Source organism: Oncorhynchus mykiss, chromosome 19 (assembly GCF_057628025.1).
Source record: "Oncorhynchus mykiss isolate SJ-2025 chromosome 19, ASM5762802v1, whole genome shotgun sequence".
NCBI lineage: Eukaryota > Metazoa > Chordata > Actinopteri > Salmoniformes > Salmonidae > Oncorhynchus > Oncorhynchus mykiss.
In genome coordinates, this window is record NC_143040.1 from 27,749,183 (window position 1) to 27,893,361 (window position 144,179).

The 144,179-nt window shown below is 43.8% G+C and overlaps 5 protein-coding genes and 1 pseudogene across 6 annotated transcripts in view; 3 read left to right on the forward strand and 3 right to left on the reverse strand.

Annotated features, from left to right (window-relative positions):
• The window catches only part of LOC110497535 (uncharacterized), an 18,867-nt gene extending 2,259 nt beyond the window's left edge, over positions 1-16,608 (reverse strand). The window contains exons 1-10 of the mRNA XM_021573678.3: positions 16,443-16,608; positions 13,437-13,483; positions 13,174-13,230; positions 4,422-10,813; positions 4,156-4,220; positions 3,802-3,956; positions 2,846-3,369; positions 2,599-2,663; positions 2,291-2,445; positions 1,494-2,197 (exon numbers count right to left, since the gene is read on the reverse strand). Coding sequence (XP_021429353.3) covers positions 1,494-2,197; positions 2,291-2,445; positions 2,599-2,663; positions 2,846-3,369; positions 3,802-3,956; positions 4,156-4,220; positions 4,422-10,813; positions 13,174-13,230; positions 13,437-13,470 — 8,151 coding nt within the window. The 5' untranslated portion in view covers positions 13,471-13,483; positions 16,443-16,608. The remainder of the gene's footprint in view (positions 1-1,493; positions 2,198-2,290; positions 2,446-2,598; positions 2,664-2,845; positions 3,370-3,801; positions 3,957-4,155; positions 4,221-4,421; positions 10,814-13,173; positions 13,231-13,436; positions 13,484-16,442) is intronic.
• A 42,103-nt stretch (positions 16,609-58,711) lies between these two features.
• LOC110497534 (uncharacterized) lies at positions 58,712-66,247 on the forward strand. Its single transcript, XM_021573677.3, has 12 exons — positions 58,712-60,798; positions 61,222-61,253; positions 61,381-61,494; positions 61,707-61,749; positions 61,850-61,954; positions 62,111-62,200; positions 62,373-62,495; positions 62,695-62,745; positions 62,911-62,989; positions 63,241-63,355; positions 63,541-63,640; positions 64,835-66,247. The coding sequence occupies exons 1-12, from the start codon at positions 60,401-60,403 to the stop codon at positions 65,907-65,909; spliced, it is 2,325 nt and encodes a 774-aa protein (XP_021429352.2). The 5' UTR covers positions 58,712-60,400; the 3' UTR covers positions 65,910-66,247.
• A 2,918-nt stretch (positions 66,248-69,165) lies between these two features.
• LOC110497533 (uncharacterized) lies at positions 69,166-73,838 on the reverse strand. Its single transcript, XM_021573675.3, has 2 exons — positions 73,507-73,838; positions 69,166-70,376 (listed from the first exon to the last, which is right to left on the reverse strand). The coding sequence occupies exons 1-2, from the start codon at positions 73,575-73,577 to the stop codon at positions 69,674-69,676; spliced, it is 774 nt and encodes a 257-aa protein (XP_021429350.1). The 5' UTR covers positions 73,578-73,838; the 3' UTR covers positions 69,166-69,673.
• Positions 73,839-77,371: 3,533 nt separating this feature from the next.
• Positions 77,372-95,516, forward strand: LOC110497532 (uncharacterized). The gene is made up of 3 exons (XM_036954415.2): positions 77,372-78,995; positions 83,920-84,234; positions 90,787-95,516. Exons 1-3 carry the CDS (start codon positions 78,882-78,884, stop codon positions 90,967-90,969), a joined length of 612 nt encoding a protein of 203 aa, XP_036810310.2. The 5' UTR covers positions 77,372-78,881; the 3' UTR covers positions 90,970-95,516.
• A 4,549-nt stretch (positions 95,517-100,065) lies between these two features.
• Positions 100,066-115,435, forward strand: LOC110497531 (uncharacterized). Of its 2 annotated transcripts, none has more exons than XM_036954416.2 (9): positions 100,066-100,435; positions 106,735-106,838; positions 107,171-107,249; positions 107,928-108,132; positions 108,702-108,773; positions 109,421-110,448; positions 110,843-111,669; positions 112,178-112,402; positions 112,590-115,435. In XM_036954416.2, the coding sequence occupies exons 1-9, from the start codon at positions 100,341-100,343 to the stop codon at positions 112,841-112,843; spliced, it is 2,889 nt and encodes a 962-aa protein (XP_036810311.2). In that variant the 5' UTR covers positions 100,066-100,340; the 3' UTR covers positions 112,844-115,435. The 2 variants fall into 2 exon arrangements, with proteins under 2 accessions (XP_036810311.2, XP_090066837.1); XM_090210711.1 differs by having other exon boundaries at positions 100,260-100,435; positions 107,931-108,132.
• Positions 115,436-133,542: 18,107 nt separating this feature from the next.
• Positions 133,543-137,820, reverse strand: LOC110498685 (ankyrin repeat domain-containing protein 49-like; annotated as a pseudogene).
• Positions 137,821-144,179: the final 6,359 nt, after the last annotated feature.

Genomic DNA, 144,179 nt, shown 5'->3' on the forward strand with positions numbered 1-144,179 from the left:
AACATGTCAGATTTTTAAAATGCTTTTCGGCGAAAGCATGAGAAGCTATTATCTGATAGCATGCAACACCCCGAAATACCTGAAGGGGACGTAAACAAAATAATTAGCGTAGCCGGCGCTACACAAAACGCAGAAAAAGCTTTGACGAGCTTCTTTGTTGGCATATGTCCCATAAACATCACAATTGGGTCTTTTTCCCGATTAAATCCGTCCATGTATACCCAAAATGTCCATTTATACAGCCCGTCTGATCCATGGAAAAGCACCGTTCCAAAACGCAACGTCATTTTTTTAAATTAAAAAAGTTGCCTATAAACTTTGACAAAACACTTCAAACTACTTTTGTAACCCAACTTTAGGTATTTGTAAACGTTAATAATCGATCAAATTGATCACGGGGCGATCTGTATTCAATAGCAGCTACTCTTGAAATCATCGTCCATTGTCTCTCTCCCATAAAACTCTTCCTGTGTACTGGATGACAGGAAGGGCCTATTTCTCATTCCACCCAGGATTAAAACCATTGAAATTGACAGTACTGGCGACATCGTGTGGAAGCTGTAGGAACTGTCAACTCGTCGCCATCTATTTTCTCTTGCCATAGACAATTCAGAGACTGGCGGATGAATCCTTTTCTTTTTTTGTGACCAGGTTTTTCTTGGGATTTCGCTTGCTGTTCACGTTCTGTTATAGTCACAGACATGATTTAACCAGTTTTAGAAACTTCAGAGTGTTTTCTATCCACACATACTAATCATATGCATATACTATATTCCTGGCATGAGTAGCAGGACGTTGAAATGTTGCGCAATTTTTAACAAAATGTTGAAAAAATGCAGGGGAGCCCACTGACTTGCCTAGTTAAATAAAGGTAAAAAATAAATAAAACATTTGGCAACGCACAATTGGCCCAGCGTCGTCCGGGATAGGGGAGGGATTGGCCGGCCAGGATGTCCTTGTCCCATCGCGCACGCTGACAGGGTTGCCAGGTGTATGGTGTTTCCTCCGACACATTGGTGCGGCCGGTTTCGGGTTAATAGGGCATTGTGTCAAGAAGCAGTGCGGTTTGGCTATGTCGTGTTTCGGAGGACGCACGGCTCTCGACCTTCGCCTCTCCCGAGTCCATACGGAAGTTGCAGTGATGGGACAAGACTGTAACTACCAATTTGATACCACAAAATTGGCGAGAAAATTCTGGATGTATTTCTGCATTTTAAAAGTTATGTACCTTGAAGACTTGATTACTGACATGCAAAACTGTAAATGTTTCCCATGTTGTGCGCATTGCACTCGCTGTTGCCCATAGCAGCTGTTAGGCAGGCACAAGGGTTCATGTCCACTAAGAAGACCGTAAAAAAGTCTGGATGGGGAGGTCCCAGAGTACGATATATTCATACTGAATAATCTTTGGTTCTATCTAACAATAGGATACCCACTCATATCTAGTCTCTCTGGTGTGGTGTATATTGATGAAAAGGGCTCTGGATACTTACCTCCGAGACCACTGTGCCAGCCAGAGCCTTGAATGCTGAAGAGGACGAGTTGGCAAGATCTGAGGTGAACATCTGGTTGAGGCTAAACCGAAGACTCAGGGTTCCTTCACTAGAAGATGGGGGATCAGTTGATGCGACAGCAGTGGTGGTGGCTGCCGCCGGAGCAGCGTTGGTGGTGGTGGCCACTGTTGGGGGTGGCGTGGTGACAGCTGCAGTTGGAGCAGCAGTGGCTGCAGTTGGAGCAGCAGTGGCTGCAGTTGGAGCAGCAGTGGCTGCAGTTGGAGCAGCAGTGGCTGCAGTTGGAGCAGCAGTGGCTGCAGTTGGAGCAGCAGTGGCTGCAGTTGGAGCAGCAGTGGCTGCTGTTGGAGCAGCAGTGGCTGCAGTTGGAGCAGCAGTGGCTGCTGTTGGAGCAGCAGTGGCTGCTGTTGGAGCAGCAGTGGCTGCAGTTGGAGCAGCAGTGGCTGCAGTTGGAGCAGCAGTGGCTGCAGTTGGAGCAGCACTTGCTGCAGTTGGAGCAGCAGTGGCTGCTGTTGGAGCAGCACTTGCTGCAGTTGGAGCAGCAGTGGCTGCTGTTGGAGCAGCACTTGCTGCAGTTGGAGCAGCAGTGGCTGCAGTTGGAGCAGCACTTGCTGCAGTTGGAGCAGCACTTGCTGCAACGGTGGTGGTTGCTGCGGTTGGAGCTGCAGTAGTCATTGTAGTAGTGCCTGCAAAATTGCAACATTCAATGAAATGTTTACATATTGCAATAAAGTAGTGTATGAGAAAAAGTAAAGTGATGTGTTGGTGAATTGTCTTACGCGTGACCACAATGGACGATGAATTAACAGGCAAGGTCAGGCCAGAGGTGTTGGAAGTAATGGCAGTTTGTAAAGTTTGTGCTGACAGGCTAGTGTTAGGCACTGAGCTGATGTTGTTGAATATCAACGTAGACTCCACCACAATTGATCCTGACCTGAAAATAATATGTTTTTTAAAAATATCTTTTGAAAGCGTTACTTCAGTAAGAACCCGTCCCAAGGCATACTAAATAACAATATTCATAGAAATGTTATTTTTCTTCATCCACACTGTTTCAAAGTCATTCAAATTATAATCATGTACCCACCGGAATCTATTGACAACAGTTTGAATAAATCTGGCTCCAAATTCAGCCTTGAACAAGTTATCCAGCTGAAAAAAGTGGATACAGAATTAAAAGTTATATTATATTAACAATTCAACCATGTGTGGCTGGTATCAAGATGCCATATGATGAATTATGACAACGATAATCATGGTTATGATTTTCTGAAGCGCCTTTCAAGAAAACTAAGGGCACTATCTTTGGTAAAATGAAATCAAATGTAAGTTACCTGTGTAGACACTTGTTTAGCCAATGCCAGGAACTCTGGTGAACTGCTGTTGCTCAGAGAGCTAGTAAAGTTAGATGTCAGGCTGAACTGCAGTGACAGTTGAGGGCTGGTCAATGGCTCCTCTGTTGCTGGGGCTGTCTTTGTAGTTGGCACTTGGGTAGTTGGTACTTGGATAGTTGGTACTGGGATATTTGGTGTTTCGGTCAAATTGGTTACCGGAGCGGTTGGAGCTACAGTAGCATTTACTACTGTGGTAGTTGGAGGAGCTGTTGCATTGACTACTGGAGTAGTTGGAGGTGCCGTTGCATTGACTACTGCGTTCGTTGCAGGGGCTGTTGTGTTGAGTACCGTGTCAACTACCGTGTTTGTAGTTGACACGTTTGAGGGGGCCGAAGTTGCATTCCCTGTAATGTGCTGCATTGACATGTTCAAAGGGGCGGACGTTGCGTGCACGACCATATACGCTGTTGACATTGGAGGAACCGGAGTAGAAGTAGTAGTTGGAGCTGGGGTTGAAACAACTCCTGGAAGACAGCAAATCATCAGACGTCATGATGTACGTATAATAGAAGATGTACTGGTCTCAAAGAAAATAGGTCTTCTATAAAACATTAAGCATTGCACACAGCTTCAACAACATCTGATCATTGTTAACTATCAGAATTATATTGGAACATGAAAAGATAGAATAGATGGCTTTAATATCCAATCAACAATTGTTTACAGGAATTTGTGTCAGTTGTCATAATGTGCTTATAATGTTGAACAGTTAAGTGATATAGAGACCAGATCAATATAATTAATATAATATAATGAAACATAGAAAAGTAAAATGCAGACATATAAAGAAGTGCAGCTGTATGATAACTTGGTATTTTACGAACATGAGGTAGAGAGAGTGCAGGGAAATATTGAGTTACTAAGAGTTCAGAATTTAGAAAATGAAGGTGTCATACTTGTTGCTGTGATAGAAGCTGTGTTCAATGGGAGAGAAAAATTAGAGCTGTTGCTTGAGACACTCTCTGTCAAAGTTGTGACCACCGCACTGGACTCAGGGACTGAGCTGGCATTGTTAAATATCAGCTTAGCGTCTACCACAACCGAACCTTCACTGGAAACCAACCAAATGAAAAACAATTAATGTGATACCGTCAGTAAATCAGATTCATATTTAAATGCTATGACAATTATGAACACTTACACAAATTAATAATTTACCGTAAAAATAATTGATGAATACAATGTCTATCTTAAAATTAATTCCAAGAATGGCCCTAAGTAAAAATACAAACTCAAGAATAACTACCTACCTGAAACCTAGGACCTCTGTGCGATTGAAACGGGATCCATATTTGTTTTGGTAAACTGTGTCCAACTGTAAATGTAATATAACCAATTTTAGCAATTTATCTCGAAAACTTAAATGTTGACATGCACAATTTGAGGGAAAGTGTCTGACATAATGGCAAATATGAAAACTTATTTGGGGGATAATATCCCTCTTTATGAACCTGACAGAAAGTACTACTAAATATGAACAGTATTTTTTTTTTAAAGAATATAAAACTGAAATTACCGCTGTAGCCACAATGGTTGCTAATGCATGGAACTCTGCTGAAGATGTATTATTCAAGTCTGCCGTGAAGTTTTGCTCTAATTTGAACTCCAACTTCACCTCCGGTGGTGGAGGTGCCGGTGTTGTGGTAGCTTTGATCAGAGCAGCTGTGGTTGTTGCTGGAGCAGCTGTAGTTGGCGTAGCAGCAGCTGTGGTTGTTGTGGGAGCGGCTGTGGTTGTGGTGAGGATGGCTGTGGTTGTTGTTGATGCAACTGTGGTTGTTATTGCAGCAGCTGCTGTTGCTATGGGGGCAAATGTGGTTGTTGTGGGAGAAGATATGGTTGTTGTGGGTGTAGTTGCAGTTGTTATACGAGCAGCAGTGGTTGTTAAGGGAGCAGCTGTGGTTGTTGTGGGATCTGCTATTGTTGTCGTGGCAGCAGTTGTGGTAACTTCAGCTGTGGTTGTTGTGTGAGCTACAGTGGTTGTTGAGGGTGCAGCTGTAGTTGTTGTAGCCGCAGCTGTAGTTGTCGTTGGTGCTGCTGCTGTTGTTATGGAATCAGCTCTGGTCGTTGTGGGAGCAGTTGTGGTTGATGTCGGAGCAGCTACGGTTGTTGTGGGAGCAGCTGTGGTTGTTGGGGAAGAAGCTATGGTTGTTGTGGGATCTGCTATTGTTGTAGTAGCAGCAGCTGTGGTTGTGATAACTGCAGCAGTGGTTGTTGTGTGAGCTGCAGTGGTTGTTGTGGGTGCAGCTGTTGTTGTTGTAGCCGCAGCTGTAGTTGTCGTTGGTGCTGCTGCTGTTGTTGTGGGAGCAGCTGGGGTTGTTGTGGAAGCAGTTGTGGTTGTTGTGGGATCAGCTATTGTTGTTGTAGCAGCAGCTGTGGTTGTGGTAACTGCAGCTGTGGTTGTTGTGTGAGCTGCAGTGGTTGTTGTGGGTGCAGCTGTAGTTGTTGTGAAAACAGATGTGGTTGTTGTGGGATCTGCTATTGTTGTCGTAGCAGCTGTGGTTGTGGTAACTGCAGCTGTGGTTGTTGTGTGAGCTACAGTGGTTGTTGTGGGTGCAGCTGTAGTTGTTGTACCTGCAGCTGTAGTTGTCATTGGTGATGCTGTGGTTATTATGGAATCAGCTCTGGTCGTTGTGGAAGCAGTTGTGGTTGTTGTGGGAGCAGCTGTGGATGTTGGGGAAGAAGCTGTAGTTGTTATGGGAGCTGCTGTGGTTGTTGTGGGAGAAGCTGGGGTTGTTGTGGGGATGGCTGTGGTTGTTGTGGGTGCAGCTGTTGTTGTTGTAGCCACATCTGTAGTTGTCGTTGGTGCTGCTGTTGTTGTGGGAGCAGCTGGGGTTGTTGTGGGAGCAGTTGTCGTTGTTGTGGGAGAAGATGGGGTTGTTGTGGGGATGGTTGTTGATGTTGCAGCAGCCGTGGATGTTGTGGGGATGGTTGTTGATGTTGCAGCAGCCGTGGTTGTTGTGGGGATGGCTGTGGTTGTTGTGAGAGCTGCTGTGGTTGTTGTGGGAGCAGCTGGGGTTGTTGTGGGGATGGCTGTAGTTGTTGTGGGGATGGCTGTGGTTGTTGTAAGAGCATCTGTGGTTGTTGTGGGGATGGTTGTTGATATTGCAGCAGTCGTGGATGTTGTAGGGATGGCTGTGGTTGTTGTGAGAGCTGCTGTGGTTGTTGTGGGAATGGCTGTAGTTGTTGTGGGGATGGCTGTGGTTGTTGTGAGAGCTGCTGTAGTTGTTGTGGGAATGGCTGTAGTTGTTGTGGGGATGGCTGTAGTTGTTGTGGGGATGGCTGTGGTTGTTGTAAGAGCATCTGTGGTTGTTGTGGGAATGGTTGTTGATGTTGCAGCAGCCGTGGATGTTGTGGGGATGGTTGTTGATGTTGCAGCAGCCGTGGTTGTTGTGGGATCAGCTGTAGATGATGTGGGAGCAGCTAAGGTTGTTGGGGAAGAAGCTATGGTTGTTGTGGGATCTGCTATTGTTGTCGTAGCAGCAGCTGTTGTTGTGATAACTGCAGCTGTGGTTGTTGTGTGAGCTGCAGTGGTTGTTGTGGGTGCAGCTGTTGTTGTTGTAGCCGCAGCTGTAGTTGTCGTTGGTGCTGCTGTTGTTGTGGGAGCAGCTGGGGTTGTTGTGGGAGAAGTTGTGGTTGTTGTGGGATCTGCTATTGTTGTCGTAGCAGCAGCTGTGGTCGTGATAACTGCAGCTGTGGTTGTTGTGTGAGCTGCAGTGGTTGTTGTGGGTGCAGCTGTAGTTGTCGTAGCCGCATCTGTAGTTGTCGTTGGTGCTGCTGTTGTTGTGGGAGCAGCTGGGGTTGTTATAGGAGCAGTTGTGGTTGTTGTGGGATCTGCTATTGTTGTCTTAGCAGCTGTGGTTGTGGTAACTGCAGTTGTGGTTGTTGTGTGAGCTACAGTGGTTGTTGTGGGTGCAGCTGTAGTTGTTGTACCTGCAGCTGTAGTTGTCATTGGTGATGCTGTGGTTATTATGGAATCAGCTTTGGTCGTTGTGGAAGCAGCTGTGGTTGTGGGAACTGCAGCTGTGGTTGTTGTGGGAGCAGTTGTGGATGTTGGGGAAGAACCTGTGGTTGTTATGTGAGCTGCTATGGTTGTTGTGGGAGAAGTTGGAGTTGTTGTGGGGATGGCTGTGGTTGTTGTGAGAGCTGCTGTGGTTGTTGTGGGAGCAGCTGGTGTTGTTGTGGGGATGGCTGTAGTTGTTGTGGGGTTGGCTGTGGTTGTTGCAAGACCATCTGTGGTTGTTGTGGGGACGGTTGTTGATGTTGCAGCAGCCGTGGATGTTGTGAGAGATGCTGTGGTTGTTGTGAGAGCTGCTCTGGTTGTTGTGGGAGTTGCTTGGGTTGTTGTGGGGATGGCTGTAGCTGTTGTGAGGATGGCTGTGGTTGTTGTAAGAGAATCTGTGGTTGTTATGGGGATGATTTTTGATGTTGCAGCAGTCGTGGATGTTGTGGCGATGGTTGTTGATGTTGCAGCAGCCGTGGTTGTTGTGGGGATGGCTGTGGTTGTTGTGAGACCTGATGTGGTTGTTGTGGGAGCAGCTGGGGTTGTTGTGGGGATGGCTGTAGTTGTTGTGGGGATGGCTGTGGTTGTTGCAGCAGCCGTGGATGTTGTGTGGATGGCTGTTGATGTTTCAGCAGCCGTGGTTGTTGTGGGAGCAGCTGTAGTTGATGTGGGAGCAGCTACGGTTGTTGGGGAAGAAGCTATGGTTGTTGTGGGATCTGCTATTGTTGTCGTAGCAGCAGCTGTGGTTGTGATAACTGCAGCAGTGGTTGTTGTGGGTGCAGCTGTTGCTGTTGTAGCCGCAGCTGTAGTTGTCGTTGGTGCTGCTGTTGTTGTGGGAGCAGCTGGGGTTGTTGTGGGAGCAGTTGTGGTTGTTGTGGGATCTGCTATTGTTGTTGTGGGAACAGCTGGGGTTGTTGTGGGAGCAGTTGTGGTTGTTGTGTGAGCTGCAGTGGTTGTTGTGGGTGCAGCTGTTGTTGTTGTAGATTCAGCTATAGTTGACGTTGGTGCTGCTGTTGTTGTGGGAGCAGCTGGGGTTGTTGTGGGAGCAGTTGTGGTTGTTGTGGGATCTGCTATTGTTGTTGTGGGAACAGCTGGGGTTGTTGTGGGAGCAGTTGTGGTTGTTGTGTGAGCTGCAGTGGTTGTTGTGGGTGCAGCTGTTGTTGTTGTAGATTCAGCTGTAGTTGACGTTGGTGCTGCTGTTGTTGTGGGAGCAGCTGGGGTTGTTGTGGGAGCAGTTGTGGTTGTTGTGGGATCTGCTATTGTTGTTGTGGGTGCAGCTGGGGTTGTTGTGGGAGCAGTTGTGGTTTTTGTGGGATCTGCTATTGTTGACGTAGCAGCAGCTGTGGTTGTGAGAACTGCAGCTGTGGTTGTTGTGTGAGCTGCAGTGGTTGTTGTGGGTGCAGCTGTAGTTGTTGTAGCCACATCTGTAGTTGTCGTTGGTGCTGCTGTTGTTGTGGGAGCAGTTGTGGTTGTTGTGGGATCTGCTATTGTTGTCGTAGCAGCTGTGGTTGTGGTAACTGCAGCTGTGGTTGTTGTGTGAGCTACAGTGGTTGCTGTGGGTGCAGCTGTAGTTGATGTGGGAGCAGCTACGGTTGTTGGGGAAGAAGCTATGGTTGTTGTGGGATCTGCTATTGTTGTCGTAGCAGCAGCTGTGGTTGTGATAACTGCAGCTGTGGTTGTTGTGTGAGCTGCAGTGGTTGTTGTGGGTGCAGCTGTAGTTGTTGTAGCCACATCTGTAGTTGTCGTTGGTGCTGCTGTTGTTGTGGGAGCAGTTGTGGTTGTTGTGGGATCTGCTATTGTTGTCGTAGCAGCTGTGGTTGTGGTAACTGCAGCTGTGGTTGTTGTGTGAGCTACAGTGGTTGCTGTGGGTGCAGCTGTAGTTGATGTGGGAGCAGCTACGGTTGTTGGGGAAGAAGCTATGGTTGTTGTGGGATCTGCTATTGTTGTCGTAGCAGCAGCTGTGGTTGTGATAACTGCAGCTGTGGTTGTTGTGTGAGCTGCAGTGGTTGTTGTGGGTGCAGCTGTTGTTGTTGTAGATTCAGCTGTAGTTGACATTGGTGCTGCTGTTGTTGTGGGAGCAGCTGGGGTTGTTGTGGGAGCAAATGTGGTTGTTGTGGGATCTGCTATTGTTGTTGTGGGAACAGCTGGGGTTGTTGTGGGAGCAGTTGTGGTTGTTGTGTGAGCTGCAGTGGTTGTTGTGGGTGCAGCTGTTGTTGTTGTAGATTCAGCTGTAGTTGACATTGGTGCTGCTGTTGTTGTGGGAGCAGCTGGGGTTGTTGTGGGAGCAGTTGTGGTTGTTGTGGGATCTGCTATTGTTGTTGTGGGAACAGCTGGGGTTGTTGTGGGAGCAGTTGTGGTTGTTGTGTGAGCTACAGTGGTTGTTGTGGGTGCAGCTGTTGTTGTTGTAGATTCAGCTGTAGTTGACGTTGGTGCTGCTGTTGTTGTGGGAGCAGCTGGGGTTGTTGTGGGAGCAGTTGTGGTTGTTGTGGGATCTGCTATTGTTGACGTAGCTGCAGCTGTGGTTGTTGTGTGAGCTACAGTGGTTGTTGTGGGTGCAGCTGTAGTTGTTGTAGCCACATCTGTAGTTGTCGTTGGTGCTGCTGTTGTTGTGGGAGCAGTTGTGATTGTTGTGGGATCTGCTATTGTTGTCGTAGCAGCTGTGGTTGTGGTAACTGCAGCTGTGGATGTTGTGTGAGCTACAGTGGTTGTTGTGTGTGCAGCTGTAGTTGATGTGGGAGCAGCTACGGTTGTTGGGGAAGAAGCTATGGTTGTTGTGGGATCTGCTATTGTTGTCGTAGCAGCAGCTGTGTTTGTGATAACTTCAGCTGTGGTTGTTGTGTGAGCTGCAGTGGTTGTTGTGGGTGCAGCTGTTGTTGTTGTAGTCGCAGCTGTAGTTGTCGTTGGTGCTGCTGTTGTTGTGGGAGCAGCTGGGGTTGTTGTCGGAGCAGTTATGGTTGTTGTGGGAGCAGTTATGGTTGTTGTGGGATCTGCTATTGTTGTTGTGGGAACAGCTGGGGTTGTTGTGTGAGCTGCAGTGGTTGTTGTGGGTGCAGCTGTTGTTGTTGTAGATCCAGCTGTAGTTGACGTTGGTGCTGCTGTTGTTGTGGGTGCAGCTGTAGTTGTTGTGGGAGCAGTTGTGGTTGTTGTGTGAGCTGCAGTGGTTGTTGTGGGTGCAGCTGTTGTTGTTGTAGATTCAGCTGTAGTTGACGTTGGTGCTGCTGTTGTTGTGGGAGCAGCTGGGGTTGTTGTGGGAGCAGATGTGGTTGTTGTGGGATCTGCTATTGTTGTCGTAGCAGCTGAGGTTGTGGTAACTGCAGCTGTGGTTGTTGTGTGAGCTACAGTGGTTGTTGTGGGTGCAGCTGTAGTTGTTGTACCTGCAGCTGTAGTTGTCATTGGTGATGCTGTGGTTGTTATGGAATCAGCTCTGGTCGTTGTGGAAGCAGTTGTGGTTGTTGTGGGAGCAGCTGTGGATGTTGGGGAAGAAGCTGTGGTTGTTATGGGAGCTGCTGGTGTTGTTGTGGGAGAAGCTGGGGTTGTTGTGGGGATGGCTGTCGTTGTTGTAAGAGCATCTGTGGTTGTTGTGGGGATGGTTGTTGATGTTGCAACAGCCGTGGATGTTGTGGGGCTGGTTGTTGATGTTGCAGCAGCCGTGGTTGTTGTGAGAGCTGCTGTGGTTGTTGTGGGAGCTGCTATGGTTGTTGTGGGGATGGCTGTAGTTGTTGTAAGAGCATCTGTGGTTGTTGTGAGGATGTCTGTAGTTGATTTTGTCGCATCTGTCATAGATGGAGCAACAGTTATGGTCGTTGTGAGAGCTGATGTGGTTGTTTTGGAAGTAGCTGGGGCTGTTGTGGGAGCTGTGGAGACGGCTGTAGTTGTTTTAGCCGCATCTGAGGTTGATGTAGAAACAGCTATGGTAAAAAATAAAAGACCGATTATCAACTCAAGGCTGCATAGTTCAATGGAAATGACCTACTCCACCTCAGCTCCCTCTTTGGGACCGTATCACACCTCCCACATTGTGATCTATTTTAATAGAATTGCAGAGCATTGAATTAACCATCCCTTGCGTATGCAAGCTATAATTAAATGATGTATTATAACAAAGTAGTACCAGTGAATCTGTAATGAACAACAAGTGCAAATAATATTTGAGTCCTACTTGTAGCCACAATGGAGTCTGTGCTCATTGGGAGAGAGAAATTAGAGCTGTTGCTTGAAACTGCCTCTACCATCATGGCTGCCACAGCACTGGGCTCAGGGACTGAGCTGATATTGTTAAATACCCGCTTAGTGGGAAATGAAACAGTATTTACTGCTGAAGCCACAGTGGTTGCTAATACAGTGCCACCGACATGGCCCACTACAAAGGACTGTGGGCTATCCTTCTCTGTGGTCGACGTGAGTAAGACATTTGAACGTGTTAACAGTCGCAAGGCTGCCGGCCCTGACGGCATCCTTAGTTGTGTCCTCAGAGCATGCGCAGACGAGCTTGCTGGTGTGTTTACGGACATATTCAATCTCTCCCTATCCCAGTCTGCTGTCCCCACATGCTTCAAGATGGCCACCATTGTTCCTGTATCCAAGAAGGCAAAGGTAACTGAGCTGAATGACTATCGCCCCGTAGCACTCACTTCTGTCATCATGAAGTGCTTTGAGAGACTAGTCAAGGATCATATCACCTCCACCCTACCTGGACCCTAGACCCACTCCAATTTGCATTCCACCCCAATAGGTCCACAGACGATGCAATCGCCATCACACTGCACACTGCCCTATCCCATCTGGAAAAGAGGAATACCTACAGTTGAAGTCGGAAGTTTACATACGCTGAGTCATTAAAACTTGTTTTTCAACCACTCCACAAATGTTTTTGTTAACCAGCTATAGTTTTGACAAGTCGGTTAGGACATCTACTTCGTGCATGACACAAATAATTTTTCCAACAATTGTATACAGACAGATTATTTCACTTATAATTCACTGTATCACTTACAATTCACTGTAATTCCAGTAGGTCAGAAGTTTACATACACTAAGTTGACTGTGCCTTTAAACAGCTTGGAAAATTCCAGAAAATGATGTCATGGCTTTAGAAGCTTCTGATAGGCTAATTGACATCATTTGAGTCAATTGGAGGTGTACCTGTGGATGTATTTCAAGGCTTTCAAACTCAGTGCCTCTTTGCTTGACATCATGGGAAAATCAAATTAAATCAGCAAAGACCTCAGAAATAAAATGTTAGACCTCCACAAGTCTGAGTCATCCTTGGGAGCAATTTACAAACGCCTGAAGGTACCAAGTTCATCTGTACAAACAATAGTACGCAAGTATAAACACCATGGGACCACGCAGCCGTCATACCGCTCGGGAAGAGACGTGTTCTGTCTCCTAGGGATGAACGCACTTTGGTGCGAAAAGTGCAAATCAATCCCAGAACAACAGTAAAGGACCTTGTAAAGATGCTGGAGGAAACAGGTACAAAAGTATCTATATCCACATTAAAACGAGTCCTATATCGACATAATCTGAAAGGCCGCTCAACAAGGAAGAATGGGAGAAACTCCCCAAATACATATGTGCCAAGCTTGTAGTGTCATACCCTAGAAGAGTCAAGGCTGTAATTGCTGCCAAAGGTGCTTCAACAAAGTACTGAGTAAATGGTCTGAATACATCAGTTTTGCATTTATTTTACTAAATTTGCAAAAATTTCTAAAAACCTGTTTTTGCTTTGTCATTATGGGGTATTGTGTGTAGATTGATGATTAAAAAAACAATTTTAGAATAAGGCTGTAACGTAACAAAATGTGGAAAAGGTCAAGGGGTCTTAATACTTTACAAATTTACTGTATGTAACTACCATGTAAAGGTATTCGGGACACTTATTGTGAAGTGGGATCCAAAGTAAATTTTGCATGCAAAGATAAGACAAGTACTCCAGCTACCAACTATTTTGTCCAAGTGTTTACGTACTGTTGGTATCTGGTGGCACTCAGCCTGAAATCACACCACCCGCAAGTGGCAATGAATTGAATGCAGGCTTGTTTTTTTGTGTGGCTTCGTTTTCTACGTTTATCCTAACCACTTGGTAGCATCTCTTTGAGGCATTGTTCGGTAGCTTTGTTAATAATAACTGCATTTTGCAATTCTAAATGTTAGGAAGCAGGGATTTTTGACTGCATATGGTGTGGTCACATTTATCAATTGGGGTTTCCTTGCAATGGATTGTGTTGAAGTAGTTGGAATGTTGATACATATACAGGTACATTACCAATTGTTGTTTTGTCCCAAACACTTGTGGTCGTTGCTGATGTCTTCCCTACTAGTCCTGTTAGAAAAAGAAAGTCAGAACTATTTCCAACGATAGTGGTAAAAGGTGGCTGTGCAACCCCTCATGAGCAAATAGCTATTTTAACCTGTGAGGTTTAACCCCTGAGGAACATACCCACACACAACCACCCACCCACCCACCCACACACACAAAACACACACACTGATGTATGCACACACAACTACCCACACACAGTGTATTACCTGCTAGCAGAAGGAGAATCGTCAGAGGTTCCATATCCGTCACGTCCCTGTTGAGGTGTACAACATCAATCCACGCACATCAAATCTTAAATGACATTAACCCTTATTGAAGGACTTTCTGCTCCATTACATTTTATTGTTGAAGATAACACTGTAAAAATACCAGCAAATCAGCTCCAAGTGATTTTAATTTTGGAAATCTATTCCAAAGTATTCCCATGCATAATACAGATATATATGTGTTTGTATACAAATGTAAGCAAGGCTTGAAATTCAAATATTAGATATGTTTGGCCTTTGCAGCCAAACAAATTAGTAATTATGTAGATTTGTTGATAACTGCATTTTGCAATTCTAAATGTTATGAAGCAGGGATCTGTGACTTCAAGGATTACCACCGGGACCCAACACCTAAGGGTGACAGCTCAAAACTCCAACAGAGAATTCCTGCTGACTACAATTGACAAACCATAGGTTGGTATTTTACTGACAGTAATATACACACACAGCGATGAGTTTATCCAGCCAGATCAGAACTTCAAAACATAACATCCAAACCTGAGCATTCCAATTCTTTGTTACTGTGTAATCTTTGAAGATCCTATCTCAGTGGGTGTCCTGAACGCTGTTACAACTCCTACATTTAAAATACTCTTTAAAACGCATAAGAGACTAGAACTGCAAAGGAGGACGAAACAGAAATGCTTTAGGTCCATCTCTCTTGCCATCTATAACTGCACTTTCAAACACCCAGTGCTGCTGAAAGATGAGACCCATTTTATAGCCACATTAAAATCTGTTCTGGGGAATAGTGTGGCATTCGAACAAAGCTCACAGAACCAGTCTTGAGAAGATACGTGATAATGCCAAATCTCTCTCTCTCTCTCTCTCTCTCTCTCTCTCTCTCTCTCTCTCTCTCTCTCTCTCTCTCTCTCTCTCTCTCTCTCTCTCTCTCTCTCTACGTGATAAGACTTTTGATGAATGGAGAAAATGATCAATCAAATTAAACATTCTATCTTTTTAAATTCTGAGTTCAGGGACATATAAAATAAGTATGTGAAAACTACTTCAAGATGCACAGGAGGCTGTTGAGGAAAGGATGGCTCAAAATAGTGGAAGCGCACTACAGTTTCCATAAAATCATTCGATTTTGACCTTACACAGTGTCACACCCTGATCTGTTTCACCTGTCTTTGTGATTGTCTCCACCCCCCTCCAGGTGTTGCCCATCTTCCCCATTATCCCCTGTGTGTTTTTACCTGTGTTCTCTGTTTATCTGTTGCCTTTTTGTCTTGTTTGTAAAACCAACCAGCGTTTTTGTGTCAGCTCCTGCTTTTCCCCAGTCTCTCTTTTCTCGTCCTCCTGGTTTTTGACACTTGCCTGTCCTGACCCTGTACCCACCCGCCTGACCACTCTGCCTGCCCCTGCCCCTGACTGCCGTCCTGTACCTTTGCCCCACCTCTGGATTACTGACCTCTGCCTGACCTGACCCTGAGCCTGCCTACTGTCCTGTACCTTTGCCCCTGTTGCTGTAATGAACATTGTTACTTCGACACTGGGTCTTGCCTTGAAATCTGATATTCCGATTAAGCAAAGTAAAGTGTTTAAATCACTATTTCCATACTGCAGTGAACAAAAATATAAATGCAACATGTAAAGTGTTGGTCCCATGCTTCATGAGCTGAAATAAAAGATCCCAGAAATGTTCCAGACGCACAAAGATATTATTTCTCTCAAATTTTGAGCACAAATTGTTTACATCCCTGTTAGTTAGCATTTCTCCTTTGCCAAAATAACCCATCCACCTGACAGTTGTGGCTTATCAAGACGCTGATTAAACAGCAGGAGCGCCTTGTGCTGGAGACAATAGAATGGCACTCTAAAATGTGCAGTTTTGTCACACAACACAATGAAACTGATGTCTCAAGTTTTGAGTTAGCATGTAATTGGCACGCTGACTGCAGGAATGTACACCAGAGCTGTTGGCAGATCATTTTATGTTAATTTATCTACCATAAGCCACCTCCAACGTCGTTTTAGAGAATTTGGCAGATCATGTGTAAGGTGTTGTGTGGCCGAGCGGTTTGCTGATGCCAACATTGTGAACATAGTGCTCCATGGTGGCGGTGGGGTTATGGTATGGGCAGGCATAAACTACGGACAACGAACACAATTACATTTTATCGATTAGCAATTTGTATGCACAAAAATACCGCAACGAGATCCTGAGGCCCATTGTGATATCTATTTTTTTAAGGTATCTGTAACCAACATATGCATATCTGTATTCCCAGTCATGTGAAATCCATAGATTAGGGCCAATTGAATTCATTTCAATTGACTGATTTCCTCATATGAACTGTAACTCAGTAAAATCATTGAAAATTGTTGCATGTTGCATTTCTTTTTGTTCAGTATATTTCCATAATCAGTTTATTATCAAATGATTAGTGTGCATGTAAACATACTTTTATGACCCAATTAAGGACGTTTTCTGAAATATGTGTTTGACCAACAGGAAATACGTCAAAGATGACTGCAGATGTTATTCCAAATATAAATATAAACCACAAATATTCCATAGCCTATAAGTGGTTCTCAAACCTCTCCTAGCCTCTCTATATGTTTGCTTTATTCCAGAGCTTGCACACTTGATTTAATTTGTCAACTAATCATCAAACCAGTTCAGGCGTCCCCGAAGGAGAGGTTTGAGAAATAATGGCTATATCAACATCTTTGTGCCCCGCTATTCAAATATCCTGTCAAACATGGGTTTACCCTGTAGATGCAACCATGCCTTTAATTGCCACCAAAACATATTGAAAGTACATCAGGATGAATTGGCTATGTTGTCTTTGGAAGATGACCCGTTAATAACAGATGGTGCAGATGTGCCAGCTTTCAATTGCAAAGGTAAGTCTACAGGGTCTTGAAACATGAAGATAAAATGCTTTGAAATTTGAACAAGCAATCATGGCCCTCAAATTCACTGCAGCAGTATTTTACCTGAGAATAAATCGTCCTATATCCGAGACGTTGTCAGCTAGGACCTGCAGATTGTAGCTTAATGAAATGAGAAATGATGTACAAAGAACGTATCCTCCTCGCTTTCTGTGAACTGAAGATGAACAACTTCTGGGAAGATGGCAAAGAATGGCACTTGAAATTTGTCCAACCCATTGAGGTTCTAACCCATTTATAGGCTAGGTTGTTCAGACTTGCAGGACTTGTTTGGCAGCTGCTATTGCTGAGCATCATTCATGCCTGTCAAAAAGCATATCCACTGGGTAGCCTACCTATAATCCAGGTAGAGATGCAGTGGCGATGATGAAACATAATAAATATGAGGAACTTCCTCATTCCTCCTGCTCAGACCTCAACCCTTCTCATCAAGTATAATTTTTAGCTTACACATTTCAACAACATGCTGGTTATTGTGGTTTAAACGTTCAATAGCTAAAAAAAATCTCTGGGGTGGACCATTATTTTAAAAGATTAGAAATCCCTTTAAAAAAAAAGTTGATGTATGAAGAAAAAAATAACAAGGGTACAACACTGTGTACATACCAGAGTTAGGGGGCAAACAAACTACTCATTCCATACAACATTGTGGTCTGTATCATTAAGCTTTGTCAGATTTCAAAAAGGTTTTATGGCAAAAGCACACCATGCAATTATCTGAGGACAGCGTCCCGCATAAAAAAGCATTACAAACATTATCCAAACAAGCAGAAGCTTCACGAAAGTCAGAAATAGCGATAAATTAAATGACTTACCTTTGAAGATCTTCCTCTGTTTGCAATCCCAAGGGTCCCAGCTACATAACAAATGGTTGTTTTGTTCGATAAAGTCCTTCTTTATATCCCAACAAAGTCAGTCTATTTGGCGCGCTTGATTCAGTAAACCACCGGTTTCCCTAGTTCAAAATGCATACAAATGAATCCCAAAAGTTACCAATAAACTTCATCCAAACAAGTCAAACAACGTTCCTAATCAATCCTCAGGTACCCTAATATGTAAATAAACGATCAAATTTAAGACTGAGAATTGTATGTTCATTACCGGAGATAATCGACGAAGTGCGCGCCCTCATCCATGCCCGCCACAATACCACAGCCAAAATGGGAGCCACCTAGAAAAACTACAAATTCTAGCTCGTTTTTCAAAAATCAAGGCTGAAACTCTTTTTTACTCCTGAACTTTAGGCTTGCCATAACAAAGGGGTTGAATACATTTCAACTTTTCATTTTTTCTTAATTTGGACAATTTTGGTAAAAAATGTATTCCAGTTTGACGTTATGGCGTATTGTGTGTCAGCCAGAGACAGAAAATATCAATTTAATACATTTTAAAGGGGTGATGTGTCTCTAATTTGTCTGTGTTTCTGTGTTGTATTCTAAAATGAACATTGCCTTTGGTCCAGTTATAATCTCTCCAATCTGTTTGTTTGATTGTCACTCTCTCTCAGGACTAATTTTGCGGCTTATCGTATGGCATGCTATATGCCGAAAGTATGATGGCATCACTGGATGGGGGGGGGGGGGACAGTGCACCCCTTGTCATTGTACATCTGAAGCAGAGAATAGCTCAAATCAGACATTGTTTACATAATGTTGAGCTAGCTATATATTGTTGAGCTAGCAATGTATATGAGGCTAAACATATTATATTCAACCTTTATTTTTATTTATTTTTAAACAAATACCAGATTTATGTGCTGACATCCCTTACAAAAATGTATTGAGGTAATCCTGTGGTAATTTTACCACATACAGTCAGGTATTCCTGTGGTACTTCTCCAGTGGTAGTCTTAATGTTGTCTGGGCTATTCAGGTGGTACCTGTCCTGTGGTATTCTTCTGATATCAAGCCATTGTGTGTATTTTGGGACATTTTAGCACAGGAATTTGTGATTATTTTATGTTTTTGTGTGTGGTAATTTGGTGGTACCACATTATGTGGTACTTTTTGTGGTATGAGAAAAATTGTGTGGCAGCTGTATACCACAAGAAACCAGGTGTAAAGCACCTTTGGAAAGTATTCAGACCCCCAAAAAAGTTTTTTAGAAGAAAAGAAACTGAAATAGTATTCAGACTATTTACTCAATACTTGTTGAAGCACCTTTGTCAGCGATTACAGCATTGGCCTCTCAAGGACATTGAGACTTGTCCCGAAGTCACTCCTACGTTATCTTGGCCGTGTGCTTACGGTCCTGTTGGACAGTGAACCTTCGCCCCAGTCTGAGGTCCTGAGCACTCTGGAGCAGGTTTTCATCAAGCATCTCTCTGTACTTTGCTCCGTTCATCTTTGCCTCGATCCTGACTAGTCTCCCAGTCCCTGCAGCTGGAAAACATCCCCACTGCATGATGCTGCCACCACCATGCTTCACCGTAAGGATGGTGCCAGGTTTCCTCCAGACATGACGCGGGGCATTCAGGCCAAAGAATTCAATCTTTGTTTCATCTGACCAGAGAATCGTGTTTCTCATGGTCTGAGTCCTTTACCTGCCTTTTGGAAAACTCTAAGTGGGTTGTCATGTGCCTTTTTACTGAGGAGTGGCTTCTGTCTGGCCACTCTACCATAAAGGCCTGATTGGTGGAGTGCTGCAGCAATGGTTGTCATTCTGGAAGGCTTTCCCATCTTCACAGAGGAACACTAGAGCTCTGTCACAGTGACCATCAGGTTCTTGGTTACCTCTCTGAGCAAGGCCCTTCTCCCCCGATTGCTCAGTTTGGCCGGGCGGCCAGCTCTAGGAAGAGTCTTGGTGGTTCCAAACTTCTTTCATTTAAGAACGATGGAGGCCACTGTGTTCTTGGGGACCTTCAGTGCTGCATGCATTTTTTGGTACCCTTCCCTAGATCTGTGCCTCGACACAATCCTGTCTCAGAGCTCTACGGACAACTTTACTGTGTAAAATACATGGTCAACCATCCATCTGAAGCGCTACTGGGTATGCAGGCTTCTGATCCAGCCCTCTGATCCAGCCCTGAAAAACACCCTAGTCTGCTTATCAAGGTCCTGCTGAGCAGCTTGATTTGTAGAATGTGCTGTGTCAGAGGAGGGCTGGAACAAAAGCCTGCACACCCAGTAGCTCACTAGGAGGATGGTTGGCCACCCTTGAAATAAAACATTGCAACATTACAACCAATACAACAATAGATCATTGAGTAGTAACGTGTGTAGCAGTAAAGGGAGGATGGCCAGAACAGGTTGAACTTCTTATCCGGTCGTAGCATCTGTCCTCTGTCTCCATCAGCTGCACTCACATGTTTGACCTTTCAGACATTTTTATTGCTGTTTAGGTGTTGAGGCATCAATCAAGAATGTGCAGGTACATGAATATGAATCTAATTTTGGACTCAAGTCCCTAGTGACTGCCGCCTGTGATGAGTGATTGCTTTTGTTCTTGTGTCCTCTCTGACCCTTTCAGACAGCCCAACCTAAACTGGTCTTTCTGTCACTCAGTGGGAGGTTTGTTGGGGAATGTGCACTCTGTGAAAAACAGCTCCGGCTAATGAACTGAGATAATCGGTCAGATAGTGCAAGGCATTCCAAATATGCAAAAGGTGTAAAGGTAACGGAACTAATGACGCTCACAGCACAAAAATGCGAAAGAATATTCTAGGTCTAGGACAACACATACAGTACGTACTGTATGTATCGACAGAATTGCTTTCTGAGGATACATGTTAGCTAAATCAGGATTGACAGGGTACATGACATTTTATGGTAGGAATTTCTGTAACCTGAAACCATATGCCAAGTCTTCTTTGCCTCGAGCAAATGGCCCATATTTCTCCCTTGCTGAGGAGTGAATAGACAGAATTGTCTGGATCAGGACAATGTCTTTCCCTGAACATGTGGAGAAGGTTGTGCAGCTCAGTGAAAAATTCCAATGAAGGCACTGTAAGATGTTGATCTTTCTGTCTGACCGTCCGTCCGTCTCTGTATGTGACTGTCCACCCGTCCGTCCATCTATTTTTATTCTGTGAAATACAAGAGGACTACTGTAATATGAAGCATTGTAGGAAGTATACAGTATACTGCTTATATACAGTAACATTGGTGGACAGACCTGTTCTCTCTTCGAAACGTTTGAACTATTGAGGACACGGTTGATCTCCCAATATTGGGCTGCACCCTTCGACCCGCCTCAGCCATTGTAAGGCCATGATTGACAACATGGTCTACAATAGTGGCCCTTATGTCATCAGATATGCGCCTATGTCCTCTTCTGCCTCTTCCTCTGTTTTGCCTTCCACCACGCATCCTTGCTCCTCTTCTTCCTCCTCTTGGCTGTTGACCATGTTCGTTTCCTGGTCCATCCATTATTGGAAAATTGCAACTCTGTGTTGTGGTCTGTCTATATATGCTTGCCAATTGATTCTTCATGGGATGCACCTTTGAGCAATTTAGACAACTGGTTGATTGTTGGTTGAACTAACACTTTACATTCCTTCATGAGTGAGGGTCAATTTCACCTGCACAATTCATCAATTCACGTTTTTGTACAAAAGGTCTAATAGAAATGTGTAAAACCATGCAGTTTATGACAAATAGTTCAACAATTTTGCATGTAATGGCTTATGCAAGGAACTAATGCCTAGATGTTTTGAGGGGTAAGACTATTCAACAGAGAACCATCTACTATATTTTGATCAACATGACATGAGCAATTGATAATGTGGAAAAAAGCTGACACTTGTACATTATCAATTGCAATTTGTTCAAAGGAATAAGAAATTGCTTTAATGATGTGCACAAGTGACTAGATTATTTGGAATTTGTACAAGTAGTATCAAGAATTGGACTTTTAATCTAAGAAATGCACCAAAGCGACTGAGAAAAACTGTAACATATGGAATCATGTAGCAACCAAAAAAGTGTTAAACAAATCAAAACAGATTTTAGATTTTAGATTCTTCACTATTATTTTAGTGAAGCTTTGCACACTCTTGGCATTCTTCTCAACCAGCTTTGCCTGGAATGCTTTTCCAAAAGTCTTGAAGGAGTTCCCACATATGATGAACACTTGTTGGCTGATTTTCATTCACTCTGTGGTCCGACTCATCCCAAAGCATCTCAATTGGGTTGAGGTCTGGATGGCGGATGTGGATGGCTGCAAACTTTCGACTTTTAAACTCAGACAAATCAGAGATGCTTGTTCTCGGTCCCAAGAAACAAAGAAATCTTCTGTTGAATCTGACAATTAATCATGATGGTTGTACAGTCGTCTCAAATAGAGCTGTGAAGGACCTTAGCGTTTCTCTGGACCCTGATCTCTCTTTTGATGAACATATCAAGACTGTTTCAAGGACAGCTTTTTTCCATCTACGTAACATTGCAAAAATCTGAAACTTTCTGTCCAAAAATAATGCAGAACAATTACTCCATGCTTTTGTCACTTCTAGGTTAAACTACTGCAATGCTCTACTTTCCCGGCTACCCGGATTAAGCACTAAATAAACTTCAGTTAGTGTTAAACACGGCTGCTAGATTCTTGACTAGAACCAAAATATTTGATCATATTACCCCAGTGCTAGCCTCTCTACACTGGCCTCCTGTTAAGGCAAGGGCTGATGTCAAGGTTTTACTGCTAACCTACAAAGCATTACATGGGCTTGCTCCTACCTATCTTTCCGATTTGGTCCTGTCGTACATACCTACACGTACAAGACGCAGGCCTCCTAACTGTCCCTAGAATTTCTAAGCAAACAGCTGGAGGCAGGGCTTTCTCCTATAAAGCTACATTTTTATGGAATGGTCTGCCTACCCATGTGAGAGATGCAGACTCTGCCTCAACCTTTAAGTCTTTATTGAAGATTAATCTCTTCAGTAGGTCCTATGATTGAGTGTAGTCTGGCCCAGGAGTGTGAAGGTGAACGGAAAGGCACTGCAGCAATGAACCGCCCTTGCGGTCTCTGCCTGGCCGGTTCCCCTCTTTCCACTGGGATTCTCTGCCTCTAACCCTATTACAGGGGCTGAGTCACTGGCTTACTGGTGCTCTTCCATGCCGTCCCAAGGAGGGGTTCGTCACTTGAGTGGGTTGAGTCACTGACGTGATCTTCCTGTCTGGGTTGCCCCCTTCTTCCAAGGTTCTGGCCTTTCTAGGGAGTTTTTCCTAGCCACCATGCTTCTACACCTGCATTTGCTTGCTGTTTGGGGTTTTAGGCTGTGTTTCTGTACAGCACTTTGAGATATCAGCTGAAAGGCTTTATAAATGCTTTATAAATACATTTTATTTGATGATTTGAGGTTGGGTGATTTGAGGAGGCCAGGTCATCTGATGCAGCACTCCATCACTCTCCTTAACACAGCCTGGAGGTGTGTTGGGTCATTGTCCTGTTGAAAAACAAATGATAGTCCCACTAAGCCCAAACCAGATGGGATGGCGTATCGCTGCAGAATGATGTGGTAGTCATGCTGGTTAAGTGTGCCTTGAATTCTAAATAAATCACAGACAGTGTCACTAGGAAAGCACCCCCACATGATAACACCTCCTCCTCCATGCTTTACGGTGTGAAATACACATGCAGAGATCATCTGTTCAACCACACCGGGAGGTTGGAACCAAAAATCTCAAATTTGGACTCCAGACCAAAGGACAAATTTCCACCTGTCTAATGTCAGTTACAGACCACACACCAGTCAGAGTTATACTTAAATTTCATATTTTAATAATATGAGCTTTTGCAATAGCATTTGACTTTCAGCATTTCAGTATCTCTAATGACAAGTTGAGAGTCTCAATATAATGGCAACTGAGATCTTTTATAGCAAAGTTCCACCCCTCTCAACTTACATGACGAACCACAGATCTTAAGAAAACTTCACAAAGGGCCTTTTACTTGAGAGAAGAGTATCCCATAGCCAAATAGCATTAGCTATAAATTATCGTTCAATTTGGTCTCTGAGACGAGATTCTAATCTCGTTCCTGGTATTTCATAGTACAAAAACATTACCTCACTATCTGGAATGCTCTTTAGGCTTTATTGGCCAAAGACATCGTAAACCTCCTCTATCAGTGCTATCTCATAGAGGCCCATCCTCAGTGGAACACACACACACAATATTCGACAGATTTTATTCTGTGAATAAGACAACCATTCTAATGCAATACAAAGATTATAAAATAACCTTACAAGCACTATAACATAATCTTGCAATTTTCCACGACATCTCCCCATCACATGGTTTAACAGATACATTCACATTGGAAGACACTGTTCAATTCTGACTTCTCCCTTTTTGATATTCTGCATATTACCAGACATGTAAAAGACAAGCCTGACCTCTCCCCTCTCTGGGCCCCAAGTGACTATTCCCTAGAGAAGAAAGGAAAAATGCAACTGCCGACAGTATGGTCCAAAAAGAGACATTCTAATGACAAGTATCTCAAAGTAAATAAAACATCTTATTTATCTATGTTACCTAACTAATTATGATTCAGCTACGACACACTTTAATAATAACTCTACCTACATGTACATATTGCCTCGACTAACCGGTGCCCACTCACATTGACTCTGTACCGGTACCCCACTGTATATAGTCTCGCTATTGTTATTTTACTGCTGCTCTTTAATTACTTGGTTCTTTTATTTCTTATATGTATTTTTTAAAACTGCATTGTTGGTTAGGGGCTCGTAAGTAAACATTTCACTGTAAGGTCTATTGTATTCGGCGCATTTGACTAATACAATTTAATTGTATTTTATTTTATTTGAAAGGGTCGGAAACTTTCCTGTAAATTTCCACAAATTTTCCGCAAATTTTCCATGTGAAGTTAAGCTTGGGAATTTGGGGAATTTTGCTTAAATTCAACCAAATAAGTTAGCTTATAACAGTGAAACGTTTTTGTGGGATACACACAAGGCAAATATAGGTTTTGTGTTATATTTTAATGAAACTATCCCCAATTCAATGGAATTGCAACCCTCTGCATGCATAGTGCATTCTTCCATCACATGTGCATCTGATTCTCAAGATCTTGCACATTAATGAGATGCTATTGAGCCCACACTAATACACTGTCTGAGCCAAGGACACATGTTTTCTGGTAAGTTTTGATTACAATACTGGGTGGGGTGAATATATTTTAAATGACATACATGATTTTTGTTAACTACTAAATAGTATCCTACAGCAAAGTATGTTTAAATCATTTCTAACTTGTTAACCATTTTTGGCTTGAGCCTGCTTACTGAGGAGTGTTAATTCACCTGTTTCCATACATGTTTAATTTTAAAACATTTATCTTACAAATTAGTTGTTTAATCTAACTGTTTAACTATTTATCTGTAAATGAAATTGTATTTGTTGTTTTTTACTCATTTTTGTTCTAATCTTTACAGGAAAATGCCATAGGCACTATCTGATGTGTGAAGACATTTCACTGCAGCTAATGTAGAAGGAAAAGCTGTGAACATTTGCAAACACTGTGCCAAATCATATGTGATGAATGTAACAAAGATGCAGAATCATCTGGCAAAGTGCATAAAGTTCCCTCAGTGCTCACAACAAGCAACCTCTGACAGAAGTCCCTCTACTTCTATTCAAGGTGAAAATGATGAATCAGACACCTTAACAATAGCAATAGCTCATGGTCCTCCTGGAATCAGACGTTCTTTTGACTCAATGGAGGAAAGTAGTCAGAGAAATGCTGATGAATGTCTTGCTCAAGCTCTGTATGCAACTGGTTCAGCTCTGATGCTAACAGGCAGTGTGTATTAGAAGAGATTTCTGAATGCTCTTTGCCCAGCATACACCCCTCCAACCAGACATGCTTTATCTTCTAATTTGCTGGATGCAGAGTTAAACAGAGTTCAAGTGAAGGTCATGCAAATCATAGAGAAAGCAGATTGTATTGCAATCATCTCTGATGGGTGGTCGAATGTTCATGGGCAAGGAATAATTAACAACATAAATGTCCTAACCGACTTGCCAAAACTATAGTTTGTTAACAAGAAATTTGTGGAGTGGTTGAAAAACTAGTTTTAATGACTGCAACCTACAGTGCATTGCGAAAGTATTCGGCCCCCTTGAACTTTGCGACCTTTTGCCACATTTCAGGCTTCAAACATAAAGATATAAAACTGTATTTTTTTGTGAAGAATCAACAACAAGTGGGACACAATCATGAAGTGGAACGACATTTATTGTATATTTCAAACTTTTTTAACAAATCAAAAACTGAAAAATTGGGCGTGCAAAATTATTCAGCCCCCTTAAGTTAATACTTTGTAGCGCCACCTTTTGCTGCGATTACAGCTGTAAGTCGCTTGGGGTATGTCTCTATCAGTTTTGCACATCGAGAGACTGAATTTTTTTCCCATTCCTCCTTGCAAAACAGCTCGAGCTCAGTGAGGTTGGATGGAGAGCATTTGTGACCAGCAGTTTTCAGTTCTTTCCACAGATTCTCGATTGGATTCAGGTCTGGACTTTGACTTGGCCATTCTAACACCTGGATATGTTTATTTTTGAACCATTCCATTGTAGATTTTGCTTTATGTTTTGGATCATTGTCTTGTTGGAAGACAAATCTCCGTCCCAGTCTTTTGCAGACTCCATCAGGTTTTCTTCCAGAATGGTCCTGTATTTGGCTCCATCCATCTTCCCATCAATTTTAACCATCTTCCCTGTCCCTGTTGAAGAAAAGCAGGCCCAAACCATGATGCTGCCACCACCATGTTTGACAGTGGGGATGGTGTGTTCAGGGTGATGACCTGTGTTGCTTTTACACCAAACATAACGTCTTGCATTGTTGCCAAAAAGTTCTGACCAGAGCACCTTCTTCCACATGTTTGGTGTGTCTCCCAGGTGGCTTGTGGCAAACTTTAACCGACACTTTTTATGGATATCTTTAAGAAATGGCTTTCTTCTTGCCACTCTTCCATAAAGGCCAGATTTGTGCAATATACGACTGATTGTTGTCCTATGGACAGAGTCTCCCACCTCAGCTGTAGATCTCTGCAGTTCATCCAGAGTGATCATGGGCCTCTTGGCTGCATCTCTGATCAGTCTTCTCCTTGTATGAGCTGAAAGTTTAGAGGGAAGGCCAGGTCTTGGTAGATTTGCAGTGGTCTGATACTCCTTCCATTTCAATATTATCGCTTGCACAGTGCTCCTTGGGATGTTTAAAGCTTGGGAAATCTTTTTGTATCCAAATCCGGCTTTAAACTTCTTCACAACAGTATCTCGGACCTGCCTGGTGTGTTCCTTGTTCTTCATGATGCTCTCTGCGCTTTTAACGGACCTCTGAGACTATCACAGTGCAGGTGCATTTATACGGAGACTTGATTACACACAGGTGGATTGTATTTATCATCATTAGTCATTTAGGTCAACATTGGATCATTCAGAGATCCTCGCTGAACTTCTGGAGAGAGTTTGCTGCACTGAAAGTAAAGGGGCTGAATAATTTTGCACGCCCAATTTTTCAGTTTTTGATTTGTTAAAAAAGTTTGAAATATCCAATAAATGTCGTTCCACTTCATGATTGTGTCCCACTTGTTGTTGATTCTTCACAAAAAAATACAGTTTTATATCTTTATGTTTGAAGCCTGAAATGTGGCAAAAGGTCGCAAAGTTCAAGGGGGCCGAATACTTTCGCAATGCACTGTAAGTGTATGTAAACTTCCGACTTCAACTGTACATACATACATACATACATACATACATACATACATACATACATACATACATACATACATACATACATACATACATACATACATACATACATACATACATACATACATACATACATACATACATACATACATACATACATACATACATACATACATACATACATACATACATACATACATATACATACTTTTTTTTATATAACTTTATTATTCCTCACAATTCCTACCACCGTTCCCCTAATTGGAGTAAACTAACACTTTGGCTTCTACCTTCAGTTTATACATATTATACATATTTTGCTGACACAATCTATTTTACAATAGATATATTTTGTTTGTTTTCAGTCCTTCCTCTATTTCTGATGTCCATCCAGTTTGATTTTATTTTGTAACTGTGCTATTTCATAAAATTTCTGAACCTATATACATGTTACATTAGTTACCTTGTTATTAGTCCCACCCTTCAGCTCCATTCATCCCCTCCCATCTATCTTTTAACACCATCCATTTTGGATTTCTATTTGCCATATATTTTTCAACTGTGCTGTGATGCTTCACAAAAGTACTGAACCTTTCTTTATCATAGCTTCTACAGATTGTAAATCAAAGATTAACATTTTGGCCAAAATAATAATTATTTTATTGATTGATTGACTATGACTTTTTAAATCACCCAGTATTGCTATCTGCAGATTTAGTTCTAGGCAAATGTTACAATTCTTCAGCAATTCCTGGACCTGTGACCAAAAAACGAGCTACATATGGACAGAACCAAAATTAATGATCTAAAGACTCTGCCTCCTCACAGCAAAATCTGCAGAGCTGGGAAGATTGTATCCCCCATACAGTGGGGCAAAAAAGTATTTAATCAGCCACCAATTGTGCAAGTTCTCCCACTTAAAAAGATGAGAAAGGCTTGTAATGTTCATCATAGGTACACTTCAACTATGACAGACAAAAATAGAAGAAAAAAAATCCAGAAAATCATATTGTAGGATTTTTTATGAATTTATTTGCAAATTATGGTGGAAAATAAGTATTTGGTCAATAACAAAAGTTTATCTCAATACTTTGTTATATACCATTTGTTGGCAATGACAGAGATCAAACATTTTCTGTAAGTCTTCACAAGTTTTTCACACACTGTTGCTGGTATTTTGGCCCATTCCTCCATGCAGATCTCCTCTAGAGCAGTGATGTTTTGGGGCTGTTGCTGGGCAACACGGACTTTCAACTCCCTCTAAAGATTTTCTATGGGGTTGAGATCTGGAGACTGGCTAGGCCACTCCAGGACCTTGAAATGCTCCTTACGATGCCACTCCTTCGTTGCCCGGGCGGTGTGTTTGCGATCATTGTCATGCTGAAAGACCCAGCCACGTTTCATCTTCAATGCACTCTCTGATGGAAGGAGGTTTTCACTCAAAATCTCACGATACATGGCCCCATTCATTCTGTCCTTTACACAGATCAGTCGTCCTGGTCCGTTTGCAGAAAAACAGCCCCAAAGCATGATGTTTCCACCCCCATGCTTCACAGTAGGTATGGTGTTCTTTGGATGCAACTCAGCATTCTTTGTCCTCCAAACACAACGAGTTGAGTTTTTCCCAAAAAGTTCTATTTTGGTTTCATCTGACCATATGACATTCTCCCAATCTTCTTCTGGATCATCCAAATGCTCTCTAGCAAACTTCAGACGGGCCTGGACATGTACTGGCTTAAGCAGGGGGACACTTCTGGCACTGCAGGATTTGAGTTCCTGGCGGCGTAGTGTGTTACTGATGGTAGGCTTTGTGACTTTGGTCCCAGCTCTCTGCAGGTCATTGACTAGGTCCCCCCGTGTGGTTCTGCGATTTTTGCTCACCGTTCTTGTGATCATTTTGACCCCACGGGGTGAGATCTTGCGTGGAACCCCAGATCGAGGGAGATTATCAGTGGTCTTGTTTGTCTTCCATTTCCTAATAATCGCTCCCACAGTTGATTTCTTCAAGCCAAGCTGCTTACCTACTGCAGATTCAGTCTTCCCAGCCTGCTGCAGGTCTACAATTTTTCTGGTGTCCTTTGACAGCTCTTTGGTCTTGGCCTTAGTGGAGTTTGGAGTGTGACTGTTTGACGTTGTGGACAGGTGTCTTTTATACTGATAACAAGTTCAAACAGGTGCCATTAATACAGGTAAGGAGTGGAGGACAGAGGAGCCTCTTAAAGAAGAAGTTACAGGTCTGTGAGAGCCAGAAATCTTGCTTGTTTGTAGGTGACAAAATACTTATTTTCCACCATAATTTGCAAGTAAATTCATAAAAAATTCTACAATGTGATTTTCTGGATTTTTTTTCTCATTTTTCTGTCATAGTTGAAGTGTACCTATGATGAAAATTACAGGCCTCTCTCATATTTTTAAGTGGGAGAACTTGCACAATTGGTGGCTGACTAAATACTGTTTTGCCCCACTATAGATATCATCCTGACCAACCTGCCCTGTAAAACACCTCTGCTGTCTTCAACCAGGATCTCAGTGATCACTGCGTCCGTAATAGGTCTGCGGTCAAACGACCACCCCTCATCACTTTCAAACGCTCCCTTAAACACTTCAGCGAGCAGGCCTTTCTAATCGACCTGGCCCCTTTCTAATCGACCTGGCCCGGGTATCCTGGAAGGATATTGACCTCATTCCATCAGAAGAGGATGCCTGGTTATTCTTTAAAAGTGCTTTCCTCACCATCTTAAATAAGCATGCCCCATTCAAAAAACGTTGAACAAGGAACAGATATAGCCCTTGGTTTACTCCAGACCTAACTGCCCCTGACAAGCACAAAAACATCCTGTGGCGTACTGCATTAACATCTAACTTTTCAGGGAGGTTAGGAAGCAATATACACAGGCAGTTAGGAAAGCAAAGGCTAGCTTTTTAAAGCAGAAATTTGCATTCTGTAGCGCAAACTCCAAAACGTTCTGGGACACTGTAAAGTCCATGGAGAGTAAGAGCACATCCTCCCATCTGCCCACTGCACTGAGGCTAGGAAACACTGTCACCACCAATAAATTCATGATAGTTGAGAATTTCAATAAGCATTTTTCTACAGCTGGCCATGCTTTCCACCTGGCTACCCTTACCCCGGTCAACAGCCCTGCACCCCCCACAGCAACTTGCCCAAACCTCCCCCATTTCTCTTTCACCCAGATCCAGATAGCTGATGTTCTGAAAGAGTTGAAAAATCTGGACCCCTACAAACCAGCTGCTCTAGACAACATGGACCCTCTCTTTTTATAATTATCTGCCGTAATTGTTGCAACCCCTATTACTAGCCTGTTCAACCTCTCTTTCGTATCGTCTGAGATCCCCAAAGATTGGAAAGCTGCCGCGGTCATCCCCCTCTTCAAAGGGTGAGACACTCTAGACCCAAACGTTTACAGACCTATATCTATTCTACCCTGCCTTCCTTAGGTCTTCGAAAGCCAAGTTAACAAACTTCGAATCATTTCGAATCCCACCGTACCTTGTCCGCTATGCAATCTGGTTTTCCGAGCTGGTCATGGGTGCACCTCAGAAACGCCTAAACGATATCATAACTGCCATCGATAAGAGACAATACTGTGCAGCCGTATTCATCGACCTGGCCAAGGCTTTCAACTCTGTCAATCACCACATTCTTATCGGCAGACTCAACAGCCTTGGTTTCTCAAACAACTGCCTCGCCTGGTTCACCAACTGCTTCTCAGACAGAGTTCAGTGTGTCAAATCGGAGGGCCTGTTGTCTAGACCTCTGGCAGTGTTTATGGGGGTGCCACAGGGTTCAATTCTCGGGCCAAATCTTTTCTCTGTATGATGTCGCTGTAATGATCTGGGCATAGTGGGTGCGGAGCCAGGCGCAGGAGGCAGAAAGTTCAGGATAGCGTTTATTACGCACAGGGAAAAAATAGTGCTCGCCAAGAATACCGGGCGCACAATAACAAATGCCCAACACATTACGTACTGCCACACAGAAACACAGTGGGAAAAATAGTTAAGCCCGCACAAAGAGCAGGCGGGCCTACCGGCTTAAATAGCCCAACTAATCAACCTCAACAGGGAACAGGTGAAACTAAACAGACAAAACAAACAGAAAAGGGAAAAGGAATCGGTGGCAGCTAGTAGGCCGGTGACTACGACCGCAGAGCGCCACCCGAACAGGGAGAGGAGCCACCTTCGGTAGGAGTCGTGACAGTTGCTCTTGCTGCTGGTGATTCTCTGATCCACCTCCACGCAGACAACACCATTCTGTATACTTCTGGCCCTTCTTTGGACACTGTGTTAACTAACCTCCAGACGATGGGGTGAGAGAAGCACCGAGCGGGAAGAGGAAAATGGTGTACGTATGTATGGGTGTGTGTGTGTGCGTACGCGTATATGTGTGTATACGCATGAATGTATGTATATGTATGGGTGTGTGTATGTATGTATGTATATGTGTCTATGTGTATATATGCATATATATATATACGCGTAGATATGTGTAAGTGGGTGCTGTTTTTCTTCTTTTTTTCTGTGTGCTTTGTCTCTGTTGTTGTATCTCTTAATATGGGTGAAAATTGTGAAATTCCAATAAAAATACTGTTTAAAAAAAAAAAACTAACCTCCAGGCGAGCTTCAATGCCATACAACTCTCCTTCCGTGGCCTCCAACTGCTCTTAAATACAAGTAAAACTAAATGCATGCTCATTAACCGATCGCTGCCCGCCCCTACCCGCCCGTCCAGCATCACCACTGCGACCTGTATGCTCTCGTTGGCTGGCCCTTGCTTCATATTTGTCACCAAACCCACTCGCGCCAGGTCATCTATAAGTCTTTGCTAGGTAAAGCTCTGCCTTATCTCAGCTCATTGGTCACCATAGCAGCACCCACCCTTAGCACGCGCTCCAGCAGGTATATTTCACTGGTCACCCCCAAAGCCAATTCCACCTTTGGTCGCCTTTCCTTCCAGTTCTCTGCTGCCAATGATTGGAACGAATTGCAAAAATCACTGAAGCTGTAGATTCATATCTCCCTCACTTAACTTTAAGCATCAGCTGTCAGAGCAGCTCACAGATCATTGCATCTGTACATAGCCCATCTGTAAATAGCCCATCCAACTACCTCATCCCCATATTATTATAATTTTTTGCTCCTTTGCACACCAGTATCTCTACTTGCACATTCATTATCTGCACATCTATCACTGCTGTGTTTATTTGCTAAATTGTAATTACCTCACCACTACGGCCTATTTATTGCCTTACCTCCCTAATCTTACCTCATTTGCACACACTGTATATATATTATTTTCCCTATTGTGTAATTGACTGTATGTTTGTTTATTCCATGTGTAACTCTGTGTTGTTGTTTGAGTCGAACTGCTTTGCTTTGTCTTGGCCAGATCGCAGTTGTTCTCAACTGGCCTACCTGGTTAAATAAAGGTGAAACAAATGTTTTTTTTATTTTCTTTAAATAGGTAATAAATAACATCAGTACCACCAGTATTTTTTTTTATTGAATTACATTCTGAAAGTTGACCATTATTGCATTTCTGTATTGGATATTGATTTGTTTTATTTGTTATGTATTTGTTATATATATAATATATGATATAATTTATTAGTTACTAAATGTACTATTCCTATTGTTGTTGCTGTTGTTTTCATAATGTTTCACTTCGCTTTGACAACAGTGACCTTGTCATTACTGCCATTAAATCACATAGAATTTCAGAGTGTGAGAGTGAGAGAGAAAAAGCGAGAGAGAGAGAGAGAGCGAGAGAGAGAGAGACGGAGGGTGTGGTCACCACAAGGCACACGTGTTTGTGGCGGTCACATCTTGGATGTTGAGAAACCAGCCCTTCCCTGGGAACTTCCGGACATCAGAATGTACACTGCAAACAATGTGTACACCAGTGGCGGTCGGTGACATTAAGATGATGGAGGACAATCATTTTTCTTCTATTACAACATATTGGATTACTGTAATTCCTTTTCCATTCACCCAATAAATGAAAGTTTACAAAGTAGGTGCACAGGTCGAGATATACATTTTAGTAATCAAGGTGACAGACAGTGACACATTCAATAGCACTGCCTTGTCTGCATCTATACCTGACATAGGGTGTAATCATTAGTCCAACAGTTGCAAATTAGAGTTTCTACTGGATAAATGCAGGTATGATAATCCCCGTTTCGTTCTGTTTGCTTCCGTTTAAGGAACGTTTTTCAACAGCATCGGTCGAATGAATATACACCCCTGATCACAAGCAAACACAGTTCACATATTAACAGCATGATCATTTTCCAATATCATTTATTTATAAAGACCTTTTTACATCAGCAGTTGTCACAAAGTGCTGATACAGAAACCCAGCCTTAAACCCCAAACAGCAAGCAATGCAGATGTAGAAGAAAGGTGGCTAGGAAAAACTCCCTAGAAAGGTAGGAACCTAGGAAGAAACCTAGCAAGGAACCAGGCTCTTAGGGATGGCCAATCCTCTTCTGGCTGTACCGGGTAGAAATGATAAAAGTACATGGCCTATAAGGCCAGATTGTTCTTCAATATGTTCAAACGTTCATAGATGACCAGCAGGGTCAAATAATTATCACAGTGGTTGTAGAGGGTGCAACAGGTCAGTACCTCAGGAGTAAACGTCAGTTGGGTTTTTTCATAGCCAAGCATTTAGAGGTTTAGACAACAGGTGTGGTAGAGAGAGAGCGTTGAAAACAGCAGGTCCGGTGAACAGGTCAGGGTTCCATAGCCGCAGGCAGAACAGAAACTGGACCAGCAGCACAACCAGGTGGACTGGGGACAGCCAGGAGTCATCTGGCCAGGCAGTCCTGAGGCATGGTCCTTGGGCTCAGGTCCTAAGGGAGGGAAAGAGGGAGAGAGAGAGAGTTAGAGTGAGTATACTTAAATTCACACAGGACACCAGATAAGTGCTCGTTGTATAATTTTTTCTTGCATCTACTCGCTCTCCTCCTCTCACTTTTTCCCTTCGCTTGTGGCCTTCAGTGCACAACACATCAGATGTCTGTGACCAGGCGAACAAAAACATAGTTGTCACCATATGTGACCCGTTTCAAGAAACTAGGCGTATGTCGCACTTCACTTCAAAAGATAGGCTTTTTTTTTTTACCAATCTGCTCAACTGCAACCAATCTTCATTAGCCACAAGTCACAACTGTGGGAAGCATTCGAGTCAACATGGGCCAGCATCATTGTGGAACATTTTCGACGCCTTGTAGAGTCCATGCGCCGGCAACTCAACTAATGTTTGGTTTACTCAGTGTTTTTCAGCTAGCACATCAATTATGAAAAATGGCAAAACAATACCTCCGAAAAAATGAATTGTGACCAAAACTCAGCCGGGACTTGCTTTAAATGGTGTAATCCAACTCCTGCCTGAAACAAATGTAGTTAATCACAGGGGTACCCCATTTGGGACTCAAACCCTGTTACCTGTGACTGCCATTCTAAAACCATTACCAAAAGGCAACATTTTCTTGGTGAAGTCGTTAGGTGTTGTTTAAAGGTTACTTAGTATTTTTACAACAGGTTCAACTTTTATTTCGTTTTTTTTTATTCGCTTGCTCGCAATGCTATCAATAATAATGTTAATGAGGATAATCCCACTTATGACGATAAAAACTTTTTCAAAACATCAACATAGCAAACTCTCGTCTCCAGTCCAGACCCCATCTTGAATAATAGGTCTGACACAGATTTCCTGAACACACGTGACAGTAAGCGACCAACTTCCCTGTTCTATAAACATCATAAGGCAAACAGTGGTGAACAATACCCAGAACTACACAAAGCCTGAATTATCCAGACCGAAAACCCCAGAGGCACTTCCTCCAAAAGCATCTCAGAACCACTTGCATCCTGTTTAGCCACCTTGCTGGGGAAAACAAAAGTTTCCCAGAGGTACCACCCAATTGGCTCTACCCTGTAGGTGCATAACTCAGTGCACGCAGGAAGAGTGTGATCAGAAGAGACTAACCAACACCAAGGCTCAGGGAAGTTGTCGAAGCCATGTGGCAAAAGTTCAAAATTCTTCTACAACGAAAGGAGCTCTGAAAGGTCTCTAAAGAAAATAAAAGAAAGGTTGTACAAACACATGACGTAGTGTGTGACCTGAGAATAAAATAACATTTGTTTGATTCACAGTCATTAAGCAGGTGGCATTGTCTGCAGTGCCATCTGCTACCAGTGTTGCCAAGGAGAGAGAGAGAGAGAGAGAGAGAGAGAGAGAGAGAGAGAGAGAGAGATAGAGAGAGAGAGATTATCTGTTGCTACATAAGACACAAATGACCCGTGAACTTTGGTTCTAACCCTCTCTTTAACTGATGTGGTTCTAACACTCTCTTTAACTGATGTGGTTCTAACCCTGTCTTCAACTGATGTTGTTCTAACCCTGTCTTTAACTGATGTGGTTCTAACCTTCTCTTTAACTGATGTGGTTTTAACCCTCTCTATAACTGATGTGGTTCTAAACCTGTCTTTAACTGATGTGGTTCTAAACCTGTCTTTAACTGATGTTGTTCTTACCCTGTCTTTAACTGATGTGGTTCTAACCCTCTCTTTAACTGATGTGGTTCCAACCCTTTCTTTAACTGATGTGGTTCTAACCCTCTCTTTAACTGATGTTGTTCTAACCCTGTCTTTAACTGATGTGGTTCTAACCCTCTCTTTAACTGATGTGGTTCTAACCCGCTCTTTAACTGATGTGGTTCTAACCCTCTCTTTAACTGATGTTGTTCTAACCCTGTCTTTAACTGATGTGGTTCTAACTCTCTCTTTAACTGATGTTGTTCTAACCCTGTCTTTAACTGATGTGGTTCTAACTGTCTCTTTAACTGATGTCGTTCTAAACATGTCTTTAACTGATGTGGTTCTAAACCTGTCTTTAACTGATGTGGTTCTAACCCTCTCTTTAACTGATGTGGTTCTAACCCTCTCTTTAACTGATGTTGTTCTAACCTTGTCTTTAACTGATGTGGTTCTAACTCTCTCTTTAACTGATGTTGTTCTAACCCTGTCTTTAACTGATGTGGTTCTAACCGTCTCTTTAACTGATGTCATTCTAAACCTGTCTTTAACTGATGTGGTTCTAACCCTGTATTTAACTGATGTGGTTCTAACCCTCTCTTTCACTGATGTGGTTCTAACCCTCTCTTTAACTGATGTTGTTCTAACCCTGTCTTTAACTGATGTGGTTCTAACTCTCTCTTTAACTGATGTTGTTCTAACCCTGTCTTTAACTGATGTGGTTCTAACCGTCTCTTTAACTGATGTCATTCTAAACCTGTCTTTAACTGATGTGGTTCTAACCCTGTATTTAACTGATGTTGTTCTAACCCTCTCTTTCACTGATTTGGTTCTAACTCTCTCTTTAACTGATGTGGTTCTAACGCTCTCTTTAACTGATGTGGTTCTAAACCTGTCTTTAACTGATGTTGTTCTAACCCTGTCTTTAACTGATGTGGTTCTAACCCTGTCTTTAACTGATGTGGTTATATCCCTCTCTTCAACTGATGTGGTTCTATCCCTCTCTTTAACTGATGTGGTTCTAAACCTGTCTTTAACTGATGTGGTTCTAAACCTGTCTTTAACTGATGTGGTTTTAACCCTGTCTTTAACTGATGTGGTTATATCCCTCTCTTCAACTGATGTGGTTCTATCCCTCTCTTTAACTGATGTGGTTCTAAACCTGTCTTTAACTGATGTGGTTCTAAACCTGTCTTTGATGTGGTTCTAAACCTGTCTTTGATGTGGTTCTAAACCTGTCTTTAACTGATGTGGTTCTAACCGTCTCTTTAACTGATGTGGTTCTAACCCTGTCTTTAACTGACATGGTTCTAACCCTCTCTTTAGATGATGTGGTTCTAACCCTCTCTTTAGCTGATGTGGCTCTAACCCTCTCTTTAACTGATGTGGTTCTAACCCGCTCTTTAACTGATGTGGTTCTAACCCTCTCTTTAACTGATGTGGTTCTAACCCTCTCTTGAACTCTCAGTCATGTATTTCTGTCACACAATATGGGATTAGGTTTACAGATGCAGCCATGATGAGTCCCACAACTTTGTATTTATCAATCTCCATTTTAAAAGTCATTGTACTAAATTGAATTGCAGCCAACTCACATTTTCTTCAGAAATTCTGCAACTTTTGCTTTGTGGCGCTGGGCAGTCACTGTTACAGTACCTTCAGAAAGTATTGACACCCCTTTACTTTTTCCACATTTTGTTGTGTTTCCGCTTGCATTTAAAATTGATAACATTTTTGATTTTATGTCACTAATCACACAATACCCAATAATGTCAAAGTCGAATGTTGTTTGTAGAACATTCTCTAAATTAATGTAAAGGATTTCTTCCTGGGAAGGAGAGTAGGACCAAAATGCAGCGTGGTTAAAGTTCATGGTTCTTTAATCAGAGAAACTAAACATGAACAGAATACAAAACAATAAACGTGGCAAAACCGAAACAGTCCTAACTGGTGCAGAAAAAACAAAGACAGGAAACAACCACCCACAAAAACCCAACACAAAACATGCTACCTAAATATGGTTCCCAATCAGAGACAATGACTAACACCTGCCTCTGATTGAGAACCATATCAGGCCAAACATAGAAATAGACAAACTAGACACACAACATAGAAACAAGAAAAACACACAAGAACTATGGTCAGAACGTGACAATTAATACAAATTAAAAGCTGAAATCTCTTAAGTCAATAAATATTCAACCCCTTTGTTATGGCAAGCCTACATGAGTTCAGGAGTAAAAATGTGCCTAACAAATCACGTAATAAGTGCATTGCATGGACTCATTCTGTTCAATAATAGAGTAGCGAATTTCAAACACAGATACAACCACAAAGACCAGGGAGATGTTTCATTGCCTCGCAAAGAAGGCCATGATTGGTGTGTGAATATAACAAAAAAATATATCCCTTTGAGCATGGTGAAGTTATTAAGTAAACCCAGACGCTACAAAGATACAGGAGTCTTTCTTACTCAGTTGCTGGAGATGAAGGGATTTCACCATGAGGCCAATGGTGATTTTAAAACAGTTATGGTGTTTATTAGTTATGATATGAGAAAACGGAGGATGGATCCACAACATTGTCGTTACTCCACAATAGTAACCTAAATGACAGAGTGAAAAGAAGGAAGCCTGTACTGAATACAAATATTAGTAAAGATGCATCCCGCTCGCAACAAGGTACTTAAGCAATACTGCAAAGAATGTGGCAAAGAAATCAACTTTTTGTCATGAATACAAAGTGTGGGGCCAATCCAACAGAACACATATATCACAGTATCACTCTTCCTATTTTCACGCATGGTTGTGGCTGCATCATGTTGTGGGTATGCTTGTCATCGGTAAGGACTAGGGAGTTTTCTTAGGATAAAAAGAAACGGAAAATCAGAGAGGAAAACCTGATTCAGTCTGCTTTCAGCCACCCAACCAAGATGGGCTGGCCCGGTTTTTCTGATAGTTTGTGTGACCTCAGCTCAGCCTCACATTCAAAGTCAAACGCGGCATCAGAAAAGAGACCTGCTACATTCTACGTTGTTCCCTCACTCAAAATGTCCTATTTTTTGGCCGTCTATAACCATGATTTGGTCAAACAGTAAAGTGAAATATACTCATGATTCCTGTAATGAGAGTGTCTGCCCTGCCCAATGTGCCTGTGCCCCTCGCTGGGGGCTGCTGCTATGATGACGGAGCCACTCTCCTCTCTCCCTATGCACTCGAGAGAAAAATGCGTTCTGATCATATAACATTTAAAAATGCAATTGCAGGAAATTCTGGAGTCCTATTTTGACAGTAAAATATAGCAACAATAGTCTAATTGTCAACCCAAAATTCCTCACAAATTCAATCACTGAATTAAGCTGCACATCAAAATATCTTGAATCATGCATTCCTGCTTGGACGTGTTAGATGAAAACGTTTTACTTGAATCAGTAGTCTATATATTATTGTCCTTAATAAAGCACTATGAATGACTTTATAAGATGATTCCAAATCATGATTTGGGTCCAACCAAATCATGAGCTGGTGCCACCAACTGTAAAAGTTTGTGTCACCAGTGACACCAGTGGAAAATGTTAGACTGGAGCCCTGAAATAATCATTAACACTTAAGGTCAATGTGGTCTCAGGCCAATTTGTAAAATGATGTGTGTAAATCTGTGGCAGAACGAATCTTACAGCGGGACAATAACCCCAAGCACACATCAAAATCCCCAAAAGGGTTAATTGACCACAAAATCAAGGCGTCACCAGGAGTCACTACAGACCCTGGTTCGATCCCGTGCTGTATCACAACCAGCTGTGATCGGGAGTCCCATAGAGCGGCGCACAATTGGCCCAGAGTCGTCCGGGTTAGGGGAGGGTTTGGCTGGGGTAGGCCTTCATTGGAAATAAGAATGTGTTCTTAACTGACTTGCTTAGATAAATAAAGGTTAAATAAATAAAATAAACATTTGGCAGAAGAGGCAGTTGCCTCAGGCATCAGCATTGCCAGCAGCATACGACCCTGCATACCACTGCTGGCTTGCTTCTGAAGCTAAGCAGGGTTGGTTCTGGTCAGTCATTGAATGGGAGACCAGATGCTGCTGGAAGTGGTTTTGGAGGCCCAGTAGGAGGCCCTCTTTCCTCTGGTCTAAAAAAAAATATCCCAATACCCCTGGGCAGTGATTGAGGACACTGCCCTAGGGTGCCGTCTTTCAGATGGGACATTAAAACAGGTGTCCTGACTCTCTGAGGTTATTAAAGATCCCATGGCACTTATTGTAAGAGTAGGGGTGTTAACCCCGGTGTCCTGGCTAAATTCCCAATCTGGCCCTCAAACCATCACGGTTGCCTAATAATCCCCAGTTTACAATTGGCTCATTCATCCCCCACCTCTCCCCTGTGAGTATTCCCCAGGTCGTTGCTGTAAATGAGAACGTGTTCTCAGTTAACTTACCTGGTAAAATATCTGATAAATAAAATAAAAATCACATCATCAAGGGGCCTCGTTTGTGAGCGCAGCATAATTGAAAAAATAATACAGGTCATCTTTTAATTTTTTTACATAATTTCTCTACTTGAGGATCCCCCATGATCCGCTTGAGGCCCCCCAACCCTACATATAGTGGGATAGAGGGGTGCTGTTTCGCTCGCTCGGATGCTTTCTCCGGTGAGATAGTATCAGCCACTTGCGAATTGAAGGAAAGTTTGCCCTGGCCTTTGCCCAGGCCTGGGCTGGAGGCAGAACTGAATCATCTTCATGTAGTACACTGCTCCAAAAATGTTATATTGTATTTTCTTGTATTGACATGCCACCAAGTGGCTGGGAAATGTAGAAAGGTGAGTCATCCATTCAGCATTCCAACAGGTGTCCTTTGTTGAAAAGCATCATACCGATCTCTCTCTCCCGACCGGTTACCATTATTTTAAGGGAAACCAATTTGAATGTTCATTTGGAAGATTCTGATATTATGTTTTATTTTGACCCAACTGATATGGACTCCAATTCAAATTTGATTGTTAATTAGCATATTCTTCTTGGAAGATGATTTATTCATAAGATTAAGTTTAAGGTTTTAATTTGTTTAAGGTAGAACTGAAACATTATTTTGAAATTATCAGAAAATGTCAAAACAAAAAAGCAGTACATACCATAAAACGTTTTGACAAGTGTAATAGCCCTGTCTAAGTTTATGTACTCTTTCCAGCATATTAACCTTTTTTTTTGTTTGTTGATATTATCCAGTATATAATTAAATACATTTAAAAGACTCATTGCAGTCAAAAAACGTGATTTCCTGTGTTTTACATTTCCACACTATGAGGTTGGATTAACACTATGAAATTGTGAAAATTATGCTAATGCCCTTTAATATAAAGCCTGTTTTGGTGAGATGGAGTTTTGGCCTGCCTGGTGATGTCACCAGGTGGTAAATTAGTTAATAGACCAATAAGAAAGAGAGTTCCAAACCCCTCTGCCGATAACAGCTAGTTTTCAGTTTTCCCCCTCCCCACTCAGACCACTCCCAGACAGTCCTAGCAAAACTCTTGCTTGAGAAATTGCTCTTCTCTTTTTTTACCATTTAAATTGAAAACATCACAGTACTTAATTTTTACACAGAAATTATTTGATATTGAGATAATTAAAAAAAACTCGGAGCAAAGATATGCTAGGCGGGACCAGTGCTTAATTTGAAAAATCGGGAGGTCCTGGAACACATTGAGAGAAAAAAAAGTGTCAAACACAACGTAGCATCGCAGCAGACAGAGTAAACAACCTACTATCTATGAGGGTGAAATGCACAGCACTTTCCAAGGTGCTGATTAATTCAAAGCATTTTAGACGTCACTGCAGAACACCGGCCATATGTATATGCACACATACTCTGCTGTGAGGCTCACAATATCCACAATTCATATCATTTTCAAGACATCAATGTAGCAGTAGAACAAATATCACAATATCGGAATGTAGAACTTCAAACAAAACAAACCAATGTAGGCTACAGCAGAACACACATATGAGAATATATAGGCCTATATATGCCTCCTGCCTATGTGATAATATGAAGTTAATTCGGGATTAACTTCACAGTACAGAAACGTTTTTCACAGTACAGTCAAAAAAAAAAAATAATAATAATAATTGCCAAAGTTTTAAAAACCTCAATGAAACCCACAATGACTCTCCCCATGTCAAGTCTATTTAACTACTGACAGTCAATTTCTTGCTCAAAGCCATGAGCGCCCTGTAGCAGTGACGTTTAGCCTCCTTCTAAGGCTGTTCGGAAGACTCTGGCTGTAGAGTCTATTTTTTTTCATTTTGAGCGTTAACTATAACCTGGGTGTCCTCTCTAGCCTCTTCTGCAAGGTTTTCTGCCACCAAATGCGCCTTGGTTCGGGCATGTTGCAAAACCTTTTTTCTGAGGGCTCTTTGTTCGGTGAACAGTGAACAGTGAAACGATGAATAAATCATGACGCGAGAGGTACCTCAAATCTGAGAGGGCTCAAATGAAGCACTGGGCAGGATGCTAGATACTGTAGTGTGTGCAGACAGTATCGTCAGTGGAGGAGGAGGAGAGAGTCGAGTGGCGCACACAGCATTTGAATTGATTTTAGCCGCCGGTGATAGGCAGGACTCGCAGGAGGTATGCTGACGGCCCAGCGCATCACTGGGGGTGAGCTCCCAGCCATCCAGGATGTGTTTGTTAATTTCCCCTGCCTACATCTACCTCAAATACTCCCGTATCCCTCAACATTGTACATTTGGTTCTGGCACTGACCGTATATATAGCTTCCTCTCTTATTTCTTAATTCTCGTGTATATATAATATATATATAGCCACCCTTTGCCCTTATGACAGCTTTGCACACTTTTGGCATTCTCTCAACCATCTTCACCTGGAATGATTTTCAAACAGTCTTGGAAGAGTTCCCACATATGCTGATTTCCCTTCACTCTGCTGTCCAACTCAATCAAATGTATTTATAGAGCCCTTCTTACATCAGCTGATATCACAATGTGCTGTACAGAAACCCAGCCTAAAACCCCAAACAGCAAGCAATGCAGGTGTAGAAGCACAGTGGCTAGGAAGAACTCCCTAGAAAGACCGGTACCTATGAAAAAACCTAGAGAGGAACCAGGCTATGAGGGGTGGCCAGTCCTCTTCTGGCTGTGCTGGGTGGAGATTATAACAGAACATAGCCAAGATGTTCAAATGTTCATAGATGACCAACAGGGTCAAATAATAATAATCACAGTGGTTGTAGAGGGTGCAACAGGTCAACACAACAGGAGAAAATGTCAGTTGGCTTTTCATAGCCGATCATCCAGAGTATCTCTACCGCTCTTGCTGTCTCTAGAGAGTTGAAAACATCAGGTCTGGGACAAGGTAGCACATCCGGTGAACAGGTTCCATAGGTTCCATAGCCGCAGGCAGAACAGTTGAAACTGGAGCAGCAGCACGGCCAGGTGGACTGGGGACAGCAAGGAGTAATCAGGCCAGGTAGTCCTGAGGCATGGACCTAGGGCTCAGGTCCTTCTCCTCCTCTTCCAAAAGAAAGAAAGAAAGAAAGAAAGAAAGAAAGAAAGAAAGAAAGAAAGAAAGAAAGAAAGAAAGAAAGAAAGAAAGAAAGAAAGAAAGAAAGAAAGAAAGAAAGAAAGAATATACTTAAATTAACACAGGACACCGGATAAGACAAGAGAAATACTCCAGATATAACAGACTGACCCTAGCCCCCGGACACAAACTATTGCAGCATAAATACTGGAGGCTGAGACAGGAGGGGACAGGAGACACTGTGGCCCCATCTGATGATATTCTGCCTTATTTGGCCCTGTCCGGGGGTATAACCCCACCCCGTCAATGTAGCACTCCTAGGTTATGCTTAGGGAGAGACAGAGAGGGGTGTGGTCTTCCCAGAAGGGGAGAAAGAAACAGATTGGACTCACTTCCTGGTTCCAGGCCTGCTCACTTCATTACACAAAAAAAATGAACTACCATTACTCAAAGCCACAAACGAGATATGTTTTTATTTGCAGCTATCCAGGATAACAAATGCCGAAAGCTCCGTTTGTCGCCCAGTTTTCCCAGAGGGTAAATTGCAAGTTAGAGTCACACGGTTTGCACGGCAAAATCAAAAGAGAGGGACCAAGGCATTATTTTTGCCTCCAGCTCGCGACGACATTTGAACTTCCACATTCGGTGTTATGTGCTATGTGCCTGCTAACAAATACTAGCTAGCTACATGTCAACCTAGTCAAGTGTTCTATGCTTTACGACACTACTTTTTAGCCACATAAACAGAAGCAAACATGTCTCTCTGTGAATTGCAATTGCTAGAGCTTGAACAGCCAGAACTGCTCTTAATACTCACAAGGAGAAGAAAAGAAAAAGACTGAGAAAATGGCAAGTTCATCCACTAAACACTACAAGAATGGACGGTGGAGAATACACATCTCTTGTCCAACCAATGCGAAGCATTGACAAGGAAACACATTGTCAAATTTATTTTGGATGTCAGTTGCCAAATTCAGCAGCTTGCCCCTCACATCTCGCACAAGAGAACGCACAGCTTGCCCTTAAGTGCTGCAGAAGGACTGTGACCCGCCAGCTTTTGGCGAGCGGCAGCACACAGCAAAGTATCACTGCGAGTTATAAGCTAGGAATCTCCACAGTTTGGGCCATCATCATGGAAGTGTGCCTGTCCTGAAGGAGGATTTTGTTTGCTTATCCCTCCGCGGCAAAATTGGCTTAGCCGTGGACAACTTGGGCGCATGTGGTCTGGAGGGAAATGCGGGAATCTTCTCATTGAAGCAAGCTCAGCTTCCAAATCATTGCAGGCCAGCCGCCGCTACCAAGGCCTGAGTGCTTGCCGGGGACCCAAACACCGCACCCATATGTCTTTGTGGGAGACGAGGCATTCCCTATGACGGTAAACCTGATTTGACCATATCCAGGTAAGATATGCTAAATACATGTGACTATACATATGTGAAAATTATACCAATGTAGACGTGGTAATTATATGCCTCACATAAGTAATCTGGCACCCCAGTAAGAGGATGGGGGCCTATGTGCAAAGCATAGGCCACACAGTTGTTATGGTGCACATTTGATAGCCTTCGTGTTCCTGTTCAATACTAAATAGCTCATGTACAAAGCGATACAAGTTTACTGAGTGACTGAACAGTAATATTTATTGCCAAAGTACAACGAACCAGACAAATACATTTGCAGATAGATATTAATTTAGGAAAATAGTGCAATGTGAAACACAATGTAATAAACATGTAAGAAGTGTGAATTAAAGGGGGAAAAAAACACAAAAAACCACAAAGTAACATGAATTAGGAAATAAGTGAATGCAAAAACATGCAAAGAAAAAAAAGAACACAACGCCAGTTTTTAGGGTGAGGCAGAGGGCTCTGTCTCACTCGAGAGTGGACGGAGCGGACACAGTACTGATCGATGGTCCTGTGAAAGTACATGGCCATGTCCCTGAGAAAAGAGAGACATTGATCAGGAGTAGACGCCATCCATGGTACCATGACATCATATCCAACCTTTGCTGGACACTGCTGCTGGGTTTTTTTTTTTAACTCATGCTGCCGTGTCTTTAAGTCGTCCACCCACTGCGTAATGTCAGTATTCAAAGGATCCTCAGCCGTCTTCCTCTTCCAGCCATTGGTGGAGGTCGATGGGGTTGCAGGGCAGAGAGCAAGGGTGCGCCTGGACAGTGCGTTGGGTGTCGATGCATTGGGTATTGGTGAGAAAGGACCTGGGCGTTGGGGAGATGAGCCGGGGAGGTGATGAACCAGGCCGGAGAGAGAGCTGATTAACCAAGGGGCGATAAACCATCTGTAGATGGGCCCTCTGGGCTTAGCACTGTCTCTGGGTTGTCCAAAAAACGTACAAGCACTTACCTACAACACTTACAAGCAGATACATGAGAATACATTGCAGGCAATCTTAAAACATCTCCATGGGTTCCATTGAGTTAAAATGCTTACGCAAAATAACTGATTACATAAACAGCTCAATCTAATTAGCACACACACACACACCACAGTGCCTGTTTCCAGATGTTTGAACTAGCCCTGCTAATCATTATGACAACACAGGCACATAATGCTTCCCACTCACAATTTCTCCCATCCAGAAAAGAGCTGGTTTCACATGTTCTAACTACGTCTGCTAAACATGAGATCACAAACACTGTACAAAAGGACTCTGCTGCATGACGAGTACCATACCATATCTGGCATATTGGTGTGTTTCTGACGATGTTTCACGTGATCACAAAGGCAATCCAGTTATTGCACAATCGGTGGGACACACACACACCAGCAGCAGCCTCACTCCTTGTCTCATTCACCCTTTTCAGATTGCGAACATACCGGTCCCAAATTGTTCTCCATGTTTCTTTGATACAGTATCAATTTTCAAATTTCGTGATATCTCCCTCCAGCTGTTTGTCACACCAGCCTTCGCTTTGGCTCCCCCCATCCTGTCCAGCTCAGGCGTTCGATGTCACCGGCCTTCTAGCTGCTGCTGAACCTGCTGCTGGCAAACGTCCTTGACTCATCAACTCCAGACTTGTCTCATCATCATTACACACACCTGGTTCCAATCCCCACTCTATCACTGTATATAGTCCCTCTGTCATTTGTCTTTTCTGGTCATTGTAAATGTTGCTTGTTTTTCCTGAATCTCTCCTACTATTTCCTGGGTACTTTATTATTTTGCACTTTGGGTTTCGTCCCGCTTTTATAATTATAGTGCTTTAGTAAACTCGGCAGTTCTAAACCGGCGACTGCCTCCTCCTCACTACACTTGTGACACTGTTGTATTTTGCGCGATTCTCCGAATACAACCAAATTGCACGTATCAAATGTCAAAATAAAATCACAAAAAAGGAGGCTTACAAGTAGCAGAAGTGAAGTAGCAGAACGTTGACCTCTTCTGAGTTTATAATGAACCAGATGTGATGTAGACACAGGTGCGGGTCTTCCTTTGCAAAACTCATTCAATACTACCCCTCATTTTTCACAAGGAATGATAATTATGTTTATAAATTAAATATAGTCTACTCGAGAAATATTTAATTGCAGGAGTCAGGTCTCAGATTCCAGGTAGAAAAAAAACATTGGATGATGTAGCTCCCTGTTTGTGTATTCTCTGTAGACCTCTTCAGGCTTCAGACAACCCATCTAATCCACAGCAGGAACGTGCATATATGGGCATTGACTTCCGTATTGGAATGCAGCCTTGGCGCAGGAACTCCATATATAGGCATAGACTTTCATTTTGGAACGTGGCACCGGAGCAGGAACTCCATATATGGCCCCAGACACCAATATTGGAATGCGGCCTATTAGTAAGGAATTCCATATATGGACATAGAGCCGTGACCATGCCAATCTGCTGAACTGTATCCAATCTTCATTATCCACAAGCCACAACTGTAGGAAGCATTGGAGTCAACAAATCAAATCAAATTTTATTTGTCACATACACATGGTTAGCAGATGTTAATGCGAGTGTAGCGAAATGCTTGTGCTTCTAGTTCCGACAATGCAGTAATTACCAACAAGTAATCTAGCTAACAATTCCAAAACTACTACCTTATAGACACAAGTGTAAGGGGTTAAAGAATATGTACATAAAGATATACGAATGAGTGATGGTACAGAGCGGCATAGGCAAGATACAATAGATGGTATTGAGTTCAGTATATACATGAGATGAGTATGTAAACAAAGTGGCATAGTTAAAGTGGCTAGTGATACATGTATTACATAAAGATGCAGTAGATGATATAGAGTACAGTATATACATATACATATGAGATGAATAATGTAGGGTATGTAAACATTATATTAGGTAGCATTGTTTAAAGTGGGTAGTGATATATTTTACATAATTTCCCATCAATTCCCATTATTAAAGTGGCTGGAGTTGAGTCAGTGTGTTGGCAGCAGCCACTCAATGTTAGTGGTGGCTGTTTAACAGTCTGATGGCCTTGAGATAGAAGCTGTTTTTCAGTCTCTCGGTCCCAGCTTTGATGCACCTGTACTGACCTCGCCTTCTGGATGATAGCGGGGTGAACAGGCAGTGGCTCGGGTGGTTGTTGTCCTTGATGATCTTTATGGCCTTCCTGTGACATCGGGTGGTGTAGGTGTCCTGGAGGGCAGGTAGTTTGCCCCCGGTGATGCGTGGTGCAGACCTACCCTCTGGAGAGCCTTACGGTTGTGGGCGGAGCAGTTGCCGTACCAGGCGGTGATACAGCCCGCCAGGATGCTCTCGATTGTGCATCTGTAGAAGTTTGTGAGTGCTTTTGGTGACAAGCCGAATTTCTTCAGCCTCCTGAGGTTGAAGAGGCGCTGCTGCGCCTTCTTCACAATGCTGTCTGTGTGGGTGGACCAATTCAGTTTGTCTGTGATGTGTACGCCGAGGAACTTAAAACTTACCACCCTCTCCACTACTGTTCCATCGATGTGGATAATGGGGTGTTCCCTCTGCTGTTTCCTGAAGTCCACAATCATCTCCTTAGTTTTGTTGACGTTGAGTGTGAGGTTATTTTCCTGACACCATACTCCGAGGGCCCTCACATCCTCCCTGTAGGCCGTCTCGTCGTTGTTGGTAATCAAGCCTACCACTGTTGTGTCGCCCGCAAACTTGATGATTGAGTTGGAGGCGTGCGTGGCCACGCAGTCGTGGGTGAACAGGGAGTACAGGAGAGGGCTCAGAACGCACCCTTGTGGGGCCCCAGTGTTGAGGATCAGCGGGGTGGAAATGTTGTTGCCTACCCTCACCACCTGGGGGCAGCCCGTCAGGAAGTCCAGTACCCAGTTGCACAGAGCGGGGTCGAGACCCAGGGTCTCGAGCTTGATGACGAGCTTGGAGGGCACTATGGTGTTAAATGCCGAGCTGTAGTCGATGAACAGCATTCTCACATAGGTATTCCTCTTGTCCAGATGGGTGGTAAGCAAATTGGAGTGGGTCTAGGGTGTCAGGTAGGGTGGAGGTGATATGGTCCTTGACTAGTCTCTCAAAGCACTTCATGATGACAGAAGTGAGTGCTACGGGGCGGTAGTCGTTTAGCTCAGTTACCTTAGCTTTCTTGGGAACAGGAACAATGGTGGCCCTCTTGAAGCATGTGGGAACAACAGACTGGGATAGGGATTGATTGAATATGTCCGTAAACACACCCGCCAGCTGGTCTGCGCATGCTCTGAGGGCGCGGCTGGGGATGCCGTCTGGGCCTCCAGCCTTGCGACGGTTGACACGTTTAAATGTTTTCCTCACGTCGGCTGCAGTGAAGGAGAGTCCGCATGTTTTAGTTGCGGGCCGTGTCAGTGGCACTGTATTGTCCTCAAAGCGGGCAAAAAAGTTATTTAGTCTGCCTGGGAGCAAGACATCCTGGTCCGTGACGGGGCTGGTTTTCTTTTTGTAATTCGTGATTGACTGTAGACCCTGCCACATACCTCTTGTGTCTGAGCCGTTGAATTGAGATTCTACTTTGTCTCTATACTGACGCTTAGCTTGTTTGATTGCCTTGCGGAGGGAATAGTTACACTGTTTGTATTCGGTCATGTTTCCGGTCACCTTGCCCTGATTAAAAGCAGTGGTTCGGGCTTTTAGTTTCACGCGAATGCTGCCATCAATCCAGTTTCTGGTTTGGGAATGTTTTAATCGTTGCTATGGGAACGACATCTTCAACGCACGTTCTAATGAACTCGCTCACCGAATCAGCGTATTCGTCAATGTTGTTGTCTGACGCAATACGAAACATATCCCAGTCCACGTGATGGAAGCAGTCTTGGAGTGTGGAATCAGATTGGTCGAACCAGCGTTGAACAGACCTCAGCGCGGGAGCTTCTTGTTTTAGTTTCTGTCTGTAGGCAGGGATCAACAAAATGGAGTCGTGGTCAGCTTTTCCGAAAGGAGAGCGGGGCAGGGCCTTATATGTGTCGCGGAAGTTAGAATAGCAATGATCCAAGGTTTTTCCAGCCCTGGTTGCGCAATCGATATGCTGATAACATTTAGGGAGTCTTGTTTTCAGATTAGCCTTGTTAAAATCCCCAGCTACAATGAATGCAGCCTCCGGATAAATGGATTCCAGTTTGCAAAGAGTCAAATAAAGTTTGTTCAGAGCCATCGATGTGTCTGCTTGGGGGGGAATATATACGGCTGTGATTATAATCGAAGATAATTCCCTTGGTAGATAATGCAGTCGACATTTGATTGTGAGGAATTCTAAAATCAGGTGAACAGAAGGACTTGAGTTCCTGTATGTTGTTATGATCACGCCACGTCACGTTAACCATGAAGCATACGCTCCCGCCCCTCTTCTTACCAGAAAGATGTTTGTTTCTGTCTGCGCGATGCGTGGAGAAACCAGCTGGCTGCACCGACTCCGATAGCGTCTCTCCAGTGAGCCATGTTTCCGTGAAGCAAAGAACGTTACAGTCTCTGATGTCCCTCTGGAATGCTACCCTTGCTCGGATTTCATCAACCTTGTTGTCAAGAGACTGGACATTGGCGAGAAGAATGCTAAGGAGTGGTGCACGATGTGCCCGTCTCCGGAGTCTGACCAGAAGACCGCTCCGTTTCCCCCTTTTACGAAGTTGTTTTTTTGGGTCGCCGGCTGGGATCCATTCCGTTGTCCTGGGTGAAAGGCAGAACACAGGATCCGCTTCGCGAAAGTCATATTCTTGGTCGTACTGATGGTGAGTTTACGCTGCTCTTATGTTCAGTAGTTCTTCTCGACTGTATGTAATGAAACCTAAGATGACCTGGGGTACCAATGTAAGAAATAACACGTAAAAAAACAAAAAACTGCATAGTTTCCTAGGAACGCGAAGCGAGGCGGCCATCTCTGTCGGCGCCGGAAGTACATGGGCCAGCATCCTTGTGGAACGCTTTCAACACCTTGTAGAGTGCATGCCCCTATTAATTGAGACTGTTCTGAGGGCAAATGAGGTGTTCCTAATGTTTGGTGTACTCAGCTCGCACATCAATCTTGAAAAATGAATTGTTACTAAAACTCAGCCAGGACTTGCTTTAAATAGTGCTATCCAACTGCTGACACGAACATAGTTAATCACAATACTCTGACTGGGACTCAAACCCTGGTACCTGTGACTGTCATTCTAAAACCATTCCCAAAAGGCTAAAAACTCTTGAAGTTGCTAGGTGTTGTAGAAATGTTGTTTAGCATTTTTACAACAGGTTCAACTTGTATTTTTATTTATTTTTTATTCGCTGGCTCGCAATGCTATCAATAACAATGAAGACAATGATAATCCCACTTATGACGATAAAAGCGTAATTGAATTCAAAACATCAACATAACAAACTCTCGTCTCCAGTCCAGACCCCATCTTGAATAATAGGTCTGACACAGATTTCCTGAACACACGTGACAGTAAGCGACCAACTTCCCTGTTCTATAAAATCATAAGGCAAACAGTGGTGAACAACACCCAGAACTACACAAAGCCTGAATTATCCAGCCCGAAAACCCCAGAGGCACGTCCTCCAAAAGCATCTTAGAACCACTTGCATCCTGTTTAGCCACCTTGCTGGGGAAAACAAATGTTTCCCAAAGAAGTACCATTCCCTTCCTCCTCCACCCACCACCCCATTGGCTTCACCCTGTAGGTGCATACCTCAGTGCACGCAGGAAGAGTTTGATCAGAAGAGACAAACCAACACGGAGGCTCCGTGCAGATGTCAAAGCCATGTCCCGAAAGGTCGAAATTCTTCTACAACAAAAGGAGCTCTGAAAGGTCTCTAAAAAAATGTAAGAAAGGCTGCGCAAACACGACATAGCGTGTGACCTGAAATGAAAACATCTATTTGATTCAGTCATTCCGTCCTGTTTCCTCATCTCAAGTGGTTATACTTGTATTGGAGCCAGGATGACATTTGTCTCGTGATGTAAACATGGTTGCCTTTTCATTTGTTTTCTTTCACAGTCTCTATTGTTTTTCAAATACAGATCCCTAAAATGAATGGACTCTGTTTAATGTGATTTTTTCTGCATAGTAAAATACAGATTGGAGCTGTGCAAACACATGATGTAGCAGGTGACCTGAGAATGAAACAACATTTGTTTAATTAACAGTCATTCATCCTGTTTTCTTATCTCAAGTGGTTATAATTGTATTGTCTGGTACGGTGGCAGTGCCACCTGCTACCAGTGTTGCCAAGAAACCAGGTAGCCTAAGCTACTGTATGTATCAAAGAGATAAAAAACTATGTTTTAAATCCTTTAAGTCAAATTACATAACATGAGGGAAAGAGAAAATAAAATGTAGAGGATGAGAGAGAGAGAGAGAGAGAGAGAACGCGTTTGCTACATAAGACACAAATGACCGGTGAACTGATGTGGTTCTAGCCCTCTCTTTAAAGAGCAGGTTAGAACCACATCAGTTAAAGAGAGGGATAGAACCACATCAGTTAAAGAGAGGGTTAGAACCACATCAGTTAAAAAGCAGGTTAGAACCACATCAGTTAAAAAGCGGGTTAGAACCACATCAGTTAAAGAGAGGGTTAGAATCACATCAGTTAAAGAGAGGGTTAGAACCACATCAGTTAAAGAGAGGGTTAGAACCACATCAGTTAAAGAGAGGGTTAGAATCACATCAGTTAAAGAGAGGGTTAGAACCACATCAGTTAAAGAGAAGGTTAGAACCACATCAGTTAAAGACAGGGTTAGAACCACATCAGTTAAAGAGAAGGTTAGAACCACATCAGTTAAAGAGAGGGTTAGAACCACATCAGTTAAAGAGAGGGTTAGAACCACATCAGTTAAAGAGAGGGTTAGAACCACATCAGTTAAAAAGCAGGTTAGAACCACATCAGTTAAAGAGAGGGTTAGAACCACATCAGTTAAAGAGAGGGTTAGAACCACATCAGTTAAAGAGGGGGTTAGAACCACATCAGTTAAAGAGAGGGTTAGAACCACATCAGTTAAAGAGAGGGTTAGAACCACATCAGTTAAAGAGAGGGTTAAAACCACATCAGTTAAAGAGAGGGTTAGAATCACATCAGTTAAAGAGAGGGTTAGAACCACATCAGTTAAAGAGAGGGTTAGAACCACATCAGTTAAAGACAGGGTTAGAACCACATCAGTTAAAGACAGGGTTAGAACCACATCAGTTAAAGAGAGGGTTAAAACCACATCAGTTAAAGAGAGGGTTAAAACCACATCAGTTAAAGAGAGGGTTAGAACCACATCAGTTAAAGACAGGTTTAGAACCACATCAGTTAAAGACAGGTTTAGAACCACATCAGTTAAAGAGAGGGTTAGAACCACATCTGACTGGGAACTGTCGCCGGAAGCTCTGGACTGGGAACTGTCGCCGGAAGCTCTGGACTGGGAACGGTCGCCGGAAGCTCTGGACTGGGAACGGTCGCCGGAAGCTCTGGACTGGGAACGGTCGCCGGAAGCTCTGGACTGGGAACGGTCGCCGGAAGCTCTGGACTGGGAACGGTCGCCGGAAGCCCTGGACTGGGAATGGTCGCCGGAAGCTCTGGACTGGGAACGGTTGCCGGAAGCTCTGGACTGTGGAGGCGCACTGGAAGCCTGGTGCGTGGGACTGGTACAGGTGGCATCGGGCTGAAGACATGCACCTCAGTGCGAGTGAGGGGAGGAGGCACATGACTGTAGAGGCGCACTGGAGGCCTGGTGTGTGGTACCGGTACAGGTGGCACCGGGCTGAAGACACGCACCTCAGGGCGAGTGCGGGAAGGAGGCACAGGACGTACTGGACTGTGGAGGCGCACTGGAGGCCTGGTGCGTGGGACCGGTACAGGTGGCACCGGGCTGAAGACACGCACCTCAGGGTGAGTGCAGTGAGCAGGCACAGGACGTACTGGACTGTGGAGGCGCACTGGAGATCTGGAGCGTAGAGCTGGCACAATGCGTCCTGGCTGGATGCTCACTTGAGCCCGGCAAGTGTGGGGCGCTGGCACAGGACGCACTGGGCTGTGCAGACGCACCTGATTCACAGTGTGCAGAGCTGGCGCAGGATATCCTGGTCCAAGGAGGTGTATTGGAGACCAGGAGCGCTGAGCTGGCACCATCCGTCCTGGCTGGATGCCCATTCTAGCCCGGCAAATGCGAGGAGCTGGAATAGAGTGCACCGGGCTATGAATGCGAACTGGAGACACCGTGCGCATCACTGCGTAACACAATGTCTGACCAGTCACACGCTCCCCACGGTAAGTATGGGGAGCTGGCTCAGGTTTAACCCCTGACTCTGACAATCTCCCCGTGTTCCCCCCCCCGAAACATTTTTGGGGGAGCTGCCTCTCGGGCTTCCGTGCTAGCCGTGTCCCCTCGTATCGTCGCCGTTTTCTCCACCTGCTTCCATGGCAGGGTCTTGTCCCCTGCCATTACCTCCTCCCAGGTCCAGGATGTCCTCCACTCATCTTTCTCCTGGGCCCAGGATGTCCACTCCACTTGAAAACGCTGCTGGGTCTTTTTGTGGTGGGATCTTCTGTCACGTTCGTTATAAGGATCGGACCAAGGCGCAGCGTGGTATACATACAGTGCCTTGCGAAAGTATTCTGCCCCCTTGAACTTTGCGACCTTTTGCCACATTTCAGGCTTCAAACATAAAGATATAAAACTGTATTTTTTTGTGAAGAATCAACAACAAGTGGGACACAATCATGAAGTGGAACGACATTTATTGGATATTTCAAACTTTTTTAACAAATCAAAAACTGAAGAATTGGGCGTGCAAAATTATTCAGCCCCCTTAAGTTAATACTTTGTAGCGCCACCTTTTGCTGCGATTACAGCTGTAAGTCGCTTGGGGTATGTCTCTATCAGTTTTGCACATCGAGAGACTGACATTTTTTCCCATTCCTCCTTGCAAAACAGCTCGAGCTCAGTGAGGTTGGATGGAGAGCATTTGTGAACAGCAGTTTTCAGTTCTTTCCACAGATTCTCGATTGGATTCAGGTCTGGACTTTGACTTGGCCATTCTAACACCTGGATATGTTTATTTTTGAACCATTCCATTGTAGATTTTGCTTTATGTTTTGGATCATTGTCTTGTTGGAAGACAAATCTCTGTCCCAGTCTCAGGTCTTTATCAGACTCCATCAGGTTTTCTTCCAGAATGGTCCTGTATTTGGCTCCATCCATCTTCCCATCAATTTTAACCATCTTCCCTGTCCCTGCTGAAGAAAAGCAGGCCCAAACCATGATGCTGCCACCACCATGTTTGACAGTGGGGATGGTGTGTTCAGCTGTGTTGCTTTTACGCCAAACATAACGTTTTGCATTGTTGCCAAAAAGTTCAATTTTGGTTTCATCTGACCAGAGCACCTTCTTCCACATGTTTGGTGTGTCTCCCAGGTGGCTTGTGGCAAACTTTAAACAACACTTTTTATGGATATCTTTAAGAAATGGCTTTCTTCTTGCCACTCTTCCATAAAGGCCAGATTTGTGCAATATACGACTGATTGTTGTCCTATGGACAGAGTCTCCCACCTCAGCTGTAGATCTCTGCAGTTCATCCAGAGTGATCATGGGCCTCTTGGCTGCATCTCTGATCAGTCTTCTCCTTGTATGAGCTGAAAGTTTAGAGGGACGGCCAGGTCTTGGTAGATTTGCAGTGGTCTGATACTCCTTCCATTTCAATATTATCGCTTGCACAGTGCTCCTTGGGATGTTTAAAGCTTGGGAAATCTTTTTGTATCCAAATCCGGCTTTAAACTTCTTCACAACACTATCTCGGACCTGCCTGGTGTGTTCCTTGTTCTTCATGATGCTCTCTGCGCTTTTAACGGACCTCTGAGACTATCACAGTGCAGGTGCATTTATACGGAGACTTGATTACACACAGGTGGATTGTATTTATCATCATTAGTCATTTAGGTCAACATTGGATCATTCAGAGATCCTCACTGAACTTCTGGAGAGAGTTTGCTGCACTGAAAGTAAAGGGGCTGAATAATTTTGCACGCCCAATTTTTCAGTTTTTGATTTGTTAAAAAAGTTTGAAATATCCAATAAATGTCGTCCCACTTCATGATTGTGTCCCACTTGTTGTTGATTCTTCACAAAAAAATACAGTTTTATATCTTTATGTTTGAAGCCTGAAATGTGGCAAAAGGTCGCAAAGTTCAAGGGGGCCGAATACTTTCGCAAGGCACTGTACATTCTTATTTATTTTAAGAATGAACACTGAACAAAAGAACAAAATAACAAAACGAACCGTGATGCTATACAAACGAGTGCTGACAGGCAACTACACATAGACAAGATCCCACAAACACCAAAGGGAAATGGCTACCTAAATATGATCCCCAATCAGAGACAACTATAAACAGCTGCCTCTGATTGGGAACAATATCAGGCCACCATAGACATACAAATCACCTAGACCTACAAAAACTCTATACATACAAAAAAACCTAGACAATACAAAAACTAGCGTACCCACAGTTAGGCTTTGGATGGCGTATCAATAAACCCAGACACTACAACGATACATGAGTCCTTTCTTACTCAGTTGCTGGAGATGAAGGAAACTGCTCAGGGATTTCACCATAAGGCCAAATGTGATTTTAAAACAGTTACTAAGTTTAATAGTTTTGATATGAGAAAACTGAGAATGGGTCAACAACATTGTAGATGTTCCACAACACTAACGTAAATGACAGAATGAAAAGAAGGAAGCCTGTACAGAATACACATATTCCAAAAGATGCATCCTGTTTGCAACAAGGAACTTAAGTAATACTGGAAAGAATGTGGGAAAGAAATGAACTTTTTGTGGCAAGCAGGTTGGGGCAAATCTAATACAACACATCACTGAGTACCATTCTTCATATTTTCACACGTGGTTGTGGCTGCTTCATGTTGTCGGTATGCTTGTCATCGGCAAGGACTAGGGAGTTTTTTTTTAGCATAAAAAAAATGGAATACAACTAAGCACAGGCAAAATCCAACAGACACAGGGATATTTCAAATGAACATCTGAAGACAGTTATGCTTAGTTAAAATAGGAATTAGAGTCTTGAAATGCAGAACATTTATGAAGTACAATTAATTGTTTATTTTTCCTTATTATTTGTGTAAGGAGTTTATTACTTTTTCAATTATTCATTATTCACCTTTCAGCAGGATAATAACCAAATCTACACTGGATTTGCTTACCAAGACGACATTGAACGTTCCTGAGTGGCCTAGTTTCAGTATTGACATAAATCGGCTTGAAAATCTATGGCAATCCAATAAAATGGCTTTCTAACAAATATCAACAACAAACATGAAAGAGCTTGAAGTATTTTTTAAAGAATTATGGGCAAATTTTGTACAATCCAGGTGTGCAAAGCTCTTTGAGACTTACCCCCAAAAGACTGTAATCGCTGCCAAAGGTGTTTTTCTAACATGTATTATCTCGAGGGGTGAATACTTATCTAATCAAAATATACTAGCGTTTTATTTTTCAAATATTATAATCTTTCTTCCACTTTGGCATTACAGAAAATGACAATTGAATCAAATTTACTCCCACTTTGTAACACAACAAAATGTGGAAAAAGACAATAACTGTCTGTGTACATAGTCCCAAATTTAGCAACAAGAAACAGGAATAATGGAATAAAGACATTGTTGAAAACTGAGTCATGTACATCACCCTGTAGTGCATTTAAATAAATCAGGATTAGATATTGTCTCTTTTAGTATATCAATTTGGAGATTTAATTTAACTTCCCCTGTGTACACACACAGGGGAAGATTAGCAATGGGGCAATGGGGCAAATGCAAGATCGGCTGGACAATTTCTTTGACACACACAAAATATATTTTTATATAAAAATAAAATGATATAAAATTTGACATTTGTTAAGATGCATTTTTTAAAGATTTTTTTGCCATTTCTATTTTATACTAATCTATAATGAAACTTTTCCTTACCTGTTGGCAACGTCCGGCCCCCTTATCAAGATGGGCTGGCCCGGGTTCTTCTGATAGTTTGTATGACCTCAGCCTCACGTTCAAAGTCAAACATCAGCAAAGAGACCTGCTCTGACTCTGTCATCAGTTAGACAGCCAGGGTCATTAAAAACGGAAAGGGTGCTTATTAACGTAGAAAGAGCATATTCTACATTGTCACCTCACTCAAAACGTGCTCTTTTTTGGGAGGCTAAAACCATGATTTGGTCAAACAGTAAAGTGAAATATACTCATGATTCCTGTAATGAGAGTGTCTGCCCTGCCCAATGTGCCTGTGCCCTCGCTGGGGGCTGCTGCTATGATGACGGAGCCACTCTCCTCTCTCCCTATGCGCTCGAGAGAAAAATGCGTTCTGATCATATAACATTTAAAAATGCAATTGCAGGAAATTCTGGAGTCCTATTTTGACAGTAAAATATAGCAACTATAGTGTAATTGTCAACCCGAAATGCATCACGAATTCAATCACTGAATTAAGTTGCACATCAAAAAACTTGAATCATGCATTCCTGCTTGGACGTATTTCTTGAATCAGTAGTCTATTTATTATAGTTCTTAATAAAGCACTATGAATTACTTTATAAGATGATTCCAAATCATGATTAATAGCCCAGTGGTGCTATTAAGTCCTTTATCTAACACTCCAACAGGTGCATGTCGGCTCTCGTGTCAGAAGATTTTGGATTGATTTAGAATAGTTTATTTTAAGGGAAACCACTTTTAATGTTTCTATGGAAAATACTGACATTACGTTTTATTTTGACCCCAACTGATATGGACCCCGATTCAATTGTTAATTTACTTATTTTTCTAGGAAGATTATTCAGAAGATGAAGTGGGTGGAGAACAAACCGCTTTTTAAGATGTTTAAGGTGGAACTGAAAAATTATTTTGAAATGATCAGAAAATGTAAAAACAAAAATGCAGTACATACCAAACTTTTTGACAAATGTACATTTTATTTTGACGTATAATACCCGTCTATGTTAAGTTTATGTACTCCTCTCAGTATATTTCAATGTTTTTATTTTTTGTTCATGTTCATGTTCAATATATAATTAAATAAATACATTTAATGTGAAAGTCCATTTTAAAGACCCAGTGCAGTCAAAAACGTGATTTGTACTTTATTTTTATTTTTTTGTATCGCAACAATAATAACAATATTACACATCAATACATTGACATTCCTGTGAATACAATGAAAAAAATCAATAAAATTGAACAACAGGCAAACCTGGTGGGATTGAGTTTGGGCCTGCCTGGTGATGTCACCAGGTGGTAAATTAGTTAATAGACCAATAAGAAAGAGTTCCAAACCCCTCTGCCAATAACAGCTAGTTTTCGGTTTTCACCTCCACACTCAGACCACTTCCAGATAGTCCTAGCAACCTTTTTGCTTGAGAAATCACTCTTTGCTAAGAAGCCATTTTTGTTAATTTTTTACGATTTTAAATGAAAACATCACAGTACTTAATTTTTACCCAGAAATGATTTGATATTGAGATAAAAACGTCTGCATATGACCTTTAAACAAGAAAATGTTACATCACTGGACTGAGAATGACATATGTCATTAGAGATGAAGCCAGCATAAAGGCTTTATAATTCACTGTATTAAAGTGTAATACATGCTGTATAAATGTAGCATTTTCAACTGATAAATTACAAATATGTATATGAACAATCTGTCAAAAGAAATATATGTACAACAAGCAAATGTACAGCCAGGTCACCAGTGATACAAGTCACTAGGGAGATTACCTGGAAACTACCACTAGGGTCAACAGTGAGCATCCGCCTCTGATTCCAAAGGTTGCAAGTCTGAATCCAGCAATAGAAAGTTGTTTGATATGTTTGTTTTAAGTCTTTAACCCTTCCTTATACATTCGGAGTTAATGCCTAAATTTAACCTTTGAAATGTTATATGTTTGAGAAACATGGATGAACGTCTAATTCTGACGTAAGACTGTGAGAGATTGTTAGTAGTGGCTTCCGGACAGCGCTGCTACCCACTCATTTTAGAACAGTCGTCCCACTTAAGGCTACACAGCCATCTAGTGGCGAAAAAACTTGAAAAACATTCAATAATAAAACATTGTATAATTTACAAAGAAAAGACTGGTTAACACAATGTACTATTCTTACATTCACTGTACTTTGTGTTAGACTTTACACTCAAAATAAAATCAGATAAAATAGCATGTATGATGTTTGCACTCAGCCTACATTTCCCATGACTAGGAAGGCTGTCTGTGCGTGCGGACTCTTTGCACAGCTCCTGCTCGTCCGATTTCACAGATCTGTAAACACTCGGGATGGGACCAACACGTGCTATGTGTTCTGTATATATAGGTTTTGGGGTGATGATGCTGCGAACGTGTGCAACTACTGAACAATATGTTGCTTATGCATTTAACCTTGGTTTTATTTTGGCTTAAAGGAGACGCAACAAAGTGGTAACGCGACATGGCCCGTGCAAATAGTTAGGTTTACTATAGCTTTAAGAATGCAAAATCGTGTCTGGTTCTTTAAAAATGGATATTGGTTTATTATTATAGTAAGAATTAAGAAAGTTTTTTATTTATTATTATTGATCAATAAATGAATGCTTATAATTTGTCGACAAGGCCCGAATTCTGTGAATTATGTCACAGTCGGATTACGGCCTTTAGCTAGCAATCCAAGCGTTTGATCGATGTATCAAATGTAATCATTTTTGTTCCTGTCAGTACAGTATCAGAAAAAGTCATAAATACGATCCGGGCAAAAGGGTAGGAACCAGGAACACGCGGTGATGGAGCCGCAAATCGGCGATAACAATAAAAGGGAAGAGCCTGAAGACGACAAGGCCACGGTCCAATCCCCGACCTCGAGTGCAGCGGTCACCCCGCGCAGGACTTCGAGAGGCCGCGGAGTGGGCCGGAAGAAGGGTGTTTCTCCTTCGCCGTGTACGAATGGAGCAACACCAGGCACTCCGAGTTCTGGACGAGTGTTACGAGACCGGTCTACACGAACGGTACCAGCTTGGTTGCAGAGCGAGAAGAGTGAGGATGCAGAAGAATCGTGCCCCGACAAAGCCGTAAACCGCCGGAGGAAGGCTGCTTGTCCACGACCCAGGAAAAATGCCTCCTCCGCAGCTCCAACAGAGAGTACAGAAGAGGTCGGGAATGACGACAGTAGTCAAGCTCATGAGTACGTCCGTATACGCCTTTAGTACACCATACATTGCAATATAGCATTGTCCTCTGCAATACACGTAACATCTTTAAATGCCTGTGAAATTGTTAGCCAGCAAAGTTTGCTTATCAACATTTTAATGCCATAAAACCGGTTGAATGCATTGCTGCTAATTGTATTCTCTGAAATGTACGTATTCCAGCACAGTTCCTTTTTATATAAGGGACGAGGAATAGGGAGGGGTAATACCTGGTTTTAATGTCTAATGTACTTTACCTGTTCTCTCCTCATTCCTGGTGCGAGCGGTTTTTGTCAAATTGTGACCTGTATGTAGCAGTCTTGAACGACATCAACTCATGATGATGTCACATTGCACATAGCTAGATTAACAGAGTTTGCCGAGAAGTTCACTATTTTGATAACTATCTTTCTCTGCAGCTCAGGGGACCCAAAGAAACCCACCGTTCAAGGTAGGTGACCACCCTCATACATTGCTTGATAAACTAGACAGACGTGTCTACAGTAACAAACGAATAAGACTTGTTGCAGTGTTCTAATTCAAGGTGTGTATGATGGCACTCACTTTGCCCCTTCCAGCCCCCTCTTACTCACAGAATGCTCAGGCGCGTGCCAAGGCCCCTTCTGCCCGGGGTGCCAGGGGGTCTGCCAAACCTGTGTGCAAGAGTGAGCCTGGCACCGACACCCCAACCGGTAGGCACACCAACCAGCTAAATTGCATTTGGGATTAATCTGGGTGGGGCTAACAAGGTCTTGGGTTGCATGGACACCTGGGGTTCGATTTCTGGTCGGTTACCTCTATTCTGTCGGGGTTGGGCCGTTCCCGAGACAGAGAGGAATGTGGGATCCTGAAAAGCCCAATTAAATTGTAATTGTTGTATTGGCATTGTGATTTCTTTTTCCAGTGGAGTTGGAGGCAAAGGTAGTCGAAAAGAAGACAGTTGGGATGTGAGTATACACACACATTCTTACTCAGTGTGTGTGTGTGAGAAGGGCTTGGGTCTGTCTCTCTGTGCTACCGTAGTAACACTGTCTCCTCTCGCCTCAGTGAGAAAAAAGAGGAGAATGAGGAAGACGTTCTCTTGAGAGGAGAAGATGAGCCTCCTTTCCAAGATGACCCGAAAGACCTCAGCTTCCAGCCACGGTCACAGAGGTAATGTTGGCGAGACAGCAGTGTGTGTTGATCAGAATAGGCAATAAGCAATGGTCCACAAATGTTTAGCTAGTGGAGGTGTGGTAGGATCATTGTGTGTGTGTGTGTGTGTGTGTGTGTATAAGGCTATGAGTTTGAGCACTGTGGTTGTTGCAGTGGGGAGGAGGTAATCAGCAGTGATGATGACATTCCCTTCAGAGATGACCTCAACGACCAGAGCTACAACCCAGAGGCTGAGACTACTAGGTGTGTTTGTATATTTGTCTGTTGTAATGCATTCCATTTGTGAGTGTGTGTATGTCAGCTTCAATTAATTATTCCCTTTTTGTGAATAGGGGTGTGTGTGCGTGCATATAAATGTTTGTTTTACCCATGTGACCTGTCTGTTGACCTTCCAAATGGATCCGCCGTCTCTCAGGGATGTCCCCAAACCGCGGCGCAAACCCCCTCCGAGACAGAAAGAGAAGGAGCCAGGAATCAAGATAGAGGGCACAGATGTGAAGCTGGAGAATGAGTTCGGAGAGGGGGATGTGCCCAGAAAGTAAGCTCCCCCCCCAACCTTCTCCCAAAGTGTGTACTTTCACTCTCCCCATCATGTATTTAAAAGCTTTGGAAGTGGCTGGCGTTTCCACCATTGTTAAATCCATAACGGGGAGAGTGCAATTTCAGACTTTTTAAAGGAAGGACTACTTGCTTGAATAGAGTTCTCCAACTTCTTTTATTCTCTCCATTTCCCTCAGAAGAGGCAGGCGAAGGAAAGATGATAAAAGTCCCCGGCTCCCGAAAAGAAGGTAAAGTTGACATTGCTGTTCAACTGCAACAATACGCTATATATATATATATAAAAAATGTTTAGTCAACTAACAAAACGTTAGTGAAATCATATTTCTAAAAGCCAAACCCTCACCTCTGACATACATGATGATTGACAGTTCTGTCATGTCCCGCCCCCACAGAAAGAAGCCCCCGGTGCAGTACGTGCGTTGTGAGATGGAGGGGTGTGGCACAGTCCTGGCTCACCCTCGCTACCTGCAGGTCTGCCATAGCAACTCTAGTGGTCGCCATGGCGACGATTAAGCACCCAAGCTATTCTAAGATTGCGTTGTGCACGTACAGGGTTGGGGTCGATTTTAAATTCAGAATTTTTTCAATGCATGCAATTGAATTTCAATTTCACTTCCTGAATTGGGTGTGGAAATGGAATTGACCCCAACACTGGTGAATAGTATTTAGCTTCCCCCCCCATCATCCTTCATCTCTCTCTCTCTTTTTCCTGTAATTCCTAGCACCATATTAAGTACCAGCACCTGTTGAAGAAGAAGTTTGTATGTCCTCACCCATCCTGTGGAAGACTCTTCAGGCTGCAGAAACAGCTACTTCGCCATGCCAAGCACCACACAGGTAAACAAACACAGAGAGATCCACATACACCCACACTGAATACTATGTCTCACTATCCTCACTTAACATTTACACACAGGTACATTATATATATACACACACACACAATCGCACATAACCAGCGCTTGACCTGTCATTGTTTTCTGTGTTGAACTACTGCTAACTCACTCTGTTCCCTCTCTCAGACCAGAGGGACTACATCTGCGAGTTCTGCGCCCGCGCCTTCAAGAGCTCCCACAATCTGGCCGTGCACCGCATGATCCACACCGGAGAAAAACCACTGCAGTGAGTTTCCATCTCCAACCTCATTTACTTGGTTGTTCATTAATTCCATTTATTTACAGTTGAAGTTTACATTCACCTTAACCAAATACATTTAAACAAAGTTTTTCACAATTCCTGACATTTAATCCTAGTAAAAATTCCCTGTCTTAGGTCAGTTAGGATCAGCATTTTATTTTAAGAATGTGAAATGGAGAATAATAGTAGAGTGATTTCAGCTTTTATTTCTTTCATCACATTCCTAGTGGGTCAGACGTTTACATGCTACCAAATACTAATTGAGTGTATTGCCTTTAAGTTGTTTAACTTGGGTCAAACGTTTCTGGTAGCTTCCCACAATAAGTTGGTTGAATTCCGGCCCATTCCTCCTGACAGAGTAACTGAGTCAGGTTTGTAAGGCCTCCTTGCTACACATGCTTTTTTTTATTTGCTCACAAATTTTCTATAGGATTAAGGACAGGGCTTTGTGATGGACACTACCATACCTTGACTTTGTTGTCCTTAAGCCATTTTGCCACAACTTTGGAAGTATGCTTGAGGTCATTGTCCATTTGGAAGACCCATTTTCAACCAAGCTTTAACTTCCTGGCTGATGTCTTGAGATGTTGCTTCAGTATATACACATCATTTTCCTTCTCATGATGCCATCTATTTTGTGAAGTGCACCAGTCCCTCCTGTAGCAAAGCACCCCCACAACATGAGGCTGCCACCCCCGTTCTTCACGGTTGGGATGGTGATCTTTGGCTTGCAAGCCTCCCCGTTTTCCTCCAAACATAACGATGGTCATTATGGTCAAACAGTTCTATTTTAGTTTCATCAGACCAGAGGACACTTTTCTGGCATTTTCCAAGCTGTTTAGAGGCACAGTCTACTTAGTGTATGTAAACTTCTGACCCATTGGAATTGTGATTAAGTTGAGTAATCGGTCAGTAAACAATTGTTGTAAAAATTACTTGTCATGCACAAAGTAGATGTGCTAACTGACTTGCCAAAACTATAGTTTGTGAAGACATTTGTAGAGTGGTTGAAACACTTAGGTTGGAGTCATTAAAACTAGTTTATGTAAACTTCCGACTTCACCTGTAAATGCCGCACCTGTCTGCACCTGCACCTCACCTGACCCCCTGAATGTACCCTCCTCCTTTTCTCTCTTACATTCTACTTCCCTCTCCCTCTCTCTCCCTCACTTCCTGTAGATGTGAGATCTGCGGCTTCACCTGTCGCCAGAAGGCCTCCCTCAACTGGCACATGAAGAAGCACGACGCTGATGCCACCTACCAGTTCTCCTGCTCCATCTGTAACAAGAAGTTTGAGAAGAAGGACAGTGTGGTGGCCCACAAGGCCAAGAGCCACCCAGAGGTGCTCATCGCCGAGGCCCTGGCGGCCAACGCCGGGGCCCTCATCACTACCCCCGCCTCCCTGCTGGAGGCCTCTGGAATGGGTTCTGTCGGGAACCAGGGGGAGCTGGTACGACTGGAGCCCGCCCAGCAGATGACTCAAGTGGGGCAACAGGTGGCTCCGCTGGGGCAGGTGACCCAAGTGGGCGAACAAGTGACCCACATGGGGCAACAGGTAGCTCAGATGGGTCAGGTCAGCCACCAGGTGGTAGTAGTGAGTCAGGACCAGGGCCTCCATGCCATGCAAATGCCCCTAACCATCGCCCTGTCTCCCATCGACCCCCCGTCGCCCTCCGACACCCAGCAGCAACCCCACCACACCCTCCAGCTCCAGATGCCCCTTCATTTTGTTCAGCAGCAGTCGCAGCAGCAGCAGGCCCAGATCCAGCAACTGGCCCTTCATTCCAGCTCGGTGGTAACCCAACAGCATCAGCCCCACCAGCTCCAGCAAATGACCCTGCAGTCTTATCAGCAGAATCAGCAGCCGCAGATTCTCCACATGACCTTCCAGAACGTCGACGGGTCACAGACCCATCTCCAGCAGATCCCCCTGTTGGCCACCCCCCAGCAACTCCAAACCCTCCAGAGTAGCTCCCATATTTCTACTGCCAACCTCCCTCTCATGGCCCAGGTCCAACCACAACCTCAGGACATTCAGCTTCAGGACCCAACCACTGTGGGTTGTAGCGAAAGCTACACTCTGGACGATTCTGTTCCTTCTGCCTCCTCTCCTTCCCCTAACACCCTTCAACAGTGTGAGACTGTAGGGGAGGGAGAGGTAGTTTGGGAAGGGGGCGGAGAGGGAGACGGAGTAGAAGAGGGGGATGTCTTGACTGATGCCACAGAAGTACACATGCAACATGTACTTATCTAGACTAGTCTGCGTGGGTGGGGGGGGAGACTAGTCTGGAAATTCCAACTGAATTCAGCTCTGTTTCACTGTACTATCACTAATTAGGAAAGTGAAATAACATGATTCAGTCTGGATTGAGGTTAGGGGAAACTGCGAACGATGTGGAAAGACAGTATTTAAGGGAGAGGTCTAGCTATGTCCCTCCTAATGTATTGTGGCATCATTTGAAATATATAGGATCACAGAAATATGTATTTATAGTCACTTTTGGTAGCTTTTTAGATCTACCCGCATCAGGGCAGTTGTGTGTGAGTTGTTGCCTTTGTACATAAAGTGATGTAGCCATCTATACCCATCAACTGGCCTTCTGTGTTTGTGTGTTAGATTAGTGTTTTCATCAGGGGCTGGTGGGAGGAGCTATAGGAGGATGGGCTTATTCAAATCAAATGTATTTATATAGCCCTTCTTACATCAGCTGATATCTCAAAGTGCTGTACAGAAACCCAGCCTAAAACAGCAAGCAATGCAGATGTAGAAGCACGGTGGCTAGGAAAAACTCCCTAGAAAAGGCCAAAACTTAGGAAGAAACCAGGCTATGAGGGGTGGCCAGTCCTCTTCTGCCTGGGCTGGGTGGAGATTATAACAGAACATGGCCAAGATGTTCAAATGTTCATAAATGACCAGCATGGTCTAATAATAATCACAGTAGTTGTCGAGGGTGCAACAGGTCAGCACCTCAGGAGTAAATGTCAGTTGCCTTTTCATAGCCGATCATTCAGAGTATCTCTACCTAAAAAAAATTAGTAAGGGCATAAATCAGAGAACATGTTTTTGCTGTCTCTAGAGAGTTGAAAACAACAGGTCTGGGACAGGTAGCACGTCCGGTGAACAGGTCAGGGTTCCATAGCCACAGGCAGAACAGTTGAAACTGGAGCAGCAGCACAGCCAGGTGGACTGGGGACAGCAAGGAGTCATGCCAGGTAGTCCTGAGGCATGGTCCTAGGACTCAGGTCCTCCTCCGAAAGAAAGAGAATTAGAGAGAGCATACTTAAATTCACACAGGACGTCATTGTAATGGCTGGAATGGAATTGAGTCAAACACGTTGTTCCCGTGTGTTTGACTCTTCCAATATGCCATTACAATGAGCCCCTCCTCCCACCATCCTCCTCTGGTTCTCATGATACCAGGATCACCATACTAGTCCTGAATTTTCCATGGCAAACAAAGAAAACAGGAACAAAACAGCCGTTCAGATCTGTGTTAGCCAACACCCTTATAGCGGTGTTGGAACTGCGTTATAGCTGTCCAATCCACAAGCGGCAAACGGCATTATACAAAGAGTTGACACTGGCTGCACAGAGTCACATTGAAAGAAATCTCCGTGCAGCCTTGTTTACAAGTTCGAACACTGGAACGTGAGATCTAGCCCGAACCATGATCAGGTTGATAGAAATTCTCAAATTTGTTGAATGATTTTCAATCGGAGTCTCATTGTTTCTATATACCCTCTACACTTTCTCAGTCTGAACATCTAATGCAAGTGGGACGGGTGTGTCTTCGTGACAATGACCCCGCGAGCAGCTGCTCACTGACTCGACAGCATTAACGCAGTTACACCACCGAAACACCAGCTGAGCGGGTGTCGGCTATCACTTGATCTGATCGAATCAAGCCTGTAGATCAGGCATGAGATGTTTATGGCGATGTTACAGAGGTCCCTGAAATCACAAATTCAAAGTAAATGCTGCATAAGTCGGCTCAATCGGAAATCACTTTCGGGAACTTCCACGGTCCACTCTAGATTGAATCCTGGCTTTATTTATCCACAGTAATCCAACTAAAAACATCAAATTTTTCAGACATAGATCCTTCTACATATTACATTATCTTACAAATGGTCAATATAAAAGGTAAATTATTAAGTTGATATGTTGTAGTATGACAGCTATACCCAGCTTCTGAGCAGCACAACATGTAGAGAGAGTAATGTTCATGTGTTTGCCCTCTTGTGGCCACATTGTGTATGGCATGTATAAGATTTCAGGAAGGCCTGCCTCCTTGCTTCAGCAAGGAATTGGGTCAAGTACATCGTAAGTCATTTGAATCTCAGTTTCGTGTCCGGCGTCTACCAGTGGTCCACAAATAAATCACCCTGTGGGACCCCGAGATAAGGTTTAAAGGACACTAAAAGCTACATCTTCTCATAGGACAGTTCGTGTCCACAGGTGTTACAGACCTTCTTGTAGAGATCCTCTTCATCCACTAGTTCCTCAGGGCCGTGCTGGTGAGCACTGGTGTCCTTTGTCCACACGCTGCTCCTCACTGCACGACACAGCTCTGTTCACAACAGAGTAAATAACAATCCAATCCATTTAATATGTACAGTAAGCTGAATAAACACAAGTGATACTTGGCAAGCTTAGTGAGCAGGTGCTTTTAAATCAGTAAAGAAACAAAAACTGCATCACCCGCTTCCCACAATCCACTGGAGCTGGTAGGTTTTTATCTCTATTAGGTGACTTATGAGTGTCCGTGTGTCCGAGTGAGGATCAGAAGAGTCGTTCTGTAAAGCCTATTGTCTGTCCCAATCCCAGTATTTAACTTGTGTTTATTAAAGAAAATTCACCAAAAAAAGTGTTACTGACCTTTGACCTTTTTGCTGAAGCGCTTCTGCACCTCCCTGTTCTCTCCGGACTCCTTAGCCTCCTCGGAGCATCACTCCTCGTAAGGAGCGTTTCTGCTCTCTAGCCAACTGCTTGTGGAATTGTCAGATCAAAAAGACATGGCGCCCAGGCTAACTCAACACTGTCTACACTACTAGTACATTTACATGTGATATTTTAGTCATTTAGCAGATGCTTGTATGAAGAGCAACTTTACAATCAATGCAGAGAATGCTGGGAGTCAGTCAGCCAAGGTGCCTTAGTAAAATAAAAACATTATTGATTATTGTTGTTACTGATTGTCCTGTTTCTTGTGACAACCTTGATCATTTTTGGATGTTATCGATATTGAGGGTTGAGGGTTCATCCCAAAAAAGCAGGAGCTAAGTGTGTGTGCTTACATTGTGACTGATGCCGGAGTGTGTTGCAACTGATCCAAAAAAGTAACCCTGTGCTGCCTCTTCTTTCAATCTTTCTCTAATCAAAGCAAAACCGTTTAAAATCCACTTTAAAATCAATAATTCTACATTTTCCTAAACCCGATCCATAACTTTATTCGTATCTCCAGTTCCTATTCCCATTCATCATTAAGTGGTCACAAACACAAGTTACAAACATTTAAAGCATTTATTTAACAATGATAAATTGTAGCTTATATTTCCAATGGACAGTTTCTTACAGAAAGGAATACGTTTTCAATGAAACTACAAAAAACGTTTCATGTAGAAACTACCAATCTGAAGTATATGTACTGGACTGAACAGAAGTTTAGAAGTGTGCTATAGGTATCCTATATGAATGCTCTCTGGCTGTGGTCTGATTATCTTCTCTTCTAACAGAAGGTTGCACTTGCGCACTCCATTACAGTGAAGTAATCATGGGTAGGGAGAAGTTTAAACCCTATTTTACACCAGTCCATTCCTTTTACATCCATGAGGGGGAGTAAATGAGTGCAGAATAAGGGTACAGAAATTGGAACACATTCCCATTTTATCTGACACACACTAAAACGATGTGAGGACACACACACACACACACACACACACACACACACACACACACACACACACACACACACACACACACACTATTGCTGCTGACAGTATCCCTTTGCAAGTCACTCAGTTCAATTTGACCTGTTCTCTCTTCCTCTGCATTGCATAATTCTTCATTGACCTTTTAGGAGGCACTAGGGTGTTACTCAGCCCTACTCTCCTCTTCCTAGACTGCTGACCCTCCTCTTCAGGGTCTCCTCCCTGGTTTTGGTGAAAGTTCTGGCGACCCGTGTATGAAAATCCCCCCCCGTTGGGGTCAGCTTGGTCCGATCCAGGATCGTCACCCGCAGGGGGGTCATAGTCATTGGGAATGATGGAGCTTTGGAGGTCGCTGTCATGGGCAAACTTGCATTTGATCCCGAACCTGCAGCGTCCGTCCTTCCTGTACGCCACGCACATCCTCTTGCCTCCTATCTGGGAGGGCCGGGCCAGCAGAGTGAGAGGGACGTGCTTCTGCAAGACATTGAGCTTCTGGTCGGCTTGCGCCTTGAAGGGGTTGGCGAATACGCCACTCTTGGACGAGGCCCCGAGGGGTGGAGGGGGGAGTTTGTGGGAGAGGGAACTAGGGGGTGCGGGGAGGAGAGGGGTCCGGGACTCAGAGGGGGGTGCCATACAGGCAGGAGGAGGGCGTTTAGGTTTTAGTTGAGATACGGTGTCCCCCTCTTCCTCTGGGTCGAAGTCACAGTCTGACTCACTGGAGGCTGACCCAGACTCTAGGAGGAAATTGCGGCCCTTCTTCTGGGTCTCTCCATCCACCTTGCTCTCAGTCCTTCAAATAAACAACATGTATAAATGAGCTGGTATACTAGCTGTTGTGTAAAGATCTTAGCCGAGAATTAACAAAGGATTCAAATATTTTAGCGGTTAACTGTATGGATAGAAGGCAACCCTGTGCTGCCCTCTTCATTGACCTGTCAAAGGCTTTCCATATTTGCGATCACTCACTGCTAATCCAGAGGCTTTCCTCAAAATGGTCTAGACCAGGCTGCATGTAACTGGTTTAAAAATAACTCGTCATGTGGATCTACTTAACGGTGTTAAATCAGGTTTCCCGGATATTAAAGAAGGTGTCCCGCAGTTGTCGATTTTGGGTCCTGTACTTTTTACTGTTTACATTCAATTACAACCTGCACTTAATATGCCGATGATGTTGTGGTGTTGGGTATGCTACTGCCCAAGGTTGAGCAGGCTCTGTCTGAACTACAGTCTGCCTTCATTGTACTACAGAAAAACGTGATTGACCTGAAATGAGTAATGAATGCAGGTAAAACTAAACTTCTCTAGAGCGCATAAAAATAACTCTGATGATCAAAGCATATGTACTTTGGTCGGTGCCCATATCGCTCGTGTCCCGGCTTACAAATATCTAGGCGCCTGGATAGATGAGAAGCTGTCTTTCAAAAAGCATATTGATAAATTAGTTCAGAAGCGGAGAACAAAAACGGGATTATTCTATAGAAATAGATGCTGTTCCTATCGGTCCTAGACTATTGGCGACGTCACCTATAGGAAGTGTATATGCAGTTTATCATAGCGCACTGCGCTTTATTACGGCCCGACAATTTTAGGACTCAACACTGCATTCTCTACCAGAAAGTTGGCTGGCCCTCGTTTGATGTCACGTAGGTTGATACATTGCTATGTTTTCATTTATAAAAGCTCTTTTACAAAAAAGTCCCACTGTACCTAACCTCTTTACTAAACTTCAGATATACGAGTGACCACACCTGGTCTCAGGGATGGTTAACCCAGGAAATTTCTTTGGTCTCTACGGAGTTAGGTTAATTAGCTTTTAGTTATCTTCTAAAATGTTCTTAAAATAAATGTTTTGGTGCCTCGAAGGCAATTCAGAAAGCTGATTGAGGACCTTATTACTGATGAATGCGTTTGTTTATGACCATGTCTTTATTTCTGCTTGCATTTTGTGTATATGTTTTGATGTGTGTATTTTCTGTAATTTATGTAATTCGGAGAGATCTTGGTCTCAATATGACTCCCTGATAAAATAAAAGGTTAAATTAAATAAAACTGACTGATACTAGCTCATAGAACAAATCGTATAAGATCTCCTAAACCTGAGTTAACCTTATTTTCTGCATTTATCCACAAACCCTATTCTTTCCCCATAGAAATGGCTGGACGAAATCGGGGTAAAGACGGTTTTATATTCACACATTCAGACATTCAACAGACATTCGCCAAAAGCCATTTAAAATGGTAAAAATCAATAACTAATTTACTGATCGTCACAGAAAAATAAAAATAGATATGGTTTATTCTATACATGTCTAGCATACTTTTACAACTTTAGTTTTGAATAAACATTCCAGTTTTGATTTGATAGAAATACATAAAATCTATAAAATGCCATTTAAAGCAGTATAAATCAATAACTAATTCACCATTTGTCACAGAAACATCACACTATGCATGATTTACTCTATAAAATGTCTAGCATACTTTTACAACTTTCGTTTTAAGTAAAATTTCAGTCTAGAGGGCATGTGGTCAAAGTTCTAACGACTCTGTTATACCCTATTAGAAGGAGCCTGGCATAAAATTCTGCATCTTCAGTCATGTTAAATTAGAGGATGAAGGGGTCAGGTCTGACTAACAAAGACAGGTGGTTAGATCAAGAGGACCAAGACAACCAAGAGGATCAACATGGACATTCCACAGTGGAGATAAGGATAACTAAGAGTGAACCATAACATACTCCACCGTTCAAAAGTTTGGGGTCACTTAGAAACGTCCTTGTTTTTTTTGTCCATTAAAATGACATCAAATTGATCAGAATCATAGTGTAGACATTGTTAATGTTGTAAATGACTATTGTAGCTGGAAACGGCTGATTTTTAATGGAATATCTACACAGGCATACAAAGGCCCATTATCAGCAACCATCACTCCTGTGTTCCAGTTGTGTTAGCTAATCCAAGTTTATCATTTCGAAATGCTACTTGATCATTAGAAAACCCTTTTGCAATTATGTTAGCATGGCTGAAAACTGTTGTTCTAATTAAAGAAGCAAAAAAATGGCCTTCTTTAGACTACTTGAGTATCTGGAGCATCAGCATTTGTGGGTTCGATTACAACTCAAACTGGCCAGAAACAAAGAACTTTCCTCTGAAACTCGTCAGTCTATTCTTGTTCTGAGAAATGAAGGCTATTCCGTGCGTGAAATTGCCAAGAAACTGAAGATCTCGTACAACGATGTGTACTACTCAAACCAGAATAGAAAGGAGTGGGAGGCCCCGGTGCACAACTGAGCAAGAGGACAAGTACATTAGTGTCTAGTTTGAGAAACAGACGCCTCACAAGTCCTCACCTGGCAGCTTCATGAAATAGTACCAGCAAAACACGGCGACTCCGGGATGCTGGCCTTCTAGGCAGAGTTACAAAGAAAAAGCCATATCTCAGACTGGCCAATAAAAATAAAAGATTAAGATGGGCAAAAGAACAGACACTGGACATGGCTTTTTCTTTGCATCTCTGCCTAGAAGGCCAGCATCCTGGATTTGCCTCTTCACTGTTGACGTTGAGACTGGTGTTTTGTGGGTAATATATGAAGCTGCCCTCTATCAAATCCAAACTGGAATTTGTATTCAAAACAAAGGTTGTAAAAGTATGCTGGACATTTATAGACTACATCATATCTAGTTTAATGATTATGTGACAAACGGTGAATTAGTTCATGATTAGTTCATTTGTAAATGGCTTTTGAAGAATGTCAATGTGTGAATATAAAACCAACTTTACCTCGGTCTGAACGAACCAGAGGTAACTAATTCCCGGGTTTTAGGACAACTTGGCGAGCTCTATGGAACACACGTCTATCTTTTCAATGATTCTTCCACAAATAAATATTTGCTCAATTGTATTCCTGAATTGTAACTTACTTCTTGTCGTTTCCAATATCCCCATCGCTGTCAGAATCAGAGGACACGCCATAGCCAACGAGAGAATTCATGTGTCAGCTTGCTGCTAGCCTTACGTTAGCTAGCTAACTAGTATCTATATTTTTCCGTCTCTTCGTCCTTCTTTCGCTTTAATCCAGTCACAAATTGCGGTCTGCGTCTTATGTTTGATTTAACTAATAGTTATACTCCGTATGAAGGTGTTTGTTGCTCAATACATGTATGAATTGTTGTAGTTCTGTTGTTGTAGCTACAATTTGCTAATCCAAATGCAAGCGTAAGCACCTCTGGGTCACCGAATTTCGAAAAACTTCAAAATAAAAGTTCCCCGCGTACTACTACTTCTTATTCGATTAGGTTTAACGGCGGTTGGCTTCCAGGTAATGATGCATTGCCGCCACCTACTAGACTGGAGTACAACTCCCTTGTACTTTATCTGAAAAAAAAACACACAAAAAATAACACCTCCCTACTCCACTATTCAAATCTATTTAGTCCTACCTCAGGCCAACAACATGAAAGGAAGGGTCACCACCACCACTTAAGACACCCTGTAACTCTTCTGATGTCAAGTCTAGGGCACCCAAATACCTCTCTGCAGCTGCCGCCACCACCTCAATTTTCTGCGACTTTACGTTCCATCCCTGCAGTACAGTTGATAACCATTGCTGTAACATTTTTTAAATCCAATCTTACTGAAAGATATATCACTTGTTGGCTTATCCCTCTTTACTAGTACAGATCTACTACTTACACCACTCCTCTTAGGATTCCTTGACCGGACTTCCCCTACTTTCTTCACTGCTTCAGGATATGACAACTTCTGCACTACTCTAACCCAGGAAATCTCAACCTGCCTCTCTCGCATGGGACATTTCAGATCCCCAGCCCCATGGGCACCCCTTCAATTAACACATACCACTACTTTCCCCAATGCTACACATTCCTTTGTCTCATGTCCTTCTGCACACTTCTCACACCTAGGAACCTCCCTCCTACACACTGCTGCCACATGCCCATAAGCTTGACACCTGTAACAATGTAATGTATTCGTCACAAAAGCTCATACAGGATAACTTATATATCCTGATATCACTTTGTTGGGCAAAGACTGGTTTGGGATGTTTTGGACCGCAGAGTGAAGGAAAAGCATGAAAACTAGTGCTCAGCATATGTGGGAACTCCTTCAAGATTGTTGGAAAAGCATTCCAGATGAAGATGGTTGAGAGAATGCCAAGATTGTGCAAAACTGTCAAAGGCAAAGGGTTGCTACTTTGAAGAATCTCAAATATAAACTATATTTTGATTTGTTTAACACTTTTTTGGTTACTACATGATTCCATATGTTATTTTATAGTTTTGATGTCTTCACAATTATTTTACAATGTAGAAAATAGTAAAAATAAAGAAAAACCCTTGAATGAGTAGGTGTGTCCAAACTTTTGACTGGTACTGTACACACGCACACTCATCACCACGCACACACCCACCCACCATTAAATTGATGTGCACCTTGATCTTGTAAAATCTCATTTGGAGGATCACATTGTATATATGTGCTTCTTGTTCTTTTGTTAGCCAACAGTTACAGAATTTCTGTTCTGAGAATATTGATGTTCTGCCTAAGGTACCTAGAATAGCAAGCAATTGGTGGCTTTTAAAATATTTAATAATACCTGTGAATTTAAAAGCACTTTGGATGGCCATAGCAATACAAATGAAAAAGAAAGTAATGTGCTCGCAATAGTATTACATTGAGTGTTAAAATAATGCACTCCATAAAGCAGTATGAGAAGGAAATGGAGGGCATTCTTCACGCACAACAGAGATATCTGTCTCTACAGTATTTGGCATTACATGGAAAGGTTTGTGGACATTGTTCTGACATATGAATTTTCAAATCATTGTGGGAATTTCAAAGCTCAGATAGAGGATGATGATAATAATGATAATGCTTAGTGCTTTTCAAGGACCCAAAGCCACTACAATTATAGAAATGAAAAGACAAATAAATAGGAGTCAAAACATCAGACTATACAACACATGAATGAAGACGGGTGGGCTCAAAGAAGGCAAAGAGTGATGTATGAGTGTATGGGGAGGGTAGGGTCGGGATTTTGATACGAACCCGGTTGTGGGTAAGGGGTAGGTTAAGGGTTTGGTTTTGGTGCGGCTCAGTATGGTGAAGAGAGGAGTAGATGGAAGTAGTTCTAGTCCCTATGTGTGTTTGTTCACGTAAGCAGTCCTATTTGGAGATAACATCAATGAATTCATTCACAACAATAAGAGATTTTGTATGAATTGTCAGGAAAAAAAAGATTATTGCATTAATGTTATGTAAGAATGTGTATATCAGGTTCATTGAGTATAATGGTGACTCCAGGCACTGAGACTTTTGAACAGCTAGGAAATAGACCGTGGGTGAGGATGGCCAGCTATCTGCACTGACTATCTGCACTATATGCCACTCAGGGGTCTCTACCCACACACTCACACATGCACGTACTGATACTCCTGCACACACACTGACACCAACACTCACACACTCATCACCATGCACGCACACACCAGCACACCCACCCACCACTAAAGCCTCTTTGATTGATTTGGAATATTTTGAGGAAGTGTTATGGCAATGTTATTGCTGCGGCGTCTCAAGAGGGACAAACTATATTATTGCAATTTTTGTTCTTGTTTTGCAAGCAAATGTATATTTAAGGGATTATGCGAAGCACACACGTTCGCTTCAGCTAGCCAAGTTCTGGTAGGTGCAAACCGAACCTCGTATTAGGGCTCCTTTATGCTGCTGCTATGTTGAATGTTATTATTATTTATCCTGCTACCAGTCACTTTCTCCTTACCCTTGCCTACATGTACCTATCTACCTTAACCATGCCAGTGTCCCTGGTACTGACCCTGTATATAGCTTACTTTCTCATCTTTTTCTTGTTTATTGTGTGTTTAAAAAAAAAAGACTGTATACTATGTTTTATTGAATACTGCATTGTTGGGAAAGAGCTAGCAAGTCAGCATTTCACTGTACCTGCGCACGTGACAATAAAACTTGAAACTAATTTGAAACCTGTGTAATTGTTGATGATCAATTAGATGAATTAACGTCATTGTAATATTTTATGAATAAAGTATACTTCTTTGGACCAAATGTACTTGCATCTCTCTTGATTTTCTAAATAAACATATTGCATGTTGTATTTTTTTCTAAAGTTTCCACCAAAAGGAAGATTGTAAGATATTTGTATTTTGCGTTATACAGTATTTGGGTATGACAATATACTATATGCATCCTATGTCACTGTGCTATATTTGAACCGTATAGTGTCCAGGCACCCCATTTTAGCTGTTTGACCTGCTAAAAGTCCAGCAACACTTCTTATGACATAGCTTTTTGTTCAAACTCAACACTATTGAGTGTTTTCCACCCCACTTTAGCTGAGACAGGTAGTAGACAGTCCAATACAGTGAATTGCATAGGAGGCTATGAACGGGGCAGAGTAAGGACACAGTACCCTTGCAAAATTAAGCATATTCAGTTAGTAGAGACCCTACTGAGTCTTTAGGTGAGACAGGTAGTAAACTTTTTCCTCTAAAGTCAAATATGTATTCCAGTCAATTGCTATTTTCTGTTGCATGGGTAAAATAGTCACAAGATTACATTTTCCCTGGTGTAGTTTTACATGTTAAACATTTTTTTTTTTTTCGTTATGATACACATTGCGTTTTACTGCAAACTTTGATTTTGAAGGCAAAAGCGGAAACGCTCTAAGTCTTAATGTTGCTGGCGGGACGCTAATGTTGCTGAAATGACGCTAATAAGGAACTTGTCCGTATAGTAACGTTAAGTAGCCTAGGTTAATTTAGCTGACCTTCAATTGTGGGAATTCAGCAGAGTTCTCTGAGACATTTTTACAACTCATCCAAACTCTGAAAATAAATACATGGGCAAATGTTACCACACATGATAATAATAGGCCTGCATTACGGTAGGCAGCTAATTGTTTCCTTGGAAGGTCACTGTCTCTGCGCTGAATAACGGGGCGTAGTTTTGGCTCAACTGCGTTGAGAAAAAGAAAGACGCGTCCATATAAGCCAAAATGGCTTCTCTGTGAATTGGACACTATGTCACCCGGAGTATCGAAGTGGTATTACACTTTGGAACATACCTGAATGATGCAAGTCGAGACACATCTGACATTTTGGAAGGAATAAAACGTCTGACATTTTAGTTAATACATTTAATCCCCAAAATCTCCCATTGAACTGGTTTAGCGTGATTTTAGCTTAAGAATTACACTGAAATAGCGCACCTCAAGGTGTTATCTTTCACACTCAAGGCCTCAAGACAATATATGTATTTTTATTATTGAACCTTTATTTAACTCGGCGAGTCAGGTAAGAACAAATTCTTATTTACAATGACGGTCTATATAAAGTCGATTTCACCCTTGGCCTACCAAAACTACATAATCAACTGTTCCATTATTAGAAACTATTTATCACCTATAATTGAAAACATGATTCGTTTAAGAAAAACGCGCACTCAACAGTTCAGAAATGTTATTTTTTAAGCCTAAGCATATTAGCCTATAATAAATCTTGCGAGACATGAGGCCCGATGCTATGGTTAAAAACCCACTTTCCCGTCTATTGACAAGCAATAACTATAGAGCCACACAATAACCTAATAATAAAGACTACTTGATCATCAAATCAGCTGAGTTACTAATTTAGGCAGTAACCTGTGACGGACTTTCCCCTGATGTAGCATATGCCTAGTTAAACAAAGGTTAAAAAAAATGTCGCGTTCGGAACTAGGAAACTCGGACATGCCAGACTTGCTAACTGGTTGAACGCGGGACGTGTACAACTACAACCAATTAGCAAGTCTGTCATTTCCGAGTTTCCCAGTCCGGACTAGTCTTGTTGAATAGATTCGTCATTCTGTCAGGCTAAATCGTTTAAACGCGTCATGAATAAATAATAGCTCCTCCCATTCCCACGCCTCCGCTTGAGTTATCCCGTTAAATTCCACATGCCTGCCTGACATAAGCCTACCGGGGGAAGGGGAGGTGTGGCACTAGACAAGGATATTTAATACTGTAACATAGTAACACAACGGGTAAAGTTGTGGAAGTAAGGGAAGGAATTCGTACACAGAAAGGTATTGAATTAACGGGCTTGGTTGAAGCCTGAGAAAGGGCGGAGACGCGCTTCTTGATGGCTGTCTAACTTTGAGCACTATGAAACAGGAAAACTAGCAGACATTAGGGAAAGTTTTTAAAAATATATTAAAAAACCTTATTGCTATTCGGTGCCTGTCTGTTGCTTCTCTACTGAATATGGCAGGGACACGTACAAGAAGAGTGGCTGGTTCGGAACAGTCCCGAACTGCGAGGGCAGCTGCTCTTGCTGAGGAGTTGCACCATGAATGCACTCTCTTATTGGAACTTTATGTAAGTATTTCGTCTAGTGTTGAGTCTGGACAGGCTATTGCATTCTGCTTCGCAGTAATTAATCTGTTATTAGGCCTACTGGTTGCTTGACAAAACATGTTATTTAGCCAGTAGCCTAGCCTATGAAAGGGATATGGAAGATTGGGATATGGAAATGTGTTGATGCACATGGATTGCGATAATGGACATGTATTGATGGATTGGTGTGTGTGTGTGTGTGTGTCTGTGTGTCTGTGTGTCTGTGTGTGTGTGGCATCCGATCCAGGAGTGAGGGTCCAGGAATGTAACTAGATAAGGAGGGGGTGAATATGTGAATACTAATGTACTAATGTATAACAAGAATGACAGAGGTGGGGGGGTAAGGGGGGGTTTCTGGCGCACAGGTCGATGTCCTGACATGCACGTTTTTTCCATGTGCATCTCGTTCTCATTCAATGAATGAACTATGTAAATGATGGGGTGCGAATGATGAAATTATTCTTGGTTTTCCGCCAAATAGCCAGATACAGTATATCCTCCCTCTCATACGCACAACTCTCAACCTGCAGCTCCCTTCCTCTTTTGCTGCGAGGAAGGGAGCGGTTAGGAATGTAACCATTATCTATTAGCCGACTAATCATACGGCAATGCTTTTGAATCTCCACCCCGGCAGGTAGCCTAGTTAGAGCGTTGGGCCATTAACCGAAAGATTGCTGGATCAAATCCCCTAGCTGGCAAGGTAAAAATCTGTGTTCCCCTGAGCAAGGCAGTTAACCAACTGTTCCCCGGGCGCCAAAGACGCGGATGTCAATTAAGGCAGCCCCCACACCTCTGATTTAGAGGGGTTGGGTTGAATGCCGAAGGCATTCAGTTGTACTACTGACTAGGTATCCCCCAGTGGCGTTTCTAGCTGATATGGCTCCCTTGGTGTTTTCACATTTTTTCTTATGGGAGTTTCAAGCTTCTGAATCTGACGGTTGAAATTGAGATTGAATTCGTATTTGAAAGGTATTCTCGGCAAGATGACATTGCCACAAACAACACCATATCAGGCGTTTTTGAGTTGTACGGCTAAAGCACCTGACAGTAGACGAAAGTCGAGGAGTAAGTCTGGGGGAGGTGCATCTGCGACAAATGAAAGTCGGACACTAAAGTGATTTTCCAACAGCAAGGCTCAAATCAACATGACAGTGTTGCCATTGAATATAAAATGTTTTCTTCGTAATGATGAAATAAACATGTATCTAACCCCCATATCACACAAACTGAAATCATAATATAATAGTGTGTTTACACATTGTACAGTCATTTAGTGAGAGAGAGATTCAAACATCCCATTGATTTTATATGTGCACATAAAGCAAATTGGTTCTTGTTTTTGGTCACAGGGGTCAAACAAAAACCACCTAATGATTGGTTGACAATAGAGCCTTCACTGTGCAGTCAATGGCTGCAGGATGAACTTGGTGAAGAGCAACTGCAGCAACTTGCAGTCAAAACTTCATGCCCTTTGATCACATGATCTTTGTCAAGTTCATGCTGTCGACAGGTAGGCTCAAGTCAAACAATTTTTTACCTCAGAAAGCAACACAATTTAAAAGGCGGTGAACAACGATTGTCACCAACTTGACAAAAATGATCCGCTCAAACGTGTCCATTGAGATGAGCATGATGCAAGACTAGTGTCACGCCCTGGCCATAGAGAGGTTTTTATTCTCTATTTTTTTTAGGTCAGGGTGTGACTAGGGTGGGCATTCTAGTTTCCTTATTTCTATGTTAGTGTGTTCGCCTCCAGTGATGATCCAAGGCACGAAGCCTCCAGTGATGATCCATGGCACGAAGCCTCCAGTGATGATCCATGGCACGAAGCCTCCAGTGATGATCCATGGCCCGGAGCCTCTAGTGATGATCCATGACCCGGAGCCTCCAGTGATAATCCATGGCCCGGAGCCTGCAGTGATGATCCATGGCACAAAGCCTCCAGTGATGATCCACGGCACAAAGCCTCCAGTGATGATCCATGGCACGAAGCCTCCAGTGATGATCCATGGCCCGGAGCCTCCAGTGATAATCCATGGCCCGGAGCCTGCAGTGATGATCCATGGCACAAAGCCTCCAGTGATGATCCAGCCTTTTGGACCTAGACTTGGCGCTCTGGTACCGCTTGCCATGCGGTAGCAGAGAGAACAGTCTATGACTTGGGTGACTGGCGTCTTTGGCAATTTTTAGGGCCTTCCTTTGACACCGCCTGGTATAGAGGTCCTGGACGACAGAAAGCTTGGCCCCAGTGATGTACTGGGCTGTACGCATTACCCTCTGTAGTGCCTTGCGGTCGGAGGCCGAGCAGTTGCCATACCAGGCGGTGATGCAACCATGCTCTCGATGGTGCATCTGTATAACTTTGAGGATCTGAGGACCCATGCCAAATCTTTTCAGTCTCCTGAGGGGGAATAGGCGTTGGCGTGCCCTCTTCACGACTGTCTTGGTGTGTTTGGACCATGATAGTTTGTTGGTGATGTGGACACCCAGGAACTTGAAGCTCTCAACCTGCTCCACTACAGCCCCATCAATGAGAATGGGGGCGTGCTCGGGCCCCCTTTCCCTGTAGTTCACTATCTCCTAATATTAAACAGAGTTTTTTGAAAATTTAGTTAAACAACAGGGAAATTTTATTGTAATTCTGCTACCAAACTTTGCATCTGCACAGTTATTCCAGTAAATGTGTTTTTGTGAAATTCTTTGCAAATTGTTCAAACTAGTCCTTGTGCGTAGAATCGTATGGTTAAACTTTGAGATCAATGTTTTGTTTGGCATGTATTTTAAAGAGAAAAATCTGAGTCAAAGCATAATTCCTTTACCATGGAATTGCCCCTATATATAAGGGCACAAGGCAAGACCAAATTTCAGACACAGGAGGCAGATGGTTGAGCTCCAATATTTATTATGCCAAAAGGGGTAGGAAAAAAGCAGGTCGGAGACAGGAGAGAGTTCATAAACCAGGTCAGAGTCCAAACAGTACCAGGCCATAGGCAGGCTCGAGGTCAGAACAGGCCGAGTGGTCAGGCAGGCGGATATGGCGTCTGGACAGGCAAGGGTCAAAACCAGGAGGGCTAGGAAAAGACAGACTGGGAAAAATAGGAGCTAGGAGAAATGCTGGTTAACTTGGCAAAACGAGACGAACTGGCACAGAGAGACAGGAAACACAGGGATAAATACACCGGGGACTAATGGGGAAAACAGGAGACACTTGGAGGTGGGTGGAGACCATCAAAAAAGACAGGTGAAACAGATCAGGGTGTGACACCTTATGCATTACTTCCCCACAGTTGCAAGAAGTTACATCCCAAAAAACACTGAAACTATACAACACATACATGTCTCCTAGCCTCCCACACATAGGCTTCTTTCTGTCACTAACACTAAAAAAAATATATAAATGTTTTAATAAAACAAGTAAGGTTTATGTAAAAACAAACTAAACTGAATTTAAAACACAAATCTTAAAGCTACTATAAATAAAAACGAATATAAAAACACAAAACTATAATAATCTTGGTTTAGGTAGATTACTCAACATAATACACACATGCGGTTTACGTAAATTCAGTCAAGATATAGCCCACAATTTTCAACTTATCTATTACCACGTAGTCCTTACTCATAATAAGGTGTTGAAAAAGATCATGACAGTCAGATCAAGAGCTTGCCGTCTCCGGTTTGCCTTACCTCTGCCTCTCCCTCTAGACAAGCCTATCTATACAACATCCCTCAAAGTTCATAACCCACTCCACTGCTCCCTGTCTAGTAGCCTATTACAAACCAATATACACATTTACTTGACCATTGCCCTTGTGTAAGCAGGGCTGCCTTGTCAATGTTACACGGTAATCATTCTACCACACAGGCACAGAATCATTTTCACGGTGGTCAGAATGTCAGCACCTTGGTATAATGTATAACTGGGGGTTAAGTACTCAAGGGAATCTCAGCTCACTCACTATTCTCTGATCTAGATGCAATAGAATATAATAACTTCCTACCACACACACACACACACACACACACACACACACACACGTTACCTGTGATGTCACACATCCTGCCTGTTTTTCCCCCTGGAGTGGTTGGGGAAGGTTGGTTCTGGTAGTTGAACCAGCCATCCCTTTGAACCACTAACCCCCTCTGTTCCAATGGGGCCAGGGCGGATGTTGTCCTAACCGCAATATAGGGTTCAAACATTTGCCAGTTGTTGCTCATCAAGGAAAATTGCTCGACTATCATCGGAAAATGGGCAAACATGCTCTTTACTGCACAGTCTCTTAGGTCAGCTCTTTACTGTACAGTCTCTTAGGTCAGATCTTTTGTACTTCCTTGAACATTCCACGTGCAGTTTGGTTTCAATACTAACTCGGAATGAGTGACTTATTCATATATTCATTCCTCATGGCCACAGCTTCCCATTACTACGGTGTCCATATTCGGACAGACTCAGGAGCAGTTAAACGTGGTGTCCATGGTGGTATTTCAAAATACAAAATAGTGGTGTCTTAAGAAAGGCTTTTCCAAATGTGTTAAGGCTGTGACTAGCGCTTTATATTTTATGAACAAAATAGAGTAGTGGCACTTATTAAGCCGTAAACCTTTGTCAATGCCTCGTCTCTTTTAGAGAACTGGATTAGCAGTGCTGCCTTTGAGTTGCATTAGCATATTGAGTTTGGTTGCGCACTAATTGTTGTGTTATGCCTGACTTTGGTCATCTGTGGTGATTCCTTTGCAGTGTAACCGTTTCGTTGTGCAAAAAAAACATGTTTATTTTTCTCCACTCACTGTCATGGAAATGTACTTTTAAACACTGCTAATGTGTTTTTCCTTTACACGGCATCACCCTCCTCTTCCTCTCCACCTCCATACTCTCTCCATCCCTCCTCCTCACTACCCACTTCAGAGAAAAAAGGAGACGTTCGCAGAGGAACTCACCGTTGGCGGGGAGCGCCTGGTGACCGTGCCGCCGCTCTCCTCCCAGCTCTCGCCGAATGACAGGTTGTGGCGCCTATACTCCGCCCTGCAACAGTGCCGGAACCTTCTGGAGCGTGCCATTGGCCTGGAAGAGGGGGTGGGGAACGGCGGGGACAGGGCCCAATACGAAAGCCAGAGGAAAACAGTGAGGGACCGGCTGGGGCACCTGTTGGCGAGCACACGGCTCCTCCTGGAGGACGGAGCTGGAACTGCAGCCTTCACTCCTGATCCGAAGAATACTGAGGTACAGAATCACTGGTGTACGGTAAAGTTGCCCCTAGACACTAATCTGGAGTCAGTTTTGAATTTCCCCCACAAATGTTTAAGGTTAAGATACAGTACCTACTGGAAACCCTCAGTTAACCCAGCAGGTCTCATTTCAGTACTTGAATACCTGTAAAATCCTACCTCCTTACTTGGAAGTCATCCTTGATCTGACATGGCTGGTATGGTGAACATAATGTAGTGTAAACCCTGATGAAAGCTACTGGCCGAAACATGTTGGTTTTTAACAATAACAAAGCAGTTTATCAACTGACACTGTCTTCCAAGAGAATTGCTGAATTTCCTCTTCCCTTCAGTTTGCTCCTCAATTCATGCACCTAGGTTGCAGAGCAAGGTTAATTTCCCTTTTTAGTGTAAACCAGGGCCACGTATTGAAGACAGATAAGACTGGTGGAAACATTTTGCTTTCAGATATCCCTAATATTTCAGATCACTGATGAGTTCAAGGAGGAGAGGAAGAAATTAGGCTTTTGTTATTCAGAACTTATGATATGCTTATAAACTGTTTTATGCAAGGACAATACTTTTTAGTTTAAACAAACTGATTATATTATATTGTTTATTAATCATAGTTTGTTAATAATTATTTATATACGATTCGGTCAAATCAGTTGTTTATATGTACTGTATACAGTTGAAGTCGGACGTTTACATACACCGTAGCCAAATACATTTAAACAAAGTTTTTCACAATTCCTGACATTTAATCCTAGTAAAAATGCCCTGTCTTAGGTCAGTTAGGATCACCACTTTATTTTAAGAATGTGAAATGTCAGAATAATAGTAGAGAGAATGATTTATTTCAGCTTTTATTTCTTTCATCACATTCCCAGTGGGTCAGAAGTTTACCTACACTCAATTAGTATTTGCTAGCATTGCCTTTAAATTGTTTAACTTGGGTCAAACATTTCGTGTAGCCTTCCACAAGCTTCCCACAATAAGTTGGGTGAATTTTGGCGCAATTCTCCTGACAGAGCTGGTGTAACTGAATCAGGTTTGTAGGCCTCCTTGCTCGCACACGCTTTTTCAGTTCTGCCCACACATTTTCTATGGGATTGAGGTCAGGGCTTTGTGATGGCCATTCCAATACCTTGACATTGTTATCCTTAAGCCATTTTTCCACAATTTTGGAAGTATGATTGGGGTCATTGTCCATTTGGAAGAACCATTTGAGACCAAGCTCTAACTGATGTCTTGAGATGTTGCTTCAGTATATACACATAATTTTCCTCCCCCATGATGCCATCTATTTTGTTTAGTGCACCAGTCCCTCCTGCAGCAAAGCACCCGCACAACATGATGCTGCCGCCTCGGTGCTTCACGGTTGGGATGGTGTTCTTCGGCTTTCGAGCATCCCCCTTTTTCCTCCAAACATAACAATGGTCATTACGGCCAAACAGTTCTATTTTTGCTTCATCAGACCAGAGAATATTTCTCCAAAAAAGTATGATTTTTGTCCCCATGTGCAGTTGCAAACCATAGTCTGGCTTTTTTATGGCGGTTTTGGAGCAGTGGCTTCTTCCTTGCTGAGCGGCCTTTCAGGTTATGTCGATATAGGACTTGTTTTACTGTGGATATAGATACTTTGTTACCTGTTTCCTCCAGCATCTTCACAAGGTCCTTTGCTGTTGTTCTGGGATTGATTTGCACTGTTCGCTCCAAAGTACGTTCATCTCTAGGAGACAGAACGCGTCTCCTTCCTGAGCGGTATGACTGCTGCGGGGTCCCATGGTGTTTATACTTGCGTACTATTGTTTGTACAGATGAATGGAACGGATGGACCAGACTTGTGGAGGTCTACAATTTTTTTTCTGAGGTCTTGGCTGATTTCTTTTGATTTTCCTATGATGTTGTCACACCCTGGCCATAGAGAGGCTTTTATTCTAAATTTTGGTTAGGCCAGGGTGTGACTAGGATGGGCATTCTAGTTTCTTTATTTCTATGTTTTCTATTTCTTTGTTTTTGGCCGAGTGTGGTTCCCAATCAGAGGCAGCTGTCTAGCCTTTCCCCTCCTGTGTTTTGTGGGTAGCTGTTTTCTGTATAGTTTATTTGCCTTACAGAACTGTTTGTTTTTCACTTTGTTATTTTCTTTGAGTGTTTTGATCAATAAATATCATGAACACTTACCACGCTGCCCTTTGGTCGATGCCTTCTGACGAGAGACGTAACAGATGTCAAGCAAAGAGGCACTGGGTTTGAAGGTAGGCCTTGAAATACATCCACAGGTACACCTCCAATTTACTCAAATTATGTCAATTAGCCTATCAGAAGCTTCTAAAGCCATATCATCATTTTCTGGAATTTTCCGAGCTGTTTAAAGGCACAGTCAACTCAGTGTATGTAAACTTCTGACTCACTGGAATTGTGATACAGTGAATTATAAGTTAAATATTCTGTCTGTAAACAATTGTTGGAAAAATTACTTGTGTCATGCACAAAGTAGATAAACTATAGTTTGCTAACAAGAAATTTGTGGAGTGGCTGAAAATAGGTTTTAATGACTACAACCTAAGTGTATGTAAACTTCCGACTTCAACTGTATATACAATGGGGTTTGAAATGATTGACACCCTTAATAAAGATGAACAATAATGGCTGTATAAAATAAACAATTCAAACACTAAGCTATATATTATGCTACAAAAAAATGGGAAATGATATTGTTTTATACGGTGCCTTGCGAAAGTATTCGGCCCCCTTGAACTTTGCGACCTTTTGCCACATTTCAGGCTTCAAACATAAAGATATAAAACTATTTTTTTGTGAAGAATCAACAACAAGTGGGACACAATCATGAAGTGGAACGACATTTATTGGATATTTCAAACTTTTTTAACAAATCAAAAACTGAAAAATTGGGCGTGCAAAATTATTCAGCCACCTTTACTTTCAGTGCAGCAAACTCTCTCCAGAAGTTCAGTGAGGATCTCTGAATGATCCAATGTTGACCTAAATGACTAATGATGATAAATACAATCCACCTGTGTGTAATCAAGTCTCCGTATAAATGCACCTGCACTGTGATAGTCTCAGAGGTCCGTTAAAAGCGCAGAGAGCATCATGAAGAACAAGGAACACACCAGGCAGGTCCGAGATACTGTTGTGAAGAAGTTTAAAGCCGGATTTGGATACAAAAAGATTTCCCAAGCTTTAAACATCCCAAGGATATTTATATTATATTGTCAGCCATAGTATTACGACCAATTTTACGGCCAATGAACAATTTCTGTGGATTTTCAAATCAAATCCCATTTTATTTGTCACATGCTCCAAATACAACAGCTGTAGATAGACCTTACCGTGAAATGCTGACTTACAAGCCCTTAACCAACAATGCAGTTTCAAGAAAAATAGGAGTTATATTTACTAAATATTTACTAAATAAACAAAAGTTTAAAAAAATAAAAGAGTAACAGTAAAATAACAATAACAAGGCAAAATAAAGGGGGTACTGGTACCGAGTCAACTTGATTTTGATGTGTGCTTGGGGTTATTGTCTTGCTGGAAGATCCACTTGCAGCACAGGTGTGCGTGGCCAAAGACCTCATTTTCATGTAATCTGACCAAAACAGTGGCTCGAATACAAGTGGCAATTTGCTGGATGACATGAAAATAGAGCTCTTTGGCCACGCACACCAGTGGTGGGGTTGGCATCGAAATGAGAATGTCTGAGCAGAAAATCCCATACCTATTGTAAAAATATGGTGGGGGATCTTGATGTTATGGGGCTATTTTGCTTCCACTGGTCCTGGGGCCCTTGTTAAGGTCAACGGCATCATGAACTTTACCAAGTACCAGGACATTTTAGCCAAAAACTTGGTTGCCTCTGCCATGAAGCTAAAACTTGGCCACAAGTGGATCTTCCACTTGGATTAGCTAACACAACGTGCCATCTTTATGCCACGGTTGTCATAAAGAGGAGAACAAGGCGCAGCGTGGTAAGCGAACATAACTCTTTAATTAAAGAGAGAACACTGAACAGAACTAAACAAAACAACAAAACGAGCCGTGAAATATGGCTAGTGCAGAACAGGCAACTAAACATAGAATAACAACCCACAAAATAACCAAGGAATATGGCTACCTAAATATGGTTCCCAATCAGAGACAACGATAAACAGCTGCCTCTGATTGAGAGCCAATCTAGGCAACCATAGACATATAAACACCTAGACATACAAAAAACCCTAGACAATACAAAAGCAAACCACCCTTGTCACACCCTGACCTAACCAAATAATAAAGAAAACAAAGATAACTAAGGTCAGGGCATGACAGTACCCCCCCCCCCCCCAAATGTCTGGACTCCCGGCCGCAAACCTAAACCTATATGGGAGGGTCTGGGTGGGCAACTACCCTTGGTGGCGGCTTTGGTTCTAGACTCCGCCCCCCTCTTTACACTGAGTCCGCTCTTGTAGCACTGACCTGTGGATCATTGCCAGAGGCTCTGGACTGCGGATCCTCGCCGTAGGCCCCGGGCTGGGGACCCTCGCTGCGTGAATCATGGCCGTATGTTCTGGACCAGGGGCCGTCGCTGGAGACCCCGGACTGGGGACCGTCGCTGGAGACCCTGGACCATCGCCGGAGACCCCAGACCAGGGACCGTCGCTGGAGACCCAGGACCGTCGTTGGAGACCCCGAGCTGGGGACCGTCGTTGGAGGCTCCGGACTGTGGCCCGGATGGCTGATGTCCTTGATGATCTTTTTGGCCTTTCTGTGACATCGGGTGCTGTAGGTGTCCTGGAGGGCAGGTAGTGTTCCCCCGGTGATGCGTTGGGCAGACCGCACCACCCTCTGGAGAGCCCTGCAGTTGCGGGCGGTGCAGTTGCCGTACCTTCTCCACTGCAGTCCCGTTGATGTGGATAGGGGCGTGCTCCCTCTGCTGTTTCCTGAAGTCCACGATCAGCTCCTTCGTTTTGTTGACGTTAAGGGAGAGGTTAATTTCCTGGCACCTCTCCGGCCAGGACCCTCACCTCCTCCCTGTAGGCTTTCTCGTCATTATTGGTAATCAGGCCTACTGCTGTTGTGTCGTCTGCAAACTTGATGATTGAGCTGGAGTCATGCGTGCCACACAGTCATGGGTGAATAGGGAGTACAGGAGGGGGCTGAGCACGCACCCTTGTGGGGCCCCTGTGTTGAGGATCAGCAAAGTGGAGGTGTTGTTTCCTACCTTCACCACCTGGGAGTGGCCCGTCAGGAAGTCCAGGACCCAGTTGCACAGAGCGGGGTTCAGACCCAGGGCCCCGAGCTTAATGATGAGCTTGGAGGGTACTAAGGTGTTTAAGACTGATCTATAGTCAATGAACAGCATTCTGACGTAGGTATTATTTTTGTCCAAATGGGATAGGGCAGTGTGCAGTGCAATGGCGATTGCATTGTCTGTAGATCTATTGGGATGGTCTGCAAATTGTGGGTCTAGGTTGTCAGGTAAGGTAGAGGTGATATGATCCTTAACTAGCCTCTCAAAGCACTCCATGATGATAGAAGTGAGTGCTACAGGGAGATAGTAATTTAGTTCAGTTACCTTTGCTTTCTTGGGTACAGGAACAAGGGTGGACATCACATGTCTTGCCCTTGTCCCTGATGTCTCTCTGGAACCAGATCCTCATCCTGAGCTCGTCTACTTTATTGTCATGAGACTGAACATTAACAAGTAATATACTCGGAAGCAGTGGATGGTGTGCACACCTCCTTATTCAGACTAGAAGTCCACTCCGAATACCTCTTCTCCACCGGCGGCGTCTTGGAGCAGCCTCTGGGATAAGTTCAATTGCCCTGGGGGGTACAAACAAAGGATCCAATTATGGAAAGTTGTATTCCTGGTCGTAATGCTGGTGAGTTGCCGCCGCACTGATATGCAAAAAAAAATTCCGTCTGTATGCAATAACACAAAAAACATTCTGGGCTGATAATGTAATAAATAACACCAAAAAAAATCATAATACTGCAAAGTTGCTTAGGAGCTAGAAGCAGAGCTGACATGTCTGCTAGCGCCATCTTGCTAAACCATTGAAAACCTGTGGTTTGAATAGAAGAGGGCAGTTTATAAGTGCAGACGAAGGATATCAATGAGGAATGGTCTAAGATCATTCCTCATTGGAGGAAAAATATTACTTGTAAAACAAAATCTCTTTCTCTGAGCAATTGTATTATTATAAAATAATGTATTTTCCCCGTTTTTTTGAGTTTACAATATAGCTCAGTATTTGAATTATTTATTTTATACAGACATATATGATCATCTTTATCAATAATTTCAGACCCCACTGTATGTTCTAGTGCAGTGTTTCCTAATCTATTCATGGTGCACGTCCCGGGGTTGACCAGGCGTTAGTTAGTCCACCAGCTGAATCAGGTGTGCTAGTGATAGAACAAAAATATTTACAGCCCTCGGGGATCTCCGGAAAACAGATTGGGAAATACTGTCCTAACACATCTCTCTCTCTCTTCCTCTCTCTTCCTCTCCCTCTCTCTGTCTGCTCCCCCCCCCCCCCCCCCCCCCTCTGAGTAGACAGCTAGTCCGGTGAACGGCAGCCCGTTTGCGCTAAAGCTCTGGATCTACCGCATCTTCAGCGAGCTGGAGCACTGGACGCTCACCACCTCCAGGACCCTGAAGGCCCTGCACCCCGATGGAGCCACCCCCAAGGAGAGCAGAACGAGGGGGAGGCCAAGAGGGAGGAGGACCCGGAGATGAGATAGTAGAGATTGGAAGGAGTAGCCTGTGAGTGAGGAACGAGAGAGCAGGGGAGAGAGAGGGTGAGAGAGAGGTAGCGATGGAAAGAATGGGAGAGAGATAGAGAGGTAGCTTGAGAGGATGAGGTAGGAGGGTCTGATGTGGAAGAAGAAAGAGTGAAGGCATGCAGGAGTCTGAAAGTCTGAGAGAGATATGGAAACAAGAGGAGAAGGAAAAGAGTGACAACAGCCAGTATAAAGATTCTGTGAAAAGAGGGAGAGGAGAATATGTTTAAGTTAATAAATAAATATATACAGTGGTGACAAGGACATAAGAGAAAGCATGAGAAAGTATATTACTACATACTGTACAACCAATGTGTGACATAATAGTGACATAACAGTGTTGATTTTGAAGCAATTTTGGTCATTCAAGACATACTTCTCTAACAAGGGCCCTGCGCTGTAGCTCCGCTTGCTGCTAACAGACATAGGACACTGGGTGGCACGTAGCCTAGCGGTTAGAACGTTAGGCTAGTAACTAGCTAAAATGTGTCAATAACAAACTAAAAATCGCTCTAGTTCAACACGGTTTGATGCAGTAAAAATCAAGTAAAGTTATTACAGAAGAAGTTTGCGGTTTACACCTGGTATCAAGATGTGTTCTCTGCCTGGTTTTACAGCCTACAGTCAAAGTATTCAACCATGACCTTCCTTTGGCCTACTCCAGACATACAAGGACCAGTATTTCAGAACATTTCATTTAGTCTCCTCCCACTGGGCACACACTAGTTGAATCAACGCTGTCTTCACGTCATTTCAATGAAATTACGTTGAACCAACGTGGAATAGGCGTCGAACTGACGTCTGTGCCCGGTCGGCTGTTCTCTCTCTATGCTATCTGAAAGGCAATATTCATATGTCATGTGGTCATTAATATAAGCATGATCTTGATTGTAACATTTGGTGTGGTTATTGTAAGAGATTTGGTTTGGCATCGCCTTACAATTTCCAATCTGATTAGGGAAACAGAATTTTATACAACACAGGATCATTTTGATATGGATTAAATGTTCTGATCAACTGGCCCCTGGATCCCAAAACAATCCCACAAATGAGATGTAATGTTGGTGACAGCTACAGGATCCACTTTGATAATGGAGTGTAGATTTCCGGTTCAAGACGGTGGTTTATGTGATATCAATTTCCAGTCCTTGTGCATTGGTACAAGGACCAGCATTAGATAGATATCACCACAAATTGTTTCACATTTAAGATGCATCCCAATAGTCTTAAATGGCTTCCTACCCATTTAGAGACTACAAACAATGGAACATTGGTCATTTTGGAGTCATGACAAGGTATGAGAAAGGGTAGGCTATTTCATTGGGTGTAGTTGCCCTTTAAAGCAGATATTGGGTCAGTTTTGCATTTTTCCCCACTAATGGTTAAGGTTAGGAATGGGGAGCGGAAGTTGATCCTAGATCTGTACCCAGGGGAAACTTCGTCCCAGAACTTTTCATTACTGTTGGATGGTAATCTCACATATTGTGCCTTGAAGTGATGTGATGAGTTTAGCTGTCCAATACAGACTGTGCCCTGCCCTCTAGTGGTGAGTAGAGGAACCAAAACAAAACATCCCAGCTGTGCAGCTCCTCCTACTGGAGAACCACTGAGAATGCAGGCTCTTGCTCCAGCCCTGCTCTAACACCAGACTCTGCTAATCCAGTTCTGAACCTGTTAAAGCTAGAAAAAAAACGATATATAGTACCAGTCAAAAGTTTGGACACACCTAATTATTCAAGGGTTTTTAATTATTTTTGCTATTTTCTACATTGTAGAATAATAGTGAAGACATCAAAACTATGAAACAACACACCAAAAAGTGTTACACAAGTCAAAATATAGTTTATATTTGAGATTCTTCAAAGTAGCCACCCTTTGCTTTGATGACAGCTTTGCACACTCTTGGCATTCTCTCAACCAGCTTCATGAGGTAGTCACCTGGAATGCGTACCAATTAACAGGTGTGCCTTGTTAAAAGTTCATTTGTGGAATTTCTTTCCTTCTTAATGCTTTTGAGCCAATCAGTTGTGTTGTGACAAGGTAGGGCTGGTATACAGAAGATAGCCCTATTTGGTAAAAGACCAGGTCCATATTATGGCAAGAACAGCTCAAATAAGCAAAGAGAAATGACAGTCCATCATTACTTTAAGACATGAATGTCAGTCAATGTGGAAAATGTTAAGAACTTTGAAAGTTTCTTCAAGTGCAGATGCAAAAACCATCAAGCGCTATGATGAAATGGGCTCTCATGAGAACCACCACAGGAAAGGAAGACCCAGAGTTACCTCTACTGCAGAGGATGAGTTCATCAGAGTTCTCAGATTGCAGCCCAAATAAATGCTTCACAGAGTTCAAGTAGCAGACACATCTCAACATCAACTGTTCAGACGAGACTGCGTGATTCAGGCCTTCGTGGTCGAATTGCTGCAAAGAAACCACTACTAAAAGGACACCAATAATAAGAAGATACTTGCTTAGGCCAAGAAACATGAGCAATGGACATTAGACAAGTGGAAATCTGTCCTTTGGTCTTTTGAGTCCAAATTTGAGATTTTTGGTTCTTTGTGAGATGCAGAGTAGGTGAACGGATGATCTCCGTATGTGTGGTTTCCACCGTGAAGCATGGAGGAGAAGGTGTGATGGAGTGGGGGTGCTTTGCTGCTGACACTCAGTGATTTGTTTAGAATTAAAGGCACACTTAACCAGCATGGCTACCACAGCATTCTGCAGCGATCCACCATCCTATCTGGTTTGCGCTTAGTGGGACTATCATTGGTTTTTCAACAGGACAATGACCCAACACACCTTCAGGCTGTGTAAGGGCTATTTGACCAAGAAGGAGAGGGATGGAGTGCTGCATCAGATGACCTGGCCTCCACAATCACCCGACCTCAACCCAAATGAGATGGTTTGAGATGAGTTAGACCGCAGAGTGAAGGAAAAGTAGCCAACAAGTGCTCAGCATATGTGGGAACTCTTTCAAGACTGTTGGAAAAGCAGTCCAGGTGAAGCTGGTTGGGAGAATGCCAAAAGTGTGCAAAGCTGGCGTCTAGGCAAAGGGTGGCTACTTTGAAGAATATAAAATATATTTAGATTTGTTAAACATTTTTTGGTTGCTACATGATTCCATATGTGTTGTGGAACCCTTGAATGAGTAGGTGTGTCCAAACTTATGACTGGTACTGTACACACACACACACACACACAAATATATATATATATATTTTAAACCCAATCATTACTATATGACCCCCGTTGAAACAGACCCTTTTAATATCATTGCGTAGCCGTCAAATTGGTAGGGCTGGGAGGTGTGATGTTGTTAAACCATGTTCGCAATTCAAATTAGAGCGGATTGAGCAGCTGATCAGTAGAATTAGGTGTGTTCGTGCAGGGTTGGAGCAAAAGCCTGCAGACAATAGCTCTCCAAGCGGAGGGATGGCCATCCCTATTCTTGTGTATGTGACTTTGAAGGAAAATTGAAATTGCCAGACTGGATTGTTTTTAGTACCTTTGTAGACTGAGATGCACTGTAGCAAAGTCTCCTCCATTTTTACGCTGAGTTGAGTACACACGGTTGCTGGAGCAACTAGCCCTTTTCCATGACCTCTTGGTATAGTGCCAGTTGCCCCTAACCACAGATCTAGGATCAGATGACCTTATCCCCAATCCTAATTTTAACCAGTAGGAGGATGCAAACAGATCTAACCCTGTATCCTTTGGTTAGGCACATTGATGAGATTGAGAGACAGTCGTTTTAAAAAAAAATGTATTTAACCTTTATTTAACCAGGAAGGGCTCATTGAGATTTGAAATCTCTTTTTCAAGAGTGTCCTGGCCAAGATAGGCAGCACCAAGTCATTACACAATTACAGACAGACAACATGAAAAACTACAGGTAATCTAGTAAAACAACATAGAATTCTCAAGAGTATAACAAAATTATAAAACAGCGAATTAAAAACATTGACAGGTCAGGGAATCCGCCTCAAAATCCTTCAGCGATGATTTACAAACACCAATTGGGACAAGTTCTTCCAGTTTGAAAGTATTTTTTTAAGGCGTTCCAAGACCATGGCGCAGAGTACATAAAAGCCCTTTTTTCCAAACTCAGTTCAGAAATTTGGAACAGTTAGCAGGATAAAGTCCAGCGAACGAAGAGAGTGCTCACCACATTTCTGAACAATAAAAAAGCACAAATAAAATGCTACTAAACCCAAAATGACTTTGTAAATTAAAGTTTACCAGTGACTGAGCCTACGAGTGACTAGAGAAGGCCAGCCAACCCTGGTATATAAAGTAGTTAGACATAGGACTGATGGATACTTTGTTAACACAATCCAAACTAATGTACTGACATTTCCTGTTGCTGATTTTCTTTTGTTGTGTTTCATATTAACTCTGGTGTGGTGTGGGAAGATATAGAAACCATATTTATTATTAATGTATGACTTTGAGATATGCAGAAAGGATGAAATAAATGTCTGTGGATTATATTTTGAATTGTCTCTTGGATCTGTTTGGCTTAAGGACTGGATGGCTTATGAACATTCTCGATGCAAGTGATGAGTAGTGTGTGTGTGTGTGTATGTGTGGGGGTGGATTTGTGTGGGTGAGTGTGTGTGTGTGTGCGCATTAATGATTTTGGAGCAGGAGGGAGAGGGAGAGGCTCATGTAAGAAAAAAAAGGCTGGGTTACATTTGAGTTTGTGTATGTGTGTGTGTGTGTGTGTATGTGTGTTGATGTTTAACTTTAAAGGAAAGACAGGATGTATGTTTGGGTAAAATAGGTGGGGTGTGTGTTTTAGGGGTGTGTGTGTGTGTGTGTGTGTGTGTGTGTGTGTGTGTGTGTGTGTGTGTGTGTGTGTGTGTGGGTGTGTGTGTGTGTGTGTGAGAGAGAGGGGGGGGGGGTGTTTGTGTGCACAGATAGTAGGGGGAATGTGTGTGTGTGAGTGTGTGGTTGTTAGAGAAGGAGTGGCAGCCAGGATGCCTGTGGAAGGGGGGGGGGTGAAAGACAGAGGTAAGGAGAGAGGAGGAGAGAGTAAAAGCGAGCAAGAGAGAAAATGTGTGTGTGGAGAGAGAGCGAGAGAGAGAGAGAGAGAGAGAGAAAGAGAGAGAGAGAGAGAGAGAATGTATGTGTGTGTTGTGAGGGAGGGAGGGGGAGCAAGCAGGAGAGAAAATGTGTGTGCGCATACATGTGTCTGCATGTGTTTGTGTGTGAGGGAGAGCAAGCGGGAGAGAGAATGTGTGCATGCGTCTGTGTGTGAGTGTGTGTCTGTACGTGTGCTTTTGTGTGTGTGTGTGTGTGTGTGTGTGTGTGTGAGTGAGTGTGCATGCGGTTGTGTGTGTGTGCCTGGATGTGTGTACCTATGTGTGTGTGTGCCTATGTGAGGGAGAGAGAGATAGAGAGAGAGGATGTGTGTGTAAGCGAGTGAGTGAGAGAGAGAGAAAGGACATGTGTGTGTGAGAAAGAAAGGGGGATGGGTGTATGAGAGAGCTGTGTGTGTGAAAGGCGAGAGAGGGAAACGTGTATGTGTGTGTCTGTCTGGCTGTGTGTGTGCGTGTGTCTGTCTGTGCGCTTGCGTAGGAGGGAGAATGAGTGTGTCTGTGCGTGTGTATTTGTGTGTGTCTGACAGAGATAGAGGGGGAGAGAGGAGCTCTGCAAATGGCGCGTGTGTGTGTGTGTGTGTGTGTGTGTGTGTGTGTGTGTGTGTGTGTGTGTGTGTGTGTGTGTGTGTGTGTGTGTGTGTGTGTGTGTGTGTGTGTGTGTGCGTGTGTGTGTGTGCGTGTGTGTGTGTGTGTGTGTGTGTGTATGTGTGTATCTGTGTGTGTGTGTATTCGTGTGTGTGTTACAGTGCAATAATATCTGTACTGTATGTCAGGGAAAATATGTGCGTAGTGTGTGTTTGTGTGTGTTACGGTGCAACAAAATATGCCGGTGCCTTTTGTAGGAAAATTATGTTAGCCTACTCTTCTATTATAAAGGCTTGTGTGTGTGTGACTATTGTTTGACGTGTGTGTATGTGCACGTGGATGAGAGCGCACAGTGAATTTTCTCATCTTACAGGAGGCTACACACACCACTGCTCACAAATTAAATATATTAGCTTACAAATGAAATATGTCAATCCAACCTGACAAATATAAAGTGGTCAGTGTGACTTTTCAACTTTTTAGAGACCTGAATTCACCTATTATTCACTTGTATTTTTTTATTCAACCTTTATATAGGCAAGTCAGTTGAGAAAACATTCTTATTTACAATTACAGCCTACCCCAGCCAAGCCCTAACCCAGACATTGCCATACCAATTGTGCGCCGCTCTATGGGACTCCCAATCACGGCTGGTTGTGATAGAGCCTGGAATTGAACCAGGTCTGTAGTGACGCCTCTAGAACTAAGATGCACTGCCTTAGACCGCTGCACCACTCGGGAGCCCTAAAAGGGATAGCAGAGAATGGTTACGTGAGCCTATGTCCATCTTCAATGGTAATTGTAACCAGTGGCGACCCGTCATTCAGGGCAGGTGGGGCAGAGTCACACCTGTTTTGAGCCCCACATTTTGTGCAAGAAGTGTTTGTTTTTTTAATGGGGGGGGGGGGGGGGGGCTTGCCTGTTTTGCATGTTATTTTGGCATTAATATGTGTCACATATCAGTTTGCAAATAATGTAAAAAAATATTTTAATAAAGCCGCATTCAAACATGGTCACTTTTTTGTTTCTCGTGTAAGGCAGCTCCAAAAGTTAGGTGTTTCAGCCTAGCTCAGTGCTTTCTGTGATGATGGGGCAAGCCAGCAGAAAATACGGAGTATTGCGCCGTGATTGGCTCAGTGTTCTGTCACTCATAGGGACACTACGTCACTGCCAAGTCTAAGGGTAGACCTTGAAAATTCAAGCCCCTTGGGTGCTGCCATAGAGTTACATTAGAAGTGCCTATCTAAGAAGGCTCAAGGTCACTGGCCACAGATTTGGGCTCCCGAGTAGTGCAGTGGTTTAAGGCACTGCATCTCAGTGCAAGAGGCATCACTACAGTCCCTGGTTTGAATCCAGGCTGAATCACATCTGGCCGTGATTGGGAGTCCCATAGGGCGGCGCACAATTGGCCCAGCATTATCCGGGTCTGGCCGGGGTAGGCCATCATTGTAAATAAGAATTTGTTCTTAACTGACTTGCCTAGTTAAATAAAAGTTACATAAAAATAAAATAACATAAAATCACGTTATATCTACAATAGATTTAATTGGACTGATCAAGTCAACATCGTACTTTCAAAATCTTAATTAGCAGTCATCATTATGAATCAAGTCAACAATCTACTGGCAAATCATTTTTATTCTTTGTCATATGAAGAGAAATAATGAAGAGAAATTATAGATAAAACGTATCGGTGCTCATCGGCCATTGGACATAAACATTACACAACAAGTTGGAAATCGCAAATTCAACAATGAGTGGTTTGGAAGGAATCAGTGGCTAACTGCAAGCATTGCAAAACAATCATTAGCCTGCTATTCAGTGGAATGGCTGTGTGGTCCCAAGTCTAAGATTGAGAGTCTCTTTTCCTAGTTTAAAATTATAAACATTCAACATTGGTCATGCTGTCAACAAAGTATGAAATGTTCTGCGGTCAAAACAATTGTTAACTCGGAACTGCAAAATCTGACTTTAATGAGTTCAAGACAATTGGGCTACGACTGGGAAACTTTGGGAACTTTTATCCAACTCGCAATTGTAAATCTGGAACTCGGGCCTCTTTCTAGAACTACAACCTGAAGATCACTGACGTCATCATGATTCAAATGTTTGTTGTTGTTGTTCCCAGTTGTCTTGAAACCACCATAAATCCAGAGAATGGCAGACTTTGATGACAAAGTTTGATGACAAAATTTGCACACGAAGGACCGCCACACCACCTTCTTGTTCAAGTGAGCACAGCACAACAAGGTGAATCCAAAAATGTATTGTATGCTTCTGCATAAATGATGTAATATAACAGGGAGATATACTGTATACTGTAGCTAAGAAAGTAATACTAAGTGTATGTTGTGTAGTAAGCTGTTAGTAGCCTATGTGCCTCACCCTAATAATTTAGTCTATTTTCACCTCTTAATTTCGCCGACTGTGCTGACTTGGTGGTGCACATGTAGCCTATAACCTGTTTTTGAGAAATATAATCATTGAATATTATAAGAGCTTTCATTGTCTGCTTATATGCCCCCTTTATTTATACTACGGCTCTGACTTGGTGTACAGGGAGAACACTGTAAGAACGGCCCATTTCAAAAGTGCTGAATAAATAGTTCTATTGAAATTATGGATTGCCACTTATCCGCTTGTTATCCCTTTTATGCCATGGTTTGTACATCTCAACCACATTGGTTAAGCAAGTCAGCCATATCAGCTATGTTTTTTTCAAAGGCAGTAAATCGGGCTGAATGAACTGTTTCACTGCCAGATAAGGCTCTGATGATAGCCAGGTGTAGCAGTGGTAAGGTGTTGGGACTCTGCTGTTGGGACAGCTTTATGTAGGCCGTTACAGTTTGTGGGCACCGTTTGTCACCGTTGTAGTGCAATTCATGTATTGTTTAGTGTTGTGTTTTGTAGTGGTTTTGCAGGCATGCATCCCAATTTATTTATTTTTTTGCCCCACCAAGATTTACTTGCTAAAATCGCCGCTGATTGTACCAGAATAACTTAAACTGGAGAAAGGATAGGGGTGCTGGTAAATAACGTTGATGTAGGGTAATAAACTAGATGGCGCTACTGAGCAGAATCAAGTTGCCCCAGCAGTTTAATTCAGTTAACTCTGGTGATATCTTGGAGTTCTTGCAGAGGTAATAACATTACTCCCAGCAAGAAAACGTGTTTAAATTCGCTGGTGAATCCAGAAAGAGACCAAGACAGATGCTGTTTCCCCTTCTTCCAGTTAGGGTTAACAAGATAATCAAGTCTTCCCCTAGAAACGGGTAGGCAGTAGGCAACAACAATTTTTTTTCGTCCTCTCTCCGCGGACGAGTCCATTGCTTATATATGTAGGGTTGGATCTTTACCGCACTTCCAAAGAATCAGCATTCTAAGCACACTCCCTTTAAACGACACTACTACCACAATGTGTGGATGTTCTTCTTTTTTTAACAGTCACCAACTACGTGTTATATATGAGCTAAACACTATGTGAGCTAAACGTATCGTTTAGTAGCGTGTTGTTGATGTGTTTGTTCATCCCTCCGCTCTGAGGCAATGGGAGTGGCTAGAATAACCTTCGGGTGAGCCAGTCGAGAGAGCCGGAGAGCGAGAAACTGACGGAGAAGACTAGTCGGTTTTTAACATGGCGGAGACCGTACGCTCGCTCTTCGACTACCGTGAGCCACCGACCCTGGACAGCGACGGAGAGGGAACCAAACCGGCGCCAACACCTCGGGGGTGAGGGTTTTAGTCAGTCAGTTAGTTAATTAGTTGCCATGGCGACATTTAAAGGTATTTTTTCTGAGGTGACCGTGTGACAGCGCGAGCTAGATGGCGTGTTTGAGCTAACGCGGTGTTGAAGGAAAGTTGTAATGCGTAACACATTCGTTATTAACGTATTCTGTGCGAGACATTGTGTGAGAAACCAGTATAAATTATAGTCTAGTGTTCATTAGTTGCAATAGTTGCTACCCACTTCACAAAGCAGCTATAAATATAACGGTGTGTGTGTGTGTGTGTGTGTGTGTGTGTGTGTGTGTGTGTGCGTGTGTGTGTGTGTGTGAGAGAGAACTGTACGAGCTATAGTAGCTAGCAAATTTAGCAACTACTGTACTTGTGTAGTTATCAAATTGTGTGTGGTTGTGTGAGAAGAGAGAGCTCACACACAGGGAGAGGAGAGAGCGTGAGAGAAAGGAATGAGCACTGTGTGTGTGTGAGATAGAGAGGAGGGAAAGGGGAGTGTGTGTGTGTGTGTGTGTGAGCAAGGGGGAGGAGTGTGTGTGTTGGAGAGAGGGAGAGTGTGTGCGTGACAGAGACACACAGTGTGTGTGTATGGCATGGGGGAATGGTGTGTGTTGGAGAGGGGGAGAGTGTGTGTTGGAGAGGGGGAGAGTGTGTGCGTGACAGACACAGTATGTGTGTGTGAGGGGGGGGGGGCGTGTTGTATGCAGAGACTGTGTGACAAAGAGAACAAGAGTGTGTGTGAGAGGAATGAGCACAGAGAGAGTGTGTGTGTGTGTGAGAGAGAGAGGGGGGGGTGGTGTGTGTGCTAGAGGGGGTGGCATGTGTGGATGAATGTGTGTGAGAGAAAGGAGGGGAGGAGTTGTGTGTGTTTAAGAGAGGGTGTGTGTGTGTGTGTGTGTGTGTGTTTAAGAGAGGGAGTGTGTGTGAGAGAGAAAGGAGGGGAGGAGTTGTGTGTATATGAGTGTGTGTGTGTGTTTAAGAGAGAGAGTGTGTGTGTGTGTGTGTGTGTGTGTAAGGGAGAGGAGGGGGGAAAAGTGAAAAGGTGTGTTTTTCAGAGATTGTGTGAGAGAAGGGCTGGGGGAGAGCTGCAGTGTGAGGAAAAGGGGAGAGAAAAAATAAATAAGGTGTGTTTTTTTGGAGAGTGTGTGTGAGGAGAGAGCTGTGAGAGAGACTGTGAAGGACATGTGTGTACGTGAGGGTGAGCATATTTGTGTAATAAAGGGGGAGTGTGTGTGTGCGTGTGTGTGAGGGAGGGAGGGATAGAGGGGAAGTGTGTGAGAGAGGTACAGGGAAGGGGAGGGAAGAGTGTGTTTGTGCATACATGTGTGTTGCTTAGTGGGGGAGGGTGTATGAGTGTTTGTTTGTGGGGTGTGTGTGAGAGAGGAGTGGTCTGTGTGAGGGACTAGTGTGTTTATGTGTAACCAAGAAATGTGTGGGTTGTGTGTGTTTGTAGAAGGGATAAAGCAAAGGGGATGAGAGAGAGAGAGAGAGAGAGAGAGAGAGAGAGAGAGAGAGAGAGAGAGAGAGAGAGAGAGAGAGAGAGAGAGAGAGAGAGAGAGAGAGAGAGAGAGAGAGAGAGAGAGAGAGAGAGAGAGAGAGAGAGAGAGAGAGAGAGAGAGAGAGAGAGAGAGAGAGAGAGAGAGAGAGAGAGAGAGAGAGAGAGAGAGAGAGAGAGAGAGAGAGAGAGAGAGAGAGTGAGTTTCTGACTTTCCATTAGTGTGTTGTCTTCTAAGTAGAAAGAATAGTTTAGTAAGAGACTAACATTTTGTGGTATCATATTTTGTGTGTGTGAGAGATTTGAGTTTTTGTTTAGTTATTTTAAACTGACAGTGAAGACGGGTGAAGGAAAGTGTGTGTGTCTGTCTTTAAGAAATGGAGGGGTAGAGTGTGTTTGTGACGAAGAGAGAGAGGGGGGGGGTGAGTTACACACACACACACCGAGAGGGAGAGTGTGTGTGTGTGTGTGTGTGTTTAAAGGGAAGAGAGCAAGATGAGGGAGGGTGTGTGTGAGAGGGAAAGAGAAGGGGAGGGTGTGTGATGGAGAGAGGGTGAGGAAGTGTGTGTGTGTGTGTTTGTGCGTGCGTGCGTGCACTTTTGAAACAGAAGGGAGGGAGAATGAGTGTCTGTCTGGGAAGGGAAAAAAAGGCTTTGTGTGTGTGTGTGTGTGTGTGTGTGTGTGTGAGAGAGAGCAAGCAGGAGAGAGAATGTGTGTGTCTGTGTGTGTTTGTTCTGGAGGCAGAGGGAGAAGGGTGTGTGTGTGTGTGTGTGTGTGTGTGTGTGTGTGTGTTCTGCAGGCAGAGAGAAAAAGGGAAGGGTGTGTGTGAAAGGGGGATACAGAGAGAAGGTTTGTGTGTGTGTGTGTGACTTAGACAGGGCAGTGTGTTTGCTTGTGTGTACGAGACAGGAAAGGAGAGTATTTATGCATCTACTTTGTTTATGAAAGAGGGAAGGACAGTGTGTGTGTGACTGAGTGGGGGGAGGGTGGGAGTGTGCGTGTAGAGAGAATGTTATCCATGGAGGAGGGAGAGTGTGCGAAGAGGATTGCGTGAGTGTGTGCATGCGTGCCTTATGGAGACTCGTGTAGTGTGTGAGAGGGAGTGTGTATTAAAAAGTACTGTCGTTTATGAGAGAAATAGATGGCTCATGTGTTCTGGAGATTGAGTGTATGTGTTAGAGTGAGAAAATAGGTGTATTGCAGGAAAAATGAAGAAGTCTAGGAGTGTGTATGGTGCAGATTGTATGTGTGTGTTTTTTTGTGTGTGTGTGTGTACATTTTGTGTGTGTGAGAGAGAGGGAACATGAGACTGTGGGTTTGGATATTTGAGAGAGAAGGTGTGTGTGTGTGTGTGTGAGCGAGCATGTGAGCTTTAGAGAGGGGGAGGGGTGTGTGTGCGTGCATGTGAGCTTGGCTGGAGAGAATGTGTGTGTGCCTGAGAGGGTGTGTTTTTGTGTGTGCACATGTTGGTCTTGAGTGAGGACTTGTTTGTATATTTGTATGTGGGTTGGTAAAGGATGATGGCTGTGTGTGTGAGAGTGTGTTTGTTAGTGGGAGAGGGAGAGATGTTCAGGGATAGGGGAATGGAGAGAATCAATGGTAGGAAGAGAAAGAGATTGATAGAGTGAAGGACATATGGAATGGAGAAGAGAGACATCTGATTAGACAGTGCTAGAATAGACCACACACACACAATGGACTATCACCAAGAGAAACACTCCTATGGACTTACTTCCTCAATCCTGGTTGGGCTTACGTAAACATGTCATGATAAATCCAAGAGACTGGCGATATGCCGTGGTCGTAACTGGTCCCTGGTCAAAAGTAGTGCACTATATAATGTGTGGTCGTAGTGCATTGAATCATGTAGAATTCACAAACACACATAGTAGTAGACAATTTCACACTTGTCCCCCCTGCTGTATTTAAAGACCCTTAAAACCATCAAGGAGATATAAGCAAAATTCCATTGGAACATATTGGTTAGGAAATACATTATATAAACAAAAGTATGTGGACACCCCTTAAAATTAGTGTATTTGGCTATTTTAGCCACACCGTTGCTGACAGGTGTATAAAATCGAGCACGCAACCATGCAATCTTCATAGACAAACATTGGCAGTAGAATGGTCTTACTGGAGAGCTCAGTGACTTTCAACGGTGGTACCGTCATAGGATGCCACCGTTCCAACAAGTCAGTTTGTCAAATTTCTGTCCTGCTGGAGCTGCCCTTGTCAACTATAAGGGCTGTTATTGTGAAGCGAAAAGGCAAGGAGCAACAACGACTCAGCCGCAAGGTGGTAGGCCACACAAGCTCATAGAACGGGACCGCCGAATCCTGAAGCGCATAACAATCGTCTGTCCCCGATTGCAACACTCACTACGAGTTCCAAACTGCCTCTGGAAGCAGCGTCAGCACAATAACTGTTTGTCAGGTGATTCATGAAATGGGTTTCCGTGTCCGAGCAGCCACAAACAAGCCTAAAATCACCATGCGCAATGCCAAGTGTCAACTGGAGTGGTGTAAAGCTCGTCACCATTGGACTCTGGAGGTCCCGTGTGGCTCAGTTGGTAGAGCATGGCGCTTGCAACGCCGAGGGTTGCGGGTTTGATTTCCACGGTTGGACCAGAATGAAAATGTTTGCACTCATGCGCTCTGGATAAGATCTGCTAAATGACAAAATATATTTTTTTAAGTAAAAAAAATAAATAATTGAAGCAAATCACGCTTCACCATCTGGCGAAGGACGAATCTGGGTTTGGCGGAAGCCAGGAGAACGCTACCTGCCCCAATGCATAGTGCCAATTGTAAAGTTTGGTGGAGGAGGAATAATGGTCTGGGGCTGTTTTCATGGTTTAGGCCAGGCCCCTTAGTTCCAGTGAAGGGAAATCTTAATGCTCCAGCATACAATGACATTCTAGATGTTTATGTGCTTCCAACTTTGTGGCATCAGTTTGGGGAAGGCCCTTTCCTGTTTCAGCATGACAATGCCCCCGTGCACAAAGCAAGGTCCATACAGAAATGGTCTGTTGAGATTGGTGTGGAAGAACTTGACTGGCCTGCATAGAACCCTGACCTCAACCCCGTCGAACACCTTTGAGATGAATTGGAACACCGACTTGCGAGCCAGGCGTAATCGCCCAACATCAGTGCCCGACCTCACTAACACTTCGATCACACCGACAGTGTCCTTGCGCCAAATAGTACGCAGCGTCATCTGGATATGTCTGCAACAAAAGTTCAACGTTCATCTTCTGCTACCATTTCCGTCAAGACACCTATGCATACAGTTTGATGCATACGTTTGATAAATTCAACGTATGCACCACACCGAACACACTGCAACTGCCTCTGCGACGCAATGCTGCAGGCCAAACGCAGTGTTTCATTGGAAATTAATGAAATTCTGGTGAACCAAATATGCGATGGCGCTGTCGGTGTGATCGAAGCGTAATGCTCTTGTGTCCCCGCATCAATGTTCCAACATCTAGTGGGAAGCCTTCCCAGAAAAGTGGAGGCTGTTATAGCAGCAAAGGGGGGACCAACTCCATATTAATGCCCAAGATTTTGGAATGAGATGTTCGACGAACAAGTGTCCGCATACTTTTGGTCCATGTAGTGTATGCAACCTAACGGGAAGAATTGACCAGGCTAGAAAGGCTGTGGTACTGTACCACACACACACACACACACACATATATATATATATACACTATGAACCACTGTACTGTATGTAAATCAGTTGTTGCTAATGCCTCTTATAATGTAAATTACCTTATACAATGGGGAATGGGTGGAAAGCATTTAAAAGAACGCTGTTACTTTAAGAAAGAGCAACTAGGCCCAAGCTTAGTAGACAAAAGTATGGGCATACATGAGTGACCATGCAGACATACACACTCACACGAGAGAGTGTGCACACAAGAAAGTGCAGGCGAGCACGCGCGCACACACACACACACACACACACACACGTTATCACGAGTCCAGATGGAGAGCGAGGGGCAGATCAATACAAAGACAGCGAGTCTGGTTGATATCTCTGCTCAAAGAGTCTCTCTCTCTCGCTCTCTCACATACACCTCTCACACACACACGCACAAACACACATGCAGTAATGAACACTTGAGAAACCAAGGCACTGTCTTCCTATGGCCTAGTTTTAAGAGCGTTCAATGTCATGTAAGGAAAAAATAGAAAGAATTACAGAAAACAGTGTGTGTGTAGAAAAACTGCCCTAAATCACACTGATCCAAAGCCAGTTTCTAGTGCTTGGATTTGAATGGTTACGGCTAGGCTTGAGGCAAAGAAAGATTAGCTCAGATCAGCTCCTAGTGTATCCTCTGCTCTTACTTACAAGTGGCTTTACGCTATGGCTAGAATCTGCACCGTAGCACACATCTTGGATCAGTTTACCATCCCTGTATCCTGAATCCCTGGTAGTGGAGTGAAACTCAACACAGACCTTGGATCAGTGTCTTGTATTGTGGCTTGTTTCACAAATGTCCCTTCAACACCAATTTACCCAGTAAGAATTTGGCCCAATTCTGCCCAAATTCTGTCCAGTCAGCATTCAGCATAGTCTAAATGAATCAATGATTCAGTTGTTATTGGTTGAAAGTAATTGGATACAGAAATTGAGACGGGGTTCCTATTGGTAATCAGTGTATTGATTGCTTTTCCTACCGGATTGATGTTAAGATTGGTCCGCCTGGGGCATTGATAAAATTATTCTCTGTCTCTCTCTCTGTCTTTCCCTCTCTCTCTGTCTCTCTCTCTCTGTGTGTGTTCCACAGACGCGGTTGTGGGAGGAAAAGGAAGGGAACGCCGGTGAAAGTGTGCGACCGCGTCTTTGTAACAGAGGATGAGGAGGAGAGCTCCGAACACAGCTACGGTCCAGGTGTGTGTTTGTCCTTTAGGGACGATTCTTCTGTTGACGCGTGTGTCTTATAGTTGTGTAGTGCGTGTCCTTTTGAGTGTGTGTGCATGCGTCCGGGATTGTGCGAGTTATGGGTGGAAGAGTGGGGGTGTGTGCTGACCTATATAAATGTTTGTGTGACTGACTGTGTTTGTGTGTGAGATGTGCATATGTGTTTAGGTGGGGAAAGGGTGATGACCTTGTGTGTGTGTGTCCTTTCGAGCGTGTCAGTGTGTGTGTGTGCAGTCGTGCATCTGTGTCTGTGTGCATTTGCTTGTGTGCTCGTGTGTAATCCTTTTATACTCTTCTCTCAGGTAATGGTAAAGGGGCTGCAGAGAACAAACGACCAACCCTGGATGGCCCATGCTACATCAATGACCCTGTTCAGATCTGGTAAGTGTGATTTTATTTCATGGTGTTATTTTTATGATAAAATGTTTTTTAATTGATAACATTTGTGTACTTTTTATTGTGTGTGTCATGTATAGTACAAGGTGTCGAAAGCGTTCCACAGGGATGCTGGCCCATGTTGACTCCAATGCTTCCTACAGTTGTGTCAAGTTGGCTAGATGTCCTTTTGGGTGGTGGACCATTCTTGATACACACAGGAAACTGTTGAGCGGGAAAACCCCAGCAGCGTTGCAGTTCTTGACACAAAGCGTCTGACACCTACTACCATACCCGTTTCGAAGGCAAACTTTTGTCTTGCCCATTCACCCTCTGAATGGCACACATACACAATTCATGTCTCAAGGCTTAAAAATCCTTCTTTAACCTGTCTCTCCCCTTCATCTACACCGATTGAAGTGGATTTAACAAGTGACATCAATAAGGGATCATAGCTTTCACCTGGTCAGTCTATGACATGGAAAGAGCAGGTGTTCCTAATGTTTTGTATAGTTGTGCTGTTTTCCGTGGGGTAGCTTTGTGTGTGTGTGTCTTAGCTTCAGATAGCAGACACAATTTTTGCTGATTTTGTATGCATAGGTCCACGTGTGCTGATCTATCTACCTCCCTCCCTCTCCTTCTCTCTCTCTTTCCCCATCTCTCTTCCTCCCTCCCCCCTTTCAGCAGTGGGTCTTCAGAGTTGGGTGAGGAGGGATCCAGCGGGGGCAGGGGGGCGGCAGTGATGTACCCCCCTCCTCCAAACTGCCGCATCCGAGAGGTACACTGTGGGAGCCAGGTGCGTCTGGTCGTCATAGCGATCCGAGACATCACCAAGGGAGAGGAGATCACCGTTGACTACAGCCTGACCGAGTGGGGAGACAACACTATGGTGAGTAACCATGGCGACATACCTGTAAGAGCCTAAGTAACTGTTGCCATGGTGAGTAACCATGAGGATGTACCTGTTAGAGCCTAAGTAACTGTAGCCATAGCGCTGGCTGGTTCCCGATATAGCCTGGGATGTAGTGGACTGTAAATGCAAGTCAAGTGCAGTCAACGTACAGCTTACATTTCCTAATGGAAAAAATCACATGCAGTGAGCGAAATAACTACAAAATAGTTACATTTTGAATAGACAGTATGCCACAATATCCATGATTTGTTTATGCGAGGCAAGTTGTAAGTACTGCAACTAGCGACTGGATCACGTGCAACACATTTCTGCGCTGTCTACTTTTACCTTGATGAAATGATCCTCTTTTTCCTCGCAGAAGTCGTTGAGTCATTGTATTTTGCGCCGTAATACATATCTGGGTCTTTTCACCTGGGCTGACTACTGTATTTGACTGATTATAGTATCTACTGCTTTTTGAGTAGCTACTGTAATTGGTTTGACCGCCTGATTGACAGCACTGGGGGGGTAATTAATGGATGTTAATGGAGCCTGTATCCCTCCAGGGTTTCCGTGGTACTGTCTCCTCAGGGAGATATGAGTGTATCGCTGACCCTGAGAACAACCGTATCAAAAAGGTACGAAAATATGCCTGTTGCCTACATACACCTACTATATTTCTACAACACTCAATATTATACTGATGTGCTTGTTTTATATGTCTACACTCCATGCACCTGTCTAATATACCCTCAACGGTTGTAATATACTAGTATTGCTCACTCAATGGACACTCCTCATTCAGGCACTCTAAACCAGTGGTACTCAACCCTGGTCCCGGGGACCCAAAGGGGTGCACATTTTAGTTTTTACCTTAGCACTACACAGCTGATTCAAACGATCAACTCATCATCAATGCTTTAAGCTTTGATGATTTGAATCAGGTGTGCAGTGCTAAGGAAAAACGCAAATATGCACCCCTTTTGGGTCCCCGGGACCAGGGTTGAGAACCGCTGCTCTAAACAGTCTGTCTTATGTACTTGTCTGTACTCTACTCACACAACTGGCTCAAACACCACTCATCTCTCGGTCTCGCTGTCTCTCTCCCTCTCCTTTCTCCCTCATTCTTTCTCTTGTCTCTCTCTCTCCCTCATTATTTCTCTTGTCTCTCTCTCTCTCTCTCTCTCTCTCTCTTTCTCTCTTTCTCTCTTTCTCTCTTTCTCGCTCTCTCGCTCTCTCGCTCTCTCTCTCTCTCTCTCTCTCTCTCTCTCTCTCGCTCTCTCAGGAGGAAGAATCCGGGCTTGTGCCCTCCTCTCTCTCAGCCCAGGACTACCTCACCCCTTCCTGGCCCCTGTCCCCCTCTTCCTCCCCCCTCTCCCACTCCAACGCCAGCGACTCGGATCCCCAGAATGAGGAGGGCGAGGACGGGGGTCAGAGACGCACACCTCGCCGCCGAAAACGCCGCCGGACCACCACACCTTCCAAAAAGAGAACCACCCCTCACCGGACATCCCCGGGCCGCCCTCCCCTCTCCTCTTCATACCGCCCCCTCACCTTCTCCCCCCCTCCCTCCTCCTCCACCTCTTCTCGCCCTTCTCTGTTCAAATCCCCCGCTCCGTTGGGGCCCAACACGACGGCGAACATCAGTATTAACATCGCCAGGGGGGTTGGCATGGGCGTGCCCCCCCAGAAGCTGAGCTGCGCCTACTGCGGCCGCCACTTCCGCTCACTGGGGCGCCACCTGGACAAGCACCACACCAACCAGCCTGAGATCCGCGCCGCGCTCATCGAGCGCTTTATGCCCCACCTGGCGGCCGCGCACGCCACACACCACACACAGTCCCAGCAGCAACCTCGGTCATCATCAGGAGTGGAGCAAAACTCCCACAAGCCACCACCGGGGGGCGGCACCGCGTTCTCCCTGTCTCCTCAACGTCCGGCCGCCCAATCCCCTTCCTCCGCCGTTGGGGGAAACTCCTCCCCCCTGGTATTGACTCCACCCCGAGGGCGCAGTGCGGTGGCCGTGTCCGTTCTGAAGAGAAGCCCGCCTCCGGCGGCTGTGAACCCGCCCAGAAAGGCGGGACTGCGCAAAGTGAAGAAGGAAAAAGAGGAGGAAGAGGAGAACGATCTGGTGGAAGTTGAGGTGGTGAAGCCCAAAGAAGAGGCAGAGGCGGCTTTTCCCCACGTCTTTCAGCAGACGCCCAAGGAGATGGAACGGCTGCCGAAAGAGCATGAAAATGAAGAAGAGGAGGAGGCGAACGGTATGATGGAAGACGACAGTGGAGCGGAGGATAAGGAGAAGGAGTTATTGAGGTGAGGTACTCCATTAAAGGACTCGTTCACCTAAATGACAGATTCACCTCATCAAATGGATATTGAGAAAGTAGTTGATGGATCAGCAAAGTGCCAGCAAACTGAACTGCTGCTCAGCTTTAGAATTGAGAATGTGAAACAGCAGGAATGCTTTTAGCATGCTTTAATTAGATGACTAAATCAGTCAACTGAAACGGACTTATAATTAACTCCAAACTGCTGATGTGATGTTATCAATATATTAAATGTTATGAGTATAGTACATACTTTAAATAGATGTTTATTTTTTTGTTGTGCTTTGAATAAATTAATAACTGACGCCTGCAATTGAAACTAATCTCTCTCCCTCTCCTTTCTCCCTCATTCTTTCGCTTCTTCCCTCCCTCTCCCTCAGTTCGGGACGTCTCCACATGCTGCCCCTCCTCTCCTCCCTGTCTTCCCTGGTCCTCTACCTCCGCAGGCTCCAGCACTCTGCCTTCCTCTCCCTGTCCCGCCAGCTCCAATCCGCCGAGGCCTGGCGCCTCCTGTGCCACTCCTCCCTCGCCCTGCTCATACTCTACAATCGTCGCCGCGAGTGCGAGGTCTCCAAACTGGCCATAGCCGAATACCGCTCCCGTGTCACCCCCCAGTGCCCCGTGCCAGTGCCCCCCGGTGCCCCGCCCGCCCTCACACCCCTGGAGGCATCGCTTTCGCCCTTTGAGCGTCTCGTGCTTCCACATTTGCCTCGAGTAGGTGTCCAGGGCAAACGAGGAAGAGTCCAACCTCTTATCCTGCCACCGCACTGCGAGCCGTGTCTGGAACTCCTCCTCCAGACCAGGCAAGATGTCGGCGTCGATCCCCAGAACCCGTACGTCTTCGCCCGGCCGTACCACTCCCCAGCCACCCCCCTCCGTGGCACCGACCTCCTCCGGAGCCTGGCCCGCTCCAGTGGCACCCGGAACCCCCGCGCCCTCACCCAGACCCGAGTCCGGCGCCAGGTCGCCATCTTGACGCAGCTGCTATTGCTTGGCGAGGGGGAGGAGCCAGGACAGCCGGGTGGGAACGCCGTAGAGCGCCTGGAACACTTCCTGGAGCGTGAGTACCACGTGACGCAGAGCTGCGGCGGGATTGGCCACGACCCGGGGCTGATGGGTAGAGTGGGGCGCGTGGTGCTGTGCGGGGAGAGAGACGGCGTGCTGTTCCGGGGGATGAGCCTCCACCACATCTGTCTGGAGCTTGACGGTAAGGAGACACTGAGGATTAACATGTACGTCAGGCCTGAATAGTCAAGCTAGAAGTGGAGATAATTTTCTCTCCTTTACTGTGTATTAAGTACGCTTGATTCAACCTGCTTGATATAATGGAACGGATGGAACAAAACATGATGACCGTTAGAGAAAGGTTAGCTGTAGGTCAAACCGATCAGAAGAGACGACCAATTTTCGGGATGTCTCATGGTCTGACAAACACCGCTCTGGCTCTGCCACCTTTCACCGCAGATGCGGAAGTGCGACATCGGCGGATACGGTGGATTGAAAAAGATATCTCTAGCTTAAACTGACATTTTGATGGGGATTTTTTTTTTTATGATGTTATTTCGGTCAATCACCTCTAGAGGGTTAAACAGTTTAGCGTTGTCTCATGATGATTGTTCATTTTGGACTGCCCTTTAGTATGATGAGGACAAGCGTTGTAGTTAAAGTTGAGAAACATTTACATGTATTTGACCCTTCTCTTTCTCCCCTTACAGTGATGTCAGGCAACTCGGCCGACTCGTACTCGGAGGGCGACTCTGACGGCGAGGGGCGGAAGGAGAAGGGCGAGGTGGCCTCTCCTAGCCTGCTGATGGTGAGGAAGGGCAGGACAAACAGCAGGACGCCGCGTGCCAGGAAACTCAAGGTCACGCCCTCCTCCACATCGCCCCTCTCCCCCTCGCTCCCCGGCCGCAGAAGAGGCTCAGGTGGGCCCAAATCAGGTGTGTGTGTTTTCATTCCATACTCAAACTCCGAAAGAGCTGAGACATTCAAGACCAATACAGAAGTAAGTGTGTGTGTGTGTGTGTATGTACACAGTAGTGTGTGTGTACTGTATACAGCCCGCCACAAAGACATGTCTACACAGATCCATCCCTGTGTGTACTAACCCACCCCCTCCCCGCACAGGAAAACGCGGCGTCCTCAAGCGCCCGTGGTCGGACGCAGAGCGCGCCGCTGTGGAGGAGCACCTGACCTGCAACATCGCCGAGCTGCGCGTGCCTGCTAAGGCCGACTGCGAGCGCTGCCTGCAGAGCTGCCCGCTGCTGGTCACCAACCGGCGCGACTGGCGGGCCATCAAATTCTACTGTCACAACCGCATCCAGCTGCTTAAGAAGAACCAGCGGCGTGAGGACGACGGAACGCCCATCATGGTGTGCTGAGAAGACTGGCGGAGAGACTGAGAGATAGATGGACAGACACAACAATAGCTCCACAGTATCCACAATAGCGTGCTACTTGGAATGAAGGAAGCCAAAACAGAGGCGTGGTCAACTCCGTAACGTTACTGCAGTGACTGTCAACTCTGTAATATTTTTTCCGCTGACGGTCCAAAAACAAGAGTTGATGCTTAAGGAACAGAGTTGACGCTTAAGGAAGCAATGTAGTGGGCGTGTCTTTGAAGTGGTACGCTAATGTGGGTATTGGAATGTAGCCTACATCTCATTAAGCAGGTTTCCATCCAACCTTTTTATGTAGTAAAGTACGGGTCAATGTCGGGTCAAAAATGTAGTGACAGGCCTGATGGAAACAACATTTTTCGGTACACTTTCCAAATGTCAACAAAACGAAATACGCTAATCAAGGTGGGATATTTTGTGTCGGTAAAATGAAGTATGCGAGAAATGTCGGTGGAACTATTGATGTAATAACCATCATATCGAAGTAATCTTGGGGTCGCGCGATGACATGTGTGGCCCTCCCACTACGGCGCGTCAGGAAAGCATGCAGTTTATTAGGCTACAGATTAAATACATTGGGATGAACTTCACAGGGTGGTGAAAGTGCAAGGTGATGAGCTTGATGCTCCTGTTTAATAAATATCAAGGGTCTTATTTTGGTGATCATCGATGCGTGGCAGCCGTTTGACAAATAAAGAAAACTCGCTCTTTTGGCCATAATAATCTCATGTAGCCTATACGTGTGTTCTAGCCAACAGTGCGCACGTGCCAGTACAAGAGTGGGCAGACTCGCTATATAACAGAACAGTTTTTGTGGGAAAACCATCTGTAGAGTTGAAAATGTGATGGAAACCCATTTAACTTATTTTTTTTATTTGGTACATGGGAATTTAACAGCAAAAGGTATTTGTATGTGCACTACATCATCACGCACAGTCAATTTGATGGAAACGTGTCTCTGGTGGGAAAATGCACAGATTGTTTTTGTGCGGATTTGAGAATATCTGTCACCAATTGGATGGAAACCTAGCTATTGATACACTTATATATTGTCCTCTGAGACAAAAAGAGGTAGAGACTGGGGGAGTGAGAGAAGGAGTGACTGTGTAGGAGTGACAACAGCCTGTGTTGTGTATGTGGACATTTTAATTTAGTTTTCGCTTGAAAACGAGATGAACAATGTTCAGTACAACAGATTGTTGTATTTAGATTTTTTTGGGACTCCGGTGTTTTTGACATACTCAAGTGTTGTATGGACGTTTCTGAACACACTCAAGTTAACACTATTAGGGTTTGAGGCTGTAGTGTGTGTTTCCAGTGCTGAGAAGATGTTATAGGGTCTCCAACACCCAGTCCTGGAGAGTGCATGCTTTAGTTCCAGTACTAACTCACCTGATGAAACTACACCTGACTGAAAGACCATGGCTAGATCATTATTTAAAACGGGTGTGTTAATAGCGCTGAGCCGCAGCAAAAGCCTGCACCCCAGGAGCGGAGCAAGAGAGCCCCTGGGTTAGAGTGAAGGGGGGGGAAGGAAACGCCACCATCAGTGTGTTGTAAATTTTCTTTTTGGACTACCTAAGACACTGTATAGTCAGTTTGGGGCTTTTCCCCGCTCCCTCCTTCAAAATGAACACTACAAGACAGCAGTTGAATACTGCTTTGCCTAAAATACACCAAGTATATTCTTGTTGTTGACATCTTTCTTTTATTTTGTGCCTGTTGCACGTGTTTTCTTAAAAGCGCTTTGAAAAGGTGCATTAGGCCGTCGGGCCATTCTTCTGCGACGAGCAGAGTTCTGTATTTAACTTGGCTGTGTTCTTCAAAGTGATTTTTGGGGGGGCAATCTTTCAGAAGAGTGGGCATAGCTGAATACTATGCCACGCTATGGTTATTTTTTTACATGCAGTGTTGTTGCATCATTTGTGTTGATTGTTTTGCCTTTTCAGACTGACCAGTGTAGCTCCAGTCTTTTTTCAGCAACTCTGGTTTCTATCGTTCACTGCTGTTAGATGATGAGCTGCTTGTAGCTCTAGTCCAGGGTGTTAGTGTGGCTTGCTAACTCTTAGGCTGGCATTCAATCCGATCAGTGGTAGATTTGCATTATAGCACGCTTGACATTTTTTAAAGTAATTTCCGATTAAGCCGACATATACAGAGTTTGCGGAAACATTGCCTTTAAAAGGTGCATAGCTGACAAAGTGCGGTCGGGTGGAATCCCGGCTTGAGCCTTCACAGCTTTAGCTAGTCGCACTAACGCCCGGGACCAGAGCTAGGCTTCTTTGTAGGTCTGCCGGAGCCCCAAGTAACCCGGCATTTTGTCTTATTGGATTAAAACCGCACAACACCTCTTGATAGATAGTTGAATTTATTTAACATAATCACATATAATCTTACATTGTTTCATGCTATCATCTTGCCAGTTTCGGTGTACATAAAAAAATATGATCATTACGTAAACTGGTTTGTTTGTGCTGTCCGTAGTTTATTTGTTCATTTGCGAGTTGGTATTGTACATAGGTCTATGGTTTTGTAAATATTCACAGAAATGCATAAAGGGGAAAAAAAACTACACAATGGCTTGATTTTTTATGTTTTTATACAAGTCTGAAAAGTTCAAGTCGTATTTCTGAAGTTTGATTCTTTCAATGTACTAACAATGAGTGCATCCCAATAATATCTGCTTTTTTATGTTATTTTTATTTCACCTTTATTTAGCCAGGTAGGCTAGTTGAGAACACTTTCTCATTTACAACTGCGACCCGGCCAAGAATAAAGCAAAGCAGTTCGACACATACAACAACAAAGAGTTACACATGGAATAAACAAACATACAGTCAATAATACAGTAGAAAAAAGTCTATATACAGTGTGCAAATGAGGTAGGATAAGGGAGGTAAAGGCAATAAATAGGCCATGGTGGCGAAGTAATTACAATATACCAATTAAACACTGGAGTGATTGATGTGCAGAAGATGAATGTGCAAGTAGAGTTACTGGGGTGCAAGATAAATAAATACAGTATGGGGATGAGGTAGTTGGATGGGCTATTTACAGATGGGCTATGTACAGGTGCAGTGATCGGTGAGCTGCTCTGACAGCTGTGCTTAAAGCTAGTGAGGGAGATATAAGTCTCCAGCTTCAGTGATGTTTGCCGTTTGTTCCAGTCATTGGCAGCAGAGAACGGTAAGGAGAGGCGGCCAAAGGAGGAATTGGCTTTGGGGGTGACCAGTGAGAAATACCTGCTGGAGTGCGTGCTACGGGTGGGTGCTGCTATGGTGACCAGTGAGCTGAGATAAGGCGGGGCTTTACCTAGCAGAGACTTGTAGATGACCTGGAGCCAGTGGGTTTAGCGACGAGTATGAAGCGAGGGCCAGCCAACGAGAGCATACAGGTCGCAGTGGTAGGTAGTATATGGGGCTTTGGTTACAAAACGGATGGCACTGTGATACACTACATCCAATTTGTTGAGTAGAGTGTTGGAGGCTATTTTGTAAATGACATCGCCGAAGTCAATGATCGGTAGGATGGTCAGTTTTATGAGGGTATGCTTGGCAGCGTGAGTGAAGGATGCTTTGTTGCGAAATAGGAAGCCGATTCTATATTTAATTTTGGATTGTAGATGCTTAATGTGAGTCTGAAAGGAGAGTTTACAGTCTAACCAGACTTCTAGGTATTTGTAGTTATCCGCATATGCTAAGTCAGAACCGTCCAGAGTAGTGATGCTGGACGGGCGGGCAGGTGCAGGCTGCGATCGGTTGACGAGCATGCATTTAGTTTTACTTGCATTTAAGAGCAGTTGGAGGCAACGGAAGGAGAGTTGTATGGCATTGAAGCTCATCTGTCGGTTAGTTAACACAGTGTCCAAAGAAGGGCCAGAAGTATACAGAATGGTGTCGTCTGCGTAGAGGTGTATCAGAGAATCACCAGCTGCAAGAGCGACATCATTGATGTATACAGAGAAGAGAGTCGGCCCGAGGATTGAATCCTGTGGCACCCCCATAGAGACTGCCAGAGGTCCAGACAACAGGCCCTCCGATTTGACACATTGAACTCTATCAGATAAGTAGTTGGTGAACCAGGCAAGGCAGTCATTTGAGAAACCAAGGCTGTTTAGTCTGCCGATTAAGAATGTGGTGATTGACAGAAACAAAAGCCTTGGCCAGGTCGATGAAAATGGCTGCACAGTAATGTCTCTTATCGATGGCGGTTATGATATCGTTTAGGACCTTGAGGTGCACCCATGACCAGCTCTGAAACCAGATTCCATAGCGGAGAAGGTACGGTGAGAATCGAAATGGTTGGTAATCTGTTTGTTAACTTGGCTTTCGAATACCTTAGAAAGGCAGGGTAGGATAGATATAGGTCTGTAGCAGTTTGGGTTTAGAGTGTCTCCCCCTTTGAGGAGGGGGATGATCGTGGCAGCTTACCAATCTTTGGGAATCTCAGACGATATGAAAGAGAGGATGAACAGGATAGTAATAGGGGTTGCAACAATCTTCTGAAGTGTACACTAGTTTAAAAACATTATTGTGGGAGTTTCCACAATATTATTTTTCAAATTTCCTTTAATCGGTGAAGGAAAGTGAGCAGGTGCACATTTTGGGAGGAAGAAGACATAATTAGTCCAAAAAGTAAACTTCCCCAGTATTTCCCATGGGCGGAGTGCTTTATTTTTTCCACACCAACTGACTAGACCACTAGGTGGGAGTGTTGCCCTGGTATCAAACAGAACCAGACCCACATTCATATAGCGTCTCGGAGTGTCCTATCCCATGTCCTCTTAATCATTATGATCTAAAAGGCAAACTGACCCTAGATCAGCAGTGCTTCTCTAGGAATTATGAAAATGGGCCCTGATTTAGTGCAGCGTTTACCGTGAATGCGGTCTCTGCGACCACGGGAACATTGTCTTTAATTGTCCAACATGCTACAAAGCTGAACTTCCACGATACAGATTGAATGGAGCTATTGGAAATGCATACAGTTAGATAAGAAATGTTATTAGCTAAGAATGTTGGGTAAGGTTTTAAAACAAAGTAATAGATAAAAGCATAAGTAGTGTGTCGTTTTTAAATGTGTGTACATTTCCTCCATTCCTTATCTCCAACCCTTACCCTCAAGAGCAAGTGGTCACGACATTCTATGGAATCTTTCCTTATTAGTGCTTGTGACATTCCATGGAATCTTCCCTTCTTTCACTTCTCACATTTCTGTAAGAGCTCCAAAGTAAAAAAAAACACAAACTTACCAGCTTCAATCGACTTGTCACTTGATTACTAGACATACTTGGGAGTTTAGAAATAAACATACATCTTTTTGGTAGATGTGACCACTACTGCTCTTACACATCTTCGAACCATAATGTACATGGTACTTTCTGAAATATTGCCGCTAGCTATGAATCCCGCTTAGAATTAGTTTTAGTTTTATGCGCCCTACTATCCATAATCAAGTAGCCTGCATCTACTACTGCATAATACTGACATAACTACACTCAAACTAGCACACAACCCATATCTGTAACAATAGATTAGCCCGACTGTACTACCACTCTCCTTGTCCACTTAAAATGACTACAACATAACCATATAGTGCCAGTTGAACATCCCTTCATTAATCCATTGGGGCCCTGAGGACCGAGTTTGGGAATCCCTGACCTAAGCCAAAGTATAAAAAAATATAAACACAATATGCAACCGTTTCAAAGATTGTACTGAGTTAATGGATGTTATAGAAATCAGTCAATTGAAATAAATTCATTAGGACCTAATCTATGGATTTGCATGACTGGGAATACAGATATGCATGATGATCACAGATACCTTAAAAACAATAGGTAGGGGCGTGGATCAGAAAACCAGTCAGTATCTGGTGTGACCACCATTTGCCTCATGCAGCGACACACATCTCCTTTGCATAGAGTTGATCCGGCTGTTGATTGTGGCCTGTGGAATGTTGTCCCACTCCTCTTCAATGGCTGTGCGAAGTTACTGGATATTGGTGGGAACTGGAACATGCTGTCGTACACGTTGATCCAGAGCATCCCAAACATGCTCAATGGGTGACATGTCTCGTTAGTATGCAGACCATGGAAGAACTGGGACATTTTCAGCTTCCCGGAATTATGTACAGAATCTTGCGACATGGGGCTATGCATTATTATGCTGAAACATCAGGTTATGGCGGCGGATGAATAGCACGACAATTCAAATTGCAATTGATAAAATGCAATTGTGTTCATTGTCCGTAGCTTATGCCATATCATAATCCCACCTTCACCATGGGGCACTCGATTCACAACGTTAACATCAGCAAACCGCTCGCCCACACGATGCCCTACACGTGGTTTGCAGTTGTGAGGCCGGTTGGATATACTGCCAAATTCTCTAAAATGACATTGGAGGTGGCTTATGGTAGAGAAATTAACATTCAAATCTCTGGCAATAGCTCTGGTGGACATTACTGCAGTCGGCATGCCAATTGCACGCTTCCTCAATACTAAAGACTTCTGTGGCATTGTGTTGTGTGACCAAACTGCACTTTTTAGAGTGTGATGATCATGCTTTTTAATCAGCTTCTTGATATGCCATACCTGAAATACCTGAAATAAGCTTTTTGTGAGTATGAAAAATTCCTGGGATCTTTCAGCTCATGAAACATCGTTGTAGCCACGTGTGCTAATATAGTAAAAATGTTTGCTTTGGGGAAAGTTGAGCCAATGACCACCATACCCCATTCAAATGATGATTACATTTAGTCAGTTTTATGCAATGTATCGTGCATATGAATTCAAGCTAGTGCACTTTTATTGTTACAGAGCGGACATCATCCCCCCCCCCCTTGAGGTCCTTGGTAGAGCAGCCAAGGAAGTAAGAGAAGGCAAGAAGTCCATTCGAGCAGCAGCAAGAGATGTGTATTTTTTATTTTAAATATGACTGAATGACACTGAAGGGGGTACATTGACTAAAAAATGGAAACAAAACATGCACCTACCTGTGTGACAGAGAGGCTGCGAGAGAGCAGCAGAGGCGCAGAAGATCTTATCTGATGACATGGAGTCTGGGCTTGATAAACATATCATTGGGCGTAGTAAGCTCAAATGCAGAGAACTTGCCTACAAACACACCGTGGCACATCGTGGCACATCGAAACAGCATCGCTGTCCCAGACAACTGGTCAAGAAATGGAAGTGTAAGTGATATTGAACAGAGAGCTCTATATCTGAATGTAGGTATATTTACGATATACAGTGGGGTCTGAAATGATTGACACCCTTGATAAAGATGAGCAACAATGGCTGTATAAAATAAATCATTCAAATACTGAGCTAATTCAAATACTGTTGTATTCTACATTTTTGGGGGAGATTGTTATTTTATACAAACTTGTTAGATGGATTTGCAGTTTAGGTTGCGTTTCAAATTATTTTGTGCCCAATACAAATAATTGGTAAATGATGTCAGTTTGGAGCCACTTTTATGACATTTGACCATCTCATTATTCTTCACGGTTCAATTAGGATTATCTGTAATTATGGTACATTATTTACAGTAAAAGAGACTCCAAAATGACACAATACATTATTTACCATTCATTTCTATTGGACACAAAATAATCAGAAACACAACCAAAACAAACTGAAAATGCATCCAATAAGCTTGATGTAGTCATTGCGTGCTACAGTAGGAATATGGGAACAAATACTGAACGTTTGACTACTTTATTTATACAAAAATCTTTAGGGGTGTCAATTTGGACCCCTACCTGTTTGAGATGTTCAACAATAAATAAATAAAAACTCTCAGCAATTGTATTAGTACAAAATAATAACAGCCACATGTTGAGCATACACTATAGCTCAGTATTTTAATTACTTATTTTATACAGTCATTATTTCTCATCTTTATCAATGTGGTCTATTTCAGACCCCACTGTACAAATTAAACCAAATCTCCATTCCATAAATTCGACCTACCAGCACCATCACGGGACACCATCACCCACATACCCCAAGGAGGCTCAACTTATCCCATACCCAGGGTAAATTGTGCCAAGAGACCACTTTTTTTGGACAAGCTGTGTTTTTAAAACAATTATGTTTACATGCATTCTGATTATTTCCAGGGATACACAACATCCTGAAATATATATGTAGATATCTTTGTTAGAAAGTGTACTATAGTTCCCTTGATGCAGTGATGCTGAATGTAAAAAAACGGCTTACCACACTCTCCCCTATTGGGTTAGGTTTATTTTCTGTCGCCACCCACCAGAACAGCGCACAACTCAGGGAGTCCAACCATTAACCAGACTCCCAATGTTGTTTCCCAAAGCTAGTTATAGTATGTTACGTGAGGGTGTGTGTCTAACTTGGTGTATACATGGAAGGAGAAGAAGCTACTTGAAAGTATTGAGATGTACCCCATGTGAGACTTCCTATTGGAACTTTCCCACTAGTGGGCAGTGAGACCTCAGAAGTGTGTGCGTGATGGCAGCGCTCTCAAAACACATGCCTCCCTTCTCATAGTGCACATGGTTCATTTGGATATAATCACACACTTGTCAAACTACAAAGCCCTACGCATCAGCAATGATTGCCTGTTGATGTGTGTTTGATGAGAAATGCTGAAGTTACAGCCCTATTTCTGTGGGGATGACAGCTGGGTGGGCAGGAAGACTGATGAATGGGTGGGTGGGTGGGAGTATGGATTGATGGATGGATGGGTAAATGGATGTCTTGAGGCAACATGGTTGGGTGGATGAGGATGAGTGGCTGAGGAATGAAAGGCTGAATGTTTGGGAGGCTGGGTAGCAACATGAATGAGAGGCTGAATGGCTCGGGAATGGAAGGCTGGGGGCTGAGGAGTGAGTCTAGGGGGGGGGGTCTAATATCTTTGGCCCCTCTGCTAGAAGACTGGGAGGCTGGGTGGGTGCTGGATGGCTGGAGGAATGAGGGGTAGAGAGCTACGGTCTGAGTCTGGGGATGTGTAGATAATGGGGTCTAGGGGGGCGAGCCATGGTGTAGCACTGTCTTGTAGGTTCCGGCTCACAGCTCTTATGCGCTTATTTTGGTAATCCGTTATTTAAGTAGGGAGAGACACAATTTAAACATTGAATTAACAAGAATCCGATGCATCGCACTTCAGAGTGACACTAACTTTAAGGTTTGTCCCTAGATTACTTATACCAGGGAAGGGCAGCTTTGATGGGGGTGGGGGGACACAATTGTTTAACTCATCATGAGGGGCCACAGTTGCTTGCAGGTCTGCGTACCCACATACATTTTTTTCTTTGGTGCAATTCTACACATTTTGCCATATGGTGGGAGAGAAGATTTTGCAATTTTATAACTCATTTCATGCAATTGTACTCATTTTGCCATATAGCAGAGAGGAAAATTAGTTGTTTTACAGGGCTTTCCCGAGAGCCATCAAAAGGGGTGTCGCCGCCAGTTGCCCATCCCTGACGAGCACTGAGTGAACAAAACAGTTGGACCATTCTTGATGCACACGGGAAACTGTTGAGCGTGACAAACACAGCTGCGTTGCAGTTCTTGATGCACTCAAACCGGTGCGCCTGGCACCTACTACCTAGGATACCCCGTTCAAAGGCACTTAAATCTTTTGTCTTGTCCGTTCACCCTCTGAATGGCACACAGGGGCAATCTCAATTGTCTCAGGGCTTAAAAGTCTAACCTGTCTCCTCCCCTTCGTCTACACTGATTGAAGTGGATTTAACAAGTGAAGTCAATAATAGTATCATAGACTGACCAAGTGAAGGCTATGTTATGGAAAGAGCAGATGTTCCCAATGTTTTGTACACTGTGTATATGGACAATCAAAGTTGGGTACCGACTATGAACTAATTGAGGCAATGTCTTGAGGAAAATCATGTTAGAATATGCATAAGATTAGTCATCCAAATGAAACATCCAGGGAAATGTTACATCTGTCAAACACTGACCATTTCCAGATTGGCGGTCACTGACAAGCATGACAATTCTTGCATTCTACAACTGAAACTAGTCGCTTCTAGGTCAACCTGGCAATGTTTTTCAGCAATTTCACAGGTAGAAAAGCTATGTATTTAGCTGACGGCGTGTGGTAGCCTGCTGTGCATGCTGAACATTTCCAAGCACATTTGATTTGATTCCAGAGACTTGTTGTGGTTGAGTTCGGGATGGGAAAAGTGCTTTCGAATGTATCGGTGAACATTTACCATAATTGGTAAATAGTTTCCCAAAGAAATGTCAGACTGGGTTGCGTCCCAAATGGCACCCTATTCCATTTACAGTGCACTACTCTAAAGGGACACACTATATTCCATCTCAGGTCTGCTGCATGTATGATAAGTGGTTATCTTTCCATGCAGTATTTGCCTCAGGGACATACATTCATTGCGAGAGACTGACTCACCTGAGCACCGTTTAACTGAGAAGTGGTGGAGTACCGCTCCAAAGCGCTCTGCTAGTACTACCCCCTAGGGGGCAGTGTGTCATAGAAATACAATCCAGGAATCTATTTCTATGGTGTGTGTCTAGCCTAGAGGGGGATTTGTATTCAAATCTGGGGGTGTGTTCCAAATGGTGCGGTATTCTCTATATGGTTCCCCTATGGGACCATGGTCAAAAGTAGTGCACTAATAGGGTGCCATTTGGGACGCATCCTGGGAGTATGGAGAGTTGGAGGTGTGGGGTTTGGGATGTGGGATTTGTGGAGCTTGGGGGCTGAGAGGCTGGGGAAGTGGGGATATGGGTCTGCGATGCTTTTAAAAGGTTAACTGACTAATCAGTGGGTATGTTTACATGCACATTAATAATTAGATATTAAACGGATTATTTCAGTAGGCCGAGTATGGCAATAGTCATGTAAACAATTGACTCTGCTTATCTTAATTGGCATAATGTCAAAATCGAAGTAAGCATACGCCGATTACAGCAACAGGTTTTAGAATGATTAAGAAGTGTAAATAGCTTAAATTGGCATCCAGCGGTGTATTTGATCTGCACAAGTCTCCCTCAGAATCAAATTGACTTCGCTAAAATAACATGGTCACTGTGGTAGATTTTGATTGATTATTTTGATTGCCGATTTTCTGCATTTATTTATCTGATGTGTCCATGTGAAGAGGATCATTGGGGAAATCGTTCTTCTTGCAAAACATGTAAATGTTTTAAAATAAAATAAACTGAGCAAAAAAAGAAATGTCCCTTTTTCAGAACACTGTCTTTCAAAGATAATTTGTAAAAATACAAATAACTTCACAGATCTTCATTGTAATGGGTTTAAACACTGTTGTCGTGTCTTTGGCTATACCGGATTAAGTGATATGACATGCTATTCTATAAAATAATTTATCCGTAATTAATATTACCTGATTAGGCTAATCATGTAAATGTAATTAACTAGAAAGTCGGGGCACCACTAAATAATATTTATAGAGCTGTTATCTTCCGAATAAACTCTTAAAGACCTAGTAATATTTTAGGAGTTGCGGACGACCTTTGTCCGCAAAGGGGCTAAACCACCAAAGAGTGGCTCTACACCATTAGAGCGAGACCAGCTGCACTTGGCCCGCGACTGGAAAATGCTAGCTGACATTGGCCGGCAACTTGTGTTTCCCCCGGAGAACCACCACCCTAAGACCTGACATGGTGCTCTGGTCCCGTTCGCTCAAGAAGGTCTTCATCATTGAGCTCACAGTACCCTGGGAGGACTCAGTAGATGAGGTTTATGAGTGAAAACATCTGTGCTATGCCGATCTAGCTGCCGAAGCACGGCATCATGGCTGGAACACAGAAGTCCGACCAGTGGAGGTGGGCTGCAGAGGTTTTGTGGCAACACCTACAACCAGACTGCTTAGAGACCTTAGAGACCTGGGCTCTGGATGAAGAGGAAAGACCCCAGCTGGGCCCCGAAGTGAGAGGGCCAGGAGGTATGCGGTCAACAATGCTTGACTCAGGGGGCAGGACGCCCCTGCCATGCATAGTCCAATGGGATGTTGGCTATCAACAACAAGGCAACTCCTATGACTAATTGGGAATGGGACACAAGCGTAGGATTGATCACCCTGTCGCTGGCCGCCTTTGGGGAGGGTGTATAGTGTGAAAGGCCGAAACACCCTAGGAACCAAAGGTACACTACTGACGATGCGCTCCCCAAATTTCACCAGGCTCACTGTTCATGAACTCTTGGAAGTGCTTGCACAAAGGATAATAACATCTCATCCTGTGTTCTTGGAATCTGAATATCTGGACTTGTCCAGTGACTGCTGAGAAAGATCAGCTGACAACAGGGGAAAGTCTTTGTGGCGGCACGGAGAGACGGCTGACAGAAGGGAATAGACCCCACTGGGTCAGTCATGGGGTAGCTTCCCATTTCTGTAGATTCCCATGCTTCGCAGTATGTTGGAAACACCCACTTTAGCTACAGAAAGTCAACATACGAGAATACCCCTAGAGTCTGCGAGAGCGGGGGCGGAAGATGACTCATCGGCTGACAACATGGTAACGACTGGACCGGAAACGACTACGAGTAATGAGAGCACAGCAAAAGAGAACACCACAGCAACTGTCACAAGTTCCGGCTGCAACAGCGGGCCACAAACAGATGCAGGTATGTGTCTGTGGTTGGAGGAAAGTTACATCACACCATGGGTTGAGGATCCACCAGGGGAAGAAGGGGTGTTTGGGTAAAGAGAGACAGAGGTTTCGCATTGATTACTTTCTGCGAAAGCGATCAAATCAGTCGAATGAAGCACAGCAACTGGACGCAAACCATAGTTTGCAGTGCAACAGTACCACTGTCATGGAGGACGTAAACTCAAGCACCGAAGTAACAACTGAGGGGGAACCAACAACAGGAGTGGAACTCACCCAGCCTCCCAGGCCTGCAGTCGAGAGGAGACTACCAGGGCACAGACCGTATGTGAAGTGGCCTGGCGCCAGTGACAAGAAGTTGTGGGAAACAGTGAATACTGACCTTACCTTGACCCTCGAGAAACTTCGAGGCACAGTGGAGAAGAAGTTGGAGAGGATGGGGGACATCATCTATGAGTATGGGGAAGAAAGCTTTGGAGTGCAAGAGGAAAAAGGTGGGAGAAAGGTTCCAACCCCACCAGTTTCCAGGAGGCAACAAGAAATCAAGCGCCTCGTTCAAGAAAGGAGACAGCTTAAGAAACAGTGGAAGAAGGCCTCTGAAGTGGAAAAAGAGGGCATAGAGGCACTTCAGGCTGACATCAAAACCTGGTTGGCATCCCTCCGTAGAGCAGAGAAACTACGGAAACGCAGAAGGAAGAAAGAACAAACTAGAACTCGATTCTATAAAGATCCCTTCAAGTTCCTTAAAAGTCTCTTCACGAAGGAAAAAAGTGGAGCTCTAAAAACAACAAAGAAAGACCTAGAGGATTACCTGAGAACAACAAACTTTGACTCAAAGCGACATGAACATCTGGCCATCCCATCAGATATCCCACCCATTGAACCCCCGGAACATCATATTGAGACCAGCCCTCCGACATGGAAAGAGGTGGAAAACACAGTTCGACGGGCAAGAACAGCATCAGCCCCAGGGCCAAATGGAGTCCCGTACAAAGTGTATAAGAACGCACCAGACGTCCTGAGGTTCCTCTGGAGGCTTATGAGAATAGCTTGGCAAAAGAGGATAATACCCAAAGTGTGGCGTAGGGCAGGCGGGGTCCTGATCCCTAAGGAGAAGGATGCAGTGAATATCAGCCAATTCCGCCCAATCTCCTGACTGAATGTCGAGGGTAAAATCTTCTTTAGGGTCATTGCCCAGAGGATGGCCGAGTACCTGCAAAGGAATGCGTACGTCGATACATCTGTACAGAAGGCAGGAATATCAGGGTTCTCTGGCTGCTTGGAACATTCCAGCATGACCTGGCACCAGATCCAAATGGCCAAGGTGGAGAAAAGGGACCTCCATGTAGTCTTCCTCGACCTCGCCAATGCATTTGGCTCTGTGCCCCATGAACTCCTGTGGTCTGCCTTCAGATTTTTCCACATATCGGACACCATCACAACCCTGGTGAAGTCGTACTTCCAGGATCTGCAGTTCTGCTTCACCACCTCATGGCAGTGCCTGAATGTAGGTATAATGGCGGGATGTACCATTTCTCCGTTGGCATTCATAATGGCAATGGAGGTTATCATCAGATCCTCAAAATGGGTTGCTGGTGGACAGCGAGTCGACTCTGGTTTCCGCCTCCCTCCACTCAGAGCCTACATGGACGACATTACAACATTGATCACCACTGTCCCATGCACCAGGAGACTGCTCAGAAAACTCGAGGAGAACATCAGCTGGGCCCGTAGGAAGATTAAACCATCCAAGTCACGCATCATCTCGATTGTGAAGGGAGTACTCTCTGACCTGAAATTCTTCATCGGAGATTACCAAATCCCCAAAATGTCTGAGCAGCCGGTAAAAAGCCTTGGAAGGTGGTATGATGCAAGCCTGAAGGACAGAGACCAGGTGCAACAGCTGCGCAAAGACATCAGTAGTAGCCTACAGTCCATCGACAACACCCAGCTACCTGGAAAGTTAAAGGCCTGGTGTCTGCAGTTTGGTCTCTTACCCCGGGTGTTGTGGCCCCTAGCAGTGTATGAGGTTCCAATCTCAACAGTGGAGAAGCTGGAAAGAGGAGTCACAGGCTACTTAAAGAAGTGGCTCAGAGTTCCACGATGCCTTACCACCATAGGCCTCTATGGAGATGGTGTCCTCAAGCTGCCCCTCACCAGTCTAACAGAGGAATTCAAGTGTGCAAAAACCAGGCTCCAGATGACACTGAATGAATCTCGAGACCCAGTGGTGAGCAAAAACTTGCCGACCTTGGCAACTGGGCACAAATGGAGGCCAGGAAAAGCAGTCCAGGTGGCAACAGCAGTTCTTAGACATGCTGACATTGTGGGTCATGTTCAGCAAGGGAGAGGAGGCCTTGGGCTCACTAGCCGTGCTGCTTGGAGTAAGGCCACTGCACCAGAGCGGCGGAAGATGGTAGTGCAGGAAGTACGCCATCAGGAGGAGGCTGCAAGGTGAGCCAAGGCAGTCTCTCTTGCCAAACAGGGACAGTGGACTCGATGGGACAGTGTGGAGAAGAGGAAGATCAGCTGGAAGGATCTGTGGGCCATGGAAGCGAGGCGGTTGAGCTTTTCCATCAGAGCAACATATGACGTCCTTCCAACACCAGTTAATCTTCACCAATGGTATGGTGAAGATCCGGACTGTGCCCTCTGTATCCATGCCAGCCAACCTCAGGCACATTCTCACAGGGTGTAAAACAAGCCTCACCCAAGGACGCTACACTTGGCGTCACAACCAAGTCCTCAAGAACCTTGCGTCTGCCCTGGAGGACAAGCGAGCTGCCACCAACTCCCTACCACCCCCAGCAGCATCACACCCCTTACGGACGAACTTTGTCCTCGAAGGGGCTAAACCACCGAAGAGCGGCTCTACACCATTAGAGCAAGACCAGCTGCGCTTGGCCCGTGAGCTCAAGAAGGTCTTCATCATTGAGCTCACAGTACCCTGGGAGGACTCAGTAGATGAGGCTTATGAGCGAAAACATCTGCGCTATGCCGATCTAGCTGCCGAAGCACGGCATCATGGCTGGAACACAGAAGTCTGACCAGTGGAGGTGGGCTGCAGAGGTTTTGTGGCAACATCTACAACCAGACTGCTTAGAGGCCTGGGAATTAAGGGCCAGAGCCAGCGTTCGGCAATCAAAGCTGTATCGGAGGCGGCAGAAGGCAGCAGTCAGTGGCCATGGATGAAGAGGAAAGACCCCAGCTGGGCCCCGAAGTGAGAGGGCCAGGAGGTATGAAGTCAACAATGCTTGACTCAGGGAGGAGGACGCCCCTGCCATGCATAGTACCATGGGATGTTGGCTATCAACAACAAGGCAACTCCTATGACTAATTGGGAATGGGACGCAAGCGTAGGATTGATCACCCTGTCGTTGGCCGCCTTTGGGGAAGGTGTATAGTGTGAAAGGCCGAAACACCCTAGGAACCAAAGGTACACTACTGACGATGCGCCCCCAAAATTTCACCAGGCTCACTGTGCACGAACCCTGGCTAACAAGTTGAATCAGCAATACAACATTGGGTTTAATTATTTATTTACTAAACAGCCCCCAAATGGCACCCTATTTTTTGTGCAATATTCCCTTTTAGTGCAGAGCCCCATAATGGCTGGTCAAAAGTACTGCACTAGGGGCCTCCCGGGTGGCGCAGTGGTTAAGGGCGCTGTACTGCAGCGCCAGCTGTGCCATCAGAGTCCCTGGGTTCGCGCCCAGGCTCTGTCGTAACCGGCCGCGACCGGGAGGTCCGTGGGGCGATGCACAAATTGGCCTAGCGTCGTCCGGGTTAGGGAGGGATTGGTCGGTAGGGATCGGTGTAGCCTCCGACACATTGGTGCGGCTGGCTTCCGGGTTGGATGCGCTAAGGATGTGTTAAGAAGCAGTACGGCTTGTTGGGTTGTGTATTGGAGGACGCATGACATTCAGCCTTCGTCTCTCCCGAGCCCGTACGGGAGTTGTAGCAATGAGACAAGATAGTAGCTACTACAACAATTGGATACCATGAAATTGGGGAGAAAAAGGGGTAAAATTTTAAAAAAGTAATGCACTATAAAGGAAATAAGTTGCCATTTGGCACACACCCCGCTTTCTCCTAGCGTAGTTGTGGGATCTGCTACATTAGAAGAGTATCCTGAAGGAAGAACTTTGAAAAAGACAGTTGTGTAAAGCAATTTTAGGGATAAAAATGTGTCAAGTTTTGAAGTGGTGCTGCTTTGCATCTCACAGTCAAAGCATACCGGTCTCAATCGGAGAAGGAACCAGACGAGGTTCATGTATTGCTCGTTCCAATTTGCACATGCACTATGAAGATTGAAAACGGAGATTTGAACAAAGATGTATTCGTCTTTCCACAGCGAGCATGGATTGTCAACTTGTCAATGAGCAGCAAAAGGTTCAGCAGACATTAAACAACGATCAAGCTTGATTTCTTTTCTTTTCAAATGTGCAGTTTTAACATGCATATTCAGAGGTTGCTATCTGAACGAGCAACTTGAAGAGGTCGCAGGGCTTCTACTGTTTAGCATATCAGTTGCATCTCACAGTCAAACATGAGAGCAGAGGGCTGTTAGTCCCTCTGCTCTCACGCCAAGGTGAAGTATCCTTTAGGTACAGATCTAGGTTCAGCTCCCCCCCAATCCTAACCTTAACCATTAGTGGGGAAAATGCAAAACTGACACAAGATCAGCATCTAGGGACAACTTCACCCCACTTCTCTGCTCTCACACAGAAACAAACAGGGGTCAAATAGCCATTTTGGGTCATATCTGAGAGGCCTTACCTCAACAGTAGCAGGGTTGTATACACTAGGCCCAAAATGGAGGGAAACGGACAAAAATGGGGATGTACTATCTTAACTTGTCCAATAAGAAATTTTAGTTTTCCGTTGCAAAACATTTTGATACGGTGTGCCCTAATTAGTATGACCCAGAGTCCATTATATTGCAGCTGCTCGATTCCAAATCCATTTGCATTCCCTATCCCCTTAGTGCCCAGGCATTTGAAAGGCTAATGGACTGTAGGTACAAACAATCCTTTGTACATAAATACCCAAGGGCTAGGGTTGTGTGTGTGTGTGTATGTGTGTGTGTATGTGTGTGTGTGTGTGTGTGGGAGGAAACAGGACAGTGCGAGTGTTGAGTATTTTAACATGGCTGCGCCCACAGATGTACCGCAGAACAGCAGACTCTCCCAGTTCCCATGACAACAGGTAGAAGTCACTCAGATCTTATGTACTTGTAGTTGCACTCGCTGTGCACAAAGTAACCCAACTTTTTAAACAGACAGGACAATTATCTTGCGATTGAATTTGCAGCCACATGTCTCACAGACATCAGCCCCATCTCACAGATATTGATGGAGTCGTAGAGAAGTTCTGGGGTTTGAAGATATGCTGCTTAAAGGGGGACTGACTGAACACAAGGATTCTGCATTGTGTTTTTCTGGTGCTTAATTACCAAAAAAACACAAGATTTGGGTCTTGGGGGAGTGGTTCGATGTGGGTGTGTTGTGTTCGCACATCGTACCCTGGCACTTACTGTTGTTTTGTCCCTCCCGAGTCACCGTAGCAACAACAGTCACTCGCTTCCTCCAAATAGAGGAAAATCAAGAAATCTGTCATTCATTTTGACGCTTTTGCCAAGGTCTTAATAGCACAATTTTACACCTAGCGAAGTTGTTTGGTGCAGTATTTCTCAAGTAAGTAAATGTGCATGAAAAACTAGCCAGTGCCCTGCATACAGTTTATTTGTCAATGAAGCTAGTTGTAGCTAGCAGGCACATTGAGCAGCCAGGCCAGGTCAGCTAAATCAGCTTATCAAGTCACTTGCGAGGGGCCATGTGTGTGCTTCGGGACGTTTTACTTTTTTTTTTTATAACTTTCTCACTATCCAGTGTGTCTGTCTGGCAGTGTTTGATAGCAAATCATGTTACAAAACAAGTCACGGCTCGCAAATGGAATATTGAGAAGTGGCAGTGCATCATCTCAGTTCTCCTTTTGCCCCCAAAAATGTGGCAGACACAAGTGATCACTATCAAAAACATGAGCAAATTGGCCACCCCATAAAGGGCTTAGAGGCCAAGTGTTCTTTCAGCAACATAACATGGGCTGTCTTATGTAAACAAAGTCAGTGGCGCTGCGTAATGGGCAGGTCTGTCTCAGTAACAGTGTTCGAGAGCATCGTATCCATGATGCATTGTGGTGACTGACTGCTCTACAAATAACAATGAGTAGTTATTTACGGTGCTAAATGATTTGTAGATCAGTCGGCAGTTGCTTGCACTGTCGTCTGCAATGTCGAACAAGCCCAATGTCTGTAGATTCTGGCTGCTATGATTGGATGGAGCGCAATCAGCGCAGCTGTTTCTCTGCTCATGACTATTCTACCATCTTGTGTTTGTGGGAAAGTGGGCATGTTTGTAATCCAAACCCAACCCTCATGTAAAGTCATGACGAACTCCGTTACACAGATCTCACAAAACTCTGTTTTGGAACATACTGGCTTATATGATCAAAATTATCCTACTTATACTTCAGTCAGTTTTGCCACTGGAATAAACGTTTGACTAATATTGATACTACATAGGCCGTTTTCAACCCGAGAAGTTGGTTATTATATTCAGTTGCACTTTAAAGTTGAGGGTAGCCGAATATGTTTTAAAAAATATATAATAATTAGAAGTTAAACTGTCACGCTCAAAGTTGACCCTCAGAGTAGGCTGAAGTTGCCCCTAGACAATGATCTTGGGTCAATTCCGCATTCACCCCAATGATGGTTGAGTTGGGATAGAGGGAGGGGAAGCTGATCCTAGATCTGTACATAGGGGAAACGTCACCGCAGAGGATTGACTCTCCTTCTGCTTACCTCTAGTGACCTTTTGGTGACCATACTTCCGTCCTTTGTAGCACGGCTGGATAGTGACAGGTCTGACTACCCATTTTAAGATCAAATAATAGGTGATCAAGGTGATCTCATCAAAAACAACCACAAGTTGCCATAACATGGGACAGCACTTCCTCCCAAGCGAGTTTGAAACACCGCCGTTCGGGCACTATGCTTTTTGAATTGACTGTGCGCAGGGGCATAGGCACACTTTAGACATCTTCTCATGGACATCCCGGGGGAAAACAAACATTTGGAAATGAATGCGGTTCTGGATAATGTCCTCGGGTTGGGTTTGGTTAAGCGCTATCAAAATGATGGCCCTTATTTTTAAAGGGAGATGGGACATTCAAAGGCATTAAGTGAAAACATACCTGGTCCAATGTATACTGATTGTATTTGTATTTCTACAGCGAGCACGGATGACATTTGGATGACTAACAAATGAGCTGTAACCATAGCATTACAATGAATAATTATTTTTCTAATGGCCACAACACTCGACAATCAATTCAATAGATGAGTTGAATACTGCCCAAATGCTCAGAAACCAATGAAAAACATTACTCCAGCACACTCTATTTAGCCTGGAACCCAAACGGATCTCCTTCGTTTCACAATATTAGTCATCCCACCGTTGAAACCCATTTGAGCCTGCGTCTGTAATGACGGACATTCAAAAAAATAAATGTATGTCAGCAATTGGATGAGTTGGATCACCTTCGACCAATCACAAGATGACCTAATCCAAAGTACAGTGTCTGACGGTGTGGGTTTCCATGCTAAAATCTCCTCGTTTCTGAGAGGATGCTAATTGGCCAGTTCATTTCAACCCATTCCAAGTACACGGATATTAGGGTCTGCATCCCAAATGGCACCCTATTCCCTTACATAGTGCACTAGTTTTGACCAGGGAAGGGTCCAAAAGTAGTGCACTATGTACAGAATATGTTGGCATTTGGGACAAATAAAGCGTGCAGAGGACACATTAGAGAAACTGTCATCATACTGATAATTGATGTTTCCTCCCAGGACTGCAAAGAAAGACAATGTGGTGGTGTACATGACTGTTCATATGTTCATAAGACACTTCTTGGAACACTATCTTCTCTTCCATGAAGTCCCCTGGGTAGAGGGAAAGGAGGGCTGATGTATGTGTGTGTGAGGGGGGGGGGGGGGGGGGGGTTGGGAGGGGGGGGGTCACCGGGGAGACAGCACGCTGTTACAGTTCTCCGCCATCTCAAACAGGAAGTCATGCGGTCCACTTCGGCTAGTGATTTCACTGGCCTTCTCCTAGCTTTTGCTCTGAAGCTCCGCCTTGATGGAGCACAGCGATAGGAGGAACTCCAGCGTGTGGGCGTAGCCCTGTCCAGGGTGGGAGGCAGCTAGGTGGAGCGCTGTGAGGCCACCGTTGGGCTGGGCGTGCGGTGGCGACTTGGCCCCAGCGACAGGCGCCGTGTAGGGGCGTCCAGCCGTCGGCAGTGCGGGAGTTAACTTCGGTGCCCGCTGGCAGCAGGGTAGAGGCCGTGGCGGCGTGGCCTCCGTAGGCCGCATGGTGCAACGAAGTATAGCCGTCCTCGTCCTGGCAATGCGCAAGCAAGGGGTCAACCGAGAGCAGCCGCTTGACCGTCGGCAGCTTAAAGAGGCAGAGAGAATATTTGCATTTTAACTGACCTTTATCGAACTCTTCAACATATCATGAAACAGCCGAAAGGCAGATGCATTTCATAAAAATCTGTTCTTGCCTCTGGATTCCCTGAGAGATGGAGATTTAAAGTTATTTCTGCACAGTTTTGACAGGGGGAACAAACAAGTGCTCTAGAGGATTATCTTTCTCCCTCCCCTCCCCCCTTCCATTTGTTAAAATCTCACCACCTCTCTGGCTGTGGGCGATACCAGTGAGACACATCATGACACACGCACAAACAAGGACACACACAGTAATCCAAAGCTTACCGCGCTGTTCTGTTCCAATCTTAAGCAAGTGATCTCACAGCTCATGCTCAGTCACTTTTACACCGCAACCACTTTGGATTTGAGCAAACCTTTCTATACATATTGGCCCATGATATCAAACTCTTCCAGTGACGAAGAAAATGGACATCTCATGATAGGCTGTGGTGTGCAAAATAGGTAAACTATGAGCACCTGATGACCAGCTCCAGGATAGCAGGGTCAACGCCAACACTTGTTGTACACTTTTAATAAAGCTTTTCACGGTCACAGGTCTCTCTGGGTAAACTGCAAATTATTAAGTAAACATTCATTCATAATTCATACTTGTTTCCAGCACTTTTCTTTCCATGACTGGCCAAAACTTGTTTTCTCATGGCTCTCTCTCGTCCCTCTGCAGCAGACATATGGTGAGCAATATGTTTGGAATATCAAATCTCAATTAAATCACAGTATCGAATCAGCAACACATAGAATCGTGCGAATCACAATACATATCATATTGGCACCTAAGTATCATGAAAACATTGTATCGCGAGGTCCCTGGCAATTCCCAGCCCTAGTGCGTCACAGTCCCTCTGTTATTCTCCGCCGCCCACAGCATCAGCTCCTCCGGTCTGTCTTTCAGCTTCTCCTCCTTCTGCTGATACCAGTCTTCACCCCCCCCCCCCCCCCCCTCCTCCTCCTCCTCGTCTCCCTGCCAGAGGCTGCATGCTCCGCGGGGGATCAGGTGGTCGTGGGTCTTCAGCAGTTCCAGCTGGTTAAAGCGCTCTGGGAACTCGTCCACAATGTACTAACTGCCCATGCACACTCACAGCCAACTCAGTGGCTGCTGATATAGAGAGGAGATATCAGGTCATTTGTATTAATTATCAACAACTTAATTAACTGTAGAGAGAAAGAGAGCGATCGAACAACACATCAATATTTATCAACATCGTAATTAGGCTACTGTGAGAAAGACCGACAGCTACTTTTTAGTAAGGGATCCAACATGACAATTCTGAACAATAATATCAAGGTGTAGGTCCCGTTTCATGAGCTGAAATAGAAGATCAGAGATTTCAACGTTGAACAAAGGAATATGTGAACATTTTGACTTCTGAATCTAGATATTCACCATGTTCGACAGAACACAAGTATAATGACACCAATGTCTGTATCATGTACGGTTCACAGATCGAAGGGGCTTAGAGGAGGAATGTACAGGTCTAAAAAGGGCCTAAAATTGCCACTTTCATCATGATTTTCCCCCAAACTTGTTTGTGATACAAATGTAAAAATGATGTCAAACATCCAATGTCTGTGGGAATTGCCAGAACAATCTGACTTAACAAATATATTTTTGGACTATGCTGGTGTGGAATTTTTATTTAACTAGGCAAGTCAGTTAAGAACAAATTCTTATTTTCAATGACTGCCTAGGAACAGTGGGTTAACTGCCTTGTTCAGGGGCAGAACAACAGATTTATACCTTGTCAGCTCGGGGATTTGAACTTGCATCCTTCCGGTTACTAGTCCAACGCTCTAACCACTATTTGTTATTTGTGAATAACTCACCACAGGTTAATGAGAAGGGTGTGCTTGAAAGGATGCACATAACTCTGCAATGTTGGGTTGTATTGGAGAGTGTCTCAGTCTTAAATAATTTTCCACACACAGTCTGTGCCTGTATTCGTTGTCATGTTAGTGAGGGCTGAGAATCCACTCTCGCATAGGTAGATGGTTGCAAAGGGCATCAGTGTCTTAACAGCGCGATTTGCCAAGGCAAGAAACTCAGAGCAATCCCTATCCAGAAATCTGGCAGTGGCTTCTGATTAAATTACATTTTCACAGAACAGCTTGTTACAATTTTGATGAGGCTCTCTAGTTCAGATATCGGTAAGTGGACTGGAGGCCAGGTATGAAAGGGATGACGAATCCTGTTTGTGTCGTCCGTTTTGGGAAAGTACCTGCATAATTGCGCATCCAGCTCACTCAGGTGCTTCACTATATCACATTATTTACATTGTCCGTAAGCTTGAGTTCATTTGCACACAAACAATCATACAATGATGGAAAGACCTGTGTGATGTCCTTGTTAATGCAGACAGAAAAGAGCTCCAACTTCTTAATCATAGCCTCAATTTTGTCCCGCACATTAAATGTAATTGTGGAGAGTCCCTGGAATCCTAGATTCAGATCATTCAGGCAAGAAAAAACATTACCCAGATAGGCCAGTCATGTGAGAAACCAACAAAACAAGTGCAAGTGGTCAGACAAGTGAAAAGTATGGTCAGTAAAGAAAACCTTAAGCTCGTCTCTCAATTTAAAAAAAAACGTGTCAATACTTTGCCCCTTGATAACCAGCACACTTCTGAACAACTGTATGTTGTAAAAGCGTTACATGGTCGCTGCCCATATCATTGCATAATGCAGAAAATACACGAGAGTTCAGGGGCCTTGCTTTAAGAAAGTTAACCATTTTCACTGTAGGGTCCAAAATGACATTCAAGCTGTCAGGCATTCCCTTGACAGCAAGAGCCTCTCGGTGGATGCTGCAGTGGACCCAAGTGGCGTTGGGAGCAACTGCTTGCAACTGCTTATCACTCCACTATGTCTCCCTGTCATGGCTTTTGCGCCATCAGTACAGATACCAACACATCTTGACCACCAAAGTCCATTTGATGTCACAAAGCTGTCCAGTACTTTAAAAATATCATAATCATGTTGTCCTGGTTTCCAGTGGTTTGCAGAAGAGGATGTTCCATAATTTCCATAATTTACCCCCCCTAAACGTAACGGACATATACGAGGAGCTGTGCGTGGCCCGCCACATCTGTTGACTCAGCTGTAACGCATATAATTCACCGGCTTGTAAGTGAAGCAGTAATTGTTTCAAAACATCTCCTGCCATGTCACTGATGCATCGTGAAACAGTGTTGTTTGATGGAGGCATTGTCTGTATAGTTTTTTTTAGCCTTTCTCCCAGCATTGTCCCAGCCATATCTGCAGTAGCAGGAAGAATTAAGTCCTCCACAATAGTATGGGGCTTGCCTGTCCTAGCCACTTGGTAGCTCACCATATCAGACGCTTCAAGCCCCTTCTTATTAATGGTGTCTGTTGCTTTTATTTTTTGTCTTAGTACTTGACAGTCATCTTTATTCTCACTCCAAAAACTCCCTTGGCTTATTTTTCAAATTGTAAGATTCGTTTCTAAATGTCTGCACAAGAGTGAAGGTTTCCCGCGAGAGAGTAAAGTTTAATGTGTTTGAATGTAAATTATTTGACTAGGCTTCCTGTATTTGACATTGTGTTGTTATTTCGCTGAACACTAGATGGTTTAATTTTAGTTTTTGCAGCAAAACGAGGCTACTCAGGCGAGAAAAAAACCTCACCAACTGTATAGCCCCATTGGAAAATATAAATGTACTGTTTGAAAATGTGAAGATTTTTTTTATTTTTATAAAAAATAAATATATATCGTTTAAAAAGTATGTTTTGGCGTACCCCCGAAGGCATTTTTGGCTTACCCCCCGACGACATTGCGCGTACCCCAGTTGGGGAATACCTGCTGTAGAGAGTGTGCGAGAGAGAAAGAAGAGAGCTTGCGTGTCACGAACGTCGTCAGGGAAATGACCGGACCAAGGTGCAGCATGGTGAGTGTACATTTCTCTTTATTATAAATGTCGCCAACAAAACAGAAACAACAAAAAACGACCGTGACGCTTACTAGGGCTATACAGGCCACTAACAAAGTCAACTACCCACAAATACCCAAAGGAAAAAAGGCTGCCTAAGTATGATACCCAATCAGAGACAACGATAGACAGCTGTCCCTGATTGAGAACCATACCCGGCCAAAACATAGGAACAGAAAACATAGAAATAAAGAAACTAGAATGCCCACCCTAGTCACACCCTGGCCTACCCAAAATAGAGAATAAAAGCCTCTCTATGGCCAGGGCGTGACAGTGCGAGAGAGAAAGAAAGACATAAGAAAAGAGAAAGGGAATAAAATATAGTCCTATTGGGCGATTCCATGCCAGCTTGGCCTAAATTATTTTTATATCTCCGATTGTTCTGGCAATTATTAGATAGTAACTTCATTTGGAGGAAGGATGTGCTTTTTTTTGTCGCGGGGATATTATTTTTGACGACAAAAACAAAATGGAGTATGTCCTGATTCTGAAATAAAATTATTCACATTAATTTATTCATCATAAAAAGATAATAGTCATATTTAAAAGCTACCCTTTTTGATTTAGTTAATTTTAAGATAAAATGTTTGGAACAATATACTCTACAGGTATCCTACTCCTACTGAAGTTACTATGTGAGAATTACCAGAACAATCTGAGATACATATATTTTCATACTATGCTGGTGTGAAATCGCCCCATTCATTCAAAGTAATTGGTCCCCTTTTGATGTTAGAGAAAGGCCCCTGTAGTCATGGAAATGTTGCATTGAGAGATGAGAAGCAGAGAGAAAAGATAATGGCTGTACTAAGCATGAACAACTTGATTACTGAGAGAGACACTAAAGATATAACCTAGGCCTATTTGGGTCATTTGTCCCAATATTATGTTATCATGTTAATGCACCAATTATATAATCAGGGTAGCCTAGCATAATATCTGAGTTTTCACCCAAATGAAGGCAGTACACAGATGGAAATAAAAGCACATTATGTCAAAAAGCCTATCTGATTAGGTTGTTTTAGTGACTAATGAATTCCCATTTGAAGCTAGCCACAATAAGGATGAGCCACACAATACTGGGTGGGTTCGTAAAGCCACTCTAGCTATCTACTCTGATTTCAGAGCACTCTCATCCGAGCAGGGTAGCAGGTTTTTGGGCTACTTCTAAGATGCAGTGCAGCCGCTATGGCATTTCTCTTAAAATATGTCGATTTTTATTTAAATATGTAGATATTTCCCTGTGAACTGCTGCTGCCAACTACCAGGCAGTGAGGCAGGCTGCTGCTGAGTGAGTGAGTGTTGGGGAGGGCCGGAGGGGCGTGTGTGTGTTGAGAGAGCACTGCAGCAGGCAGCTTAGTCCGCTATTGGCTGAGTCACCTGAGTGAGAGGGGACAGAGCAGCATGCACGCATGTCGTGACAACTTTTTTACCAGTTGTCATTGTGGAAACACCTATTTTTTTCCATAAAACATTTTAACACTTGTGCATCTGTAAAGGTTTGTGAGGGTCTTAGGGGCCAAGTGGAATTTCTTCAGCCTCCTGAAGTTGAACAGGTGCTGTTGCGCCTTCTTCACTGCACTGTCTGTGTGGGTGGACCATTTCAGATTGTCAGTGATGTGTTTTCCCCCTGAGGAACATGAAGCTTTCCACCTTCTCCACTGCGGTCCTGTCGATGTGGATAGGGGCATGCTCCCTCTGCTGTTTCCTGAAGTCCACGATCAGCTCCTTTGTTTTGTTGACGTTGAGGGAGAGGTTATTTTCCTCGCACCACTCCGCCAGTGCCCTCACCTCCTCCTTGTTTGCTGTCTCGTCATTGTTGGTAATCCGGACAACTACTGTTATGTTGTCTACAAACTTTATGATAGATTTGGAGGCATGCGTGATAGGGCAGTGTGCAGTGCAATGGCATCGTCAATTGGGGCGGTAAGCAAATTGAAGTGGGTCTAGGGTGTCAGGTAAGGTAGAAGTGATGTGATCCTTTAATAACTAGCCTCTCAAAGCACTTCATGATGACAGACGTGAGTGCTAAGGGGCGATAGTCATTTAGTTCAATTACCTTTGATGGTCATCTTGAAAAAAGTGGGGACAGCAGACTGGGATAGAGAAAGATTGAATATGTCTGTTAACACTCCAGCCAGCTGGTCTGTGCATGCTCTGAGGACACGGCTAGAGACGCCGTCTGGGCCAGCAGCCTTGGGAGGGTTAACATGCTTAAATGTCTTACTCATGTCAGCCACTGAGAACGAAAGCCCGCAGTCCTTGGGAGTGGGCCGCATCGGTGGCACTGTATTATTTTCAAAGCGGGCAAAGACGGTGTTTAGCTTGTCCGGGAGCAAGATGTCGGTGTCCATGGTGATAGAATGTTTCACCAGAGCGAGTACTACAGTCAATGTGTTGATAGAACTTTGGCAGTGCTTTCCTCAAATTTGCTTTGTTAAAATCCCCAGCTACAATAAATGCAGCCTCAGGATATGTGTTTTCCAGTTTGCATAAATTCCAGCGTAGTTCCTTGAGGGCAGTCTTGGCATCGGCTTGAGGGAGAATATACACGGCTGTGACTATAACCGAAGAGAATTCTCTAGGGAGGTAATACGGTCGGCATTTGATTGTGAGGCATTCTAGGTCGTGTGAACAAAAGGACTTGAGTGTCTGTATGTATCACAATCACATCATGAGTAGTTAATCATGAAACATACATCCCACCCTTCTTCCCGCAGAGTTCTTTATTTCTGTCTGTACGATGAACTGAGAACCCAGCTGGCTGTATGGATGGGGACAGTATATCCCGAGAGAGTATGTTATAGTCCCTGATGTCTCTCTGGAAGGAGATCCTCGCCCTGACCTCATCTACTTTATTATCCAGAGACTGAACATTAGCAAGTAATATACTCAGAAGCAGTGGATGGTGTGCACGCCTCCTGAGTCAGACTAGAAGTCCACTCCGAATACCTCTTCTCTGCCGGCGGCGTCTTGGAGCAGCCTCTGGGATAAGTTCAATTGCACCGGGGGGTGCAAACAAAGGATCTAATTTGGGAAAGTTGTATTCCTGGTCATAATGCTGGTGAGTGGCTTAATACCCTACAAATACGACTTGACTTACTGCGCTAATAGTAAAAACAAAGGTTATGTGGTTTGGTAAGAAGAATGCCCCTCTTCTCACCGGTGTGATTACTACCTCTGAGGGTTTAGAGGTTGAGGTAGTCACCTCATACAAGTACTTGGGAGTATGGCTAGACGGTGCACTGTCCTCTCACAGCACATATCAAAGCTGCAGGCTGAAGTTAAATCTTGACTTGGTTTCCTCTATCGTAATCGCTTCTCTTTCACCCCAGCTGCCAAATTAACCCTGATTCAGATGACCATCCTACCCATACTAGATTACGGAGACATATTTTATAGATCAGCAGGTAAGGGTGCTCTCGAGCGGCTAGATGTTCTTCACCATTTGGCCATCAGATTTGCCAACAATCATCATTATGGTACACATACATCACTGCACTCTATACTTTTCTGTAAACTGGTCATCTCTGTATACCCAACGCAAGACCCACTGGTTGTTGGTTATTTATAAAACCCTCTTAGGTGTCACTCCCCCCTATCTGAGATATCTACTGCAGCCCTCATCCTCCACATACAACACCCGTTCTGCCAGTCACATTCTGGTAAAGGTCCCCAAAGCACACACATCCCTGAGTCGCTCCTCTTTTCAGTTTGCTGCAGCTGGCGACTGGAACGATCTGCAACAAACACTCAAACTGGACAGTTTTATCTCAATCTCTTCATTCAAAGACTCAATCATGGACACTCTTACTGACAGTTGTGGCTGTTTTGCATGATGTATTACTGTCTCTACCTTCTTGCTCTTTGCGCTGTTGTCTGTGCCCAACAATGTTTGGACCCTTTTTTGTGCTGCTACCATGTTGTACTGCTGCCATGTTGTGTTGCTACCATGCTGTGTTGTCATGTGTTTCTACCATGTTGTGTTGCTACCATGTTGTTGTCATGTTTCTACCATGCTGTGTTAGCATGGAAGCAACACATGGCATGTTGTCGTCATAGGTTTCTCTTTATGTAGTGTTGTCTCTCTTGTCGTGATGTGTGTGTTGTCCTATATTTTTATTTAATACATTTTTAATCCCAGCCCACAAAAGGCCTTTGGTAGGCTGTCATTGTAAATAAAATTGTGTTCTTCATTGACTTGCATAGTTAAATAAAGAATATGTTTAAAAAAAATAGCTTCAAACAAAACCCTCCTCGAACAGCGCTTTCCGGGTTTCTCTGGGATATGTTGTCCGTATTTGTTGCATCTAGCGTTGCAATACAGAACAATTTTTAACATATAAAACTACATTTCCCGTTTCCAATAACCACTTCGTAGCACATGTGCTAGGAAGTAAAAACACGACTGCTGTTATGTTCCGTGTCGTCTATCGAGTATTTGCGCTGCGGAAGTTATCAAAGTCTGAGAGAAGCGCCAATAATATGACTTTTATAGCTTATAATATTTTATAAATGTACGAGAGATGAGAGAAAAAAAACACGACATAGAAACTAACTACAATCAAATGAAGAACTGTGTATCAGCATATCAGAAATGTAGACTAATTTTGAGTAAGTTGTTGTATGCTTTACATCATTAGCCTTATTATTCATTTTCACAGTTTAATGGAAATAAAATAGTTTGCAATATTTCATATAATTGAACATAATAAGTAAGTCGTAATTACATGTAACAATACTAAGTAGCCTGCATGTGAGTGCGTGGGTGGGTTTGTGTGTCTATCTGCTAAAGCTGGGTCAATGTGTTTGCATTGCGTGTCTTTCGAAGCTAGCACAGAGGCTGGATATACCTATTAGTCAAAGGGTGTATTCAGTGAGGAGAAATGTTCAGAATATTACAGGAAAGAAATGTTGTTTTGTCCTATTCTACATGAAAGACAATCATGCCGGTTCTACACATTTCCATCTGAAACTTCTGCAGCCTAACTTTACATCCTCCCGATCCGACCCATAGAATTACAAGGTTGCACTGAACTCCCTTTCCCCAGATGAGGGCATGCATAGGTGGCACACAGTCAGACAGACAAACAAACGTTTTACATACTTGAACATCTTCAGAATCGTGGTAACCATGACTACCTGAAAAAGAAAATGAGAGCCTCAAACTCTAGGAGCTCAGATGCAACCAATGTTTCCACAGAGAAGCTGTCTTCATCAGGTTATAACGACAAACACTGCAGGTTACTAATTTATATAATTTGGAAAGACACACAGGTGTCTGTAATCATGGCTGGGTGTGGCTTGATGTCACTGGTTGATTTAGTAATAAATAGAACATATAAAAAGCATGAATGGATAACATAAGTACAATTTGGCTAGATAGGCCTACAAACATTTATAATGAAGAGCAAAATCACAATAATCATAAGAATGGCTTCAGATCCAAGTCCACGCTGAGACAAAAGGGAGCAAGGGTGTTTAAATTAAAGTTCCAGGCAGCCTATCCTTTCAACAATAAATTGTTAAGGTCTTCCCCTCTCCCAGGGCGGGTGATGTGTTTGATACCATTATAGCGAAGGGACGAAATAAAGTGGTTTGCTTCCAAAAAGTGGGCCGCAACTGGGTACGTCAGGTTTTTGCACCTTATGGTGCTACGATGCTCCAAGATTTTAATTTACATTTTCCGCATCATTTTCACCACAAGGACAAGTTATACGATATGTGGAGCATGTGAATTTTGAGAGAGCATACTTAAATTCACACAGGACACCGGATAAAACAGGAGAAATACTCCAGATATAACAAACTGACCCTAGCCCCCCGACACATAAACTACTGCAACTACTGGAGGCTGAGACAGGAGGAGTCAGGAGACACTGTGGCCCCATCCGATGATACCCCCGGACAGGGCCAAACAGGCAGGATATAACCCCACCCACTTTGCCAAAGCACAGCCACCACACCACTAGAAGGATATCTTCAACCACCAACTTCCCATCCTGAGACAAGGCAGAGTATAGCCCACAAAGATCTCCGCCACGGCACAACCCAAGGGGGGCGCCAACCCAGACAGGACAATCACGTCAGTGACTCAACCCACTCAAGTGACGCACCCCTCCTAGGGACGGCATGGAAGAGCACCAGTAAGCCAGTGACAGCCCCTGTAATAGGGTTTGAGGCAGAGAATCCCAGTGGAGAGAG

Bases quoted from the DNA above. Each gene is read 5' to 3' on its own strand.
- LOC110497534 (XM_021573677.3), top strand. From the start codon at position 60,401: ATGGAGCCGCAAATCGGCGATAACAATAAAAGGGAAGAGCCTGAAGAC. The intron at 60,799-61,221 runs GTACGTCCGTAT...CTTTCTCTGCAG, and splicing joins GACAGTAGTCAAGCTCATGA to CTCAGGGGACCCAAAGAAAC. The intron at 61,495-61,706 runs GTAGGCACACCA...TTCTTTTTCCAG, and splicing joins TGGCACCGACACCCCAACCG to TGGAGTTGGAGGCAAAGGTA.
- LOC110497533 (XM_021573675.3), bottom strand. From the start codon at position 73,577: ATGAATTCTCTCGTTGGCTATGGCGTGTCCTCTGATTCTGACAGCGAT. The intron at 70,377-73,506 runs GTAAGTTACAAT...GTTTATTTGAAG, and splicing joins GATATTGGAAACGACAAGAA to GACTGAGAGCAAGGTGGATG.
- LOC110497532 (XM_036954415.2), top strand. From the start codon at position 78,882: ATGGCAGGGACACGTACAAGAAGAGTGGCTGGTTCGGAACAGTCCCGA. The intron at 78,996-83,919 runs GTAAGTATTTCG...TACCCACTTCAG, and splicing joins CTCTCTTATTGGAACTTTAT to AGAAAAAAGGAGACGTTCGC. The intron at 84,235-90,786 runs GTACAGAATCAC...CCCTCTGAGTAG, and splicing joins CTGATCCGAAGAATACTGAG to ACAGCTAGTCCGGTGAACGG.
- LOC110497531 (XM_036954416.2), top strand. From the start codon at position 100,341: ATGGCGGAGACCGTACGCTCGCTCTTCGACTACCGTGAGCCACCGACC. The intron at 107,250-107,927 runs GTAAGTGTGATT...CCCCCCTTTCAG, and splicing joins AATGACCCTGTTCAGATCTG to CAGTGGGTCTTCAGAGTTGG. The intron at 111,670-112,177 runs GTAAGGAGACAC...CTCCCCTTACAG, and splicing joins CATCTGTCTGGAGCTTGACG to TGATGTCAGGCAACTCGGCC.